Source organism: Macrosteles quadrilineatus, unplaced genomic scaffold (genome assembly GCF_028750875.1).
Source record: "Macrosteles quadrilineatus isolate MER2022 unplaced genomic scaffold, UCM_ALF_1.0 Scaffold_1__1_contigs__length_201487025, whole genome shotgun sequence".
Lineage (NCBI taxonomy): Eukaryota > Metazoa > Arthropoda > Insecta > Hemiptera > Cicadellidae > Macrosteles > Macrosteles quadrilineatus.
Genome location: NW_026542594.1, coordinates 180272042 through 180392631, shown reverse-complemented (window position 1 = coordinate 180392631; position 120590 = coordinate 180272042). Strand labels below are relative to the sequence as shown.

The 120590-nt window shown below is 35.7% G+C and overlaps 5 protein-coding genes across 6 annotated transcripts; 3 read left to right on the top strand and 2 right to left on the bottom strand.

Moving 5' to 3' along the window:
- Positions 1-4533: 4533 nt before the first annotated feature.
- Positions 4534-25346, top strand: LOC128990942 (lipase maturation factor 2-like). Its single transcript, XM_054413618.1, has 12 exons — positions 4534-4902; positions 5033-5213; positions 10532-10633; positions 13417-13622; positions 14577-14755; positions 15436-15547; positions 16808-16942; positions 18417-18625; positions 19262-19502; positions 21571-21787; positions 21974-22122; positions 23404-25346. The coding sequence occupies exons 1-12, from the start codon at positions 4809-4811 to the stop codon at positions 23547-23549; spliced, it is 1971 nt and encodes a 656-aa protein (XP_054269593.1). The 5' UTR covers positions 4534-4808; the 3' UTR covers positions 23550-25346.
- A 2980-nt stretch (positions 25347-28326) lies between these two features.
- Positions 28327-34058, bottom strand: LOC128990916 (peroxiredoxin-2-like). The gene is made up of 5 exons (XM_054413578.1): positions 33571-34058; positions 32374-32491; positions 31341-31580; positions 29662-29827; positions 28327-28601 (listed from the first exon to the last, which is right to left on the bottom strand). The coding sequence occupies exons 1-5, from the start codon at positions 33743-33745 to the stop codon at positions 28533-28535; spliced, it is 768 nt and encodes a 255-aa protein (XP_054269553.1). The 5' UTR covers positions 33746-34058; the 3' UTR covers positions 28327-28532.
- A 2451-nt stretch (positions 34059-36509) lies between these two features.
- On the top strand, positions 36510-61574 carry LOC128983285 (regulator of telomere elongation helicase 1 homolog). 2 transcript variants are annotated; one of them, XM_054402525.1, is made up of 17 exons: positions 36510-36622; positions 38342-38552; positions 40861-41036; positions 42129-42383; positions 43995-44108; positions 47862-48083; positions 50638-50826; positions 50925-51043; positions 51460-51601; positions 53532-53596; positions 54011-54173; positions 54463-54720; positions 55519-55758; positions 57368-57583; positions 60300-60491; positions 60609-60753; positions 61324-61574. In XM_054402525.1, the coding sequence occupies exons 1-17, from the start codon at positions 36599-36601 to the stop codon at positions 61404-61406; spliced, it is 2814 nt and encodes a 937-aa protein (XP_054258500.1). In that variant the 5' UTR covers positions 36510-36598; the 3' UTR covers positions 61407-61574. The 2 variants fall into 2 exon arrangements, with proteins under 2 accessions (XP_054258500.1, XP_054258499.1); XM_054402524.1 differs by lacking the exon at positions 36510-36622 and adding an exon at positions 36639-36945.
- Positions 61575-65351: 3777 nt separating this feature from the next.
- LOC128983284 (cysteine and histidine-rich domain-containing protein morgana-like) lies at positions 65352-77680 on the top strand. The gene is made up of 7 exons (XM_054402523.1): positions 65352-65749; positions 69408-69514; positions 71270-71422; positions 72903-73043; positions 74919-75092; positions 76610-76795; positions 77311-77680. The coding sequence occupies exons 1-7, from the start codon at positions 65671-65673 to the stop codon at positions 77509-77511; spliced, it is 1041 nt and encodes a 346-aa protein (XP_054258498.1). The 5' UTR covers positions 65352-65670; the 3' UTR covers positions 77512-77680.
- A 2502-nt stretch (positions 77681-80182) lies between these two features.
- On the bottom strand, positions 80183-111980 carry LOC129002973 (protein dissatisfaction-like). The gene is made up of 7 exons (XM_054431130.1): positions 111866-111980; positions 110484-110645; positions 93626-93855; positions 92340-92450; positions 82483-82566; positions 81783-82023; positions 80183-80493 (listed from the first exon to the last, which is right to left on the bottom strand). Exons 1-7 carry the CDS (start codon positions 111978-111980, stop codon positions 80240-80242), a joined length of 1197 nt encoding a protein of 398 aa, XP_054287105.1. The 3' UTR covers positions 80183-80239.
- Positions 111981-120590: the final 8610 nt, after the last annotated feature.

Genomic DNA, 120590 nt, shown 5'->3' with positions numbered 1-120590 from the left:
CTAAAAAAAACTTACTTACTTGGCCAGGTGAAATTTCAAAATACTCTTTGAATGAGTAAATCGGATTTGCCAACAGAAGAGATTCAATCCCCATTTTGAATTTTGCTTCCGGCAGGTTCCGAGCTGTACAAGGGAGTTTGTTAAAAAACTTATATCTCTGTATACAATAGCTAGATTGGACCTTTCTTAATCTAACATAGGGTACATTCAAGTCGTCCTTCCTCCTAGTATTGTGAGGGTGGATATCACTTCGGAGTTCGAGAGAGCCTGACTCCTGCTTAGTACACAGAAGAGATTGGTAAATATATAAGCTGTACACTGTCATAACGGATTCAGAAATAAAGATAGGTTTGCAGTGGTCTAGAAAATCAGCACCTGCCAAGATTCTGACTGCCGCCTTTTGGAGCGTCAAAACCCTCTCGACTCCCGGAGTGCCACCCCAAAGTCTTAAACCATAAAGAATTATGCTCTGAAAAAAGGCAAGGTAGGCAGTTCTTAGCCATTCAGTGGGTACAGAGTTCTTCAAGTTCCTGAGCAAGTGAATCACCCTGGAAAGTCTACTACATACAAAAGATATGTGACTATTCCAATCCAGCTTAGGATCCAACATTAATCCAAGTAGTTTAACGCTTGTGACATCTTGCTTAAGCTGTCTAAGACTAAATATTATGGACTGAGTCTTACTCTCATTCAGGAAGAGAAAGTTAGCTCGGAACCACGCCGAGGCCATTTGGAGAGTCTGAGACATAGTGCCCTGCAGGACATTTAAGTTATCATTTACCCCAATTAGAGTAGTGTCATAAGCATAGCAAACAACCCCCTCTCCCAAATGCAAAGAAAGGTCATTTATCATTATGTTGAAAAGCAAGGGCCCAAGGACAGACCCCTGTGGGACGCCATGAGAGATTTGACAACAGAGGACTGACCATTTACAGAGACAAACTGTCTGCGCCCGCCCAAGTATGATCCCAGTAAGTCCAAACCCTTACCCCTAACTCCATAAAAATGGAGTTTGTCAAGCAAAATTTTGTGGTCCATGGTGTCAAAAGCCTTGCTGAGGTCACACAATGTGGCCCCAGCAAAGCCTCCCCTCTCAAATGATTTTAAAACAACCCCAGTCAGAACTTCAACTGCATCGATTGTGGAACGGCCTGATCTGAAACCATACTGGGCTGACACAAGCAGTCCATTACTTTCAAAATAAGGTAACATTTGATCCTTAATTATACCTTCAAAAATCTTACCAAACACAGGAAGAATAGATACAGGTCTAAAATTTTCAGGCACATTATGGTTCCCCTTTTTATGGACAGGGACTACTCTGGCTGTTTTTAGCACATCTGGAAAAACGCCCTCCTTGATACAAACATTGATACAATAGGTGAGTGGAACTAAAATATGATAAATCACATTCTTAATTAAGATTGCAGAGAGATCAAAAACATCCTTACTTTTAGAGCTATTCATCTTATGTACAACAGATAGCACTTTCTCACAAGAGACAGGTTCAATGTTAAAAGAACATGTTGGTCTAGGATGCTGGGCTAGGAGGTTTACAGCGGGGGTTGGTGGAGTACCAATTGCATCCCGAGTCTGTTGGACAGAATTAATGAAGAAATCATTCAGCTCCTCAGCAGAAAGTCTAGTAGTTGGTTTTGCTTTTGCAGGGGCCCCCTCTTTTTTGATGACAGACCAAGCGGCAGCACAAGAATTTTGAGAGGACTCAATGAAATTAGCATTGTGTTCTTGTTTTGACCGTACTAAACTCACCTGGTAATCTTTCTTTATCGCTTGATACCTCCTCTTGGCTTCAAGGGTTTTTTCTTGTCTATAAATATCGTAAGAAAGAAGCAACCATCTTCTCAATATTACAATAGTCTCTGATTTCCACTCTGGAGCCAGTGGATGCTTTGTATTCTTAGGTCTAGACACTTTTTTAGGATAAGATTCTTGAAAGAGCAAAATAAATGTTCTTAAAAAATTACTAAAAATAACATTAGCATTACCCGCAAGTAAAATATTCCAATCAACTGAGTCGAGAGCAGCTATAAAGTGATATGTTTTATCAAGAGTAATTGGTCGATAAGTCATAGCAATATAGGGATCTTTATTCTTGGACAGACGGTTACCGAGACTAAACTGAATGCCATCATGGTCACCTATGGCATGTTTCACCACCTCTACTTTAAAATCTTCACGAGGAAGATCTGTGGCAACATTGTCCATGTCCAGACAAGAGTTCTCACGAGTCGGCACCCAGACAGTACAGTAAAGATTCAGTGATTTTAACAAGTTTATAAAATCTTCAGACAAACGGTTTTGTTTCAACACATTAATATTCATGTCACCACCCAGGATAATATGGTTTTTTGCCCTCTTGTTGCCTAGGGACAAAATAAGGTTCTCTAAGCTAGACAAAAACATACCTAGATCACCATCAGGGGACCTATAGACACCAATAAGGATAATGTTCATAGCCGGGAAATGAACGCAGACAAACTCATGATGTAACTCTAAACAAAAACTATTTACATTGATAACAATAAATGAGTCATTAAGATCTAGGGAAGCAAATACAGCAACCCCACCTTGCCTGCGTTGAGAACGACAAAAAGCTGAAACATAAAAATAACCCTTAATGTTCACAAGCTTAATATGTTCATCATTCAACCAGTGTTCCGACAAGCATAATATTTTGTATTTGTTATCAGTGAGCATCATTTCAAGTTCCATAACACGGGTGTAGCATAGACACTGGACATTTAAAAATAGTAAGCAAAAGTTTAGGAATTCCATGTTGTTTAAGGCTGTGGCAACTTTGGCTGCCGATAAAACATGTTTATCTATGATATTATTCACTGAACATAGATTTTTTTACAGTTTGGTCCTGAGTGTAAAGGCAATTGGAGTGTTTATTTAGTGAATAAACAATTGGCGTGTAACCATTGCAGTAAAGTGCAATTGACTTTCAGTAAAGTGATTTGACAGCATTGACTTTTGACACACTATTAGTTGAGTTTCGTCTTAGTATAAAGTCCGGAGAATTTAATGATATATAAAACATTGGTTAGTCTATGATAAAAAATACTCCTTTAGTTGGTTCGTGTATGATTTAATTTTGCAGATTATTCTTTTGTTATCAATTTCCTAATCATATTCAGTATTTAAGAAAATAAGATCACTTAATGTCATAAATAACTTTTTTTTCAGCATATCGTAAGTGTTATTAAATTACCTGAAAGTACAAAAATACGTCAAATAACACTTGTTATAGTTAGTATCATAATCATAATTACTCTTATACTGTTTACTCACATGATGATGATGATATGTTCCCTCTCAATGGTTACACCATTGTACAACAAATACATGATTATTCAATAATCATTTGCAGACGACATAAGCAGTTTACGAAATCACCGAAAAAGTAACATATTTCTCGGTGACGAAAGTAAGATTGCATAATAATCAAAGACCCGCGTTATGACACCTTAAATTTGTTACCCTAGTTCGTTAACACTGAAGAGGCCTAACGAAATTAAACGATAACTGATAACAACGTATTATCAATAACATCAATGTTATTATTTGTTAAATACAATTATTGAATGATTGATAATACATTTAAATAAGAATGAACTCCAATTTTTTCGGCCTTACTCGTCTCGCGGGCCTCTCTGCTCACCGGTTCGCAGGCCCCCTCAGCGGCCTCAGCTCGCGGCCCCCCCGCATTTCGGGCCCTGCGGGCCCTTCTGTTACGCCACTGGTTTATTGCCATGTTACATGTATATTGACATGATTGGTGCGTACATATCTCAAAATCAAAGTATTTTAAAAAGATAATGTAGGACTGAGGTCTAATGACATATCCCCTCTCAATGGGGAATCTCAATGGTTCTTTACACAGATTAGAAAAAACAGCAAAAACCCCAACATATAGAGGGATGAAACTTTACAACTTATTACCACATCGGCTAAAAGCTATTACAGACCCGAAAAAATTTGCTAACCAACTGAAAAACTATCTCCTCGAACGACCCTACTACAGTTTAAATGAATTCCTGGATGACCATACTTTTAACAGAAGACAATAAAAAACCAAGATACAACTAAGAAGATAAAGATAAAGAAAAAGATGACGCCTCCCCCATTCTTGATGACTGCGGAGGAGAAGAACAGCAACCAACCAACCAACCAACAACCAACCAACCAAAATGGTTACACCATTTTACAACAAATAGATGATATATTGCCATGTTACATGTATATTGATATGATTGGTGCATACACATCTCAAAATCAAAGTATTTTAAAAGGATAATGTAGGACTGATTATAAGTACTAAACAACCATACATTTGGTAATATGGTAATAACTTAATCAATGACTTTTCTGGGCTATTTTCTAGTAATCTGCTTATTCTTTATTCCGTTCCTGCCTGGCTCCAACTCCAAACGTCCAAATCAAATCCAAATCTCGTATTTCTTGTTCTTCTCTTCTCTTCATATTATGGGCTTGGGGCTTGGGCTTGCTTGTATTTTTTAACTGTCAGGACGGCGACAGGAAAGATTTGATTTAATTTGCATTTTTTACATGGGCTTTACATTTTAAATTATTGATTAATGACTTTGCGCTAATTTAAAAGTAGAAAAGAATTCTGATACAGACAGATTCCCCCCTTAAATTAACAATTAGACCTAGCCTAGCCTAGTATTTATCATTCATTTCCATTGGTCCATCGCGTTTTCGGCATGCATTTGAGGAATTGATCTCTGATCACATAACTTAATTCAAATTAAATTAATAAAATGGTTGAAATCCGCTACACGAAACATTTATTTCTACGATGCATGAATGTTATTTACCTGTTTGCATTTGCGTCCATTTACATCCAAATACCGGGTGAGTAGCCTAGATTTTATGCTCATGTAGGCCTAGTGTAAAATTGGCTACCGTTTTATTACGTCTTTACATGTAGGCCCTAGAAGAAGTAGGTAATTGAATTAGGCTAACTTATGTTTATTTATTCCAGGACTTTATGGTGAGAATGGTGTGTTACCAGCCCATGTTCAACTTGAAGCTAAGGATGACAACTTGGTCAGAAATATTCACAACAAACCAACTTTGCTGTGGCTTGCCCCTTATATTGGTCTTGACACAGAATACATGATGGATGTGCTTGCTCTTACTGGAATATTCCTTTCTTTTACCGGGTAAGTATTTTATTACCTATTCTAATATTTCCTCACTTGCATCCTACGTGTGCCTAAGTCATAAGTCATTATTTGGCTAGACGTACATTAACCCTAGCAGTGGCCAATGGTCCTGGCGGGACCATTTCACCGTGCACCCTTAGAATGGCCATGGTCCCGCCGGGACCATTTATGTCCAAACATTTTTTAACCCTAAGGGCCGCTTTCCCCAAATCAAGTTTAACTTGAAATCTCGGTTAACTTTAATCTGTGGGTTAAACTTAGGATGGCTTTCCCCACTATTTTGTCATGAAAGTTTAGTTTAACCTAGCTTTTCTTTGCAAGCAACAATGTTGGCAACACTGTTATGCAATTTTGTCTGCAATATTAGCTGTTTAACTTCCCACTATGACATATCTGTCATTAATTTTCTCGTGTTTTGGTTATTTGTATTAGGTTTCGTGTCATTGTCTCCAATTGTTGACATTAAAAAGAAACATTTTTATTTGCAGGCTAATAAATTGTACTGATGCTAATTTATAAGCATTTCATTTATTGTGTTTATTTAAGCTCAAACTTAATTAAACAGTAGGCCTACTGTACGCATCAAATAAAAGTATTTAGGCTACAATCATGGGAAAATAAAATGTTGGGAAAGACGCAAAATTAATGTTTGTGGATTAAAAACTAGAGCCTATCCTTTGTAATGGCAGGCCTAGGCTACTCAGCATTAGACACGTTCGATGTTTCTAAACTAAATTTAATTTTAGGCGTACTGCAGTAGTTGTTAATTAACACATGATAATAATAGACGAGTGGTTAGGCCCGAATGTTTAATATTTACTTTTGTGTAATGTAAGACTCGTGTTAAAATAAAATCAAACCAAAAGGCTTCTTATGAGCAAACTTTCCAACCACTGTTGCGTTGCTGTGGACAAGGTAACCTATCAATTGTACACAACTACGATACTAGGCCTACCTACCGAAAATATAATAATTTTGGCCTACTCTACGCATTTAAAAACCTTAAAACCATTACTGTATATCTGTAGCCTTATATCTTTAAATTTGAAATAGTCATGAATTAATTGTCTACATAGGTTCTGGTTTGTTATTTTTAATTTATTTCCAGTTCAATTTATTTTAGGTTATGTTTAACAAATGTCAAACAAGGATATTTGCCATTGCCGTCTGCCGAACGTAACAAGTCAGCCAAGAGCCAATCAAAATCAAGCTATTATTCTTCTCTCCTGGGTTAACCCACGGATCGCCAGTTAAACCAGCCTCACCCCTAGGGTTAACTTAAACCTAGTTTAAACGGAGAAATTATTTTGGGGAAAGTGAATCTGAGGTTAAACTAGAGTTTAAACCGCGATCAGAGTTAAACTTGATTTGGGGAAAGCGGCCCTTAGAGTGCCAGGCGAGAAATAAAAGTAACGCTCAAAAAATGCCGATGATTTTTCCCGAAGGTCGCGCTAAAAATGCCGAGCGCGATCTGGCGATTTTTAGGTTAAAATTTCGTAAAAATCTAAATTTCGATATTTCGACCAACGAAAATCGATGTATCGCATCTAGTAACTTTCGACTCAATATTAATATATGGGTTAAAAGAATCCGAGTATCCATTCGGTTGTTATGACAACTGTTCGATCATTACGAAACGTCCGGTCAGCCGGACGTTGGCACTTTTGGCTCTTTCAAAAAACGTCCCGTCGGCCGGACGTCGGCACTTTTGGCTCTTTTTAAAAACGTCCGGTTCCCCGGACGTTGGCACTCAAAGGGTTAACGCTAAAAACTAATTGATAATTATCTTCTTGGTAATTCTGAGCAATAACTTGGTCAAACCCCAATTTTTTTCTTATTTTACTACGGTCATCAGGAGGTTCTCAGAAAGCAAGAAACATATAATTCAAGCCACGCAAGGTTAAGTTAGGTTAGGTTAGGTTAAGTTAGGTTATTAATTAACCTAACCTAACGTAACGGTACTGTTACAATTGGCCTTAGAGATGTATTTGAGACTAAAAAAAAAACATAAGTAAGTAACGTGTTTTCACACCCGTCACATAGAAAAGGATTGTCGGAGGAACCACTAGCCATAGCCATAACGGTACTGTCACAACTGGCCTTCCGCGCATCTCCCGCAAGCCACTGTTATTGCTTGGACTTTGAACCTTCTTATCGCTCGGCAACCTGTACGATGGCCTTGCGGGCCTTGAATTATATGTTTCTTGCTTTCTGAGAACCTCCTGATGACCGTAGTAAAATATGAAAAAAATTGGGCTTGACCAAGTAATTGCTCAGAATTACCTTATCTTTAAAGTGGATAATTCATATACCATTCGAAAGATGACTTTCTAAACTTTCATTTTGTTATATAAACGAACCTTCTAGCGTCAATATGTCAATGTAATTGCAATTTAAATTTGAATGAAAATTTCCGCGCGAATCTACTTCCACTTGTAGTGTTGCGTAACCGCTAAACACATAAAGTTTAGAAAATCATAGCGAGGTTAGTTTTTTCCCTATCTGGATGCGAGTTATACCACTAGATAGCTGTAGAGTTGCTGAATATTTTACTCTGTTTGTTTTGTGCGGATCAGCTGACTTACGTTTTGAAAGTAAATATTGTTCGGCGAATATCTTGGGAATCATTTTAATTTCTGATTTTGTAGTTATGTAGTGTTTTTTGTTAGTAATGTTTTTGTGTTTTAGGACTAACAGTAATCTTTATACATGAATATAAGCCTACTGGAAAGTCTAATATCTGAATTTATTTTACATAAACGGCAAATCTTTAGTTTTTTTGTATCATAAACGGGTAATCAAAATTTTTTTACTGCCTACAATGTGACATATTTGTATTCCTTAGTTTATAACTTACAAGAATATGTGTACTATATTACTATCACTAAATACCTTACATGAGCTATCTCCGAGTTACTAATTATTTGTCTTACGTGACAAACCTTGCGATTTTTCGTATTTTCTTACATAACACATGTAAATAAAATTATTTTCCCCATGTGTTATACATTTCTATAAAGAGAATTTTGTTTGGCCTACAAAAATCTGTACAAAATTTTTTTACAAAAATGTCTTTGAATTTTTTTCTATGTAAACTGTAAATTTTTAGTTTTTTGTATCATTAATGGGTAATCAAAATTTTTTTACTGCCTACAATGTGACATATTTGTATTCCTTAGTTTATAACCTACAAGAATATGTGTACTATATTATTATCACTAATTACGTTGAGTTATCTCCGAGTTACTAATTATTCGTCTTATGCGACAAAATTTGAATTTTCTTCATTTTCTTACATAACATTTGTAAAAAAAATATTTCCCCCATGTGTTATACATTTCTATGTAGGGAATTGAATTGACTACAAAATGTATATAATGGTTTTGGTCTGAAAATTATAGCCTACTGTAGTAATAACAAGACTTTACTTTTGAAATTTCAATCAGAATTTTTGAATTTTTTATGATTTTTTTTAAAGTTACCAACTCAGATTCAATTTTTATTTATATATTCAGATTCTCCTGCTTTTTCTGAATAAAATGAATACAAACATTGATAGTTTGAGTCCATATTTGTAATTTCGACAGATTTTTAAAAAAAGGTCTGCAAAATCGCCAAAATGGGTTGGCCATTCCCCACTTCTAACATTGGCCACTGCTAGGGTTAAATCTAATGTTATTTAAATTAGAAATATATATGTCTTATTTATGGAAATATTTTAGTAAATTAATCAGACAAGTTGAAATTCGCTTAGTCTGCAGGTTTGCTGCGGCGGGGGTATTTATTTAACCATTCTTCAAGCCATTTGTTATATATTTTTTAAATGACTTTTTACTGTCCAACACCCCTGGCTCAGTCCTGGATGACAATATATTCCAGATTTTAGGGGCAAAATAAGAAAACCCACAACGGTCGGACTCACAGCGCACACGGGGCATCTCCAGCATGTCATCCTGCCGTGTGCATCGGGATCGCATACTCAGAGCGAGCTCTCAGTCTTACCTTCAGGTACTGAGGTCTCTCCTCTGACAGTACCCTCCGGATGATGCAGGAAGTGCGTAAAAGGCACAGGTCAGCCATAGGCAATAAGCCAAGAGATGTGAGGTCTGATGAAATTCGATCAAATTTTCGCAGATCGCAGACGTATCTGACGCACATGTTTTGCACCCTCTGCATCCGACTCATGTCTCCCAGTGATCAATGCCATCTGAGAAGAAATTAAGTTTAGGCGATGAGAAGGATGAATAATTCTGACTAGGCTACTTACTAAGCTAGGCAACTTTTGCTATAGAGAGCGCACTACCGGCAACGACAAGTAATTTTCATTTATATTAAAATGGGCCTACCTAATTAAATCAAATAAAACAATGCAATATTGTGGTTTAGGATCTCTAAATACCCCCCACCACCATAGCAAACCTGTAAACTAAGCATAGATTCCCATATTTGCACGATTGTATTTTCACTGAAATATCTTTAAAATGTCAGATATAACAGGGTGTTTTTAATTTATAAAGTGAATTTTTAATTTAGTTTATTAGCAAGTAGGCTAGTATAACTTAGGCCTAAATAGATTTATTTTTTTTATTTTATCAAAATATATCCATAAACAAACAAACAACAATAACTTATTTTCCATAACTTAAAATACCTACTCTTTATGGTCTCAATTTCATTAAAAAGTATTGAACTAGGCTGAATAACATAGGGTAGGAATTTTAAATCTACGGTTTTTGTTTTGTTTAAAATCTCCTTAAGAATCTAAGCACATATAAGTTAACAACTCTTCACCATAGGATAGGGCCTACTAAATTATTATTTTTTTTTTAACTCTACAAAATTGTTTGGAAAGAAGTTTAAAAATTTTATGTTTTCTATGGTCATGGGAAACCCCAATTTTTATCCTTTAAAACCCCCCATAAACCCTTGTTTCCGTAGTCGGATCATGCTGGTTTGTAAACTCGTTTGAATAAAAGTGGGTTTACACATTTGTACCAAATGTCATCATCATCGTATCACTAATTAGTGGAATCGTCTGTTTACTATTTATTATTTTGTCCGACTGACATAGTTATGGAGGATTTTTTACATTATAACTTAAAAGTAATTAATTAGCAATATCAACATAAATCCAGCAATCATAAGTTTACCAATATCAAAGTGGAGCTGTCAGTTGGAATGTTAAATAAAAAATAACCTACTTAATTTTAAAATACATTTTTTAATCTTGACCCATCTCTGAACTTTGTTCTGAAACCTGAGTATTAGTGTAGGTCTAATACTACAATGTATATGTTTATTTGTATTTGTTGCAGATTTGTATCACAAAAGTTCTGCAACAAGCCGATGTTTGCTGCTCTCTGGTCACTGTATTACTCCTTATACCAGGTTGGGCAGACTTTCCTTTGGTTTCAATGGTAAGTCCGAACTGATATTTATAAATTGTATTGTGATACTCATATTAACAATTTACAACACAATTGGATGTACGCTTGTACGACTAACAGCTCTTTGAAAGCTTACCATCCTAAATAGGTACTATTAAGTTATAAGCCCTTGTCAGGGAATTAGCCACTTGCCGTAACCTGATAAGCTCTGGCATTGCAACATAAAACTGGTTCTGACCACATGTGCTCTGATGTTTCATCCGTCTATATAATGCAACTCCTCAAGGATTAACTATTTTGTATCAATATTTATTTAATGGTAATTAACTACACTTTCATACTTTTTCATATTTTTAGCGAATTTCCCATATAGGGAATAAGCTATTACCGTAGTACTCATGGTAAGACCTGGACGCGGGACCGATTTTTTTTTTCGTTTTGAGGTCCCTAGAGGCCAAAAACACCATCCGTTCAAATTCATATATATATATATATATATATATATATATATGTGTCCGTCAGCACAATAACTCGAGCAAAAATGATCCGATTTTGATGAAATTTGGTACAAACGTGTAAACCTACGTCTATTCGAACGAGTTCGCGATCCAGCATGATCGGACCATGGGAACGGGTGTTTACGGGGGGTTTTATGGGGTAAAAATAGGTTTTTCCCAATTTTGACCCAAAAAACATAAAATTTATTAATTAATTTCCAAACCATTTTGTAGAGCTTCAAAAAACAAATAATTTAGTATATTGAAGCGTTATTATGCGCCTAATGGTTACGGAGAAAATTCCAAAAAATTGTAAATTTAAAATTCCCATGTTATTCTTATGGAGAATGAGTAAACTGTTGTAGTTTGCTTGTTTATGAACATATTTTGATCAAATTTGGAAAATGTTTTTATTTCTTACTAACTATTAACATTTTACAAAAAAAAAAAAACAGTTTTACCCTCCCTGATGCAGCAAACCTAAGTACTTGTTAAACTAATTCTATTTAAATCGGGAATAAATGTTATATTTTTAAGTAGACATTTCAGTGTAAATCCAATCAGTCAAATGGAAATTCGCTTAGTCTGCAGGTTTGCTGCGGCGGGGGTATTTTATCAAATCTTTTTGCCGTTACAGAGAACTATTTTAATTGTACAAGTTGATTTACCTAATGTGTTTTACAAAATGTGTAATTTCTTAAGCATATAGAAAGCAAATTTTTCAAAACTTAAAATAATAGTTTATAACAACAGGCGGTAGGCCTACTATTTTTTATCAAAATAAATCTATATAATTAATACGCTACATGAAACTTTGTCGGTTGAACTCCTCCGCCATTTCTTGACCGATTTTATCCATTGATGTCTCATTGGAAAGAACGTGTCGCGTAGATTTGCAAACTGGCCTTACATTTTCGAAAAAGTCCCTTGGGCTCTGCCCCAGTGGCTTTGAAAGTTCCCATGTTATCCTTATGAAGAACATAATTGTTTACATTTTGATCAGCTGTATAATTTAATTGCTGTTATTTATTTATTTACTATTTGAGTTTATGTAAACATAACCCCCAAGATGGATCGTGTTAGTATGGTTGTATCTTAAATTTGTGTATTTATCGTTGTTTTGTGTCGCTATGACGGATCGTGTTAACACGATTGTAACTTAAATTTGTGCATTTATCGTTGTTTTGTGTAGCTATAATTTGTTTATTTGTAGTTTATTTTTTTTAAATGCCTTCGACGCGACGGCAACGAAACATAGACAGGAGGCGTAATCGTGATAACGACCGCTGCTACAGAACAGTGGTGCGTAATATGCTTAAATCATCACAGTCAGCACCTGACCCTGAACAATCTCAACTACTCGGTTACAAATATGCGCCCTAACATTATCCCAAAACGACTTTTCGTTCTCAATTGGCCCTCTATCAATGACCTGTGTTGTCTGTACTGCGAGGCATTTTGAGAAGGAGAAAACCGGCCGGAATGCTTTACGTTTATCAATAACGAAGATAAACATGGCCTGAGTTACACACCGGTAATACATACACTGGGTTACACACCGGGTTTGAGTTGACTCTTTTTAACTCATTGTAAATATGACTGTTATTCGTTTTGAAATAACTCCGGTAATACATTGCAATTGCTCGAATTCGAGCAACATGTACACTAGTAATTTATTATTTGTTAAATTCACAAACTGATGTGTTTAAGTGTCATTTGAGCAGGTTTACGACCCATAGCAAGGGAACATATGAAAAGGGGTTTGAAAAATATTGTTTAATTCATTCATGTCCGTTATTAACTTGAAGAAGTTTTTCACCAGCACATTCTTTCATGATTACTTACACAAAAAAATCAAATCATCCCAAATTTGTCTATGTTTCATCTATGTAAAGGTAACTTATAGGCCTATATGTTTTTCCAGCTAATTAAAAATTTATTCATCATTGCCTCTAGGATAGATTTTAGTCTTTTAACAATATAAACGTGAACCAAAACCTATTTATATTGTAATTTTAAAACAAAGTTTCTTTGAATATCAGAACAAATTTTTATTCAAAATGACCTCAGTTATTATTATTAGGATAAAAATACTAACTTAATCTACTGTTATTTTAGGGATAATTTTAGACACTTTCCTTTCACAAATACTGTAGTAAACATGTCTGCAACATCTCAAATAATATTAACTTTCCTTTACCAAAAATTAATTCAAAACCAAGATTTGAGTGGTTAAGATTCTTTCTCATCCAGAACATGTGCCAGGATCCGTGTATTTTGATTCCAGTTCATGGTCTGATACATTTGTTCTTGCAGGGACATCCTACTGCTAGAGGCTGGAGTGTTGTGTGTGCTTGCGTCTCCGTTGCGCTACAAGCCCGGCACTCGTCGTAGGCCGACCCCACTCGCCCCACACGAGCCTGTCACGTTCTGGCTCGTCCGCTGGCTGCTGTTCCGTCTGTTGTTCAGCTCAGGCATCGTCAAACTGACCAGTGGATGCCCTCAGTGGTGGGGACTCACAGGTAGTGTAACAGCTGGTCACATTAAAATAGACTGACGTCACATATTTGCGTCGGTGTCCAATAAAAAGCTGATATATTCGTAACGGTCTATTTGAAGGCTCCAAATTCTCTGCAGTGGTCTACAGGGATGTCTGTGTGTGTGCGTCACTTGGTCCGTGTATATGATGATTAGTGACGTCGTGATAGTTGGCAAAACTGATTTTTACTTTGCTGCATTACTGGTCTGCGTGTAGGCCTAACTGTTAACCAAGTGACATCCGGTATATGTGTAATATTAAAATGTATATCTTGGGCTGAGGCAATGACCTCAGCGTCGCAAATATGTGGTGATCGGTAGCGAAAGTGTTAAAAAGTTGGTGTATAAGAAGCAAACTGCACATTCTTTGTTGCTTAGTTGAACTGAGTTTTTGGTATTCTAAGACTGTTTATGACTTTGACATGTGAAAGAATTGCATAGGCCACTTTATGGTAGGTGTCTATAGTCAATGGTAATACTAGGAAACATGATATTGTGTGTATTGTTTTGGCAGACCCATCTTCAACACTTTTAGGACCCAAGCCTGTTTTTTTATATTTCTCTGTTTATTATTTTTTAGGTAATGTCCTTCTATGTGTTTTATAGTAGACTACATTTATTTCAACAGGATATGTCCATATTTAACCAAAATAAATAACAATCTGTCTCCTCCTCCTCTATATGTACTAATGTACAAAACAGTATACATAACACAACATCAAATTTGCTTAGTTTTACATTTTGATTAGAGAAGAAGAACGCAGATTTTTATTTTAGTTATAAAAGGCATAAAATATGCCTAACCTAACACAATTATTAATAGAGAAATAAAACAATTCAGTCTTCAATGGGTAACCCTATTCAAGTTGTTAAAAATCAAATGTCAGAATAATGTTAGCTTATATAAGGACACTACTAACCATCGTAACTCTGTCCAGCTCTAAATGTCCACTTTGAGTCGATGTGTCTGCCTGCGCCACTAGCCTGGTACTGCTTCCATCTGCCTGCCTGGTTCCTCAACCTCAACACGGTGTTTGCCAACGTGGCCGAGATATTCATCCCTCCGCTATTCTTCTTCCCGGTACAATCCGTCAGAACAGTAGCATTTTGGGTTCAGGTGAGACAATATGTAGTTCTAATCTACATGCGTAAGTGCATTTGTAGGCTACAATTTTAATGTTTTGTTTTAGTTGTTTAGGGTGTGTTTTAAATACAGTTTTCGGGATTGAGGAGATTATTTTATAAAGACAATTTGCTTTTGCTTTTATAATAGGTTAAAATTTAACATTTAACTTCACTTACTCTAATCTTATCTGACATAATCTTACTCGATTTTAAACCGTACAACTGGATGTTTACCAGTCAATCAATTCATGGAAAGCACTGAAAATTTATTAATTTACATTTAAAGATTTTAAGTCACTGATTTTTAGAGCCTCACGTTCGCAAATAAAACAGTTAAAAGCAATAATTTGGTTATTCGTAAACTTCAAGAGTAATAATAAGAAATCAATTTAGTTTATCACTTAAATTTTAATTGAGTCCAAAAATGAATTGTTAATTGTACGGTAAATCTAAAATTTAAGGAATAATATATGTTTTATATCAGATATACATGCTAACAACATCATATCTTCTTTTACATTTTACTAACTGCTAATAATGCCACTGAATAGTCACAAATTTTTTAAAATTATAATAGGTACTGTAATTTTATTTATTCTTTAGAAAATTTTATGTTGAAATTGTAGACATTGTGTTTGAAAAAGTTAAATAACATTGGAATTTATTTTTCAGGCTTTTCTCCAAGTTTGCATCATTATCAGTGGAAACTTCAACTTTTTCAATTTCCTAACTTTGACTCTGTGCCTCTCCTTGTGCACGGACAAGTTCTTTTTGAAAATCAAAAGTAAGTTTCATTCTTTAGTATGTTTCTCAATAACTTAGGTTGAATAATTCTATCATTTACACAGACTGTTTGAACGAACAGTTAAAGTCAGCTTATTTATGGATTGTTTTATCCACAAAAACTATGAAACTTTTTGTGGTAAGGTTCTTGACAGTTTTAAGCAAAAATAAGTTCAAATGATAAATTAGTCATTGACAGTGTTGGTTCAAAAATATACCATAATTTGTAGTTTTTATGAGATAGAGTATAAAAAAAAAAATTATTAGTGCATATATTAATATTGTATCATCCCTGGCAATAGTAAAGTTTTTTCTTTTATTTTGTAATTTGCAGGCCTACTATGGTAAAAATGAATAATTGTCCATCTGTATGTTTTCACATTGCAAAACCCACTTAAACTAGCATATTTTACATACGGTAAAGATAATCTGAGTTTCTACTTTCAACGCATAATCCCATTTTGCTGTAAGGTTAGAGATCCACCTCTGGGCATTCTAAGTTTGGAGAAATAGTTTTTCAAAGTTATTGATTAGTCTCTACAATAACTGTTAACCCATTGGCAACGGCTTACGAGCGTTACTCGTACAGCCGCTGCAGGCTCAGCGGCCGACTTACGAGTGCCACTTGTGTCGCCGCTACGCAGCGCCATTAGTTATTATATAATTCCCCCCTATTTTTGTTTCTTCTTTTATTATGTTTAATATGTTACTACGGGTACTTATAAAAGTACACAACTTGCGATTTTCCTACGTAGGGAATCAATTGAACTTAATAAAATAGTAGTGTCATTTGGTGTCTGTATTAATCTTTGAATTTACATCAAATTTACTTAAAAAAACATTTTTTTAATTTTTTTTATAATCTTAATAATTTTTATTTTGTTTTACACTTTGACTATCCAATTACCACTTTTTTGTAGACAATTTTACTGTGAACAAAATGGCAAAAGAATTATTAATTTATTACCTAAGATTTTCTTTCTATAACAATTAGAGCAAATTCTAAAAATTCGGTAAAATTTATTGCCGACAGAGGGTGCTGCAGGCAGCGCAATAATTCCTTCCCCACTGGGTTAACATAAAACAATAATTTTTACTCAATCACACAGAAAACAATCAAATACAACATTTTAAAGTCGGTTCATTTATTCAATGGTTACTCCAACACTACTTATTTTTTAAGGCATATGATATTAAACGTTATATGTGTTGCTAAGTTTGCGTCAAACTAATAGTTAATTAATAAACTTTGACTTTCCAGAGCAAGAGAAGTCCAGCAGACTGTTATCGATTCTCAGTTTCCTTACAGCTGTTGTGGTTTATGGCACGGTCATCTACGCTACTGTTGTACTCTACACTCTCAAGTATCAAGACGGGAAAATTAACTCAAAGATTGGTGGGTAAACTTATCAACTCTTTTTATTAGGGATGGACGAGATTGGATTTTTAGTTCGAGACGAGACGAGACGAGATTTTTTATTTCTCATAAAATTTCGAGACGAGATCGAGACGAGATTTCTCTTCTCATACACAACGGGAAATGCACGTTCAAAATTTTTACCTGATTTTGTAACATTGTTAGATGACTGTTTAAATACTAAAATAATGATAATAGCAAGAATATTTACAATCTTTCATTAAATAACATCAGCATAACATTTTTTTATTAATCACGCCTAACTTATTAAAAATGCCTACGATTAGGAAACATGGTGATATCAGTTAGGATAGAGTTCAACTTATCCTAAAATAAAATAAATCATAAAATAAAAGCAATATTCATTTTTATAAAATAGTTACTTGTTTTGACTTGTTTTATAGTAATAAAACATTCCTCACACTGCTTACACTTAACAAAACTTCTCAAATGTTATTAAAGTAATATTATTCAAATAATGAAAGTAATATTTACATTAAAAGAATTAAAGTAATATTTACATTAAAAGAATTAATTAAATAAGAACGCCTTCGAAAAGGAAACGCAACTACAACACGCTCCTGTATTGCGGGTATTGCATTGACTTTCTGCAGGCGTTTTTAATTTTTTTTTTTTTTTTTTTTTTTTTTTTTGTATTCTCGTCTCGATAAAAATCTCGGCCAAAAAGTAATCTCGTCTCGTGTAACGAGATTGAAAATTTCCCGAAAATTTCCCGAAATTTCGAGACTTGACCATCCCTACTTTTTATCAATACTTAGGAGTTAATTTGAGGAATATTGAAACCAAACCGATCAGATAGTGTTCAGATAATGTTCTGTAGAATCGTAAAAAATAAGTTCTAGGAATAAGATGTGTGAAATATATTCAATCTTACACTGTTTACGCAGAACCTCAGGTAACCTAGAGGTAACTCCTACTATTCCCTTGGTGAAATAGTTGATGGTTAAACAAACTGTGATTGGCATATTATTTATTAAATAAATGTTAAGTTTTTTTTTACTGACATTGTTGTTACAAAAATTTTTATTTTAGTCTCTGATACAGGCCTATTTCGTCATAAATTGTGGTATGTCCTGTTATTTACACTGTTTACATAAACATACAAAACTCCCTGAGGATGTCAGACTCTGTGGCAAAATATATCGGAGGCTAGAATAAGAATATCTGCCAGGACAAAGGCTCCTTCAAAATAATTTAAACACAATTATTTCAAGATCTTGCATTCTTTTCTTCAAGCACTTCTAAAATTTTGGTTTTGGACTTAATAACATTAGTTGATTATCTTAGACATTAGCAATTAGATCTGTTCTTGCCACTGAGAAAATAAAAATAACACTGTATCTGTCAAAGCAGCAAAACTCAGTTTTTCACATAATAGTTAATGACTAATTTAATCATTCAGTTGCTGATAATTCTGTGCGTTTGTTGACAGCATTCACCAAGAAGGAGTTTGATCTGGCCCTGTCCAAGGGGTTGCCAGCTGTTATTGTTGTTGGGTTGGCATCACTGGTCATCACTTCACTACAGGCTCTTCTCTCAGCCGTGTCACAAACTTCTTCGTCTTTCTTCTCCAAGCTTTTCTCTCTGCTGTCAACGCTGTTTTACATCACTGCGTCTGCTTTTATTTTCACCGACAGTCTAGTAAGTGCACCTATATTCTATAAATATTATACATGTGGTATTAATCAATCTAATTAATTTATAGTTATGTATATCTATTGCAATCCCATCCAGGTTATCTGAAAATTTGACTTGATTTAGTACTGTATAACTTTTTTAGTGCAGTTTCATAGCTATTTAACTAAAAAAAAAACAAAAAAAAACAGAACAGATAGCATACAAGAACTGGGTTTTTACTAGAAAAACAATGAAATGTGATGTAAGTTTTTAAATTTAGTAAATATTATAGACATAACGATGTTTTGGGCTTAATACATTTTATCGTCTCCTCAGTATAATTATATAGAATTTACATAGGCCTATCTTACTCTTGTTACCAAACCTCCTCAATATTCCATGCTTGTTTTCTTCTTGGTTTGTGAAAAAGTTACTGGAAAACATATCGCTAAGTGTTTTATTTGTTTACAAAACATATTTTTTCACTATTTCATTTTTTTTTTCTAAGTGAAACTATTTCACACTTTTTTAAGTTTGTGCGTAAAAATGTCTCTTGTCTGCAGCTAAGTCACTTAGCATTTGTTACTATGTAACATTTCTTGAATCAAACATAAGTTTTATAGTGAAAGCGATATGACACATATCGTTTGTTTTGTGTAGGTGCCGTTCTCCACTCTCCACCCGTCAGGCAATGCCACAGTGCTGCCTGTTGTGAGAGACTGGCACACTCGGCTGAGTCACCTACATGTCACCAACGCCTACGGACTGTTCAGACGGATGACGGGCGTCGGTGGTCGGCCAGAGATCATCATTGAGGGGTCCAACGATGTCAAGGGACCTTGGCTAGAATATCACTTCCTTTACAAGCCTGGCGATGTCAATAGAAGTCCTCCTTTTGTTGGTGAGTGGTTTGATTTGCGTTTCTTGTTGTGTTGGATTTGTCGTGCTAGGGGTTTTGTGGGACTAAACATGTTCCTTCGTGGGTAAGGCTCGACGATCACGCTCGGTATTACTCCGCGGTCATGGCGTGATCGTCGGTATGGCTCGCGCGGCGCGATCGTCGATATGACTCCGCAGTCACGGCGCAATCTTCGGTATAACTCCATGGTCACGGCGTGATCTTCGATATGACTCTGCACTGCGTGATCGTCGATATGACTCTGCACTGTGTGATCGTCGAAATGACTTCGCCTTCTGCGTTCGCGGAACTATCGTGAACATCTCTTGCGATAGCGGCAAAATCGCCGACGATCGGATAAAATCCCGTCCCGAAAAATTCCAGAATCAAATATAATCCTGTCCCAAAAATCGAGAGTATTTTTTCCCAAAAATTTCTTGAAATTTCCGTCCATCCCTACCGGTGGGGCACACGGGAGGGACTAAGGCTAACAGATCTTGTAGTGTCAGCGTTCGCCGCTAGAACTGCTAAGTTGAACAAATTTAAATTAATTTTTTTTTTAGTTATAAAATTAACTTTTTAATTATAAAATATTGTTTTAAAATTATAAAATTAATTCTTATTTTTAAAATTAAACTGTCATAACATAACCTAACCAACCAGACTTGCTGATAATATAAAAACTATATAAGATAAAAATGTAATGATTACTTATAATTTTCAATTAATTATAAAAAATTAATTTTAAAATTTTGTATTATAAAATTAAACTGTCATAACCTAACCTAACCAACCAAACTTGCTGATATGAAAAATTTGTTGACAAAAAGTTAGTGCTGCCAGCGGGATTCGAACTCGGGACCCCCTGAACACCAATCCGAAACGCTACCGACTATGCCACGAACGCCGCTGGAACCACATCGTTTCGTTACGGTAATCGTGTTGCCTCAAGAGAAGACATTAGCCACTAGAGATATGACGTCACTACACCTTTAGCCTTAGTCCCTCCCGTGTGCCCATTCCCCATCCCTACTAATAATTATTTGTTAAACAAACAGTTTAATCACAATTACATAACTAACTGATCCAAGTTAAACAAAACTATAGCCACTGCTAGTCACTGACCGGCAGGAACTGGCGGGTCTAAACTCAAGTCGGTGAATTTTAAGCTATTAAATTTAAATATTTAAAATCAAATTTAAGTATGCAATAATGAGTGGCAAACGAGTATGCGTATGTTATAATTGAAAATAAAATGAAGCTAACCTGAATGGATAAGATCGTAGTACTTCGTGAATCGTATTCGAGTGAGTGGCTTCTAGCGAGCTAGTCGGCCGTCAAACAGCAAATCTCTTCCTCGGACCAAATCACGATTTCCTCGGTCAAGGCTTATGCTCTCTGGTGGCGAGTTTAGGGACTAGTCAACAGCTGATCAGACGTTTTTTGTTAGTCTAGTCTTCGTCTGCCGTCTGTCAACAAACACCAGTTTAGGGTTACGTAGTATTGTCGACGGCATTAAATATTGGTAAAATCTGTCGGTTTAACTTAATTATATGAAATAGAAAGCTACTACTGATAAATATGTCGTGTGAGTGTGTGTATATACTTCACTGTTATTAAAGCTAAGCCTACATTCTTTGGCCATGTCAACACATAGGCCTAGGAGTAGGTTATTGTGGATAACAACTGGTAAGACGTGGTGTTTATTTACTCACAGTACGTTTTTACCCCCCTTAAAATTTGGTATCTCACAATAAATTGGCTCATTATTTTTAGGCAGTTTTGTTCTTTTTTTTGTTTTTGTCACCTTTTATACCACTCCTCTTATGTTACTCAAATTTGTATTCCTATATTGTTAAATCCTGCAATTGCCAAAAATTTTTTGTTCATTTATAATGTTCCTGGTTGCTGCAAAATGTATATATGTTTATCTTGTCAATTTCTAAATGCTTGTACTAATTTAAGTCTTATAACATTATTTATGCCGTGAATAAACAAATTGAATTAAATGAACAATCTTCTAAGTTCAATATTAAAAGCTTACTTTATTTGATGACTTTACTCTCCGTAGCTCCCCACCAGCCGCGGTTGGATTGGCAGATGTGGTTTGCTGCTCTCGGCACGTACCACCAGAACCCCTGGCTGATGTCCCTCACCTACCGGATACTGACCAACCAGAAGGAAGTGCTGGCTCTGATGGACCAGGCCCACAACCCGTTCAAGCAGACACCACCCAAGTACCTGAGAGCTACATTGTATCATTACCACTACACCACCTGGGACCAAAGGTAGGTCCCCTTTAATTATATACACATTGTCAAGAATGTTGATAGTAATGTTCTTACAACAATTTCTGAACTTTGGTATAGTTTAGCAGTATTTTTTATTTTACAAAGACAAACAATTAATTATGTATGATACATTCTGCCAACCTCTAGTTTTCACTTACATTTCAAGACTTTAATGTTTTACAGAACCACCAACCGCTGGTGGACCAGAGAGAAGGTCGGGGAATATTTCCCAGTGTTCTCCAAGGACCATCCCCCACTGCTGGACTACCTCCGTAACCTCAAGATGTTGTCTAAGGACAAACACAAGGCCAAAGTCAATCCTTACGCTAAAAGTGAGTATAATCTACGAGGCATGTTTTTTAAGTAAGTACCGTTTTTAAATGTCTCCATACCAGCGCTGTGATTGGGGTTTTTGACATTTGTGCTAAGTATGTGCATCTATTGGCAAGCCTGCGCCGGAAATTAAGCAACAATCGGACGTGATTATATCTGGTTTCGAGCGTTCAAAATGGTGTCGCCAATTGATACTGCCGCTGACTGTGAAGTGCGCGCTGTAATTAGATTTTTAGGTGCTGAAGGTGTGAAAGCCATTAAAATTCATCGACAGATTAGTGAAGTGTATGGTGAAAAAGCGGCCGCTCAGCGCGTTGCTCATCATGAACGTTGGTGCGGCCGTCTTTAAATGCCCTACCCACTACCCTACCATTCTGTCACTCATAAAGTTCTTGCCATACACTTCACTAATCTGTCGATGAATTTCAATAGCTTTCACAACTTCAGCACTTAAAAATCTAATTACAGCGTGCACTTCACAGTCGGCGGCAGTATCAATTGGCGACACCATTTTGAATGCTCAAAACCGGATATAAACACGTCCGATTGTTGCCAAACTTCCGGCGCAGGCTTGCCAATAGATGCACATACTTAGCACAAATGTCAAAAATGCCAATCACAGCGCTGGAACGGAGACATTTAAAAACGGTACTTACTTAAAAAACCTGCCTCGTATTAATATACAGAAGTTATTTTACAATAATCCTTCCTTCTATATAAAGATCTAGTATTTAATCCCCTTTAGAGACTTGTTATCAAGGTTCCACTGTGTATCAAAACAATTCTTGAACAATTATTCACACTAACTAGGCAAAATTTCCTCTGCAATATTTCAATGGCCAATTTTCAGTTCTAACCGAACCGAATGGCACAGAATAGCAGAATAGAAGTTAGCACCCTAATATGTGGCATTATTTTTGCACACTTAACCACATGCTTTGCTATAGCAAGTTGCAACCTGTTTCATAGACAGACCTCTACAGATGATTGCTATATGAAATAATATTTTTCTTCTCATTAATTATATTCCCATTAATATTCATTTATTGTTTAGTAAAGTACTGTAGTTTACTAATTTTCCCCAAATAACATGTGGTTTTTTTTAAACTTTTTCATTTACCTTTTTATCAACTTTATGGGTCAAACAATGGTTTGATCTTGAAAGAGTCTGAAGAAGAGAGAGTCTCTCTGAACCTCTACTGTGTACAAATATTCCCATCAAATCATCTGTTCTATAGTTTTCCTAGATCATATTTAATTTATTTTGTGTTAAATTGCAGATTTCCTAGACCAGTTGAGAGCCTTATTTGCCAATGTTGACGGAGGTATATTACTGTGGTCCTTGTTCTCCGCTGGAATGGCCGTCACTATGCTGGAAGGATTCAGTAGCCCGGCTACCACCCCTCACTCCAAGAAAAACAACTAAGAGTTCTTCCTTTAGACCACAAAAATACTATTATGACATATTTTTTAACTGAATCCTGCAAACGAGTTGTTGTGTGGTTTGAATCTCAAAGGTAGTACTTTATTCAATATTGTTTTGTCCGTAATTTATTATTTTTAAATCTCTTATAACTGAAATATACATGTATACTACCATGACAATGTTGTTATTAGTGTGAAATAGTAGTACTGTTCTTGTTCTTGTAAGAATCGTTAGTAAATGTACAGGTGTATAAAATATTTGTGCGATCTACTTCGTGTGTTAGGCCTACGTTTTCTAACATCCTTTTACATGTTTGTGATATTACACATTCTTATTTGTCAACTTTTTTCTATAAAGTGTAAATTAATATCGATTGTAATAGGATTTTCTCGCAACATAATCATTCCCTTCTACTTTCCACTATGTACAAATGGTTCAATCAAAGTTTTGAGATTATATTATATTTCTTGTAGTTGCTAGACATTTTTTACTGTGTAACATTAAAAGATGACTTGTCTGACGGTTTTCACTTTACTTGTAGTTATCTAAGTTTTGATCCCAAAGTGTGTTTAAATCATTAGAAATAATTTACGTGTTAGAAAAATACACTGGGAACAACACTCACGGTTGCATTTACTAGTCTGTAAGTTGTGGGTGTGTAAGCAATAAAGCTAAATGTTCTTTCACCATTCATAAAAATATATCTTAACTTAATATTTATTTTAAAAACTTCTCAAATGTTTGTAGTGTTTTGTGGATGAAAATGGAACTACAATATAGCCAAACAAAAATTTGCTTTACAATATAATTTGTTTTGATGACCCACAGTTAATTAGACTTTTGATGATTTTATTGCACATTGTGTGTTTGGGCAAGTTCATAATTTGTTTAATGATTTTAACTTAGTTACATATATTTGCAACTAAATTTTTTTATTATCTGGGCACTTTTGAAATAATATTATAGGTGTGAGTGATAAAATAATAATTTGTAATATTTTAGTGTTACAATAAAAATTGATTAAATAAAAAAAGTGTGTGTAGTGTTTTTGGTTTTTGAGAATTATTTAAAAATAAAGACTTGTTTTGCATTAACTTATTTATTTTGATTTAAAGACAATGTAATCAATAATGCAGGGTTTTGAGTTATGACTGTTAGGTTACGAGTATTACTTAATATTTTACTAAGTAAGTACTGTATATGATTTTGAACTTCAAGAAATTTTCAAAGCCTTAAATAACCCTTGGTTGAAAATGTTGAAACAGTATTAAATAGTTTTTTGTGAGTCATTGGCTAGGCCGGTAGCAAGACAGACCACCTTGATCAACACCCAGAACATTGTTGTCATGGGTTTTGATCCTGGTGCCTGCAACTAAATTTTATCTGTCAGTACAGTTGACCTGCGTAATCCACCAGCTCACCCGTTTGTTTGCTGGACGTGGCCCGAGGCTTATGTGGACAGGCAAATGGAAGGTTAAAAGAGGTCGCAAACCTCTCTTTAGCTTAAAAAAAACATCAAGGATTGTTGTTATGCTAGTTTAAAAATATTTGATTTTAGTACGGTAGCTTCTATAAATTATTGCATTTTAATAAAAGTTTACCGCTGGGAATAATTTTTACTGCTTTTTCACCTATGCTTCAGTTATTTTATAACATCACATGAGCTTGGTGTAAAATATGTTATCCCGTAGTTTTGTTTTGAATATTTTATTTGTTGTAATTCTTCTTAATTTAATTTTTGTAGTGTTGAGTATTCTATGACTTGTAAACTAAATAATAACGAAATGTTTTCTACCATCTGGATTTATACTTTTTCATCCTGGAGCGTTATTGTACATTTTGTACCTAGAGCCAAAAATGAGGTTTTGCCGGCTCGAGATCATTTTTTTGCATTCTTAAAACGATCAAGAGCCGCAAAACCCTTTTGGCCCATGGTACAAACACTATTTTTCACCACACTATACAAAATTGAGAAAATATATACAATAAATGCACACTAACAGTCAACACAACTAAAAAACTAAACGTTATGGGAAGAAACATTGGAATCGACAGAAATAATAATAAATTGTTGGGAGGCAGCGTCATAAAACAATTCTATTGCAATCCACTGCTTGTGTATTTAAAAAGCAAATAAGCCAACAGCTGATTTTTGCTCGGCCCCAATTGACGACGACAGCTGGCATGGACAGCAATACGTAGCTTCCCGCTTCTAATTACCTAACTGTTAAAAACATCATAGTGTGGTGAAAAATACCTTACCTCAAGTTTTTAACATAAACCATTATTGTGCAGGCATTTTGAAATAGCTCACAACAGCCATAACATTTCTGTATGGGCTTATTAATTAACAGTTGTTTCTAAGGAATATGTCGACCTTAGTCAATTCCATAATTTCAGTAAATAGTAGTTATTATTGTGATGTACCAATGAATTTAGATTTCATAATAAAATAGTGTACATTTATTTGAATGTCCAAAGTTGCAATCATATTATACACAAAAATAGCTAACAAATATGGAATTTGAGCTGCTGATACAAGCCCAAAAGATAACTCTTTAAATGGCTGATTAGACCAACTAGGTCTGCATTCTGCATAATGTTAAACACTATCAAACATGATAAGAAATAGTCACATGGGTATTTTGATACAGCAACTGCTTTATTTAATTTAGTTATTTCTTTCAGTTTAATTACCCATATGCTTTGAAACCGTGTGAGGACACAAAAAGTTATTTGGTTCTTTAAATCTACTGCAGAAAAATTCCCACCCCTTTGTTGAAAAGGAACAAAACTGATCACTAAATAGTATCAAAGTCTATTATTTGATCAAACATTATCGTTTTTATTTTGTTGGCCTGATGATCAAGTTTCAAAAGCTTCATTTTAAACTTTGGAAGTGCACAGAGGATAGCCAAAGGCTAATTTTATAAATGGTCATCGTCAAAAATATCCGAAAAGTGTGAGATTTATTGAGCACTTTAAATGGTCGAGAAGATGTATAAATAGACCCACTTTCACTTGTGTTTTGAACGTTATTTTTTTATCTCTTCATTAGAATTAGGAAGATGAATAAACTCATAGCATTTTAGGTTATGCTTTCAATCTAAAGTTAACATCTACTTTGGTTGTACAATTTTGGTTGTTGCAAATTTAAAACAGTTGACAAAACCATAACAAATTTTTGTTTGTTTACGCCGGCAAAATCTAAAAAAAGATGGTAAACATTACTTTCGCATAGAAAACATTTTTTGCCGTAGTAAACAATGTAATGATGCATTTTTGCAGGTGATAAACATGTAACAAACAGGTCATTTCACAGTAGTGTAGCAAAGATTGACTTTTATTTACCGAAGACAAATTGTAAAAAGCTAAGTCCTAAAGTAGTAAGAGTTCAAGTGTTTTCTTTGGTTTCAAAATAAAAAAAACACATCGTGATTAGTGATGGAACAATTTTAATTATTTTTTTAGTACACAATTATATTATCCTGCTGACAGTTTCAATTAAAAATACATGTTTACAATTAAATTAAAAAATTAACACATTATTTTACATGTAACATTCATGAAAGTTTTTATTCTTACTCGCTCACAAAGTAATTTTTTTTAATCATTTTCTATACATGAACAAATGCAGTAGAGCTAGATAAAATATTAGTTGAAGAAAAATAGATACTTGCGTATATAATAAATATATCACATCGAGAAATATGTATAAGGAATGTATTTTTTTTACTACCTACAGACTTAATTCCACTTAATTCCACACGCAATACAAACAAAAATTACTCATTTACTTACCACCATCATAAGCTTATGATGTAAAATTAACACTTAATCATAAAAAACTATGTAACAAACACCAAATGAATTTAATAATACGTAGTGTGCAAATTTCCCAGGTGAAATTGTTATTACATTATGGAAGTAAGGTAATTTACCATTTAAGACGATAACCTAAAAAAAGTCAATTAAAAATATAAATTCCTTTTGTTTCAGGTACAGATTTGTGTCATACAATGGTCATACCATAGACGAATACAAATACAAATGTAGAATAAATATAGACCGTCAGCTGTGCTGCGGTTAGCATAAGTTCTGGCGTCCACCGCTAGGTTTGCCATGTAGTTACGGTCGAAGTCGGCGCACACCGCTGCAGCGTCTGCTGGTCACATACGGCTCCTGCGCTCCCCGCCTGCAGCGGTGTGCGCCGTAACTACACGGTACTCCTAGCGCTGTGCGCCGCAACCTTCCTTTGACAGTCTATATTTATTCTATTTGTCTATGGTCATACTAAACTATAATCAGTAAAAAAATATATCACATGGACAGACTAAAATGTGGTATAAAGTGATTTAGTTTTATCTAATAAACTGTCTCATTCAACATACATAACACTCCAAGTTTCTTGCTATTATAAGAAAAACATGTTAATTCACACTATATAATTTTTATAGTAACTGGATTGAGAGTACCCAACTGTCATCGATCATAAAGCTTGAAAAGTAAAAGCTACTGCTCCCCACCTTCAAAATTAGAGCGTAGAGGAAAATTTGTACGCAAGGACTTAAAAGATAATATTAATTTAAGACTAAAACCAATATAAGTAAAATAAAATATAAAAAAATAATTGTGAATAAAATGTGAGCTTATACCCTAGTGTGAATTTTATACTTTTCTAAGTTCAGTTAAAATATATAGGTAAACCTCTCATCTCATTTGCAAGTGAAAAATATTAAATCATAGTATGCTAAGTTTGATTTAGTAAACACTTAAAAACAATGCAAAGAGGATTTTATTTTCTATTAAAAAATATTTAAAAACAATAATAAAGTCTATAATTTTTTGTAATCCATAGAAAATAAATTTTAGATAAAAGCATCTATAACCCTGTTTTGAGTCTTGCAGTAAACCTAAAAATCAGTCTTATAATTGCTAACACTGTGATGAATGGTGATGTTTAAGTTTGCAGCCACAAAATATTTACAAGTCAGCGTTGGATTTTGCTTGCTTTTTGAAAAACTCCTTTTTCTTTTCCGGATCAGGAATTATCTGAAAAAAACATTATTTGTTTTAGACACAAAACATACCTCTAACAAATTATTTAAAACGTTAGTTTAATAACATACTTTGGTCGATATGCTTTGCTTGGGGGGGGGGGGGGGGAGGGGGGGAGGGACACAATGGATTTTGTAATTGGGAATAGTACACAATTTGCTAGCATCTATTGTTATTTTCTAGATTGAGCGAAATAATTTCACTTAATTTTTTTTTTTTATTCAATTGGATAAAAGTAAAATGGGGATTGTGTAATTATTTCAATGTTATAGCCAGTAGCCGACCTTTTTTATGTCAAAATAAAAGCTACATCAGTCGCTGATGGATTAAAATTGTAAAAGGACCATGTAAATACAGTATACACTCTCTTATAACCGATCCTTAATCCTGAACTCGCTGCTTAGATTTATCACCTCTGGCCAGGCAAAAATATAGGTCAGTTTATCTGCCCTGACTATTCAAAACTGGTTGATTTAATACCTGTTCCTTCTAATCTATACACTTCCGTTCAATCCTTACAAATAATATTTTAAGTTGTGTCCAAGTTTAGTTTTTTTGTGAAACACACTGCAACCTCACACAAGGAAATGAAAAATATACAAAAATCTAAGTTATTTCAAAATTGAGATTCAAAACCGAGATTGTACAATGTACATAACAAATTGTGTAAATATTTCTATTTCAATGAAAAGTGTGAGTATTTATAGATACAGCAACAATAATCAACGCAGTTCAATTTCAACTGTGCCTGCGCATGTTTTTTTCTTTTAAAAAATTGTAGTACTTCACAGGAGAGACCGTCTTTTCTAAGTTAAAGTTAATTACTGGTACAGGTACCACACAACCACCTAATATTTTGTCACTTAACAGTTTATTTCATGAGAACAAAGCAAAATTGATATAGGCCTAGTGCAAGTGTTTTATTATTCATACAATATCTAAACAAATTTACTTCTAACATAATTCTATAGTTTCCCATCTTAACCAAACTTTAAGGTTATCCAACTTGGCCCCGGTAAGGAGAGTGTGTACTGTTTAACAGTTGTCAACTCACCGTGTCCTGGCCCGGCCGCCAACCCGCTGGGCACACTTCCCCGTGCATGTCCGTGTACTGGAAGGCCTGCACCAAGCGTAAGGTCTCGTCTACACTGCGGCCTACAGGCAGGTCGTTCATGGTGATTTGCCGAAGAATCCCCTTGGTATCAATAATGAACAACCCTCTGTAAACAAATGCTATCATGAACACATTTGGAGTTCTAAGAATTAAATAGAATAGCCCAGGTGATCAAGTATGTGTCAAGGTAGTTTGTCTTTTATTTAAAACTAGTGCACCTGTTGCTCGAATTCGAGCAATTGCAAAGTATTACGGGCGTTATTTCAAAACGAATAACAGTCATAATTTCCGATGACTTAAAAGAGTCAACTCAAAGATAATGTGTAATCAATCACTCCCAGTTATCGAAACTGAAAACGAACGCTCTTGTGTGTATCATGTGTTTACTGTGAACAGCTGTAATTAATACAAATTATTTGTCCTTTGAGTAAACAAAATCTTTTATCCATAAGAAATACATTGGGAATTTGATGGCCTGTGGGGCAAAGCCCGAGGACGTTTATTACAGGAATTGGTGACAGAGGGCATCTACACAAACAATACTTCATTTTGAGACATCGTTTGTAAAAATCAACTAGTCCATTATTAACAAAGGAGTAGTGTTTTGTAGAAATCGCCTTCACGTATAATATATAGGAAAAAAATAATGGAAACCATAACATCAAACACGACTAAATACGTAATTTGTAGATTATTGTAAATGGTGCTGCCCATTGATTAATAAATAAATAATAAGGCTACTAGCATTTACCTAGTCATTAGTAGGCCTAATACAGTAAGAGCCACTATACCAGCATTCGATGGTCCGGCTCTTTCAAAGATCCTGTACCAGTCTAAAGGACCTACATTAAGTTATATGTGGTTTTAAACCAAATTTGTCTGTCTGGCCGACTCAGGAGGGATGGACAGAGTTGGGAGCGTGCAGTAGAGACGGTTGCACATCTTGCATTCAACTGAATTTTGAGGTATTTTACTTATGTGTAATTGTTTCATTTTGAACAATTCATGTCACCACTAAAATTTGAGGTGACCTTTGGAAGGTCCTAATTCCTTTCCAAAGGGAACTTTCCATATGGCTAATGTTAAAAATACCTCAGCTGTAATTATTTGTTTGTAATTCTTTCAATTTATTACCTTATTAAAATCAGGTGTGATTATTTGTTTGTATTACTGTATTATGTTTTGTTTATTTCAGCTCAAAGTAAGCAATCAGCAGTTTTATTAATATTTATGAAGTCAAACGTGGTGAAGCCCGTGAGTAACGGCTACCTAGTTCTTCTAGTTGGTTGTTCATTACAAATTATTATGCAAGGCAGTTCACTTCTTAGTTATTCAATAAAAATAGTTTACATCTTATCCATTGTGTGATTTTAACAGTACAAATAATACCAGGCTACTAGTTTGAGTCAGAACACCACAATTTTTAAATCATCCAACACCATCAAAGTCCCCAACAAGGCGCTTCACTGAGCGTCTACTGTACCTCCAGATGATGCCAGGAAGAACAAAAACTAAACAGAGAGGAGTTTTTTTTATCATTACATACTCCCCACTATATCCACTGGGGATTTGAAAGTAGTGTCCTACTCTCTAACAAAAACAAACAAAAAGAGATTTACCTAAGTGTGTGTCCCAAGTCTTCAAGGTAGACTCCGTAGTCTTTGCTGATTCTGTGAGTGAGGTCGGACAACAGTGGTATCTTGAGAGGGCCAAGCCCTCCTTCTTTGCGAGGAGTGTTCATCCACGCAAGGTGGGTGAAATGAGAGTCAACCGAGCACCCAACCACCTCAGTGTTGATCTTGTGGAACTCCTTGATGCGATCGTTGAAAGCCAGAATTTCCGTTGGACAAACAAACGTACTGAAATATATATGATAGATGTAAAATATCTACTGTGGTCAAATAAATTTATTTTAACAGAAAGAGTAATCTAAGATTAATAATTAATTAGGAGAGATTTTAAAACCAATTTTTAGACAATGTTATATTCTCATTTTAAAACTCAAAACCATAGCTTAGTAATAATTTTTTTTTTCAATAAACTGTTTATTCAATATTACCTATACAGTATTTCATCAATTTTGACATGGAAAAATAATAAAACATTTGCAATTTAAATTAATAAAATAACTGGTACTCCAGCCCCATCTTCAAACTCTCTAAGGGTCCTCCACTTCTTCCTTGTCCTCCTTAGACACATGCTGCTGGCCCTTAACGTCGCACAGATGGTTTTTACCCTTATCAAGTTCATCACTAAACTGTAAGGTTTCTTCATTTTTCTGTTAGGCGTTCTGCCATTGCTATGAGCAAGGTCTGAAACTCTTTGCCCAGCATTCCGTCCACAGACGTGACTAGTGGGGTAAAAGATGCATTTCTGGTTTCTGTTATTGTTAAATATTTCATCTTCTTCTCTTATATAAGTAAATCGTCTTTCACTTCACATTTCTAGGTACTTCATAGTTCATGTCAGTTGGAACCTACTGCTTACTTAGAAAGTTAATTCCACAGATTATTGAAAATGGATTGAACACCAGGGACTTTTTGCATCCATTAAGAAACCTTTGCATCATACCGGTATGTAAAGATTCAGAATGTTGTTTGTTAGTTGCTAAGTAGTAAATAACACCTCAACAGCAATGTTTACAGTACTCACAAGTCCAATGGATAGAAGAAGAAAACCAAATATTTTCCAAGAAAATCTGAGAGTTTTAAAGCTTTGAGCTCCCCGTTAACAACAGCAGTTCCCTCCCAAGCAGGAGCTGGTTTTGAGACTGAAATAAAAACCCATCTATTAGTATATAACAGAACATAACATTCCTCGGAATGAAATTAAACTGTGATTATTAGATTTTGTTAGATAGGTAAATGCTATCAGGTAAGTTATTCAATTTCAAGTTTATGAATACGATTACTGAGCATCAACTAGGCTAAACTATGTCAGACTATTGTGCTGGTCCTACTTCATTTCAGTTGCATCTGTTTAGCACCCCTGGTGGACAGCTCCAGCTTACACTTATGCACGGCTTTAGTGTGAGCATAGCTCTTGCCGCATTAAAGGGTTGCCTTGTTTAGGCTTTTCACCTGTGAACATGTTGACTTAAACAATCACCTGCTTCAAATATATAAACAAAATTAAGTTAGGGCTTCTCAAAAATTTGATGTTAAGTCATTCCCTGTAGGCCTAAGTTACTTGCATACTTACTTGCCTACCCCATAAGTTATTGGTGTGAACCTGGCAATAGCTCCAGCAATAAGTAGTGCGCGCGCCCGATAAAATCTATTGCTGGCCGTTTTGCGGGAATATACGGCCGCGTACCATATTACCGACAATGTCACCAGATAGAGGAAACTTTAACAGACACGTCAGTATCAATATCATGTACCTGGGGGGTAAGTTAGGGGGAGTTAAGTTAGCAATAAGTCAATAAAATCTATTGCTGGCCGTTTAGCGGAAAAATATGGCCGTGTAACTTATTACCGATAATGTCAGCAGATAGAGGACACTTTAACAGACACGACAGTATCAATATCATGTACCTGGGGGTAAGTTAGGGGGGTAAAGTCAGCAATAAGTAGTGCTCACGCCAGAAAAAAATCTATTGCTGGCCCCGTACCATATTACCGATAATATCACCAGATACAGGACACTTTTACGGACACGACAGTATCAATATCATGTACCTGGGGGGTGAGTTAAATTAGAGGGGGTAAAGTCAGCAATAAGTCCATTAAATCGATTGCTGGCCTTTTGCGGAAAAATACCCATAATCCATAGTTAAAACCCTAATTTATCCATAAGTTTAAGTTAAGCTACCATATATTTAATGATTCATTTTACAAAATTACTCACTGACTGCTTTAGTAAACTGAAGTTTATGTTCAACACTGTTTCCCACTCCATGGGGATAAATATTTCCACCAGCGCCAGCATAGGAGTAACAGCTTTCTTCCTCTAGACACTCAATGCAAGTGACAAACAATAATGCTATACTGTAAATATTTAATAGTACGCTAGGCTTCTGCATCTTTAGATTGACCTTGTCACTTTTTATAAAAAAAACTAACTCTTATTAGTCTTAAGCTTAATGCAGTAATAAATATCACACAAGCTTTTCTGTACCGGCGAAAATTAATTGTAAACCTGCATTGTAAGTTAACTCCTAAAATAATTTATAGCCTACTATGCAAAACAATATTGTAGACAAAATAAAGGCAATTTTTGAATTAAGAACTCTCGATAAGTTATTACAGACTATTGATGAACATGAAATTAGTTTTGTACTGTACGGATTTTTGGATTAGATAAACTACTGTCTCACTCAAGAAGCGAAGCAACACAAAACACAATACAAATCACTGACACTGACAACGACAACGTAAACGTAAACAAAGCAAGATGACACAGAAAAAAAGGGAACAGGGTAAGAAGAAAACGGCAAATCAAAATTCAGCACGTAATGGTAAAACCGTGGCCGTAGTAAAACCAACGGTAAAACGAAGTGACTATTCGCACTTCAAAATGACGTCACAGCCCATTCCCGTTCCAGTCAGTATTGCAAAATTAATAATGTAAGGAAACAGGTATTTTTTTCTAGAAGCCATTTGAATTTTTTTTAAAGAGGTTGGTGGCCTCCTCTGATGGAGAGCACAAGTTCACATGTACAGAAACCTTGACGTCATAAATATCGAATGTATATATCGATTGTACCGGGTGGTTACGGGTTTTTCTTCGGAATGTAAGTATCGGTTGCACCGAATAAGTAAAGGGGTTTTTTTTTTACACTTTATTTGACGAATTGAATACTCTCGGTAGTTTATCCATTATAAATCAAATAGTAGAAATACAATAATATTCGTTACAGGCTGGGAATAAAATAATTACTGATACTTTAAATTGAACATCCAAGATGTTTGCAATTGTTTTCGTATTTACCTGACTTATAAAATAAAAACTTGAGTTCACAGGACGTTGAATACTAAGAATTTATTTCATAGCATCCACAATAATACAATAACTGTAATTAAAGTAGACGAATTACAGGAATTATTATCGATTCTAGAAGAGAGTGAAATAATAATTGTAACTTTGACATGTTAACGTTATGTTAATGTTTGGGAATGATTTACTAACAGATATTGCCCTTCAGTGTAAGGTGACAATTTAAGAAGCCCAAGAGGACTGTTTTAGATATATTATTTTATGGAATTTACAGTCACGTAAAATAGGCCCTACAGTTTAACCATTGACTAAGTACTGTGAGTACATTAATCAATGGTTTAGGTTTACAGAAAAAAGTAGAGCTTTTTTCTCATTTTCCCCTTTAGTACATCTTAATAAAACACCATAAGTTTTACCCAATTATATTATTCTGGCTCCATTTAATTCACAATTTTAACGTTATACTTACTAAGCCTTATCTTGTTATTTATAAATGAAAGTACTGGGACATAATATAAATAAGGAAACATTAAGTAGTAGTAATCCGATTAATTTGTAGCAAACATCTTGGATGTTCAATCCAAAGTATCAGTAATTATTTTATTCCCAGCCTGTAACGAATATTATTGTATTTCTACTATTTGATTTATAATGGATAAACTACCGAGAGTATTCAATTCGTCAAATAAAGTGTTACAAAAAAAACCCTTTACTTATTCGGTGCAACCGATACTTACATTCCGAAGAAAAACCCGTAACCACCCGGTACAATCGATATATACATTCGATATTTATGACGTCAAGGTTTCTGTACATGTGAACTTGTGCTCTCCTCCTCTGATAACCTTACATTTGCCCGTCTACATAGACTAAATGGCTCGAGCGTGGATCGTATCGTATCACTCGAATACAGCAAAGCAAGGTATGAGCATGGGTATGAGCCGATACAGAATTGATAAAATGGTGGTTAAGGGTTGAACTGTACTGATAAAATGTTTACGGAAGTGAACAGAATCCGAACCCACGATATAGCTGCCTTGAAGGCCCATCATAGTCAATCAATCACCTGTTGGTGACGCTTACTGAGCCACCGACTCATAATTAACAACATTTTATTATTTTTCATCAAACTACTAAAACACTTGTTTACCTCTACCTCAGAAAATAAATATCATCCCAGCTCAGCTAGTAGTTTTTACTAGATCAAAATCAACCACATGTTTCTTGGACTTTCGCTGACACTACCATAGATTGAGATAAAACATGTATGTTTTATCTATGACACTACTTTTTAAGGTCGATTCACACACATCAGTCCAGTCACAGTTCCGTTACAGTCCAGTTACAGTCCAGTCACAGTTGCATCCGCAATTTCTCAGTCAATTGTCCGTCAGTTGGTTTCAGTCAGTCTTCCGTCTCTAAAATTCACAGTAATTTATAGTCAAAATTTTAAAGTTATAAACCTATATTCTATCAAATTATCATTGTCCATCTTGTTGATTGTTACAAACAGTACTCAAAGTACAAACGCAACCATTTAAATAACAATAACACTATTTTCTAACCTCAAACAGTTCCGTCAGGCGTCCGAACAATCAAAAAGTATCGTTGGAAAGAAATCTTAAATTGACTGACGGATGCCAGCAGAGTGACTGACGGGACTGCAACGGATGAGTGTAGATAGCGCAATAGAAAATCCATCAAAGAATATTTTTGTTAACTGTGACGTGCCTGAAGTGACTTTACTGTGACGTGCCGTAACTGATGTGTGTGAATCGACCTTTATAGTGTATGTCGATAATCTGGGACCCCACGCACACACCACACCAGTCACATTTTCTCATTCTGCACCTTTTTTTGTGTGGCGAAGCGGGCGAAGGCGGGAACACGCATCTCAGATGTTCATGTTTAGTTCAGTTCAGCAGATCACAATGTTCGAATGTTCACTGTTCGTTCAATGAATGTAGGTTAGGTAGGATCGGTGTATTTTGGGGTTAGGCCCTAGTGATTTAGTCAAATTTGTCAATATTAATATTATCCATTTAAAAATTTACAACTTCCAACTCGCCCAAAACGCACTTCCTTCCTTAATGTTATTTAATGATCTTTCCTTATTAGATAATGTAAACTTTCTAGTTTCTTAGAGTATTACATTAGCCTAGGCCTATAAGTAGGCTAATGGAAATGACTGAAATAACATTGAGGGATGTGCCTGTTAACTTCCCATTTCAACCTTACAAACTTCAGGAAGATTTCATGTCAAAAGTTATAGAATGTCTTCAAAAGGTGAGTTCGTCTGGAGTATTAGCCTACATTAAGAGGTTGGACAAATTCAAATCAGGATGTAGGCCTACAATCCGTTAACACACAATCAGATCTCAAGAGTTCAATATCTTTACTTATAACAGTTAGTGGTAACTTACAACATAGTTCTATAGTTGTACACATTTTATTGAGATTGTGCTTGTGCAACCACTGGGCGTAGCCAGGGATGGATGGGCTGCGCTAGTAAGGAAGACACATGTCAATGTTTACCAATAACAGTGCCACAATACGGCATTTCGCTAGTCCCCTTTATCTAGTTCTGGCGGATCTAAAACAGTCTCAAGGGAGGGGGGCGAACCTGGTGGCCGAAAAAATTGTGTAAACTAAGTCTCCCAAATGGCAGTTTTATACCATTTAACTTAAACTTATTTGTCCAAAGTTAGTGTGAGTGTGACAAATTATTTTAAGTAATTTGTATGCACTACTGTATTACATACAGTAAAAATATATATAAGTAGCCTAGGCCCAAGGGGGCATACATATATATATGTATGCCCAAGGGGGGGGGGGTGGGCGGTCGCCCCCTTACCTTAGCCCCCCTCTGGATCCGCCACAGATCTAGTTCCACTTTTTAATAAAATAAGCCTAAGCTACAACATGAAATAGGCCTTGGCTAAAACTTATTGGCTTCTCTTCATAGCCCATATACGTTTAGATAAACACACATAGCTGTATAACATAATGAGTTTTTATTGAGTGAGCCTTCTTTCAGGACTGATCATGAGAACGATTGTGTCAGTTTGAGATACGGAAAGTAAATTAAAAATAGCCTACGTCTTATAACACTTAAAACATATATATTTATACTGTTACTCACAAGACAGTAAATATACAAAAAAGATGGTAAGTGGTGATCAATTTCGATTGGACTTTCCGTAAATTTAATAACACGTAGCCTACAATGCTGATCAAGAAGTTATTTAGTTTGAGATAATGAATTTCACGTGGCATTCTCTTTTCAGGTCCACACTCATTATCAGTAGCATCATGCCAATGCATGTGGATAATCTGTTCAGACTAAGTTATGCAAAAGTTCAATGTTTATAAAGTTAAATTTTAGGGTGTAGCCTATATGTTACATTAATTATTTTAAAACTTCGAAGTAGCTTGTGCAATTTCAGCCAGAGATGTAATAAAACTTTCCCGACTTTGAATGATGACTTGAGAACTACAAAAACTTGTTTTACCATCTATAAGTTATAAATTGTATGACTTGATATTTTGTTTTTGTTTTAGTTAGCATGTAGATTAATTCAATAATGTGGTGTTTTATTTAGTTTTTTTTCAATGAGTGTGTATTTTTTATTTTTAGGCTATTTGATTTGTTTTGTATTAATTTCTACCTTTATTTTCCCAGGGTGTGAATGGAGTGCTGGAGAGTCCCACTGGCACGGGAAAGACTCTAAGCTTACTGTGCTCATCTCTCGCTTGGCTCCAATTAAAGAAGGCTCAGATTCAAGCTAATGCTCAAGGCTTACCTACTGACTCACAGTTGTCGTTTGCTAAAGTTTTACAGTCAGAACTTAAGAAAGTCAATGCAACTAAGGAGCCTGGTGAATCATCATGGGGTAGGTTATAACTATAATCCTCTATAAAATTAGTTTAGTGTGATCACAGTAGCCCAAGTTACCTATATTAAATGTGAGGTTTGCATTAACTGCATATTTTAATTGAAAATAAATTTTATATATTTTCATTCATTTAAAATCCAATACCTAAGTAAATAAAATTGTTAAGGCCAACTGATGTTGTAAACATAATAATAAATAATTTTGAACGTACCCTAATTGATCGGTGCGGATGCTTATATAGTGGTTTGGACGGGTCATAAATTTGGACAGATTACATAAATTGGACGAATGAAAAGGGGTCACCGAAATTTTACCCCCCTGGAATTTTACCCTCTGGGCAAAGCTGACGTCACTATGACGTAGTAACCTGAGCGCTCAAAAGTTTGTTCGCGGGCGGGATTATACCCCCGCGGATTTGGAAGTCTAATGAAAATAGACAGAGCGTGATTAATTAGATTAGCAATAAAAACTGGAATTTTACCCCCTGTCCATACAACTGAAGATGCACGGGCCGGATTTTTACCCCTGGAATTTTACCCTCTGGAATTTTACCCCTGGCCGGATATAGAAACTACTAAGAGTTATTGATTTTCTTATTTCTGTTTTTTTATTTAACTAAACATTTTATTAAAGAAGCCTCTTTACTTATTTGTTTTGTGATTACAACTAAGTAAACAGAATTCGCTGTTTAATTTTGATGTTCGGGATTTGCGTCTGGGGCCAACTGTTGATTAATAAGTATGTAAAATAAACTGAGTTGATGATAACTGAATCTGTTCAGTAACAATCTATAAAACAATGAAACTGAATCTCATTTAAATGATGATTGGGTGAACATTCCATAAACGATTTCATTGTACCACCGTGAAACACAATGTATTTAGTTTCTGTAGTACAATAACACAAAACTAAAACATTGTTTTACCACGGTTGTATAATAAATCAGTAAAGAAATCTTCAAAACAATTACCATTCAGATGTTTGTTTATACGTCATATAAACCAACAGTTGGCTTCAAAGATCCAATCCTGATACCCAAATCTCAAAATTAAAATAAAATACCTGTTCGATTAGTTGATGCTACAAATAAATTAAGATAGGCTACTTAATAATAATAAAACTTTTACTATTATTAAACTAAAACTGAATGAAGATAATTAACCATTCTCACTAATTTATAAATCTGGCTAGGGGAGTAAAATTCCGTGGTTAAAAAATCGGGGGGTAAAATTCCGGCCCGTAAACTCTAGGTTTTTATAATTTGATGTGTTCTGATTAAATTCACAACTGTGAAAATATACGTTTAATTCCGCGTTTAATCCATCGAACTGATGTCGTGAAACTCAAAAATTCCAGAGGGATAAAAATCCCATAAAAGGAACCGTAAAAAAACCAGTAAAATGCTGTAATGTGTATATATTTGTAGTCTGTTCCCACTTTTCAAAGGTCTTGCTTTGCCACTGAGTTCGACGGAAGTTGTAATTTTTCCACCAGCTTTGCTTGTTTCACATTTGTTTGGGAGTGTTTACCATGAATGTAACTCAGGCTAATTAGAGAAAGAAACAAGAACATAACAAATTAGGTTTATATTAAAGTATCTTCTCTTTTACAAAATTCCAATATCATTTAAACTTATCAACATAAAAATTAGTGCAGGTAGATGATGCAATTTTAAATAATTTTTTGCATTTTACCTTTAGGCTTTGAATCAAAACAATTATCCTAATTTGTTCATTAAATCACTTAAGTTGTTTTGCACTCAATGGTTAATTTACATTTTTTAATGGTTTTTGTGGTTTCTTTTAATCTCGGCTTATATGCGGTCTGGAAGAGACTGGATACAATACAGTCCACAAACTCGGACTGGAAGTTTGAGTTTTTAAAATACCAGGTTATTGGAGGAAAAGGGCAAAATATCTAATTCAACCTTTCTTTTTTTTGTTTAGGCCTACATTTATCTTTTTTTTTTGTTCAAGAAATGACTTGGACTTGACTTTCTTTCAAAATATTCTGCTGACTGATGGACAATCTTGATAGCTCTTCAGGTGTAAAATATGTGTGACTTATGTATCTCGGTCTTAATGCCTTCAATTACCGCTAGGTCCAAATAAAGTAAATGTTTAACTATTGAAGCTACCACCAGGTTTGAAATAACAATGGCGAAGAGTTATTTAGAAATGCTTTACTGGCCATCGCAGAAATCGACATTGCCAAGTTGTCAGGTACCGGTACTAAGTTTGCTTATTATAATTTGTTTGTTGTGAACTTGATCATTTGATCATTTGATCATATACAATTCGTTTAGGTGACAAACTGGGTATGACCAAGATCGTGTATGCCTCTCGTACTCATTCACAACTCGCTCAGGCTATGAAGGAGCTGAAGCGTACAAACTACAGACACATGAAGTCGGCCGTGCTCGGCTCTCGAGACCAGATGTGTCTTCATCCTGACTTGGCCGGGGAGACCGGACAGATGAAGGTTAGCGCACAATGTTCTCAACAATATAATTCAAAACTATTTTCCTCTATTATAATTTTATGTAAAATAAATAAGAATTTTATGCCAATGAAACTACATTTCTTCTAAAAAAACTTTAATTATGTTGTTCAACCTGCCTAGTATGCCTTAATTTATAGTGTCGAATATTTGTAGGCCTACTATTAATTTGGAGGTTTAATTTTTTTAGGCCCTACATGTAATATAAGTTAGCTTCATAAATATACAAGTCATAGACTGTCATAACACCTAATTTAGAAAAGAATAGTTTCATTGATTGGTGTTTATTTTTAATTTTGTAAATTATTTGGAATGATTTTTTTGATGATGAAGAATTTTGTCCAAATTTTTCTTTGTAGTTCCTCCATAAATTGCTATACCATAGGATATGCGAGAATTTATTATATAATTAGGCCTACTTACTTTTATCTTCTTACAAATAGATATTAAAAATGTCGAGGCGATATAAGATATATAAATACCCCCGCCGCAGCAAACCTGCAGACTTAGCTAATTTCCATTTGCCTGATTGGATTTACACTAAAATGTCCCCTTAAAAATATGACATCTATTCCCTATTTAATAGATTTAGTTTGACGAGTACTTAGGTTCGCTGCCCCTTTAACTCAAATATGAGTGTAGAATGGAGTGAGATGTGTGTAACTTTGTTACTAAGATCAAGATCATCTGTTTCATTACTCAGGATAATTTATTTAAAGCCCGATCAGGGCAGCTGGGTCCAGGAGCGAACCATCAAAAATCAAAAAGCTACTGACTTTTCTAAGTATCGAACCGGTATCCTTTCGATTGTTATACGAGCACTATAACCACTCAGCTACCCAACCAGCTTGGGTATGTGGTTCACAATTAAAATCAAACCTTGGTTATTCAGTTTAAACTCCTTAAAAATGCATTGAAAATAGTGAGTAGACCTAGATTATTTGTCATTAACAAAATGCCTCCACATTAAACTTACTCATACCACACTAAACTCAATACCAACAGGACTAGCAGGAAACTGGCTCATTTATTTATGCTTTAAACATTTAGCTATCATAATCGTTATCACTTTAGGTGGCTATGTGTCGGATGAAAGTTAGCGCTCGTTCTTGTCACTACTACAACAATTTGGAGTCTCGGAAGCATGATCAGAACAACTTCCCCACCGAGGTTGCCGATATTGAGGACTTGGTGAAGTTTGGCCACAAGACACAGTGCTGCCCCTACTACATGTCTCGTGAAATGATGTCGTCTGCCGATATTGTGTTTATGCCGTACAATTATCTGCTTCACCCTCAGACGAGACGGCAACAACGACTGACTTTGGATGTGAGTAAAAGTCATCAGATGTCTATAGGCTTTTGTATTATGTTCCCTGGACAGGCATCCACAGTCACTGATTGTAGATTTGGCTTCTGGGATTGTCTGTGTCAAAAACAACGTTCCCATTCACCGACGTTTCGGCCTTGATGGAGGTTGGCTTGACTTCCGCACAGTTGCTGTCGTGTTACGACAACTGTGCGGAATGCAAATCACCCTGAAGATTGCACACATCGAGGCCAAAGCTTCAGTGGATGGAAGTGTTGCTTCAATCCGAAGATCATGAATCTATTGTAGAATGTTGTTTCTAAACTTGATAACAAGTTAATTTACACGTAGACACTCAGTAATAAGATCCTAGGCCTATACAAGGCCACTCAGTATTAAGTGTCTTTAGTTAAATCCAACAGCAATCCCTTATTGTCACTAAGGTAAACACTATTTGATATTCCTCTTGAGTGTCCTAATATTGAATTTTGTCTATAATAAGTTGTAATTTAATTAAATAGATACATTTTAATTGTATGTATGGTCTACATCACACATTTGATGTACTAGCTTTGAAAATTGTGTGTTAATTTGTGCATTTCATGTATTTTCTTCAGTAAAGTGAGCCTGCTGTTAAATATATCCACCATAAAATCCTTTAAAACTTCTGGCCCAAAGTCATCTTTTCAATTAAAAAAAAAAAGTCATAAGTATAATTATTGTGCTAACATTTACAACTATTTAGGAGTGTGCGATGCAGCCTTTTTTTATTCGATTTGATGCATCGATGTGATTAAACATTCAAGGAACTTAAATCCGATGCAGCACGGCGTGATCTTTCAAAATTATTTACAACTTGTAATACTGTAATGGATCATTTACCTTAAAAAAGGTTAAAGTAAACAAATGTCCAAAATAAAATGTTTTATGAACAAGAGGATAGTTGCTGACCTAACCTCCTGCTGATGGACACCGCTAATTTTATAATTGGTCAAAGAAAATCCAGACTTCACTAACAATTAGAACTGTACCAAAGCAATTGTTATTATTATTGACATAAATTAAGTCAAATTGAGTTTATTTAAAACATGATGTAACTTTATTTCCACTTTTACATTGCTGGCTTTCAATACTTTGGGTTCATTCTAAGGATCAGGACAAAAAAAAAATGGATAATCAGTGTTTAGGCCTATTGTCTATTGAATGGATACATGTTATTACATGATATATTTGTAATAAATATTTGTGAAATAAAGAATAAAAATACAGTTATGTATAAAAGTGTTACACTTACAAAAACCAAAGAGATCAGTGATTATGCCTACCAAAAAGTTAAAATTTATTAAGTAAACGTAAACCTTAAAAATGAACTCTGTGTAATAAAACATTATTAGATAAATTAATTGTAAAATAAATACATTGGTAAAAATAGTCTAAAACTCATTATAAATTAGATTTACATATGCATCGATGTATCGGTTTTTCCGATGCAATCGGTACAAGTGTCAATGCATCGGTATTTCAATGCATGCTAAATCGAATCGCAATTTGATGAATCTAATGGAAATTTCAGTGCATTTTTGATGAATCGCACACCACTACAACTATTATAATGATTTTTTATGTTGGCAGAATTCAGCAGTTATCCTAGACGAAGCTCACAACGTAGAGAAGATATGTGAAGAGTCAGCTTCTGTTCAGATAAGCAGTACGGACATTGCTCTTTGTATTGCGGAAGTCACACAGGTATTTGTCGTTTAATCCTAAGTTTATCAAAGCAGCTTGCCACTATATACTGTCATGTATTTTTTAACAAATTTCAGTTCCCCTTGAGGTATTTTATAAATGTTAAATATTTTCAGTTCAAAAAAAAAAAAAAAAAAAAAAAAAAAAAAAACTCAACCAAGATTATCCTCAATATTATCCTGGGCCACAAAAAAATATCAGTGTAATGAAAGAAGCATTCAATATTTTGAAATCATCCCCCAGTAGGCCTACAAGAATTTTTTTCCAGACCATCATGTGTTATTTTTTTTAAACGACAAAATTTAAAAAAAATATATTGGTAAGACCAATAATTTACAACTCTTGGTCTTTAAAAACAATTCTAAACACGGCTGTGAACCATCTCACAAGCCCTGGTGGAATATTTGCAAACTTATAAAAAGTACAATTAAATTCGATAGCAAAGTTACCAACAAGGTTTTTATACGATTGTTGGTAGATCAACTTGTGTTAAACTTGCAATGTTATTTATCAACTGTCGTTGTGAAGAAAAAAATAAAATTCTTTGGCCCTTAAAACTACTTGAAATGAATGGACCTTAAAATCCAACCTTAAAACTACAGTAATTTTACTATTATGCTACTAACAACAAAATAATTTGTTATATTCAAAGATATATCTTTTTTAGTGTAACTTTTAACTTGTTAAACCTCTTTGTTGTACTTGCAAGACCTAATAGTGTTGTTAAGTGAATTTAAACTGAAAGGATGAATGAGGCAAATAAGTAAAATAATACAGAAAAACACAAATACAAGTTTTGCTATATACAACTGTTCTGATATTATGATATATTTATGTTGAATTTAGCGCCTAAACTGAATTACTACCTGGCAGTCAGTAGCCGCGGTCATGTGACTGACAGTAGGGCCGAGTGTAGACAAAGTTAAATTAGTTATGATTATGTCCGGACATAGCAGCACAATTACACTCAATTTGGGCAGACTCTGCTATCGTGATTTGGGAGACTTAAAATTCACAGCTATACAAAGCAGTGTAGCAGTGTAAATTGCAAAAGGCGGCTTGCGCTAGCTGGAATAAAAGCGTGATTGACTTGATTCGGTCTCTATGTGATCTTTGATCGCAATTAGTGATGGTCGGATCCGGATATCGGATTACCGGATCCGCCGGATCCGAGCTAGATCCGGCACCGGATCGGATCCAAAAAATTCCGGATCTTGGGCTGGATCCGGTTTTCATGGATCCGATTTTTTTTACTAACACAAAGCTGTCTGTATCCATGTAAATGACCGATTTTTTCCCCGATTTTTTACTCAATGTCACAGTGCTGTATATTACGACGTCAATAACCTCTATAGTTAGGCAATGTCACAGTACTGTATATTACGACGCCAATAACCTCTATGGTTGTGCAATGTCACAGTACTGTATATTACGACATCAATAACCTGTATGGCTGGGCAATGTCACAGTACTGTACAGTATATTACGACGTCAATAACCTGTATGGTTAGGCAATGTCACAATATTGTGTATTACGACGTCAATAACCTCTATGGTTGGTCAATGTCACAGTACTGTACAGTATATTACGACGTCAATAACCTCTATGGTTGGGCAATGTCACAATATTGTATATTACGACGTCAATAACCTCTATGGTTGTGCAATGTCACAGTACTGTATATTACGACATCAATAACCTGTATGGTTAGGCAATGTCACAATATTGTATATTACGACATCAATAACCTCTATGGTTGTGCAATGTCACAGTACTGTATATTACGACATCAATAACCTGTATGGTTAGGCAATGTCACAATATTGTATATTACGACGTCAATAACCTCTATGGTTGTGCAATGTCACAGTACTGTATATTACGACATCAATATCCTGTATGGCTGGGCAATGTCACAGTACTGTACAGTATATTACGACGTCAATAACCTGTATGGTTAGGCAATGTCACAATATTGTATATTACGATGTCATTAACCTCTATGTTTGTGCAATGTCGCAGTACTGTATATTACGACATCAATAACCTGTATGGTTAGGCAATGTCACAGTACTGTATATTACGACGTCAATAACCTGTATGGTTAGTCAATGTTAGTACTGTGACATTGCCCAACCATAGAGGTTATTGACATCGCAATATACAGTACTGTGACATTGCCTAACCATACAGGTTATTGACGTCGTAATATACAGTACTGTGACATTGCCTAACCATACAGGTTATTGACGTCGTAATATACAGTACTGTGACATTGCCCAACTAATATCATCAACTAACAGTTTTATTTTAAGATTTGGAAAAGTTTTAGTGTCTCCAAAAAATGAGGGATTATGGGCTCAATTGGAGATTACTCTATATATAAGATATATTAACCTTTAAACTTTACCAATTTAATTTTAAACATGATTTAAATTTTCATTCTGTTAATTACGTTTTTTTAACAAGCCCTTATCTGCCTGTATCTGGATCCGGATCCGAAGATCCGAAGATCCGGATCCGAATTTTTCAAGATCCGGATCCGGTACCGACATTTTCTTGGATCCGCCAATCACTAATCGCAATGCAATTATATCCCTTCGACAAAATTAAAATTTTCACCAGCTAGCTAGCTTTAATTAATATCAACAAGCGACGCGGAGCAGAAGCTTACCCAACAAACAAGTCTACTTGCACAGATAGAAAGAGAATGGTTCCCAGCTCATAGCATTCACTATGACCCCGTTAACGTATCACAGGCCTGAGAATAGTACGTTCTGATTGGACGACTGTCGTCAGCCGACCAAGGGTTTCGCATGGGGATTTGAACTTGAAATTGTTCAAATTCAGTACATCGAGTAAACATTGTCCAAAAGGAACTCATTACGAGTTTGAATGACAGGCCATCGTTTTGATGTGGTACACGAAGATAAAAGAAAACGAATCTAAAATCATGCCGCTCACCACAACCAAAATTTTGAAGGCTGCTATACCCTTAGAGTCCTTCACAAAGTAAACCCACATCAAACCAATAAATGCAACAAACTGGTCCTAAGGAATTCTGATTTTGCTCACCAGTTGGTACTTGAAACAAAGTTCCTCTCTGGTTTAAATTTAAGAAGGTAAAATAGTTATTCTACTTACCTTAATTTTAATTTTCTTTTTGGCTGTTTTATTTTTTCTTTAATCTGTACTCAATCACATAACCTCAAAATTCAATTATTTTTAAACTGTTCATATTTGTTTATTTTTCTCTCTGCTTGAAAACGTTAGTATTAAACTAAAATTAGCACTGGTTCATGTTTCATTTTTCATAATTCTCTCAACAAATCGCCAAGAAAAATATAAGTATTAAATATGTATACAATTAAAAAAAGTGTACTCCAATTTTTTTAATTGAACATATTTTAGAAAACACACATTTGATAAGACAGCAAATATATCTGTGGATCTTGAATTCTGAGCGAAATACAACCTGCAGCCAACACTCTATATATTTTGGCATAAATAGGTTATAATCACATTAAATAGGTTACAGTTCCAGCACCTCATAACTACAAATCGAGCACTGGATGATTATAATATCCTTAAAATTTTAATAAAGTACACTAACCCTTAAGTAATAAAGTAAAATCTCAAAGTAATTTTTCTCCAACAAATTTGATAAAACTTTTTTATGTTATTCGTTTTAATTGGAACATTTTACAGACATTGTTATTTTGCTTATAGAGGTTCTCAATGACATATTGCAGGTTATGAAGAAGTTTGAGCAAGATCTCAACGACATGACGGATGATTCTCCCAAGGACTTCTCGTTGGAAGACTTGTGTGTTCTGAAGGCGATGTTCCTTTCATTGGAGAACGCTGTGGACGAGGTAGAACTCGATACAGTGAAAGATGGACCGGACAAAGGGAAGAAGACGGGGAAAACGTTCCCTGCCTCTTATATATTTGAACTGCTCTCGAAAGCTGAGGTGAGAGGATTTGATTCATAACTGCTCTTAATTTTTATTTGTAGGTTAAAACATTATGTTTGTGGCCCATGTGTTTTAATCAAATCATTGATTGGTCGTCAATATGTAGCAAAAATTATCAATGTAGCTGGAAAAACCTTGTTATTAAGTTTATCAATCAATGAACGCCAATGGCCGATATACCGAACCCATAACAACTAAAATAACTAAACTTCCACCTTCAACTATCTTTGTGAATATATAGTACCTAACTAAAAAAAATTCTAAATGCTAAACCTGATATTTGCTGCTATCTCGGGGTCAGGGTTTAAGCTGGGGAAATATTCTTGGAGGAAAAATGCTATAAGCTCCATAAGTCTTGTGGCAAAAAATCTTTGTAGCATTTTCCTCACATTTACAATAAATAATGTTTTCTGAAGAAAAAAAAAATTATCGTAGCTAGGGCCTTGCTTGGCTTAGTGCATCAGTGATGTTTTCTACAGTTGGTCAACCCGTAGAAAGCTACTTTAGGCTAATAATCCGTCTCAAAAACAATGACGGACATTTTGAGTGTGCTGGACATTTTGTCTGTCAGATTGACAAGAGCATTTAAGCGACCAACATTCAAAACTAGATGTTGTGAATTGTGGTATCGAAGAGACTAGAGTTCTATCTCTATTCGTTTTATCTATCAAATCGTAAAGCAAACAAGTGAACAGCTGAGAAAACGACTGAAAGAGATTTCGGTATTTCATCATATGGCTTCGTCTTTGAGCTTACAAATATTTTAGGCTAGACAAAATTGAAACTCAAAAAAGGAAAAAAATGAATACAGTGTTAAAATTAAGTGATTGGTGTTACTTTGTTTGTTAATAATTAGCTCAACTGCACTCTTCATTATATCTATGTGTCGCTTGTGTCATTAAAATAAAAAAAATATTACTGTACAGTTGGAATTATTTTGTTAATAAGAAAGTACTTATGTTGCCAACCAAACAGACGGTCAACATTGACCATTATTTAATAAGTGTTAGGTTTTGTTTAGCAGTATGTTATTTTTATTTATCCTACAGTCACCCAACCTCCTAATTGCTGCATATTTATACTTGGTCGTACGGTTTATACTTTGGCGCACATCAGGATTCCAACGAAACAACACAAAACAAAAACAGCGTGGTTCTATTATGCACGTAATCCGTGTACACTTGGAAATAGGTTGGCAACACTTAAATATAATAATACTATGAGCAGCTGATTGACTATTATAACTACGATTTAACCTATCATTTCGTGTTTATAGTTTCAGTATTTCTGAACTTTCTGGTATTTTCTTTAACACGTTTTTAAAACATTCCTAAGATCTTAATAAACAAGAAAATACCTTTAAAAGAATTTTTTTAGGCACGGAAACCACTTCAAATTACAAAAACGGAACTATTTTCTCAAGTCGCGGAGCACATTGCTTGCCGAGGAAAAAATAGCGGAGTGATATGGATTGGGGACTACTTTCTCTAGGGCACCTATTTTTGTTGCCAGCTGAACCTAAAAACGTGTTGTATAGTGTTTGAAAGACTAATTACTTATATGCTTTATAGTGACTGTAGGAAAAATATAATGTGTGACACGAGTGCAAAAGACCTTTGCTGCACTCGAGATCGTTCCTTACACATAAGGTTAACATTGCCAACAACACATAATTACCAACATTGCTCTAAACCGCCACAGATTAGAACTTTACAGTAAAAAACCAAGTTATACCGGCTCCAAATTTTACAACAAAATTCCAAATGAAATTAAATCGGCAAAAAGCATGGTCGAATTTAAGAGGGGTCTTAAAACATTTCTCATCAACAAGGTATTGTATTCCTTTGATGAACTTTAAATTTTTTAGAAGGAACATTCATTTGTAATTTGTATAAACTTATGTTAGATTTTAAGAACTTTGTATCCATAGAATATAACATTGTAATATAAAAACATTTAAGAGAATGACACTATTCATGTACTTTGTGCTTCAATGAATAAAGAAATATTGAATTGAATTGAATTGAATTGAATTGCTCTCGTGTGCAGCAAAGTGCCACTTTGCTCTCTAGTTACACAAATAACTATTTATGTTAACTTTAGTGTTGTGTATGTGGTACATATATGGAGGTCTACTATGATGTAATTTGAACAATAAAGCACTTTTTTCATTTCACAAAATAAAACAATATTTTTTTCTGTGTCATATTCATCCAAATGCAGTACATTGATTGTTTTTACAGCATTTGATTGTTGATTTGATTATATTCATGGCGATGATGCTCATATGAATGTTTTGATATTTGTCATAGACAATTAGTCGTTGACTGCAGTAACGTCAATGGACACGTAATGTTGAAATAAAGGCAATAAAGAAATAATGTCAATGGAAATATTATGTCCACGGAAAGTGAAAACTAATGATAGTTAACTTATGAAGATTTCGTTTTTGTAGGATCGGATAGTCCTAGTACTCACTAGTGTGGATGTTAATGATTTTGTCAAAAAATGAACTTTCTGACAATATATTACGCTTGTATTTTTTCCGCAGATTACTGCTGACAAGATTGCTGTCCTGGACAACAGTTTGTCCAACCTCGCATTATTCCTGACGACCACTAGCGACTCTGCTCTGTCTCGTAAAGGAGGGATGTTGCTCAAGTTTAGCGAGTTCCTCACGACGGTGTTCAACAGTGTTGGCGAAGGAGGCTGTGTCAAAAACTCTGATCTTTACTATAAGGTGAGATTCGACTTTGACTTTTATTCAAGTTAATCATATGAAGCCAAACTTGTGTTCCAGAGTTTATATTGTCTAATATTTTTAATAACATGTTCCAGGTTTACATTGAACCTGAAGTACCAAAGAAAAGCAAACCTGACGCATGGTCTAACACAAAAACAGTACAAAATTCTACAGCGAAAGTCATCAACTTTTGGTGCTTCAGTCCGGGTTTTGCGTAAGTAGAAATTTTTCTGTAATATCAAAAGTTGACTATTTAGTTTTGAGAACCATTTCTGTTTATATCCATTTACACATTTTAAAAGGTAAATAAACTAGCATAGCTGATAAAGGATTTTGTGGTGGATAGCAGGTTAACCTTACAGTGTTGCTAGGTTATGTGAGGTTAGATTATGCAGGCTATAGGTTAGGTGAGGTTAGATTATGCAGGCTATAAGTTAAGTGAGGTTAGATTTGCAGGCTATAGGTTAGGTGAGGTTAGATTATGCAGGCTATAGGTTAGGTGAGGTTAGATTATGCAGGCTACAGGTTAGGTGAGGTTAGATAATGCGGGCTATAGGTTAGGCGATGTTAGACACTGTTACTATAGGTTAGGGTAGGTTGGATTTTGTTGCTATAGGTTTTTTGTTCCAGGATGCGATCTCTACTGAAGCAAGGAGTTACAAGTATAATCCTAACCAGTGGGACTCTCTCCCCTCTCCACGCCACAATCACCGAACTTGGCATTCCGATACCAGTGCAACTGGAAAACCCTCACATCATCAAACCTTCTCAGGTAACTGACTGGCCTAGATTGATTTACAATTTGTCCTACCCAGTCTTACACATATTTATCCAAAAGAATGTATTTGTCCTCAACTGATCCACTGATCCTGATTTGTCTATCCACTTCCCCAAATTATTTTGTCTTCTTCATAGATTTTCATGCCTTTAGTTACTTTTCATCTTTCCTCTTTTGGGCGTTCTGAGGGTATTTTTCTTTTGGGGTTTTTGGTTTTCATCCCTATTTGTTGTCAAAGCTTTGTCTCCTCTCCTTATGCTCATCCAATATATCTGCTCTTTGCTTCAACACCAACATCTGCTGATGACTCAAATTTAATTTTATCAGCTGACTCATTGGAGGAGATGCAAATTTTTTCTTCTAATGAACTTAATAACATTGGAGACTACTTACATGATCATAACCTTATTTTAAATTCTAAAAAAACTAAGTTCATAACGTTTAAAACACAACAAAACCGAAAATCTTCAGATCCAACACTAGAATATAAATCACAAAACATCAACAGGGAAAGTAGTATAAATTTTCTAGGTTTAACGATTTAGGTTGAGCACCTAAATTGGGATGAGCATGTTAAAAAGATCCTGCTAAAGATTAATTCTGGAGTTTATGCTCTATCATAAATGTCTTTTTATTGCAATATAAACACTTTATGAATATATATTTTGCTCATGTACATTCCCATATCCAATTCGGCATAGCATTATACGGTTCAACAAAACAAAGAAATATGGACTCTATTTTAAAACAGCAAAAAAAAACTATCAGGATAATGCTCAAGCTTAAGGGGGATGATTCATGCAAACAACACTTTACACATCTAAAAAATTTTACAGTTTATGGACAATATATATATGAAGTTATTCTTATTGCTAGAAAACAAGATTTGAGTGAAAAACCGATTACAAGCCACAACTATAAGCTTAGGAAAAAAAGTGGGGTTGTTGAACCTCATAGGCTCAAGTTTTATGAAAAAAACCGTCCAATGCAGGCCAAAGATTTTTAAAATTTATGCCCAAAAATATAAAAAAAGAAACAGATTTTAATAAGTTTAAAAAATTACTCAAAGATTATATATTAAATTTAGCTATTTATTCTATGGGAGTTCTCCACCTCCCTGGCATAGGTAGCATTAAGTTATTTTAATTTTGTATTTCATTCTTGACTAGCTAAAGACTTGTTGTTATTATTTTACTTGTTAATATTTACTAATATCATTGTAATTGTATTTCTTTTTATTGACGCTATTCATTGTACCACCTTTGTACAAAAATATGAATAAAGAATATGAATATGAACATCTGATTTTTATGATTTACGTAAGCAGCCTAATTTATTTTCAAAATATCACTAGTTTTTTTTTCTCACCGCCTATTTCTTAAATCGATTTCAGGTACAGGAGAATTGAATAGATTATAGCCTTTTTAGTGTGAATAGGGAAATGCTTTAACGATTAATTTTATTTGAGAAATACATTATTCTGCTGAAAGACTCTGCTTTGTTTTAATGTGGAATAATTTACTAAACTTATTACAAAACAAGCAGTAAGGTATTATATCTAGTGGAGTATGGAATGTAATGATAAAAATTAAATATGGAATGTAGCAATTTTAGTAATTATTTTTGTTTTTTTATCAGGATTTATTGCAAAATATCAACAAATTTCAAATTCAGTAATTAATTTGGTTTATAAACTCATGTACAAGATTTGGATGTTTTCTTTCTCCCCTAACTGTAAATTTTTGCTTGCTTTAAACTCTGTCAAGACTTCTAAATTGATCAATCCTTTGCTTTATTTCAAGTGCTATGCTTTTTAAAATAATATTAGCTTTTCTTCCGATTGATCATTAACGATTGATGTATTGAACTCATGTTAAAATAGCTGATTTATCACCCCTGTAACAAATTTAATTTGTTTCATCAGGTGTGCATTAACGTCCTGAGCAAAGGTCCTACTGGCGAAAAACTCCTCTCCACTTACGTAAACAGGTATGTCATACTCTTTGTTTGTTTTCACTCGTGCACTCGTACGATAGCTTCATTAAAAAAAGTCGTCACTACCTGTTCATTTTGGAACTGTTCAACGTAAAAATATTGTTGTTTTCCCTTATTGTTTAGGGCCATCCTGAAGTACTGCAGATATTATGTTAAGTTTTGAAACATGTAACCAATTTACTTTGTGTTTTTTTTTTTAGTTTGGACCAAAAAGGTGAGAAAGTCTACAGTACAAATATGATTAATCCTTTAGAAGATATAATTTTCATTCTCCCTGCTACTTATTTACAACTTCTCACTTTAGATAGGATTACACACTTCCCCACACCATTTTCTTATAAGAAAAGTTGTGAATTTAAAAGTAGGCAACTCTTATTTGTTTTTAAACGTGTTTTTCAATTGTTTCAGAGAGAACCCCAAGTATCTAGGAGACCTTGGGAGGATTGTAAACAACTTCTGCCGAATTGTACCAGGTGGAATCCTTATGTTCTTTCCCTCCTATCCAGTTATGCAGAAGACGATCAGTCACTGGCAAGAGACAGGACTTTGGTCACAGATAAACGCACAGAAGGTTGGTAAACATTCATTTGTTTTACTGTAAACTTGCTCCACTAGAATAGTGAAACGGCGGTGTGGCTCGACGATACCCGTGATTATTATTTTGTTACCAACACTTCGGATGACTGGGTTTCGGATAGTCGACACTACTGTTTATGACGTCTAGAGCCTAATCATATTGGAAAAAAATATATTTTTGAATCTTGTACCACCCTGGATTGTACCTGTTCTTTAAGCCGGCTATGCAAATTTTACTTGAAACAATAATCCCTAGTAGAAAAAATGACTTTTCTTGTCCCCAGAACTTATTTGTGGAGCCACAGAGACGGGAGAGCTTAGCGGAAGTGATGAAGGACTACTCGGCTGCGTTGGAGACAGAGGGATCGCGCGGCGCAGTGTTCCTGGCCGTACTGCGGGGGAAGGTGTCCGAGGGGATGGACTTTGCGGACTCACATTGTCGTGCAGTTATCATCACAGGACTGCCGTATCCTCCGTTCAGAGATCCGCGTGTTGTGCTTAAACAAGAGTACATGAACAACCTGCGGAGATCCAACGATAAGGTCTGTTTAACGTGCTAACCCACTTGGTTAAAAGAAAACAATGCTTATATACGTTTCAGTACTTATTCTGTGATGTGATCACTCATTTTTAAACAATTTATCTTTCACTACCCAATTGGTTAAAATGCACTTCAGTTAAGGTGTTATGAGTATCCTTCAAGATATTCAAATCTAAATTATGTGAATGGTTGATAAATAATCCTTTCTATGGCATCCATGAATTTCTAAAAACAAAAGTTGATATTGAATTTTGATGTGTACCTACATGATCCATATTCTCTAGATATGTTGTATTTTAATTAACTAAGTATTTTGTAAAACTTTGTATTTTATTTGTTAATTTGGAATATTTTGTATGTGTTTTGACTATGTCTATTCCTTTGTACAAAGAAAGGTCAATGGCAATAAAACTCTTGATTCTTGATTCTATACAAAATTGGTAATGGTAGTTCCTTTTGAATTTGGACTAATAAATTATTCCTATAAGGATTCCGTATTCAGAATTAAGGTTTGATGATTTAAGTGAACATAGGTAGGGTCGCCATCTTAGGTTTAGCTCAGTAGAACAGAATAATGAATTTTTAAATTAATGATTTATTAATGATTAATGATTACAATAATTCAATTATAAATAATTTTCTCAGGGAAGGGAACTCGGCTGACTCGAAAGACCTTCAAATATTTATTAACACTAAATAACATGCCTATTATTAAAAGTCAAACACTCCGCCACCTCACAGAAAGTCTTTATGCTAAAACATTCTATTTTCCGCATAATAACCAACACTGTTCGTCCAGGGACTGTCAGGCAAAGAGTGGTACGAGTTGGAAGCTACGAGAGCAGTCAACCAGGCCGTGGGGCGACTGATCCGTCACGGGAGCGACTTTGGCTGTCTGCTACTCTGTGACTGTCGCTTCGAGTCACAAAACATCACCAATGCTCTCTCCGCTTGGGTGCGACCTCACATCGTCAAGAGTTTGGAGTTCGGACCCGTCTATGGAAGAGTCTCCAAGTTCTTTAAAGCCATGGGGGTCAATGTAAGCCTATTGTTCATGAATTTAGAGTTACGTCAATATAGAACTGAGGGTGCATTTTATGTATGAGTTATTTATTTTTGTGAATAAATAGGTTTTAAATAAGTAGGTTTACAACCTACGGCCGAGTAGTTTATTCGGCCCGCAGAGCTCTACTGAGGAATACAAATTTTTATATGATGATACACACTGATGATTGTCAAATTCGGGTCAACACTCGTGAACATATCTTACGGTCTCGCCATGAAGGCCTGTATATTGTGGTCTAGGCGATACTGCATCATTCGCAATCACAGCAACACCAACCATAAGTATATTGGCGGTCTCGGCAATACCCTGATCGTCTCCCACGATTGTGGCAACACTCGTGAACATATCATGATGTTTTGGCAATACTGTAATCGTCACTCATGATTAAGGCAACACTCTTTATATTGTGCTGTCTCGGCAATACTGCAATCTTCAAGACAACAATCGCGAGCATATTTTGATGGCCTTGGCAATACAATGATCGTCTCCCGCGATAGTGACTGCACTATAAACATCTCTTGTGGTATTAGTAATATTGTGACCATATACAGTGATCGTATTTATGATGTTTAAAGAGAACCAATGACATCAATCCTAAAGATTGGGACAACAAATTTGAACTCTGATTGAGCTGGCCTTGAAGTGGAAATTGAAAAATTAGCTCTAAAAAATCACTGTTAATTTTGGTTTTACACTCCTTGTAAACTCAATGTCAAGTATTCTTATCGCCAATACAATTAAATGTTAATCTTGTAAACTTTGTTTTAGCCTACATTGAAAAGAAACGTGTTTTCATCAGTCCTACTTAAAAACTCCTATTACTTAAGAAATATAATATCATAATATATTTCATAATATATATTATATATTTAAGTTGATATACTGCTCAATAAATATCAACTTTCTTAAGATTTGGAATAATCATAAGAAATCTAATAATTACGTTATGACAAATTATAAACATGACATAGAAAAGTAAAGAATTTTAGTTAGTGAACATGTAATATATAGAAACTAAATAAAAATCAGCAAGAAAATCTCAAAAATCACTGCTGAGTTCTCGATTAAAGTTATTTGGAGGGGGCTACCTTTCTGCACTGAAATGTTAACAGTCCGGCACTCATTTCCTCCACAAACTTACAATGCCGCCCTTGGGTAGAAAGGTGGGAAACCACTGTGTAGACTACAACTGTGCTGTGGTCTAAAGACTTGCTATAGGCCTAAGTCATTAGGCAAACTAGTGGTAAGTATAAGACAGCGTTAGTGGCCAACTTCAATAAGCAATCTCTACCACCAGAATATAGTGTTCTGAATTCAAATGCTCTTCAATAAAGATACTTTTATAAACTCATACCAATACATCTTAAGTTCACAGTAATGGATTTGTGGTAAAACAAATAAACTGTGCGAGCAATCTTCCAACTGTGCTATGTTTAGTTTTTATTTACCATAACCAAGCAATGAAATAGGGTTTTATGATTTGATTCGGGTATCGCTTATGTTTTACAAAATTTCTGATTACGACCATCTCTATATAGGTTATATTATAAGATTAATTAATCCCTCCGCAATTTAATTTCAGCCACCTCTCAAACCCATCCAATCAGGAGCGAGCTTTGATTTTGTGGATTCTAAAGTAAGAGCTAAGCAAGCCAATAAAGAAGCAGAACAAAAGGAAAATGAAGATGCGTCCATGAAAAAGTTTTTGGAAAATGTTGTACGGACGACACAACCTAAAGCTTCGTCAGCCCCCTCCCCTGCTGGTCTTCTGGATGCTCTTAGTATGCCGTCGTCACAGGTACAGTTATTTGAATGTGTCCAAAATGTGTTTACCAGACTCATATGGCAATCCCCTACTCGACTTTGTCTCGCACGGGAACAACCACACTCGCCCGGTAAACACCTATTTTGAGGACTAGTAACGTAACATACTATTAAAAAACTTTAAAAAACTGTTTTTGAAATAAAAAAAAAACATTAAAATAAATTATTCTTCTGACACTAACATAAACAAGAATGAAAAATATTAAATAAATTAAAATAAAAAAACATTTGGAATAGTAATCAATATTTATTTGTCTAAAATAAATATCAATATGAAACTACTATATTGTACGTTGTTCCAGCATTAGTATTATCATAGATCATAAATGTTATGATTTATGATTATAACATAACATCATTTTTTTTGCTATTGCGGTTCAGAATATGATCGGTAGTTTCATCAGTGTTAGTGGTGATCTGTTAGCTCCAGCTTGTATGTAACCTAAGGTACAAAGAATGGAACTCAATATTAAAAATTTTGAAAGTTTTTAATCCAATCTCGTAACTTGCCAATCAAATCTTGAAACCGAAACTTTTCCAAAGTATTGATGGTTTTGAGATTTGTGGATTCGGTTTTGACTTTTGATACATCACTATTTTAGTGGTCAGTCAAGATGCCAGTAAATATGTGTACATTAGTTTATAGTTATTTATAGTAAGAATTTTGGTTATATTTATGATAAACTCAATTTTATTTTTTGTTGTATTGAATTGGCAAGTTTTGTTTATTTTGCTTGAACAATCTTTTATATATATATATCAAAAAAAATTTGGTTTTTCTTTTCCGAGTTTGTTTGGCTCTTCTACCTGACCCATTTTCATGATTAAGGTCTCAAATTGAAGAGATGCATGCACAGATTTTACAACAAGCATGAGCATATATTTGTCTACTACAGTCCCTCTCGGCTTATACATGAAATTTTCTCCCCATGTATTTCTTGTTAGAGTTAGGCCTAAGTTTGATTTTTCTTTTCCGAGTTCCTTTGGCTCTTCTACCCGGCCAATTTTCATGATTGAGGTCTCAAATTGAAGGTATGCATTCACAGATTTTACATCAAGCTTTGGCATATATTTATCTAGCCTACAGTCCCACTCGGCTTATGCGTAAACGAAATTTGTTCCTCGTGTATTTCTTATGGGAGTTAAATTTGGTTTTTCTTTTCCGAGTTCATTTGGCTCTTCTACCCGACCGATTTTAGTGATTGAGGTCTCAAATTGAAGGTATGCATGCAAAGATTTCACATTAGGCTTCGACATACATTCATCTACAGTCCCACTCGGCTTATACGTAAACAAAATTTGCTCCCCTTGTATTTCTTATGGGGGAGTTAAAAAAAATTCTTAAATTATAGACCTTGATTTGAGCTATTGATCGTTTGAATCAGTTAAGTTCAAGATACTGTTTTACTCCATCAAAAATCATCAATTTTATTATTTTTCGAACATGATATTTTACAAATAGTAATATATTTATTTTGAGCCCCGGTTTGAAATAATCTATATAATTAATACGCTACATGAAACTTTGTCGGTTGAACTCCTCCGCCATTTCTTAACCGATTTTATCCATTGACGTCTCATTGGAAAGAGCGTGTTGCGTAGATTTGCAAACTGGCCTTACATTTTTGAGAAAGTCCCTAGGGCTCTGCCCCAGTGGCTTTGAAAGTTCCCATGTTATCCTTATGAAGAACATAATTGGTTACATTTGCTGATATTTATTTTTAAATTCAATGCGCATTGAGTACATTTATTTGCCGTAATAGGCTTAACTCATCACAGTCAGCACCTGACCCTGGACAATCTCAACTATTAGATTACAAATGCGCCCTAACACTACCCCAAAACGACTTTTCGTTCACAATTGGCCCTCTATCAATGACCTGTGTTGCATGTACAGCGAGGCATTTTGAGAAGGAGAAAACCGGCCGGAATGCTTTAGGTTTATCAATAACGAAGATAAACATGGTCTGAGTTACACACCGGTAATCTTTGAGTTGACTCTTTTAAACTCATTGTAAATATGACTGTTATTCGTTTTGAAATAACGCAATTTCTCGAATTCGAGCAACATGCACACTAGTTTAAAAATAATTTGTAACCAGATAAAATCAGAAAAACCCAAATGGTTGTTAGTTACATTTTTCATTCAACTTTTTTGGGGAGTTGATTTAATAAATCTAAAAATTTGTCTTTTCGTAATGTACGTAAAAAATAAGTAAATTTCAATAATCATTGCTGCGTAGTTTAGTGGTTATAGTGCTCATTTAACAAATAGTTCGCTAGTTGGATCATTGAAAAAATCAGTTTGACAGTTTGTAATCGGCCCCAGTTGTATCCTTGATCTTTGGGCTTTGATGCTCTTGTCTAAAGAATCACTTGATCTTAGTCAGTAACAAAGCCACCAAAGGCATTTCACTTATCCCACATTCATTGCCATCCACATTTAGGCAGAAATACGCCGTAGGAAGGTTGAATGGGTTTCCATTGAGTAGAGTCACTCAGTGTATGGTTAAGCGTGATCCTCATATAAAAACTATATCTATTCTGGTGTACAGCTTTTACCAAGAATACAAAACAAAATATAATTTGTTTTTAATTTCTAGTTCCTAAATTTTTAACCAAGCATAACTTATCCTCCTCATATCACTTTTGTAGTATTCACTATAAATTAATATGATTTTTCTTTGTAGAGAACCTTTGCGGATATAAAAAAGGCTGTGTATAACAACCCAGACGAAGTGACAGATTCTTATGTAGAACCTGCTCCGAAAAAGCGCAAACTAAAGATTCAGCCGCTTAAGTTTGACTCAACAAACTCGGAAGGTTCTGATGCAGCTTCCAATCAGCAACGGACCAAGAGCACAGCTGAGTACCTCCGAAAGGTAAGTTTAAAAAAAAAATCTGTTCTTTCTTCCTGTAAAGAGTTCCTAAACCCAGTGACATTTTCCTCCAAAAATCTAGCTTAACTTAAACTTTATGTGTCTTTGCATTTTTTACAGGTTAAAAGTAGTCTCAAGGACGAAGAATTTAAGATTTTCAAAGAAACCGTCAAAAACTATAGTTCCAACAGTGCAAACTACGACAGCACCGTTTTAAACCTTCGTAAAGTATTCTCAGATTCCTCAACAAAGGACTTGTTCATTGGTAAGATGAAAATCAATTTAGATTCTTTAAGTGCTGCGTCAATTTTTCCTAAACCTTGTTTTAAACATATTTAACAAGTTATTCCGATTGAAATATTTACATAATTCAATAATTCATCAAATAATTTAACATATTCTTTACATAAAGACAGATCAACTCATGAATTTACACAGATGAATCACAGATCACAAGATGAATTTATGTAGTTTGTAAATAAATGTAATATAAAAATTGTCTACTTGCAACTGAATCTAGAAACTTGAATTCATAAACAAAAAAGTTCATCAAATTGTATTGTCTATTATTAATAGATACTAGATTTCACTTTCTAAATGCTTAAAAATAGTGTTTAGAGAAGTTAATTTTTTTAAATTTTCCCAGGGGAGGACTCCTGTCCCCTTTCTTCCTCCTGGTGAGTATGCCCCCGGTATCCCCCCCACCCCTTGATGAAGGGCTACCTTCGACACTGTTATAGAGTAGGGTATATTTAGAGATTAGCAACTTTCATGATGAAAATCTATACATTCGACTACCTTCCACACTATGTTATGATTTAAACATTTTTTTCAGAGTTTAAGAGGTTTATCAAGGGTGAAGACGTCAGCAACTTTGAAGATCTGTGTTGCAAAATGTTTGGTTCATCTTCGCTATGATTCAGCGGTACGAGATACAACTTTAGTTTTGAGATTCCTAAACTCAAACTGATCTCTGTGATAAGTTTCACTGTGGTAAAATGTTAAGTTTGTATTATATTCTACTCCTTGACTTATTTATTTTCATACTTTTGATAGTTAATCTCGATGTACATATTAAACTTATTATGGTTGAAATGAAAAATAGTTTTCTTTCATCCTTTTTGCTTAAAAGTGTAACATAAACCTCATTAAAGAGGGCTTTGTAAAAGAAATGAAGTGGTTGACATTTTTGGAGTTCCATTTTAGTGTTTTTAATGTAAAGAAGAATTCTAAAATAGGAGCATACCATTTGTTCAACAAATAACTACCTATGTCATCAACTTGACTGTCATTATTTTATTAAATAGATAAATACAACAAAGCACTTTGTCGATAAGTGTTTTTTCTGCTGCAATATGTTGGCTGTCATGTAAAATTAATAAATTTCACTATGCTATTCAGGGAAACCACTTGACTGTCAATTTATCTGAGCTGTGAAGCTATGTTTTGCTGTCTGAAAACTTGCTTGACAAGGGCAATGCTAGGAAGCACTTGAGTTGAATGTGCTTCCACAGATTGGTAACCAAGCAACCACCTCACCGTTACAAGCCATTACTCCCTATTAAAAACCACAACAAAATGGTTAAACAATTTGACAAGAAGCTAAAACTAAACCCTCTACTGCAGGGAAAAACTTAATTTATCATGATCAAACTTGAACGAGTGTTGTTACTGGTAAACTATTTGCCAGTTGCTTACACTACTTTACCTACAGCCTGACAATTAAATTGGTAAACAGCTGATTAGATGAAGTTCAAAGCATTATAATTTTACTTCTTCTCTTCTCTCTCAATCTTTGAACCTCATTGGTCTGTTACTCCTGTTATGTAAAACTATGCTGTTATGAAAGTAAACAATGCTGTTATGAAACTTTCAATTCTAAGTACTGAACTGAATACTAAAATGGCTACTTAAAAAGCGCTTGTAGGTAAAAATTTTACCTACATCAGTATTTTATGTAAACAACCTATAACATATTTCAATGATTGCATAAATAATCTGTCTTTAAATTTACATTTAGAATTTTAAATTTAAAAAAAAATAAAAATACAAACTTACATCAATATACAGTAGAACCTGTAATATCCGGCCTCGGAATATCCGAAATATTTCCCACAGCTATACACGTAGTCTCCGGTTTATCTGTTTTCTGTTCATATACATTAAAAAAAAGAGACTTAAACACTGTACTTTTAACCAATCACAGTTGTTATTAGATACAAATTATGGGCATTATTGTTTTAGTAATGTTATCCGGTCAGGGGCTCGGTCCCACACGTAGGTCGGATATGATATGAGGGGTTTTTCTGTACTATTTTTTTAAGCTCTACAACATGGTTTAGAGAAACTAGCTGTTACCCACGGGCTTTACCCCGTTTGACTTCATAAGTATTAATACAATTATTTATTGGTTAAGTTAAGCTGAAATAAACAAAACAGAATACAGTAATACAAACAAATATGTACAGCTGAGGTATTTTTAACATTAGGTATATGGAAAGTTCCCTTTACGAAGGAATTACGACCTTAAAGTGTAATTTATGAAATATTGGATAGTTTTGCGCAAGGTTTCTCGTCATGACGAACATTATAAGTATATGGTTTATGGAGGTGTGACTTATACTTTTCTCAAAAGTTCAAAGAGAATTTAGATGGTAGTAGCCTACCATAGATGAAACATGTTTAGTCTATGGTAATGAAGAGCTCATTCTTCCCGTATGGGGACAAAACGAAAAGAGTGAATAAGACGTAAGAATGAGCTGGTAAGGTGACCAGATTACAGTAGTACTTTAGTTGTTGGCGCATGGAGAACTGATACTAGATCAAGCAACCATGGATGTTCAGTGTCTTGCTGCGAGAAGATCATTTTGAGAATATCCGAGGCCTTGGCGCAGATGTGGTGAATGTGTGGCCCAAAGGCAAATGACAAGTCTATCTGACATTTTCAATATCCAGAGAATATCGATTTATGCCAACATTTATCAACTTATTCTTGGTGGGATTCACCTTCAAATCTTTCACAAACCTCAACTGAAAACATCAGTAAGATCCTCCTCCTGCAAGGACTCAAATTCATGGAGGGATGCAGCTTCCAAAAAAGTTTTATTTCCTCAGAAGAACAGAAGATATCAGAAATATTTTGAAGGTTTTCATGTTAAATATGCAAAAAATCCATATTAACCTCATATAACGGCATAAAAGCCAGTTTCCATGATCTAATCAAGGCAGTTAGTAAAACCATTAAATCTCATGGTGGAAGGAAAAAACATAGGTGTGCTAGCTATTCCCACATATTCTGACGTCACTCGGATAGCAAACAAAAGATCACCTGATTGTAACTGTCAAACTAGTATACTATCTGTTTTGATTTGGTTGTTATTGTTTTTATTATTATAAAACAATCAAATCAAAACAAATACATACTAATTTGACAGTTACAATCAGGTGATCTTTTGTTTTCAATCCGAGTGACGTCAGAATATGTGGGAATAGAACACCTGTTTTTTCCTTCAACCATGATTAAATCTCAACCTGATTAGGGAGTCAATAGTCAATAATTTTTTTCACAAAACCAGCAGAGCTGGGGTCAGGTGAGATAGTCATAAATAATGATAATCAGCTGATTAATACTGTATTTAAATGGCAATGACGGGTTATAAACAAAAACATAACCTCGACTAGTGAATTTAGTCCTTTAGTTGGTGGAAATATATAAGGATTTGTACAGATTTAGTAGTATGGCGTAAACTAACGTACGTAACTCGTCCAAAATGTGTGTACCGGACTTGTATGGTAATCCCACACTCGTCCGGTAAACACTTATTTTCAGGACTAGCAACGTAATATACTACTATTACGCCACACTACACTATTTTGACGAGCTTCCCACTGCCCACCCAAGGATTTAGTCCAGAAAACAGCTGTTTGCCGCCAGCTTATTAATCAAATGGGGTTTCATTGCGTACTACACTACTGTACTCTAACTGTAATGAGTATTACCGGACACCAATCAGCTGATTATACTGTATTTGGGTGACAATGAGTAGTTATAAACAAAAACTAGTGATTTTTATTCCTTTACCGGTAGTTAATTAGTTGGTGGTAATATATGAGAATTTGTACAGATTTAGTAGTATGGCGTAAACTATCGTACGTCACTCGTCCAAAATGTGTTTACCGGACACGAGTAATGGGATGGTAATCCCGTACTCGACTTCGTCTCGCACGGGAACGACCACACTCGTCCGGCAAACACTTATTTTCAGGACTAGTAACGTAATATTAACACAGAAGTGAACTTTTGACATAATCAATGTGAAACATACTGTGTCACTACAGTACAACAGCTGACCAGCTGATTTACAGTCAGTCAGTGCTGCCAACGTATTTCGCGCGCATACGACCTTGTCTGCATGTTAGGCGCTCACTATTTCGTGCCTTCACGTTGCAAATATGGAGTGGGACAAAGTCATTAGAGTGAGACAATGTTAACATTGTCTCACTGATGAGCGAATTGGCCACTTTGCTTTCTCAAATCAGTGAGAGAAGATGTACATTGTTAGGTAACTGTAGGAAAATAACTATTTCCAATTAATTATTAATTTGACTTGGCTAATGCATGTACAATTTGATCTTGCCTAATAAATTACTTATTGACTTATTAATTGGTCAATAATGGCCATTGGTCACTCACTACTGGGACTAGTCAGTTCAGATCGAGTTTCAGGTTTCAGTAGTTCAGGGTAGTTCAGTTGGGTTTTGGGTTGGATTGGATGGAGTATTGGTTGGAGTGAGTAGTTGGAGAGTTACAGACAGACAGACTGAGAGCGAGGGAGCTGCTGTGCTGAGCTAGTGACTAGTGTAGTGAGTTGAGTGACTTCTGACTTCTGCTTCTGTCTGATTTGTGTTGTGACTTGTATTGTGATTTAACGAAACAAACTTATTGATTCTACAAATTTGGGATTTCTAAACTTTATTTAGAATATTTATTTGATCTCGCCAAGGCCAAAATAACTAGTTGTCAAGAAATTCATTCTCTTGATCCTACTAGCCTAGGCTAGGTTACTACTGCAACCTTGCTCTGCTTCTGCTTGCGAATTTACTTGCTGTCTCTGTTTACTATTAAGTTAGTAACCTAAAAGCTATTTTAAATTGTTGTATTGTAATAAAAAAGGAAACAAATATGCCTAGCGATGAGGGGCTAGTATTGTGCTACAATAAAGGTTGTGGTAAAACATTTGATCCCAATGCAAACAAATCAGGTAGGAACCCAAACTTAAGTGTTATAATTTATAACCTCAAACATTCCTTATTGGATAACCAAGTTAAAATTTAATCCTAGCCTAAACTTAACTTACTCAAGACTTATTTTTTGTTTAAAAAAATGTTCAGTTTAACTTAACTTAAGTAATGTCATTAAAGAGTAAAACTTTTAATATCCTACTCCATCGGATATGGTAACAATAAAATCCATTCAAAATATTATGATGGGGAGTCACTCTTCAAAGTTTTGCCCATAAGCGATAAAATTTATGTTAAGTTAGGCTTTTTTAAACGTTCTTGCCCTTAAGACTGATTGTACGTATGGTATAACATAACTTAAGAGGTTAAGTACCGGTACCTTTGTCCGTCTTCAGTCTTGTAGTCTAAGGATTACAGTGATAGTTTCGTTTCATACTTAAGACCCATTTTCAAATCCACATTAAATTAGTTCACAATTCCTACAGAGTTAGGTATTCATCAATAATTAAACGCACATCGTCACATAAAACACATCATAACACAGAAAACATTTAATTTACGCAGAGGATACGCGTCCGGTAACCGGACGTGGATTAGACGTCCGGCAATTACTGTCATAACCTAACCTAACCAACCAAACTTGCTGATAATGAAAAAATCGAATTAAGGTTAAATTCTTTCTCTATTAGAAAATTATAAATGCCAAAAATTCTAATTAAAGATGTACAGTTAAGAATAAATGGTATTCAATGCAAAATCTTCGACAAAAAGTTAATGTCACCAATGGGACTCGAACCCTGGACCTCTTGCATATCAGCCGAGCATCTTATCCACTACACCACGACCACCGATGGTTAGTGATGGTATTGTTGTAGTAAAGGCGTTCCAGGTTCCCGCAACCCCATGACGTCATTGCCGTACGCCTTATCCACGCCCGGTTACCGGACGCGTATCCTCTATGTTTAATTTAAATAAACGGTAGGCTGGCTACATCTAACTTAGTCACGGGATAAACCAACGCAAGTTACCTGGCGAATATGAGGAAACTGACCACCGTGTATCCTGCGTTGGTTTGTCCTGCGACTAGATGGTTATTATTATTACCTTATTACCTTATTACCTATGGTGGCCAGCCTACCATTTAAATGTAATTTAGGCTACCGGTACTGTAAGTTAACTTGAATGTTTTTTGTGTTCAGATGTGAGCCTTTTTAATGTCTCAATGTGCGTTTATTAATAAATACTAATTAACTTAATGTCAGATTTTCGACTTATTTGGATGTGAATTTGAAATGTGGTCTTGGGACCCAAAACTAAGTTAGGCCTAGTAATCCTTTAGTTAGACCACTAAGTACTGTACTTGAAGCAAATGAAATAGGTTTAAAAACTTGTATACCTTACGTCGTCAATCCTTATGTAGTCTCAGGCGACTAGTTTCGAAACAATTTTGTTTCATTATCAAGCCTTTGTCGTCAAACATCAAATTATTTAAACACATTGTCGTCGTCAATGTACAAAAGTGTTACCGGACCGGTACATTTAGGACACACAAAAAAGCAAGAATAACTTACGTTAAATTAACATAAACACAGAGGATACGCGTCCGGTAACCAGGCGTGGATTAGGCGTCCGGTAGTGACGTCACCGGGTTGTGGGGTCCCGGAACGCCATTACCACAACGATACGATGTTCGGCCAGCGTTGTTCGTGGTGTAGTGGATAGAGTGCTCGGCTTTAACTTTTTGTCACAGATTTTGCTTTAAATGTAATTTCTTCTTAACTGTACATCTTTTGTTAGAATTTTTGGCATTTATAATTTTATGTTATGAAGAGAATTGAACCTTCATTTGATTTTTTTTCACTATCAGCAAGTTTGGTTGGTTAGGTTAGGTTATGACAGTAACTGCCGGGGACGCCTAATCCACGTCCGGTTCCCGGACGCGTATCCTCTGCGTAACATAAAATAGTGCGCGTCCGGCCACAACACGCGGACGACGACCCCGCCGGACACAACTCAACTATTGTACGGTAACTTATTTGTACTTTTCAGTTTTCAACTACCGGTACCTCAATTTAACGTATTTGTACTTTTTGTGTGTCCTAAATGCAAAACCTTTGTAGGTATATATTGACGACAACAATGTGTTTAAGTAATTTGATGTATTATGATGAAGGCTTTATAATGAAACAAAAATAGTTTTGATACTAGTCGCCTGAGACTACATTAAGGATTGACAACGTAAGGTATGTAGGCCTAAACCTATTTCATTTGTCATAAATCAATCCTGGATGCAATGCTGAATGAATGTAGGTACTTAAAGATTAAAGACAGACAAAGGTGTACCGGTATGTAACCTATTAAATAATAATTTAGGCCTTGTTGTTCAATGGTTACTTAACAGACTTTCAGTCACGATTAAGCCTAGCCCACACTTGAAGACTGAGAGTCTGCCGATAGTCTGTGAACACAGTTTCGGATAAGATACAAATTTCCGATTTGTTTTACGTCCACACTAGCCAGCCAGTGTTTATCGGTATGGTGACTGAAAATTGTTAAACATGATTTTATCCTGTGCGTGCTTCTTACTTCTTAACCACGTGGCTGATGTACACTAAGTAGGCCTACTGAGGAAAAGACAATGGTGGACCCACAAATGTCTTTAGGAAGGTTTGTACTTCAGTCAAATCTACTATCAGACCTTCGATTAGAATATGGTACAGGATTTAGAAACATTACAAGAATGGCTCCCTAAGTTACACTTTTTGCAGTTCTGTTAAGTTTAATGGCTTTGCCAAAGATAACAAAGAAATGTAGGCCTAAGCTTTACAGGGCCGCAATTTCAGCCCTGAACTTCACGCTGAACACCAGCAGGTTCGAGTTGCATCCGATCTGTCTCCAGACACGTCCACACATGCAGACTTGAGACAAAAGACTTGTAGGCTATCTTGCCTGTCTGTTTCCCATTCGTATGAGAAACTGAATACACTGTACTTTGTCTCTAAAAACACTTAGATTTGTCTTCAAACAAACGTTTTTTCATCTGGACACATCGCCAGATACTAAAGGCAACTCTACAGAGACAATGTTTCCGGAGACAAATTGTTAAGTGTGGACCAGACTTTAGCCCAATTTCGGTTTGATTAAAAAGATCTTGCATGATTTTAGTTTTTTGTTTAGCCTATAGGGTACCGGCAACTGTTTCATATAAGCCTATGTACGACCCACATAAACCGAGAAATCTAAATAAAAACTGAAAATTAACATACCTTGTTTTGTTTTCTGTCCTAACATATATAGATTACGGGTAGGCATAGTCTAGGTAAAGGATTAAACTTAGTAACTTGGGCTAGTAATGTATAAACTGCCAACTGGCTAGCTTATTATTCAACAAACATTCAGATGACTGTTGAATGCTATTCCAAGGCTGTCTTTTAAATTTGATTGATTAGATACACAATTCAATTAAAATACTCATACGGTACTTTATTCATTAATACATTTACAAGAGTAAAATGAATGTTCAGAAATAACTTTTTATATGACCAAAGATGGACCAAATAAGGAAGGTTAACTTTTACCTTCTACATATAATCAAATATTTCGTATTTGGTTAGGCTACAATTATTAAATATTGCTACGATCAAACTAGCGATCGATTGATGATCGCTTTGTTTTTAGATTCGTGTGTATTTCACCCAGGAGTGCCAGTGTTTCATGATGCCTACAAAGGATGGTCTTGCTGCAAGAAAAAGTGCACCGACTTTACAGAATTTCTTAACATTAAGGTACCGTAAGTATAGATTGCCTCTACCTTTACATTATTTTTAATATACCTAAAGGTTTGCTCTAGTTTTGTTTACCATCCATTGTCCTTCAATGCAAATTATTACTTCCACTTTGGAGGCTTAGGGTAGAAACAAACAGACAGCGAGGCGAAGCGAAACGACATGATCAATCACATGATATCAGGTTAGCGCGAACAGACAAAGGGCGGCTGAGAGCGAAGCGAACTTCAGTGGAACAAACTATTTTGTTTTTCAAGCGTGATTACCTTTACATTATTTTTAATATACCTAAAGGTTTGCTCTAGTTTTGTTTACCATTCATCGTCCTTCAATGCAAATTATTACTTCCACTTAAGAGGCTTAGGGTAGAAACTAACAGACAGCGAGGCAAAGCGACATGATCAATCACATGTTATCAAGTTAGCGCGAACAGACAAAGGGCAGCTGAGAACGAAGCGAAGCAAACTTCAGTGGAACAAAATATTTTGATTTTCAAGCGCGATTTGGAGCGAAAACAGGTGGTGGTGACCATTACAACAGTCCAATGGACATAGAACTACTTATTGCGTGTGTTTATAAAATCCCCGCTATATGGCAGAATAAACACAAAAACCACAACAACCGAGGGATCATTGATAAGATGTGGGATGAACGTCATTTTAGAATTCAACGTTCAATTTCTAGTAGGCCTAGAATGAAAAAAATAAATTAAAAAAAATTGGGTGCAAACCCTAAAATGCATGTTAACCAAATTGTCTTAAGAATTGCAGATTTTACGCCTGTAGTGATTGTTATTATAGAAAGAAGACCATAAAATATTTTGAGCATTAACTGACATTAAATGGTACATACAAAAAGGTTCTTTAGTGTGTTTGCAAGTTATTTTTACTGGCTGATCATGTGTAGTGCATTTTTGTGTAAGTACCTATGTAAACTTATTCTTAATATTATTAAGTTATACAAAATGCGCATATACTGAACGAATCGTTTTACATGCTTCCTCAATACAGGAAATAAGTGATGATATTCACCATACAACATTCTGCTGGCATCCACTTCATTCACCAATTCACTTCTGTTATGCATACTAAAAAAAAACTATTTAAAAAATTGTTTTCAAACTCTAGAAATTTACGTGTGTTCTTTGAGAGGGCCATTGTGGTACTGACTTCGCTTCTATCTCGTCGCTTGTAATCGCTGTATGTGTGCGATGTTATCGCTTCGCTCTCAAACACTTCGCTTCGCTTCTCTTCGCGTCGCCTGGCTTTGCTTCGCTGTCTGTCTGTTTCTACCCTTAAGTGTGGGTGCTCACCATGGCCAGAATTTAGATTTTAGGAATCAAAAAGCAATTAACATGTTGTTAGTAGGGCAAATATGATTTCAAGTTGTGACTAGTAAAAATCTTGTAATAGATTACGCATCACAATTATTTCTTTAAAATATAAATTTGGCATTTCTCATAGCTTACTGGTAAAAATACAATTGAATAACAGAAAATGCTAGACTCACTTTATACATTTTTTAGACTTGCCTACTAATAAATAGTTTGTCTATTGTAGCCCTAAAAAGTAATATTGTAAACAAATAGCACAATTCGGTAACTTAGTTGTAGAAAAAATTAGCCTACGTAAACTCAAGTCATTGCTAATTTTCTTGGAAAACTATCAAGTTTATTAAATAGCCTACCAAACGTAGTTAATACCTAATGTAAATTAAATTTCTATCATCCATCTAACTCAATTGTTTTGTTTTTAGGGGTGTACAACTTCCTGCCACAACAATGTAAAGCCAGAAGAACCTCAGAAACCAGTGGTGGACAAGTCCAAAGCTGCGGAAGTCATTGAATATAGAGCCCCAAAACCATTTACGGAACCAACTGTCGAGCGGCCATCTTTCGATTCACCCATGGTAAATGTTGTATTGTGTATTGTGTGTGTTGCATTCAATCTAAATCTTGGCTGCTTATCACATTTTCTTTACTGAGGGTAGCAAGCAGGTTAACATTGGGGAGAAGGAGAGTAGAGCTACATAATTTGAGGAAGGATCAGTCTCTCACTAAAGTAGTTTTGGAATTATATTTAGGTTAAATTAGTTTTCTTTAAAATATCTTAAACCTAAAGTACGTTAAACCTTGTGTATATTCTACCTAAAGTAGAAGTTTACAAGTCATCAATACCCAGTGTGGTCAGATGTGTAGGTACTTTCATAACTCACTCATTCTACAGTAATGGATACAGTACATACATAGTGAAGATTATTTAAACAATAATCAAAATCAATGAGGAATAGATGATTGGTTGATGATGAACAACATATGGATGAGCATCGATAGGTCAACCATCAATGGTATCGAGGTTCACAATCAATCTCTGTAATTTTTTTTGCCAATTTCACTTCTATGATTAATGAATACAACATGAATCAACATGATACACTTTTGGCCTTTCTACATGCATTCTATTTTGCTTAACTGGAAATGAAAATTGAATTCTCGGCTCTCGAATGGTAACATCAGTATCAACTACAAATGTAGCCTACATTGTCATTGTCTTTAAAACTTAAATGTTTTCAGGGCAAAACATCAATAATCAACTTTTTTTCATTTTGAGTTTTTGTCTGCTTACTGTCTCTGATAATTAACCTAGCTACTAGCTAAATGTTCTAGATTGGCAGTTTTTTTCACAATTGTAAGAATTGAAATATCGGTCTCTATTGGTCATGCAGAAGTGAATTGATATTTGGTAGCACGTAGAACAAGTACCTTCGCAATGTAGTTATTATATTTTTAACAATGTATAAAATAGCTTTGACAAACCAAAAAACTCTACAATATTTTGTAACCTCGTGAATCAAATAATTAGGTAGATAAGTTAAAAACCAAACCAACCCTAAAATTTTCATTTAAAATAATACAATTCAGCAAGAAATAACATTGATGTTCGACAAACATTTAGTTTTAACGTCATTTCGAAAACATTGTTTTTTATCAAAGCTCATCCCTGGAATGGACATAAGTTTGTCTTGCCAGGCAAAAAATTACCTCTTTCTTAATTTGGAGGCTAATACCTGAATAGTCATTCAACTCACAAACTTATGTTTTATTTCAAGCAATGGATCCGTTAGAGGTTGATGTTTTCAGGAACAGTAGACTGAGACTCCCTCTTATCCGGACTCCTCAGGACCAAGGCCAGTCCGAATATCGGTTTATCGGGTTATACTTATCCTCTAAAATCACTTCTGCCGGTTAAACAAATGTTTGGTTAAAAAGTGTCTGGATAAGAGGGAATTCGAATGTAGATAAAAAATGGTTAAAAAAACTATAGTTTAAGAAAATATTTAAATTTACAGTTATAGCTTCCATTGAAAGTTAATTTCCTGTGTGTTCCAGACAACAATGGTGCCAGCGGTGTCCGATGTTTTGCGCCAACAGGTGGCCGCGTGCAAGCAAGGCGAAGGCGATGTCACCCCCGACAACTCCCAAGGCGGCATACCTGTAGGAACTGCTTGCAAGAACAATGCTTGCAAAGTGGTAATGTAAATTGCATTTTAATAATACAACCTCGATAACAAGGCTCTCATGGGGTTCATAAAATAAGACTTGTTATCAAGGTATGCTTATTGAGGTTTGGAATAACATGTAAGGGTAATATAAAATCAAGGGTATTTGAAAATGACTCTTGTTATCGAGGTTCCACTGTAATATAACTCTTTAATATAATCTCTTGACTTGTGTAGGCTAGCTAATTCTGAGTTGGGAAGCGAATTTGTAAGTTAATTTTACTTGGATTTTTAATAGTTTTTGTACTTAGTTTAGTAAGTTTGTGTAATTAAATAGGCTATTCACTAGGAAAGTTGGTTCCAAAGTCAAAGTTACAAGATATGCCCAGCGCACACGGTGTGACTGTTTTCAAACTTTCGTTGCAAACCAGTTGTGCGTGCAACTGTTTTGAGACCTCGGCAATGTATTGCAGTGGGGAGACGCACACGACGCAACTGGTTGTATACGATTTCAAAAATAGTTTGAAACCAGTCACATGCAACCGTGGGCCCGACGTTGCAGTTGCGTTGCAGACTTCAGTTGCACGTGACCACGGGGTGTTTTTGTGGTGTTTGGTGGTATTTTGGTGGAATTTTGACGGCCGTATAGTGTTTTTAGTGTTTATAATTTCCTATCCGAATAGCTCTAGCTGCTACAAACAGCCTAGTACTAACATTCTTGCTCAAATAAGGGTGAACCCAATGCTCTCTCAGGACCCTTCGCTGTATTCGGTATTGATAAGCTAATAACTTATTCTTCGTCTGAGTCCGACGTAGTAAGCGCACTTAAGGCCTTAAAACAACGTAACTGCACTAAATTTGCACTCCACTGATTGCACAATAGACGCAACTGTAGTTGTAAAACAGTCACACCGTGTGCGGACAGAAGTTTTGTTTCAGTTGTAAACTGGTTCCAGACGCAACTGGTTTGCAACAGTTGTTGTAAAACAGTCACACCGTGTGCGCTGGGCCTTACCCTAATTTTCCACGAAATTGTAATGTATTTTTTGAACAACTAAATAATTTTCAAGCTTGTTTCAGCTTTTATATCAAATCTATTACTATGTTTCCACAACCTCTTTTTCCAAACCCTTACTACTAATTGTGTCTACTTGAAAAAATTATATCTAAAGAAACAATACCCCCGCCGCAGCAAACCTGTATATTTAGTGAATTTCCATTTGCCTGATTGGATTTACACTAAAATGTCTCATTTAAAATATCACATTTTTATTCCCTATTTAAATAGCATTAGTTTAACTAGTACTTAGGTTTGCTGCGACAGGGAGGGTAAAAAAAGTGTTTTTTAGTAAAATGTAAATAGTTTAGTAGGCCTATGAAATAAATGAATTTTTCAAATTTGATCAAAATATGTTCATAAACAAGCAAACCACAACCAGTTTACTTATTCTCCATAAGAACATCATTTGAATTTTTAATATATAATTTTTTGGAATTTTCTCAACTGTTAGTTCTACTGTAGCTTAGTATGAAATAAATCAACTTCCCAAATTTGATTGAAGTATAGGCCCATCTATAAACAAGCAAACTACTACTTAAACTGGCATAGAACATAATTAAGAAATTTTAAATATAGGTTTGCTACATTACTGGGTTTTTAAAGCTAAATTATGTTAAGATAAATTGCAAAGTAGTATATTTATCAAAGGGGTAAAAATGCTTAACACTGATTTTCACTTGACAAAATCCTCCTTGAAACCATTTTCCCTGGTCTGATCATGCTGGTTTGCAAACTCATTTGAATAAACGGAAATTTTTAATTTTTTTATTACTTCCTTTGTGATATGGAAATGTAGACAGTTTGAGCATTTAACATTGTTACAATCTACTCTTGTTTTTTTGTTAGACATACGAAGGACCAGAAACGCTGAAGACACCTTGTGTTCACCATCCCGGCTACGCAGTCTTCCACGAGGGATTGAAGTTCTGGTCCTGTTGTACTAAGAGAACAACCGACTTCAACGCCTTCCTCGAACAAGTTGGTTGCAGAACAGACGAACATGTTTGGTTTAAATCCAAGGTACTAAGTTGTTTACTCTGCTATTCGTTAATAGAACGATTTTTTGATACTAAGAGAAACTAATTTTATTATGTTTTATATTTCAGTTAAATTAAGTTACGCTACTAAGCTGTTCTAGTTGATAGCACTGGGGTAAATTGTCTGCAGTGTGACCTACAAGATTCTCTGTACATCTCTTGGCTTAAATTGTCTTACAGCACCTGCAGAAGTCCCATTAGAAATAGTAATGGGTGACATAAGAGGTTTGAATACCTGTGTTATTACTAATCCTGTTGGTTGCTGTGGCAACTAGTTTTGCTTGCTTTGGCAACTAGTTTCGGCTTTGTTTTGGAGGCATCATCAGGCATTACAAAACATGGAAATGGATTAAAGTCTGTATGATGGAACCTGTCTCCTGAAACTACGTATACATAAAGCATTGGCCAGTCCCCTGGTAGACAGGGCCAGGAGACAGGTTCCAGCATACAGACTATAGCTGTTGTGGTTCCATGTGTTCAGATAATTGATAATTGTAGAAATATTATAAACTAGCTGTAACCCGCGGGCTTTGCCCCGTTTAACTTCTTAATTTTCAAGATTATCTCGTTTTATGGCTCAATCACGTCCTGGTTGAAGTTTGTTCGCTACGCTCACTCACCTTTAGGTTGGAGCTAGTTCGCTACGCTCACTCACCTTTAGGTTGGAGCTCGTTCGCTGCGCTCACTTGCCTTCAGGTTAGCTCGTTCGCTACGCTAACTCCCCTCCAGGTTGAAGTTCGTTCGCTACGCTCACTCACCTTTTGGTTGCAAATTAGCTGTTTTCATAAATGTAAAAGAAATAATAGTGCTGCACCCTGTTGGTAATCCTTGTAACTTTAATGCTATTGAACATCATAGAACAGAACCAACTTGTTTAATTGAAACAGCTGTTAAGATTCAATAATTCCATTTCTCATAAGGTTAACATGGGAAACTCCAGAGCCACTGGGGCGGAGCCCGAAAGGATTTTTGAAATAAGAATATGCCTATATGTTAATCGGGAATGTGAGCTATCATCATGCCAAATTTCAGCCCAATCCGTCCAGTATTTTTCGCGTTCACTTGTCACAAACATACATCCATACATCCATCCATACATCCATACATCCAAACTTTCTCATTTATAATATTAGTAGGATAACTTAATAGTTTAATAAAAAATTTTAAGTGATGTGATGATTATGGATTTACATCCCCTAAGTTTTGGCTAAAATATAATCTGTAGCAGTTTCAGTGGTACTTTGATAGTTTATTAGCCAACCTTCACCAATCATTTTAATGGGACTGCCATTTTAGACCTCACGCTGCCAGTTTTTAAGTGTGGAATGGTATGTCCTCCATAGTTTAAATTGGTTTACGATACCTGCTCGCATAGTAATCCTTGGTTTACTTGTTGTAGGTATCGTAAACTTTTTTACTTAAGACCAGCAAGTCCATAATGGAAACTTACCAACTTCGTTGGTAGACGTAACCTCGTACATTACATAAATTTTGTTTCAGGGTGGAAGTTCAGTCAAATGTAGACTAGACTGGCATCAGACCGGATCTGCCGTGTATGTCTCTGTGTTTGCCAAGAAGTACGATCCGGAGCAATCGTACATCCAACTGTCTCCCGTGAGACTTAAAATGTCCCTGTACTTCCCAGAACAAGACAGTTACTACACTAACGATCTTGAACTGCGAGGAGTAAGTATCCCTTGGGTTATTAATAGATTTAACAGGCTCTTGACAGTTCATCAGTAAATTGACGCTACGTCTGTGCAATATTTGAATTTTATTTTAGTTGTGACAAGAGTTTCCGCCAGTCCTGTGTTTCTTTCACAGTGTGTGCTGTGCATATAAAATACATCACTGCGCTTTTTTGATTATTTGTATTTACTAGGCCATTTTTGCACAAACTAGAATCAGAGATTGTATAATAAAAGAAGGCCTAGTTTCCCTCCACAGCCTCTTTCAACCTTATATTTGCCCTTTCACATAGGCCTCAGGCTAATTTACCAATATTGAAGAGTGGGTCTGATACGTTGGTAGCATTTCGTTTGGGGTGCTGGTAGCAGACGGTGAGTCAACGACGGCAGCGAATCGGGGAACACTGAGCCTGCTCTAGCGGCATATAGCGGAACCTTCCTTTGACAGTATATAGTTATTCTATTTGTCTATGACGGTATGTCAGATCCTTTTATCTGTTGTATCCTTTTCAGATTGTAAAGGTAGAAGGCAGTTCTGTACAAATGTTACCAACGAAAGTAGAAGTGAAACTGAAGAAAACAAGCGGCGCTTCTTGGTCTACTTTAGACATACCTCGTGCCGTGCCTAAACCTGCCACCCCACCTGAGGTGGAGGAGAAACCAGATGTTACCTTGGAAGAACAAGTAGATGCGGTAGACTTGAGTGATCTGTAGGTTACAAAAGTCATAAATTTGAATCTAGTTCGAAGTTCGGTTTTCTTTTACCGTCTTTTGCTAAAAATACAGGGCACAATCATTTAATTTTTTTAATTATATGGCATTTTAATTTGTTATTGTTGATATATTTTGCTGGTATTAATACTCAATAAATATTTTATTCTTAAAATAAGTTTTTTGTTCATCCTGAATGTTGTTTCATTAACTATTAACTGATAGATGTTACATAACAGTATACATCATCACTAGGGCGTGAAGTGGCTCTTTTCAACATAAGCTCAAGTTTTATGATCGAGGGGAAGCCGAGGTCGTAAAATGAGCGAGGGTTGAATAAAAAGACACTTTTTACCCTAGTGATGATTGAATATATTATTTTTTGTCATATTGCACCATAATTTAGACAAACTATGTCAGAAAACAAAAATACTTTCCATGTAAAAATAAGATAACCTCCCAAAACGACTTCCAACTTGTTATCAATTTTGATAATACAAACAAGCAGCTGTTCAGTAAGTGATACAATTATTTAGTACATTACCTGTATCAACATTATGATCGTTGTGTTAGTGTACATCATACTATCGCTATTTCGAAATATTGACAAGAAGGCAACAATAAGCTACAACTGATTAAAGCAATTGATAAGTACTTTCGATACATGTGATTGCTTACAATCAAAATTGACAACTGAGTTAACAACAGTTGACTTTTACTCTAGGGACTAAATATGCTTTTTACTCCCGAGGGAGAAAAAGAGGTGTGCTTTAGACCCGCAACACATGTATTAAAACAAAACAGCTGTTTTTGTTGCAGTAAGACAACATCATTGATTATTGGATACTGAACTATATATCCCAACTTAATAGACCAGCTGTCGCCAATTTTCATTCAAATAGAACAGATTTAACCCTAAAGCTTGAATTACTAGGCTATCACGTTGATTACATTTTAAAACCTCAAAGAAAACAAACAGGTTGTTAATGAGATGATGTTAAATTTATGATTTTAATTGCACCATATAAACAATGACATTTTTACATATTGCACTTTCTTATCTAAGGGTTCTACAAGCCTACATATTATTAACTTAATTAGTAATTTCAATACTTTTAAATTAATCTTTGGCACATATAATTCACTTAAATTGTATTATGTACAATATAGTAATATACATTATATATCACAGTTAAAAGTAATTAAAGTAGTTAGATGAATCAAGCTTTTTGATAGACAAACTTACTGAAGTGTTTTAAATGTTGTAATAATACAGAAAATACCATAAAATTAAAATAAAAAGTTAACAATGTTTAAGTAAAACTGCCTCTCTTGCCTAAAACTTGATAGATAACATGAAAAAAAATAGTTTACTTTGATTTTTTAAATCAACACTAACAATCTTTTTTAAATATTCCAACAATGAAAACATTTTAGCACGGATTTAAATTTTTCAGAATCTTGGGTTTTTTGTTACACGGTACTGTATTTAAAAATAAATTTAACCTATGTACATTACATTTATTTAAATATAGCTAGATCTTTTAATTTAACATAGAACCAACAATGCTAACGTTTTAAGCTAGAACTTTTGAAGAGTAAAACATTCCACAAGGATTACATCTCTTAATAAACAGAACCAGTTGGAAGAAAAACAGGGAGTTAATAAAATTTTTGAAAATAATAATTTGGGAAAAAATATGGTTAGGCAAACTACTAATTGAGTTCAACCTTTTGGACTTAAAAAAAATGTAAAAGTCTGAAACATTTTATTTTCAGGTCTGAATTTCAATATTTAGACTTCAAAATAGTTTCCCCATGGAACATTTTAAAATTTTAAATACAATTGCATCTAGAGAACATTGAAGAAGAGTTGTAAAAAAGGTAATCGATATTTTCACAGTCTTATGTAAGTGAGAAAAGGTATTTTTCAAGCACTGGCAAGTTACTTTAATTTTTACCAAAAATGTACAATTTAAATTTAATTCATAACTTGTTAGTTCTGAAGTAGTTACAATGTATTTATTAAGAACGATTCAACTCTTAAACCCTCCATTGGGCGCTTTCTATTTCAACTACCAACTGGTGGCACTTATTTTCTCCATGTGTGTGAAAAAGCGCGTTATTTTGTAGATTTGGTATAAGGTATAATATATTATTGGTTGAATTCATAGCAAATGCACCTCTTGATAAAATTTACTCACAAAATAGTAGCTCGATAAACATAATAACAAAAGCTACCATAGTAAATGTGGTAGGTTGCAGCGCCTCGATACTAAAATTGGACAAAAGATTTACCAAGTAAAGTGCTAATTTTTCTACAAACTTCATAAAATCTTAAATTTTATTCAGTGTGTTGTCTACGCCAATGGCATTTTGAAAAGGGAACGGTCCAAACCCTGATCTTGTTACTATCTACGTTGTTAGGTAAACGTTGACCTTTTTGTTAGGTAGTATGATTAATTCATAGCCCAATGACAAATGGTATCTGGGTCTGGAAACGATCTTGAAGAAAATTCTTTTATGCGTCCATAGGAGGGTTAATAATATAGGTTTAGATTTAAAACATTGACCCCATACCACCAGCTTATAAAACAGATTGTTTCAAAATCTCGTTTGTGATTGTAAATAAACATTAGATTAACCAATTTACTACATCTACAACACAGTAAGTATTGCACTTCAGTGTTCTATTAACTGACATAATCAATGCTCAAATGTCGCTTAATCCCTAAGCATAAGATTTCTCCATGAGGTACATATCACCCAGTAGCCTCTGGATGGGAATATCTCCGATAGTCTCTTTGAAGAAAAGTCGTTCTACAGTAGACTGCCGTACTCCCCGTAGACTAGGCAACATGAGGAGAAACCGGCCGAAGCGAGTTGGCTGGCGAGCATATCTCCCTCGCACATAGTCTCCTAGGATACATTGGGCTTGATCTTGCAGCATTTCTACCGGCTGAACGTCCACCAGACCAGGTGTTTCTGAAACAGCCAAAGACATTTTCAATTGTTGAATATCAAGGTTATGATTGATGTGGTGGATATAGAGTAGAACATCAGAATTACTTTTCTTGCCTAAGCAGTCGCAGAGAAGTAAGGTACGAGGAAACACGCTAATGGGATGACAGTGCCCTTTCAGATCTGGTGTGATGTAGTGGAAATATACTTTGTGATGACCAAGAAAGAGCCCAGGCGAGCACTGTGAGAGAATTCCTATCGTACAGGATCTTCCTCCACTGAGAGCGTTGTAGTACATGAGGGCGAGGGGGTGGTGTTGGACTTTGCCTTAGACACCAGCAGTGGTGCTACACACGTGTACCATTGAATGTTTCCTCGGTACCTTACTTCACTGTGATTATACCTTATTTGCTCCCTCATCTGATAAATTGGGGGTTGATATTCCAGCCCATATAGCTGTCAAACTTGTTTGGTAGTGCAAACGCACTTTTGAGCCCAAAAAAGAAGCTGTTATTATCTGGGATGGTCTATAACCTACATATTTATCTCTCTTTAGTGACGTCATGACACCTTTTCAAGTTTAACATCCATTCTAATCTTCACTCATTTAGCATTATTAGATTTCTTGTTTAAGTTACTCAAACCCTGGGTTTGATGTGAGCTAATGCAGGTTGAAAAACTATGCTAAAAAAGGTGGTAAATGGTTTATGAGTTTGATATTAAAACCTATTTAAGTGCAGTAATGCATTATTTTTTGCAAATGGGCACACTATTTCAGAAATTTGCTAAATCACAATTGACTAGGGTACCGGGTACCTAAAAGTTTGAAGAGCTTACTATGGGTTTGAACTGGGGGGAGGAGGGTTTGACTATGGGGAAAATCTGTATAGCTTTTAAGTTTGAAACTGGACCCAGCTGACCTTGTTGATTCAACTTAAAAAGATTCTTCTGAACCAGCTAAAATTAACCAGTTGGTTCGCCGGATTTGTACCCTCCTGGAATTGTACACCCTGCCGATTGTTGACGTCACACCTAGAATGGGTACAATTCCACTCCGTACAGTTTGATTTTAACGTTAACGTCCAACCAGTAACCGAGTAACCTCCTGTAACGATGCTATAAGAGAGCTCACTCCATTCTACCCTCATATCAAACTCAATTTTATCAACTTTGTGTGATACAATTGATCAATGACTTTTGACATGACAGCATTCTGATTTCCCCTTGAAAAATAATTTTCAGGCCAAATCCATAAGAAATTGAGGGAAGTAAAAAAAAAAATTAATTATTTAGGACTACTTGAAGTCTTCTACCTGGAGTGAAGAGAATGACAGCCTTCATGCAGCCGCACTCGCTGCCGTCTGGTGACAGTTGGCGGAACCTAGCGAGGATGTCTTGGATGGCCTTGATCTCATTGTTGATAACAGGATCATCCGGGGGAAGCCGTTCTCGAGCCTTGCTGCTGTTGAACAACGGCGAGAGATCCCACGGGATGGACCACTGGGCGAGGTGAAGCAGGAACAACTCCTTCCACGACTCTTGGAGAAGTAGAAGCTGGAGATCAGAGTCAGGATAAGTTTTGTTCTTATTAGGTTGGATTTTGGAAAAAGTCATTTGGCTTAAGAAGGAATCTTTTGAAAAGAGAGTTTAGACCTATGAAAATCCAATGATGAGACTTTTTACCCAAGAATTTACTGTGGAACAAAACACCGCTGTGTATGTGCTATTATCTGTGTGCCTTGACTGAATTTTATTGCTGAATTATTTCTATTCAAACAATCCCAAAATGTGTATTAGCCATCTTTATTGTAATGGCCAACAGGTAAGTACCCTAATGTTTCTACTTAGGTTACTTATTTTTTCTACGACAACAGTAAGCATTCTTGCACTGGAAACTTTACGACTACAACACTGTGGAGCATACTCCAATACAAATTTATGTTCTGGTGCAGTTGTTATTTTCTTGTATCATATTCAGGAAAGAGACCTTTTACGAGATTTTGACTTCATTACCTGATCTCTCTTGGAGAGCGTCTGGAAGGGCGCAAGACATCTGACCCACCGAACAGCCATGAAGAGTAACCGTGCTGTGGTTTCCTGCAGGACAAAATAGGTTACCATCAGTATGTAAGGATGCGAGGAATGGTTAAAGGGTGAATATATACAGTATGAAAGAACTATCTACATGCAGGGACGATTTAATGGGCCCAGGGACGCAAGAGGGTTTGGGTTTGTTGGGGACGAGGAAGAGAAAATTTCTCCCACAAAGTAGGGGGACATATCACATGCTAACCGCCGGCCTGTTCTCCTAAACCTGGTAGAAAAAACATGCGGAGTTATTCCTTGTTACATTTCTTAAGTGTTGTATCTTCATTGCTTCAAAACAATAAAAGCGTTAGCATTGTAGATTGTATTATACATACATCCTAGATCCTAAATTTCGAGTTATAAGAAAACTTCCAGTAACTGATTTCAGTTTAAAGTTGAGTTTTGGGGGAAATTTATGTTTAATACAAATTCAACTGTTGTCTAGCTATGATTGAGCACTCTGAAGAAGTGTATATGTAATGTGCTGTGTATAATCTTTGACTATTAATACAACGTATAATGCGATCAAGCTACCTACCTGATATCAGGAAGTTTGTAGACTGGGTACATAGAGATGATTATTTTTTGGGAAATTTCCGTTAATTTAGGGAATAGACTAGTCAAACCTCGTGGTAAAACCTAGAACTGGGACTGATTTACTCAATGTACGAGGACTGGAGTAAAAATAATCAGATTTTGATGAGATTTGGTACAAATCTATAAACCTTCATTTATTCGAACAAGTTCGTGGAGCTTTATCAGACTACGAGACCGGGTTTTATCTCCATAAATCCATGGGGATAAACCATAAAATGGGAAACCCTAATTTATAAATTAAATACCCTAAATTAGGGTTTCCCATTTTTTGACTTCCAATACATACAATTTTGCAATTTATTTCCATAGTATCTTGTAGAGCTTAGAAAAAATAATTTAGAAACCGAAGTGTTGTTGTACGCCTAATAGTTATGTAGAAAATTAAAAAATCTTTAGGGTAATAAATAAACTGTTAAAAGTTGTCTTGTTTAGGGAAATATTTTGATTGAGTTTGACAAATTTGTTAAATTACTTAGCTATTATTATCATATCGTTAAAAATACATTACTACCTTTCCGGTTAAGTGCACATTAAAATCAATGTTATTTAAATAGATAATAAATCTGACTATTTTAAGGGAATATTTGAGTAAAAATTCAACCAGGTAAATGGTAAATGGAGATTTGCTTAATTAGTCTGCAGGTTTGCTGTGGGTATTTGAAGTAGGGGTGTCAAGTTTAATGAAAAAGTAGTGGGATTCTTCACAATTAATTATCCTTGTATATTTCTAGCTATAAAACTTTCAATTTTACTAATTGATTTATTCATTCGAAAAAATATTCTCATTATTTCTTTTAATCGAAGAAAAATGTTTATTATTTATTTCAGCTTCAGCCAATTTCTACATAAATCTGGCATACAGTTTGTACGTCAAAAAAATCAAATTTTGTATTTTTGTAAACTGGATCTAGCAGACAGCATATACAATAAGTGGTCTGGTCTAACTTTGTGCATGGACAAGAATAATTTGAACAGCTTAAGTTGCACTCTATGGCAATGCACAGCGTTTGGAAATAAAGACTCCATTACATTTAGCCGTGTAACAAAATGGAGATCTGCCATTTGCTGCGAGGGCAGCCAATGGGGGACGAGGACAGGAAGTCAACAAGTCACTCCCCTCGAACATGCGCCAAGTCGCCAACGTCAAACTTTTACAGTGTTGCGACTGCAGCCAGCATACGAATATACTATATGTAATACAACTAGAACGGAGCAAGGAGTATACCACAGACAGAATATATATAAAACAAAACACCACTCAAAACTATTAAATTTTCATTCTATTCATCTTTTCAAACTTCGTTAGAGTTTATATTTTACTTATACAAAACACGTTTTCTGTTTTTGTCTGTGTCTGTGACTAGTGCAAGATACGGGATTTTTAATGCACATTGAGCGAGCTTGGTTTCGTGGCAGAACTTCGGCACCCGAGTTCAAATCCCGCCTATTACCAATGGATTTACCCCAGGCTTAGCCTGAATTATTGTGAAAAACGGTTTCGGGTTAGAGGATAGCGTTCTAGGGATATACAGAGTGTCTCACGGGAACCCTGACAAACTTCGGGAAATAGCTCCTTGGATCAAGACTAGAAAAAAATGTCACATAAGCATATGTCCTAAACTCACTTGTTTTCCATTTATACGTAAAAATATGTTTTTTAGGTTTTTAGTGTATCTGTTGAACATTTTGTTCTCTAGATTGATAAAATTGACAAGATATTTTGATAAAACTTGCATTGGTAGATAGAATATTAAATTTCGAAGAGATTTCATTTCTATTTTGGGCAAACATGCAAACAAGCGAAATAAAAAAAATTAAAATTAACTTATTTTTAAACACATCCTAATAAAAGATGGTATATAGGTTCTGCTAGTTGAGAAGCATAATGGCCTAAAATTTCCTTTTTTCATTGATAGAAAACAAGCATACCCAATTTCATTTGTTAACCTTATGGGGAACAATAAAATACAATACCTCACATATTTCTCAACACATCTTATTAAAACTTGGTACCTATGTTAAACTTATTTTTATCAGTCATAACCAACATGTTTGTCCAAAATAGTAATGAAATCTCTTTGAAATTTAATATTCTCTATCAATGCAAGTTTTATCAAAATATCTTGTCAATTTTTTTAATTTAGAGGTCAAAATGTTCAACAGATACACTAAAAAAAAAACACTTTTTTACGTATAAATAAAAAACGAGTGAGTTTAGGACATTTGCTTATACTGTAGGACATTTCTTTCTAGTTTTGATCCAAGGAACCATTTACCGAAGTTTGTCAGGGTTTCCGTGAAACACCCTGGGAGAGAGTGCGAGAGGTGGTGGTCCTAATGGAGATGTGATACCCATAGTAGACAACAACACAACACAACACAACCATGCAACAGCTGCTACACTGACCTGCAACACCTCCCAGGAGGGAGAGAGTGCGAGAGGTGGTGGTCCTAATGGAGATGTGATACCCATAGTAGACAACAACACAACACAACACAACCATGCAACAGCTGCTACACTGACCTGCAACACCTCCCAGGAGGGAGAGAGTGCGAGAGGTGGTGGTCCTAATGGAGATGTGATACCCATAGTAGACAACAACACAACACAACACAACCATGCATCAGCTGCTACACTGACCTGCAACACCTCCCAGGAGGGAGAGAGTGCGAGAGGTGGTGGTCCTACTGGAGATGTGATACCCATAGTAGACAACAACACAACACAACACAACCATGCAACAGCTGCTACACTGACCTGCAACACCTCCCAGGAGGGAGAGAGTGCGAGAGGTGGTGGTCCTACTGGAGATGTGATATCCATCGTAGACAACAACACAACACAATACAACCATGCAACAGCTGCTACACTGACCTGCAAAAACTCCCAGGAGGGAGAGAGTGCGAGAGGTGGTGGTCCTACTGGAGATGTGATACCCATCGTGGACAACAACACAACACAACATAACCATGCAACAGCTGCTACTCTGACCTGCAACACCTCCCAGGAGGGAGAGAGTGCGAGAGGTGATGGTCCTACTGGAGATGTGATATCCATCGTAGACAACAACACAACACAATACAACCATGCAACAGCTGCTACACTGACCTGCAAAAACTCCCAGGAGGGAGAGAGTGCGAGAGGTGGTGGTCCTACTGGAGATGTGATACCCATCGTGGACAACAACACAACACAACATAACCATGCAACAGCTGCTACTCTGACCTGCAACACCTCCCAGGAGGGAGAGAGTGCGAGAGGTGGTGGTCCCACTGAGGATGTGATAGCCATCGTGGACAACAACACAACACAACACAACCATGCAACAGCTGCTACACTGACCTGCAAAAACTCCCAGGAGGGAGAGAGTGCGAGAGGTGGTGGTCATACTGGAGATGTGATACCCATCGTGGACAACAACACAACACAACATAACCATGCAACAGCTGCTACTCTGACCTGCAACACCTCCCAGGAGGGAGAGAGTGCGAGAGGTGGTGGTCCCACTGAGGATGTGATAGCCATCGTGGACAACAACACAACACAACACAACCATGCAACAGCTGCTACACTGACCTGCAAAAACTCCCAGGAGGGAGAGAGTGCGAGAGGTGGTGGTCATACTGGAGATGTGATACCCATCGTGGACAACAACACAACACAACCATGCAACAGCTGCTACACTGACCTGCAACACCTCCCAGAAGGGAGAGAGTGCGAGAGGTGGTGGTCCTACTGGGGATGTGATATCCATCGTAGACAACAACACAACACAACCATGCAACAGCTGCTACACTGACCTGCAACACCTCCCAGGAGGGAGAGAGTGCGAGAGGTGGTGGTCTTAATGGGGATGTGATACCCATCGTAGATAACAACACAACACAACACAACCATGCAACAGCTGCTACACTGACCTGCAACACCTCCCAGGAGGGAGAGAGTGCGAGAGGTGGTGGTCCTACTGGAGATGTGATATCCATCGTAGACAACAACACAACACAACCATGCAACAGCTGCTACACTGACCTGCAACACCTCCCAGGAGGGAGAGAGTGCGAGAGGTGGTGGTCCTACTGGAGATGTGATACCACCCATCGTGGACAACAACACAACACAACCATGCAACAGCTGCTACACTGACCTGCAACACCTCCCAGGAGGGAGAGAGTGCGAGAGGTGGTGGTCCTATTGGAGATGTGATACCCATCGTGGACAACAACACAACACAACCATGCAACAGCTGCTACACTGACCTGCAACACCTCCCAGGAGGGAGAGAGTGCGAGAGGTGGTGGTCCTACTGGAGATGTGATACCCATCGTGGACAACAACACAACACAACCATGCAACAGCTGCTACACTGACCTGCAACACCTCCCAGGAGGGAGAGAGTGCGAGAGGTGATGGTCCTACTGGGGATGTGATAACCATCGTGGACAACAACACAACACAACCATGCAACAGCTGCTACACTGACCTGCAACACCTCCCAGGAGGGAGAGAGTGCGAGAGGTGGTGGCCCTACTGGAGATGTGATACCTATCGTGGACAACAACACAACACAACACAACCATGCAACAGCTGCTAGACTGAACTGCAACACATCCCAGGAGGGAGAGAGTGCGAGAGGTGGTGGTCCTACTGAGGAAGTGATACCCATCGTGGACAACAACACAACACAACCATGCAACAGCTGCTACACTGACCTGCAACACCTCCCAGGAGGGAGAGAGTGCGAGAGGTGGTGGTCCTACTGGAGATGTGATACCCATCGTGGACAACAACACAACACAACCATGCAACAGCTGCTACACTGACCTGCAACACATCCCAGGAGGGAGAGAGTGCGAGAGGTGGTGGTCCTACTGGAGATGTGATACCCATCGTGGACAACAACACAACACAACACAACTATGCAACAGCTGCTACACTGACCTGCAACACCTCCCAGGAGGAAGAGAGTGCGAGAGGTGATGGTCCTACTGGGGATGTGATAACCATCGTGGACAACAACACAACACAACCATGCAACAGCTGCTACACTGACCTGCAACACCTCCCAGGAGGGAGAGAGTGCGAGAGGTGGTGGTCCTACTGGAGATGTGATACCCATCGTGGACAACAACACAACACAACCATGCAACAGCTGCTACACTGACCTGCAACACATCCCAGGAGGGAGAGAGTGCGAGAGGTGGTGGTCCTACTGGAGATGTGATACCCATCGTGGACAACAACACAACACAACACAACTATGCAACAGCTGCTACACTGACCTGCAACACCTCCCAGGAGGGAGAGAGTGCGAGAGGTGATGGTCCTACTGGGGATGTGATAACCATCGTGGACAACAACACAACACAACCATGCAACAGCTGCTACACTGACCTGCAACACCTCCCAGGAGGGAGAGAGTGCGAGAGGTGGTGGTCCTACTGGAGATGTGATACCCATCGTGGACAACAACACAACACAACACAACTATGCAACAGCTGCTACACTGACCTGCAACACATCCCAGGAGGAAGAGAGTGCGAAAGGTGGTGGTCTACAGGAGATGTGATATCCATCGTGGACAACATCACAACACAACCATGCAACAGCTGCTACACTGACCTGCAACACATCCCAGGAGGGAGAGAGTGCGAGAGGTGGTGGTCCTACTGGAGATGTGATATCCATCTTGGACAACAACACAACACAACACAACCATGCAACAGCTGCTACACTGACCTGCAACACCTCCCAGGAGGGAGAGAGTGCGAGAGGTGGTGGTCCTACTGGAGATGTGATATCCATCGTAGACAACAACACAACACAATACAACCATGCAACAGCTGCTACACTGACCTGCAAAAACTCCCAGGAGGGAGAGAGTGCGAGAGGTGGTGGTCCTACTGGAGATGTGATACCCATCGTGGACAACAACACAACACAACATAACCATGCAACAGCTGCTACTCTGACCTGCAACACCTCCCAGGAGGGAGAGAGTGCGAGAGGTGATGGTCCTACTGGAGATGTGATATCCATCGTAGACAACAACACAACACAATACAACCATGCAACAGCTGCTACACTGACCTGCAAAAACTCCCAGGAGGGAGAGAGTGCGAGAGGTGGTGGTCCTACTGGAGATGTGATACCCATCGTGGACAACAACACAACACAACATAACCATGCAACAGCTGCTACTCTGACCTGCAACACCTCCCAGGAGGGAGAGAGTGCGAGAGGTGGTGGTCCCACTGAGGATGTGATAGCCATCGTGGACAACAACACAACACAACACAACCATGCAACAGCTGCTACACTGACCTGCAAAAACTCCCAGGAGGGAGAGAGTGCGAGAGGTGGTGGTCATACTGGAGATGTGATACCCATCGTGGACAACAACACAACACAACATAACCATGCAACAGCTGCTACTCTGACCTGCAACACCTCCCAGGAGGGAGAGAGTGCGAGAGGTGGTGGTCCCACTGAGGATGTGATAGCCATCGTGGACAACAACACAACACAACACAACCATGCAACAGCTGCTACACTGACCTGCAAAAACTCCCAGGAGGGAGAGAGTGCGAGAGGTGGTGGTCATACTGGAGATGTGATACCCATCGTGGACAACAACACAACACAACCATGCAACAGCTGCTACACTGACCTGCAACACCTCCCAGAAGGGAGAGAGTGCGAGAGGTGGTGGTCCTACTGGGGATGTGATATCCATCGTAGACAACAACACAACACAACCATGCAACAGCTGCTACACTGACCTGCAACACCTCCCAGGAGGGAGAGAGTGCGAGAGGTGGTGGTCTTAATGGGGATGTGATACCCATCGTAGATAACAACACAACACAACACAACCATGCAACAGCTGCTACACTGACCTGCAACACCTCCCAGGAGGGAGAGAGTGCGAGAGGTGGTGGTCCTACTGGAGATGTGATATCCATCGTAGACAACAACACAACACAACCATGCAACAGCTGCTACACTGACCTGCAACACCTCCCAGGAGGGAGAGAGTGCGAGAGGTGGTGGTCCTACTGGAGATGTGATACCACCCATCGTGGACAACAACACAACACAACCATGCAACAGCTGCTACACTGACCTGCAACACCTCCCAGGAGGGAGAGAGTGCGAGAGGTGGTGGTCCTATTGGAGATGTGATACCCATCGTGGACAACAACACAACACAACCATGCAACAGCTGCTACACTGACCTGCAACACCTCCCAGGAGGGAGAGAGTGCGAGAGGTGGTGGTCCTACTGGAGATGTGATACCCATCGTGGACAACAACACAACACAACCATGCAACAGCTGCTACACTGACCTGCAACACCTCCCAGGAGGGAGAGAGTGCGAGAGGTGATGGTCCTACTGGGGATGTGATAACCATCGTGGACAACAACACAACACAACCATGCAACAGCTGCTACACTGACCTGCAACACCTCCCAGGAGGGAGAGAGTGCGAGAGGTGGTGGCCCTACTGGAGATGTGATACCTATCGTGGACAACAACACAACACAACACAACCATGCAACAGCTGCTAGACTGAACTGCAACACATCCCAGGAGGGAGAGAGTGCGAGAGGTGGTGGTCCTACTGAGGAAGTGATACCCATCGTGGACAACAACACAACACAACCATGCAACAGCTGCTACACTGACCTGCAACACCTCCCAGGAGGGAGAGAGTGCGAGAGGTGGTGGTCCTACTGGAGATGTGATACCCATCGTGGACAACAACACAACACAACCATGCAACAGCTGCTACACTGACCTGCAACACATCCCAGGAGGGAGAGAGTGCGAGAGGTGGTGGTCCTACTGGAGATGTGATACCCATCGTGGACAACAACACAACACAACACAACTATGCAACAGCTGCTACACTGACCTGCAACACCTCCCAGGAGGAAGAGAGTGCGAGAGGTGATGGTCCTACTGGGGATGTGATAACCATCGTGGACAACAACACAACACAACCATGCAACAGCTGCTACACTGACCTGCAACACCTCCCAGGAGGGAGAGAGTGCGAGAGGTGGTGGTCCTACTGGAGATGTGATACCCATCGTGGACAACAACACAACACAACCATGCAACAGCTGCTACACTGACCTGCAACACATCCCAGGAGGGAGAGAGTGCGAGAGGTGGTGGTCCTACTGGAGATGTGATACCCATCGTGGACAACAACACAACACAACACAACTATGCAACAGCTGCTACACTGACCTGCAACACCTCCCAGGAGGGAGAGAGTGCGAGAGGTGATGGTCCTACTGGGGATGTGATAACCATCGTGGACAACAACACAACACAACCATGCAACAGCTGCTACACTGACCTGCAACACCTCCCAGGAGGGAGAGAGTGCGAGAGGTGGTGGTCCTACTGGAGATGTGATACCCATCGTGGACAACAACACAACACAACACAACTATGCAACAGCTGCTACACTGACCTGCAACACATCCCAGGAGGAAGAGAGTGCGAAAGGTGGTGGTCTACAGGAGATGTGATATCCATCGTGGACAACATCACAACACAACCATGCAACAGCTGCTACACTGACCTGCAACACATCCCAGGAGGGAGAGAGTGCGAGAGGTGGTGGTCCTACTGGAGATGTGATATCCATCTTGGACAACAACACAACACAACACAACCATGCAACAGCTGCTACACTGACCTGCAACACCTCCCAGGAGGGAGAGAGTGCGAGAGGTGGTGGTCCTACTGGAGATGTGATACCCATCGTGGACAACAACACAACACAACACAACCATGCAACAGCTGCTACACTGACCTGCAACACCTCCCAGGAGGGAGAGAGTGCGAGAGGTGATGGTCCTACTGGGGATGTGATACCACCCATCGTGGACAACAACACAACACAACACAACCATGCAACAGCTGCTAGACTGACCTGCAACACCTCCCAGGAGGGAGAGAGTGCGAGAGGTGGTGGTCCTACTGGAGATGTGATACCCATCGTGGACAACAACACAACACAACCATGCAACAGCTGCTACACTGACCTGCAACACATCCCAGGAGGGAGAGAGTGCGAGAGGTGATGGTCCTACTGGGGATGCGATACCACCCATCATGGACAACAACACAACACAACACAACCATGCAACAGCTGCTAGACTGACCTGCAACACCTCCCAGGAGGGAGAGAGTGCGAGAGGTGGTGGTCCTACTGGAGATGTGATTCCTATCGTGGATAACCTATCGTGTTCTTGTTTGCTGCTCCATAGCACCTCCTAAAATTATAGTTCTTTATCAAACCTTCTTTCCAAATAAGTTGGTGCTATTTTCATTTTATATTATTGTTTTCTATGCACGGACGCTTAAATGAAAAGTCATACTTAATATGAGTCAATGGTATATTTTTACTTGTGCGTTGAGGCTAACGAGAGTGGTTTGAAATATTGCACTTTCTCATGCCTATAGTTTATATAAACGTAAATACTATTATGCATTGCACTAGAGTATAGCATTCAAATTTGCGTGTACCATACAATTTCTTATTAACTATTCGAAACTATAGCCATTTTTTCCACTAATCTTAAAACTCTTTGGAGAACCTTCCCATTTACTACAAACCCCCCGAATTTCACGCGGCATTAATGTTTCCACCTCAATTACAGACCAATCTCCCTCCCCCGCGAGCGGTGATGACGTGTCGAGAGAAGAGTTACAGCTGATCGATTGTAGCAGCTGGACCAATCAGCTGACAGATCCCACGCGGGCAGGCACATTGTCTAATCATGAAGCCCACGTGTGAACTCCCACAGGCCCTTGACTTAAGCCTGACCAGCGCTATCGTCTTAATAAGCTTACTTACTGCCGTTGTATACCCTTCAGTTTCTGTAACATCGCTGGCTCTCCTTTCAGCCTCGAAACTAATAAGATTAGGTCCTTAGACCGCAGAGTCAGTCAGACAAAGGGAAGATTAGTTCAGTTCTAAGTTGTTCAAAGTTTCATCAGTCTCGACTACTGAATGGACCCATGTTCTCTCAATACTTGCGGAAACTATGAGTTAGTTTTCTAAATAAGTAAAAATTTTACGGTAGGTAGGTCTTGGATTACTATGGTGAATTTTAACCTCAAACCGCCCTTATAAACCGGTATTTAGTGATGCACATCTATAAATGAAATTATTTCGTAACGTTTTGCCAAATTAGTAGAATGAATACAAAAGGAAAAAGATAAAACCAGAATATAACGTTTGTTGTACATTTTCGATTTTAATGCTTCATCTCCTCACCCCATAAGAATAATCAACTTATCGTTGCCTTTTCCAATTAGCCGATACAAAAAATCAAAATGTAATATTACACAATCTACGCATTGAGAAAAATAACAAATAAAGGCCACAAACCAATGTTCAATCTGCTATAACCTCATTGTTTTCGACCATAAACACTCTTCTTACCTGGCATTTTTCTGCCGACATGAGGATCTGCAGTAGGCCCGGTGGCGGAGGTTGGTGAGGCAGGAACATGTGATGAGGTGGCGTGGCGACGTCGGGAGACTTGAGGGATGGCGGGGGTGGAAACATGGGAGGATGAGGTAGTTTAAGGGGCCCTGACGTCACACTCTGCTCTCCTACGAGGCCCTCCTTGGGCAACTTGGGTTTACGGGGGCCCCTCTCGTGTTGAACGGCTGAAATAGGAATGAGGATTAGTATTGGTAGAACTGAGAACCTTGAGGGTTAATGTGACTTCTATCTCTATCAGGCTGTCCTAGGGAAACATGAGGTTACTGGACCCCCTCTTGTGTTGAACGGCTGAAATAGGAATGAGGATTAGTATTGGTAAAACTGAGAACCTTGAGGGTTAATGTGACTTCTATCTCTATCAGTCTTCCTTTGGGAAAAAGTTACCTATGTTTTCGCCAGTTTTTTAATCAAAATTTTCGTAGTTAATGTGAGCCACCGACAGATTGTGCTGATCTAAATTACCAATTCCTGTTGAATATATGTTTTTTAACCAAGCAAAACTGATGTAACAACTTATTGTGAGCTATAGCAACTGTTATGACCCATAAACACTGCCAGCAACAAGAAGGTAGAAAATTTGTCACTAGCGAATTCTGTGACTGGCTCACACAACGACGTCTTTTTTAATAAAACATTGGCGTCACCTGGTCCATATAGATAGGATGTTTACTTCAATATTACAAATGTCTTACAACATTATGCCAACATTGTTACAACATTATATAGCACTGTTCAAATTGAGGTAATACTCGAGGACAAGCAATTGAGAAACTTAGATCGCTTTATTTATCCAAAATATAGTTTTAAAGTTGGTTGAATAGCAAGCAATAACGAATAAACAACGAAATACTCGTACACACACCAGGCCACGTTAGACATATACCTATTAAGGACGTAGACATATTTTGAAATTATTCTCAACTATATCAAACGGAAATTTTTATAATTCATACGCATAGTAAACGTACAAGCAATAATACCGTAGTAATAATTGTCTATAGTTTTAAAACACACCAAATTCGTCAAATTACAGCGACACGGAAAAACCACAAGCCTATTCGACTACAAAATCAGCCAAAGCCAAACAGAACGGTGGCGGAAGTGGCTCGTTATATCCGGAGAAGATGAAGATCCAAGGGTGGGAAAGAGCGGCTGCAGTATCACCATCCCCCGCGATCATGGATCATGGAGCAGGGGGCAATTAATTGTGACGTCACGGGGGGAGGGGGGAGATCATACGACACATGTAACCGGTAGCGTGACTAGGGGGTGAATGGCCACGTGGCTAATGGTAGAGATGAGGTGGAGGTTATCCACTGGCATGGATTAAATACTTTAATACTTTTCAATGAAATGGTACCATACAAAGTAGGTATTTTAAGCCGGAGATGAGTGTAGAGTAGGACTCAGTGGATCTTGTAGTCTTGTTAGTGACTAAGGCCGACTTTTAGACACATCTGTTAATTAATAGCCTATATGACTTATGACTGGGACGGGTGGCGTCGTCCTGTAATCCAGCTACTTGGAGGTCACGGATTGTGGATATTTATAGGCATGTACTGTGGATGGGATACTCCCTGGTGTGGATTAACGTCCGCACTAGTGAGTTAAATTTTGGATAGTACTATCCGCAGTACTATCCTGATAATTAGACCAATTCGTATATACCAAGGAAAAAAAGTGGTTCGGATTCCACTATAAACTGTAGGTCCCTTAGTTGCCATTAGCTGTTTGGGCTATTAATTAACAGCCATGTCTAAGGAATATGTCGGCCTTAGTCACTAACAAGACTACAAGATCGCGCCACTCATCCTACACTCATCTCCATTCATACTTGGCTTAAAATACCTACATAGTATGGTCGCCATTTCATAAGAAAGTATAAAGTATAAGTATACAACTAATGGTAACTAAGGGACCTACAATTTTAGTGGAATCCGAACCACATTTTTGGCTTGGTATATACGAATTGGTCAAATTTTCAGGATAGTACTCATTAGTGCAGACGTTAATCCACGCCCGGCAGTATCGCATCCACAGTACATGCACAATTCGTGACCTAGTACAATTCGTAGCTGGATTACAGGACGACGCCACCCGTACCAGTCTTAATATCATATCTTAAACATATCTGATAGATTCACAAGGGTACCTATGCGCGAATTACGCATCTGAGTTCAAAACTTATTTCCAGGGTTGGCGTCTACGGATGAGATACCAAGGCTTGGACCCACAGCAGTCTTCTATGTTCTCCAGACAGAGCGAACTTGCCCAGAAGTGACGAAAGACTCGACATTCAACAATTTAGTCAGAAAAACGAATACAGTACCACAATAACCATTCACCGTTCAAAGATTATGTTTTTTAAGACAGTTATTAGGGAAATAAAAATTTGTGATTTTCAATACATTAAATTGTTGACTGCAGATTTATACTATAGCAGAAAGAGTTATTCGCATGGCTCAATCAGGTTACAATCATCACTATAAGTAAATTTAAATTCTGACTGAGTTCAAACACTCAACTGAAGGATCATATAGCCATTTTTAAACCTTTAAGTTACTAGTGTACATAAACGGTCAGGGTTAAGTTTATGCGATATACAGCGATAAAATCCGGCAAAGAAAATTTACAAAGACTCGTATGACAATCGCACAGCTGTATTCAGCAGCCGAAAAAATAGCTTAGTTATAAACCATTTCTCGCCCTTTGGTATTTTAACAAAATAATGAACAAAACGTAAAATCAATTATAAATAGGTATATAACATTTATTCGAAATCGGTTGTCCGAACGGTCACCAGCATGAAAAATACATGAATTCTGACTTAAGATTTTTTACTAAGTCTTCTTGTACTATTTTCAATATATTTCTTGAGTGGTTTTAGGAACAATAAGATCCACGAATATGCCTATCTACTTGTGATGGCGTACGTTTAAAGTAAATGAAGGCAAATAAACTTATTTGGGCTATATTATAAGCGAAGTTTGGTTTGTAAGCTAGATTAATTAAATTCGCTGTTCAATATACTGTACTTTGAAAAGTTGTATATTATTTTTCTCCTTACAAAGATTCCAATAAGCTTAATGAACTTGAGCAAGATCCTTTTACCAATTAAAAAGTTCAAATTGTCTCTGCATTTCTTCAGAAATACTGAAAAAAACTTAAGACTTATCGTGCAGGAGAATTTCAGATGTTTGACAAGGTATTTAAATCCCAAAGTGCTACCGTTGTTTCATATTTACTTTAAACCTTTCTTTTAAATTAAACAATCTAACTTCTGGAATAGGTAAAAACTATTTTTGCTACTAGTTAACGTAGAGTTCTTTACTTTGTTGTTTGTCATCACTTTTAAGTTTTTTTTACAGAGAAAATTGTATATTTTTTAGGTTTGTTCGCTGGTACCACTGTAATCAAACGATCAAGATTATATTTACGATCATTTTCCACTAACTTCATCAAAATGTAAAATTATTTCAAATAACTCGATGTGTTGTTGAGTTACCATGTTTCTTTTGTAATGAAAACCTAAAGAGAAAAGCAAGTGTTTAAGAAAAAAAAGAAACATTATTTAGTAGCTTTAGCTTACATATCAGCAATCTAAAACGCATAATTTGTGTTTTATTCAAAACAAAAATTACATCCGGTGTTAGATTTTACAAAAGGACGAAAAGTACACTTGCAGTATTCAAAGTCAACGGTTTTTCGAACTTACATTTGAAAAGGTTCGTTTTTTAAAAACAAGTGGAAAGTTTCTACATTGAAAAGGAACTTTTCAAATCCTGATTCTGCTTAAGTTTGTCTGGTTTTAAAAAGAATCCATAGTAAGCCAAACTGACAGTACAGTAGTTAGGTAAATACTGATTTTAAATTAAATATTTAAAATATCTGAAATTTTATGGATATTGTATTACCTTGCAGCGTTTGATTTAAAAGACGAACTCTTTTCTTACCAAGTTTAATTGATGGAGTCTTTACGAAACTGTAAAATTTCGAGTTAATTGAAAGATTATATTTTTATTACTTCATAAATATTAAAGTTACGTGTATGTAATACAAGTTGCAGGAAGTAAGATGTTTAAAATTAAAGGTTGTAACATGTTTCAATTAGAAAATTATTGTGTAGTAACTAAGGTTGACAACAATGACAGGGGTTTTACCATAAAAAAATATATATATACCACTGGTGTTAAAATTAACGAAAGAAAATTAATTTAAAGACAATATACCTTATAAATATATTAAACAACACGATTCATTTTTTTGTCAGTTGCAAAAGCCAACCAAGATTTTATTGGTTAAATGAAAACTCACACAGTTTTGTGTACTTGACATATCCATTCAAAAACACGCCAGTTTCCAATCCACATCCTACAATTTTAGTTTTAAACTGAATGTTAACAAGAAAACTTGATAAAGAAAAGTTTATTCCACTTAATCTTTGATGAAAGAGCCGTCGCTTAATTGAAAAAGCTTTTCCGCTCGAATAGTCGGTTAAACTCAGCGAATCTTCGGATGAAAGACAATAAAACTTTATAATTTTCCAGTTTCTTTACTCGGCTTGATCAACCCTTTTTAACTTAGGCGAAGAAAGTTACTCGGTTGAACGGAGCGACGGAAAAGCACTTTACTGGGCCAATATTGAAATTGCTGATTGCTGTTGAAGTTGCTGGGCAAAGGGGAAGTCGCTGGAGACAAAAATGTAGCAATTTAGACAAAAAGTAATTTTTTTATGAATTTAGTTAAATAATAGTTTTGTTGTTTGCAAATGAGTTAAAATTAACGATTCTTTTGAGAAGTAGTAGCTTCGTGATTATGTATTATAGTCTGTATGACGGAGCTTGTCTCTTGCCCATTCGACTACCTTAAATTATTGGCTAGTCCCAGGTAGATGAAAGGAGACAGGTTCCTTCAAACAGACTATATAACGAAATATACCAAGTTTACATTTTGGGCTTTGGAGCTACTATGGAAGACCTTAAGGTACTTGCGTATTATACCAAACACACCTAATAATATAACCTAACCTAACCTAAGGGTGGTTAGGTTAGGTTAGGAAGATTTTGTAATTTAAACTAGTTAAAATGTTATTTGTAAGTTAATTTATCGGTGTGGTCGGTATAATACTTAAGTACCAATCTGAAGTACATTTCACAAATATAGTCCCTAAGAATTGTTGGGGATATAAAAGTGAAAATTTACATCAGTGAAAAAAATATTCATAACTGCATACATTTTTTGGCTTTAAATTCTAAACAAACTTATTAGGTTTTGTTAATTTGTTAGAATTTTAACATCACTAAACTGATTCAACTATCGAATTCCTATGTAGAAGCAGAACTTTACATGTCTACCGATGGTGGTAAATACTTTTAAAGTTACTTTTGTTTGTTTAAACTAATATGAAGTCATACTTTTTGGGTCAGCATACCCAGACAAACACATTACAGTATCCCAGGGAGCTGACGATGATTTAAGTGTTCACAATATAACAGGTTTAAATAAATCACAGTAGTTCTCAATATTCAAACAACTTATATAAGAAAAGTTTTAGTATTGGAGGTATTATGTATATTTCGTATGTTCAAAATCCAACTAAGAAATGATAAAGTATTAGGAATTATAGAAGCTATAAGTGTATTTAAGAAGAATAAGAATATTTATTTTCTCCCAGTAAATACAATTTATTACAGCAAAAAATTGAAATAATAAAAAAATGATATAATATCGTTAAAAACTTACTGTTCTATGTGTCAGCCTGACTAAGTTGTAAATACAAAGTCTATAATCACAATAGTAAACATAACAACAACATTATACTTAGACAATAGTATCAAGCTCTGCGTTGAAAAAATATCAAGAGAGATGGAATAAACCTGTCGGCCATGGGAGAATTAAGATTTCTCCAGAAAAGAGTTGAATGCTAAGAAGTAGCGAAGCGATTCAAGAAAGACTTAGTGGATAAAAGAAAGCTCAAGAAGCGGCTAAGATTGAGAGGCCATTAACACCCTTGTAGATGGGATTTGAGCTAATTACGGCAAAGGCTTTTTTGTGTAATGATTTCGTGTTTTTTAGCTGTACAATTAATGTTTTGTATGATATCTATTTTGGAAACTTCAACAATAGAGTTTTAACAGCTACAATACTACCAACCCAACTGGATTATGTTCAACCGTTCCATTTTCCTGATTGAATTTACGCTATTGAAATATATCACATTTATTCCCTATTAAAATAGAATTAGTTTAACGAGTACTTAGGTTTGCTGCAACAGGGAGGGTAAACAAAGTGTTTTTTTGTTGTAAAATGTTACTTATTTTCCGTGTCCGGAAATCAGACTTCGCTTTTCCAAAAATTAGCCACCGATATGGCTTTGTCATTCGCTTGTAAAAGATCATCTAATGTGCAAGACTGGTCTAGGCGTGGACAGATCAGCAGATGACCAGGATCCTGAACAGCTCCTGCACACAAGATGTTTTCTTCGTCTGGTAAGAGACCCCATTTCTGCATGTTTTTCTTGCATTTTGGTAGATTTTGGAAGACTTCGACAAATTCCAGGTCTTACCATGAGTGCTACGGTAATAGCTTATTCCCTATATAGGAAATTCGCTAAAATGAAATTTCTACCCAAAGTATTAATGATGTATACACACATACATTGGTAAAATTCTAAGTTATTTGAGTGAAGAAACAGCTGTTTACACGCTGTCCATATGTCAGGTGTTACGTGGTTACAGGCAACAAAGAAACAATCTTACCCCCTGTAGAAAGAGAGTTGTTCAAGTATTGACCAGGAGGGGGATGAATTTATTGTTGTATACAAATATTACCTGGTGGCTGAGCTTTGGTAATGAAAAACTATGCATCTTATGGACGGATTGAAAATTCAATCTGTTTTCTAGTTTGTTTAAACTTCGCTTGAAAAAGAGTTATTATTTGGAAGATTCTATATTTTATCTATCTATCATCTATCTACATCAATGTATTTATTTTTATAAGTGAATTGGTCCCTACGAAATATCTTGAGCTAGGAAAAAGGTAGCATGGCTGTTGAGGATTCATTTTAAAGCTTAAGGTCCAAGGACGGTGGGAAGAATATCAGAAGTGTCATAAATACTCCTGCTCTGCCCCACAGGCTGTCACATATCCAGTAATGTTGTAATGGAAGAACTACTACAGTGTTTCTATAAGCTGTTTTAAATATACCAACTGATGTAAACATTGCGTATTTGTTTATTAGTGTTCCGATTTTAGGTTAGAACGGTAATGCAGTGTTGAAATGCAACGTGTCAGGGGAAGACCGTGACTAAATGTGTAAAAAAGGTGTGTATTTTATTTTAATTTGTATACATGACTAAAAATTAGCAAACCGCTGCTATGGTCCCCTAGTAATAATTTTATTTACTTTGTAAGAAGTATTTCTTACTTCTCTACTTTGGGTATATGGATAAAAATTTACAAAATTGTGATAACACGACATTAAGTAAGGTTTTCTAAATAGCCGATTTCTCCCCATACGTTTTCTACAAACCAGCTTAAAAAGTAGGCAAAAGCTGTAGAATCCATGCTTGCTGTATGATTTAAAGCGTTTAGCGCCAGAGATTATAACGGACAAGGAAATAATCATGGTACCTTCGAATTTATACATTTTGTACCTAAAAGTATAATTTACAAGGGTTGCGAGTCCATATTGTAGAGATAACGGCTATGGGAGGAAGCCAGGTGTGAGGGGGGGGGGGATTGGGGGGGGGAGGGGGATTTGACCCTTTCACTCGGTGTTAAACAAGGGGAGGCGCGACCCTAGACACCCTTAACTCCAAATTATAACACTGTTGATCCTCAAGAGATAGACATTGATACGACTTGTAATCACAGCTGTAACTTCTCGTCATGGGTTTTAATTAGAAAAATGTCGATAGTTTTATGTAGTTAGTTTACTTTTTAGTTTCTCTCTCCATGAATAGTATATGGAGAAAGTATTTTTGAGTTTGAGTATTTGGTGGATGTATCCGTTTTGGGCCCCCTGAACGCAAAAAAATGTTTTAGAGGTGATGTCTGTGTGAGTTTGTATGTCTGTATGTGTGTTTGGATGTGTACAGAGCTACAGACCACACCTTTGGTCCGATTTTGATAAAATTTCGCATTTCTCTTGAGGATCTAATTTAGCAGGAGCTTTTTTTTTGTATTTTTAATGGTGATTTTTTTCATTAAACCCATAGAATAACGGTCAAGTTGGATCTTTGCAAAAACGACCTGACTAATTTTGATAAAAGTAGAAGTTTAGTACGTCATGGCCCTTAGGATGATATCCCTTCTTATACTTTAATTAAACTAGTGTACCTGTTGCTCGAAATCGAGCAATTGTCAAGTACCGGTATTATAAAGAAGTTATTTTAAAACTACAGTAATAACAGGCATAATTTTCGATGAGTTTAAAAGACCCAACTAAATTCTTGTGTAACTAATTGAATTAATACTCACGATATTAGCATTTTGAAATAGTAAAAGCTTCTTGTAAAAATATTTTAGCTTTTTTTGGACCCGGCCTTATTTTTTAGTGTTTTCTACAAATGTTTCCCGACTTAAAGCTGTTACCAGTAAACATTTCTTGTATGTATTTATTTGATCTGACTTTAGGTAGGTTTACTTTACCACTGTGACAACATGATGTGTATATTCTTCATGGTTTTTTTTACTTCCAGAATAAGTTCTTCCAACAAAACTGATTGACTGTTTAGATTTGTCTATAACCTCCTAAATATTACAAAAATCAATATTTACTCTCAAAAAGCTGGTGAGTTTATTTTTATATACAGCTGTTTTTGTTTTTAAATTTGTTTTCAGTGTAATTCTTATGGGGTAAATGCGACCTTTGAGAGCGCCCTCGTGCCCTTAAGGGTAAGAGTTTTTACATTTTAAAACCTTTATGCAAAACTATGAATTGAGACGAATTATTTGACACCTCAAACGTTAGAATCGGTCCAGAAATAACGGAGGAGTTTTGTTCACAAAAAACAGCCCTCACTTATTAATATAAGAGATTAGGTCGATTAAGAGGATGCAACATATTGACCACAAGTTGTTATTTTTGCATACGAAACCGAACACCCTCCAATTAAAAAATATTTTATAATCAATTACGGTTGGAATATAATAAAATGGAAATTTTAACCCTGAGATTTTTTTTATTGCAAAGGACGACAATTAAGCAGGCCGTAATGTAAAAGAGGTTCTAAGACAGGAAGCTTTGTGGCAAAAGAAGGACTTTAACTGAGATGGTTGCATTAACAGTGGAGGTGAGGAAGAAAAGCCCCACATTAGGGGCAATAGCACGGCTATATCAGACATCAACTCTCCTTTCTCTCTCTTCCCCTTCTCTCTTTACCCCCCCCCCCCACTCTCTCACCCCTCCCTTTAGTATGCAAGTTGTATATAAAGGAGTAAATAGCGTAAGGTGCACCAGTAAATGACGCCAAGTACAAAAGGTTCAAATTATGGTACTACGTAATAATTTTAACCTAACCCAACCTAAAGATGGTTAGGTTAGGTAAAATCTTATTTGGAAGTCGATTTATCGGTGTGGTTGGTATAATAAGTAAGGTTCGAAATAAAAATAGCCAAAATAGGATACCCCTAATTTTGTTTTTTAAATTTACATAAAATAATAGTAGTCGTAATATATTAGGTATTTTTGATCAAATCCTGAACTTTGTGTTTTTGATAGGTAATTTAAAATGCCATCTAAATGTTACATGAACATTTTTCAATGAAATTAGCCTTTCTATAGTTGAGATATAACTGATAATTGAATTGATAAATAAAAAACTAAAATTGCCACCATTTCAAAATTTGAAATCTGACATTGTTTTTCTAAAATAATTATTTTTACCCTAAAATATATACCAAGTTTCATAAGGATCGGTTTGAAGATATAAGATAAAAATGTTTATGTTAAATGCAAGATTGTAGAAATCTGGTTAACGAAGCGGTTTTGGAAAAAAATATATACTATCACTATATATATTGATTATCTCTTAATTTTGACCCATAGAACCATTTCCCGGAGTTTGGCATTTTATTTACGACACACTCTGTATATTCTACAAACATTAATCTCCACATTACATTGCTGTAAACTCGAGCAAACCTGTCCATTACTTAGGTTGTCAAGTGTAAAGTAATTAGAGCTGAAATGGAAAAAGCTTAACGAGTTAACGAGCATTGGGGTGAAATGTGGAGCGAGGGAGAAATTTCTTGTGTCCATCACGAAAGTGTGTGATTTATTGAAAGAAACTCAGGACAAAACTTTTAATTACTGTTGTAATATTTTAGGTAAACATGGCAATTTGAAATCAAAAGAAGTCATATGAGAGCATCTATTAAATGAAAAATATTAATAGAAAAAGGTATTCTAAAACAAATTTGTCTTAACCATTCTAGCCCAAGATCTTGAACTGTGTGGTTAGGATGGTGTGTTGAGTGCATTTTTTGTATTTTTTTAGATTTCACTTTTTAGCGAATTCATTCCATAGGGAAGAAGCTATTACGTAGGTAGCATGGTAAGACCTGTATTTAGGACCGATGACAAATATATTTTTTATTTTGACCAGTGGACGAAAACTCTACGAAAAATATGTAATGTACAGACTTCTCTATTTTAACCCCACACTGTAAATAAAACATGTGATTGGAATTTCTTCCATTTGTTTTAATTTTCTGTTTGTATCTAGTTGTTATTTCCTCCCCAACATGGCACCCCATAAGGCCCGTGTTATTTTTTTGAAATTTCAAATTAAAATTTGTAGTGCTCTTTTTTAGCCTATTTAAATTTATAAAGGGATTCTGCACATCTACAGGAAAATATCTTTCTAATAGTATGCGTAGATTTCCCCTGCGATGCACACGAGCTGAGAAAAGGGGTTTTAAAGAAACATGCTTGCCTATTAATATATAGATGTCCCCAGAGGCCAAAACACAATTTGAAAGAATTTGTATATATATATTTATATCACGATAAAACGAGAAATGTTGGACTGACTTAGATAACATTTTGGGGTGTTACCATGTGTAGGGCTGGATGAACTTAGTTAATAAAAAGTTCGGGCAAACCAGCAATATCGGGTGATAAGAATGGGATGTTAAAAGGTTTTTGTCAATTTAAAAAATGGGGTTTTTTAAATTTTCAACTCTAAAAATCCTAATTGTTATTACAGTTATCTTGTTGAGCTTAAAACAAATAATTTTGTATTTTGTTGCTTTGTTGTAATATAGTAAAGTTATGCAGAACATAAAAAATGCATATAAAAAAATCTTATGTTATTCTTATGGACAAAATTCGCGCTGTACTAGTAGAAGTATACCTTGTTTACGAATATATTTAGATCAATCTAGGTTAAATCTAGTTGTTTTATTCTGTACTATTAATATTTTACAAAACATTTTTCCTCCCATGTAGCAACAAAATCGTTAAACCTAATGATATTTAGGTAGAGAATACTGCTGCCTAAATATGACATATTTTAGGAAATATCATAGAAAATCCCACCAGACTAATAACAAATTTAGTCTGCAGGTGTACTACGCCGGGTTAATTTTTTTTCATTTATTTTCAGTATTAAAAAATCTCAGCAATAATCAATTTAACATTATAAACTTACCATCATTAGTACTAATTTAAATAAAGATTAGCAATAGATTAATAAAAATACTTAGTATTCAGACAATAGACGAATGTAACTAAAAAATAATCAGTTATTTAGTAAGTTAAATGAAGTAAATTATTAAATTAATAACAATAAAGTAGTATAAACTATAAATCCAAACTAGGTATTTCGTCTAAATTCACAACAATTAAAAGTTAAAAAGGGTCACACAAATAAATAAAATACAACACAAATACATTTCGAAATAAATAACGTTACCGAATCACATTTCAAAAATATATTGCTTCAATTTCCCCATCGTGAAAACACATATTTCCAATATTAAACGTCAGGTTTACAAGCCCGGTTGAATTTACAGTTAATCAAATCGACAAAGGGTCCGGTGATATTCCATTGACAGATTGTCAAGACGCATTGTTGCGGATATTTAGTGTGTGTCCCGGACCAGCTGTCAATAACAATCAAATAACAATAAAGTTCAGGGATCTGTCAATAGGGGGAGTGAGATTAACAACGCTTTATTCTTTTTAACAGCTTATATTGCGATAAAATATGATCGTGTTAATTTTTTTCTGAATAGATTTTGTGCACTTTTATAGAATTTTCTTATAGGGAAGTAGCTATTACTGTAGGTGGCGCGGTCGAACCTAGACCTGGGACCGATTTACTTTTTCATTTTGATTTACCCAGAGGCCAAAAACACTTAGTCAAAAATTTTTTATAGGATATGTATAAAAACATTTATAAAACATATAAATGCCCAAATTTCATTACGACCATTGTGTAGGCCTTAAAAACAAATTAATTTTAAGTTGAAGCATATGTGTACAATTAAGATAAGTGAGGAAATAAAACAAACTACATTTCTACATTTCTACATAGGCTTACATTTCTATGCCGAAAAAGAGAAATGGTGTAGTTTGCTTGTTCGTGGATAAAATGTTGATTAAATTTGGCAAACGTATTTATTTCATCTTGTACTATTAACGTTTGGTTAAAGAACACCTTTTACCTTCCCTGTAGTAGCAAACCTAAGTATTCGTTAAATCTAATGTTATTTAAATGGGGAATAAATGTGTCTTGTTTATGGGCATTTTTTTTAGTAAAAATCCAATCAGGCCAATTGGAGTTATTTTAGTCTGCAGGTTTTCTGAGGTGGGGGTATGTTTACGTATGTTTCTTTGTGAAGTACTTGAGATAATAGCTTTTGAAATTTGTGCTCGCTGGTTAGATACCCAAATGAAAGAATGCTTATAGACTGCATACATTACCCGATTGCAATTCCCTTGTGATATATTCATGATTGAGATAGGGTTACTGAATAACAAAAAAAAATACACAAAAACATGTCATAAATGGTCTGTACAAAAACTTGTATTTACCAACAAACAAATAACATTATCATGTGCTAAAAATTAGGATCTTTGAGACAGAATAGTGTGTAATACTTCAAAATCATCTAAACTACTTTAAAAGTACTTTATGTACGGAATCATATAACAATATTTACTGCAATATTTCAGTTTCTTAACTAACTCCTTCAATCATCGTAAACTTAAACACTCTAATCTCAAATTTGTACAGTGGCGAGACTTTTTTCAAGCTTTCTAGAAGCCAGCCAGATGTTAAAGTAGTAAATAATTCTCGTAGGCTTTAAAAATCGAACACCGACAATCATTTAAAAGGATTTAATACATTATTAAACACTCCAAGTTTCCTCTCTCCTTGAGGTGATAGAATTTTCAAAAAGATTCTAGTTTTTTATATGTGTAAAGACATTCTTTTTATTACTTACCGCAACTTTTACTCATTTAGATTGGGTCCATACTTCAAAGGTTTATTAGTTGAAATATTTTTTTGTGTATTTCAGTTATAAGCTGCATTAGTTAAAAGGCTAAGCATTTACGTAAATCACTATGAAGTATCACTGATCAAAGATTATACTGTAGTTGAAATCTCACAAATTAATAATACAAATAAGTAATTACTGTATAAGAAATTTTTCTTGAACAATAGTCTTTAAAATAAGTCCAAAATAATATTATAGTGATATGTTTATGAAATGCATAATATTGATATACTCATACAGAAAATGAGTCAAACATTATAGTGATTTGTGATGTGTCTGAGATCCCAGCATAGCTGGCGAAAGGCCTCATGAAATTAAAGTTCTGAAAATATTGGTGAAGTTTTTATTTAAAATTTATATTATAGTGATTGTTTTTTTAAAATGCATAATATTGATGTACTCATATTATAAGAAATAAAGTTTTTATTTAACAGTGTATGTAATTGAATATTTCAAATCTGCAACTACTATGACATCGAAACAGAACTAAGAGTACACATGGCCAGTTTCTAGGCTAAGGTAGAGGCAAAATAAATATTACTAGTGTACATGTTGCTCGAATTCGAGCAATTGTAAAGTATTACAGGATTGGCAAACCAATAACAATCATACTGTTTAACAATCATAGCATGTTTCTTTAAAACCTTTTTTCTCAGCTCGTGTGTATCGTAGGGAAAGTCTACGCATACCGTTAGAAAGCTATTTCCCTGTAGGTGTGCAGAATCCCTTTATAAATTAAAATAGGCTCATAAATAAGCACAAAAAATGAATTTGGAATTTTAAAAAATTAACATGGGTCATATGGGTTGCTATGGTGATGACAAAATAACAACAAAATATAAACAGAAAATCAAAACAAATGGAAGACATGTCAATTACATGTTTTATTTACAGTGTGGGGTGAAAATAGAGAAGTTTGCACAAAACATACTTTTGGTCGATTTTTCGACCACGGGGCGTACTCTCGTACTTATTTAATACGCAAGCAGGTTTTTTGTGACAATTACTCCTCCGAAACTACTGAACCAATTAACATGTTTTTGGTGTCATTGGAATTCGAGCAACATGTACACTAGTATTACAGGATTGGCAAACCAATAACAATCATACTTAGCTATCAACATTTCAACAAAAACACACCTATCTTCCCTGTAGCAGCTAACCTAAGTACTCATATTAAAATTAACTTAATGCTATTTAAATGGGAAAAATGACCACTTTAAGGGAATAATTAATCTTTGTATTAATTAAGCCAGGTAAATGGAAATTCGCTTAGTCTGAAGGTTTGCTGCAGATACACAATTTTAATAACAGCAAAGATTGAAGAATCTGAATTATTACTTATATCCACGAATTTATCTAACAATTATTTCCTGTAAAATATTATTACAGCAGTTCAAAAATATTGAAGCTAACTCGATCAACAAATGATGTTGAAAGAATTCCATACTAATGACATTAACATAGGAGTGGGGCCCCAGGGCCTCACTCTCTAATTATTTCCTTAAAAAGAAAGTATCCTGCACAAATTCACGTTACGCTCTTTCCAATGACACCAAAAACATGTTAATTGGTTCAGTAGTTTCGGAGGAGTAATTGTCACAAAAAACCTGCTTGCGTATTAAATAAGTACGAGAGTACGCCCCGTGGTCGAAAAATCGACCAAAAGTATGTTTTGTGCAAACTTCTCTATTTTCACCCCACACTGTAAATAAAACATGTAATTGACATGTCTTCCATTTGTTTTGATTTTCTGTTTATATTTTGTTGTTATTTTGTCATCACCATAGCAACCCATATGACCCATGTTAATTTTTTAAAATTCCAAATTCATTTTTTGTGCTTATTTATGAGCCTATTTTAATTTATAAAGGGATTCTGCACACCTACAGGGAAATAGCTTTCTAACGGTATGCGTAGACTTTCCCTACGATACACACGAGCTGAGAAAAAAGGTTTTAAAGAAACATGCTTGCCTATTAATATATAGATAGATAGATAATAAGTAAATTTGGCCAAAAATGGGATTTTGCAGGATTGACGTAATTGTCTGATGGTTTTATGTTTAATATGCAGTCGATGCTTAAAAACATGAAGAAGGTGGACATCATTTTCGCTTGAGGTGCTTACATCAATGAAAAAAATAAGAATACTAGATTCGATAGTAACTATTCGGCTTCAACCGCTTCGTAAGTTGGATATTGCTGTGACATTTCGTCCATACTTTGAATAGACATCTTCAGTTGTTAAGTTGAACGTTGAACTGAAAGAAGACGTTTGACCATAGACAAAAATAATGAAATATAGACCGTCAACTGTGCTGCGGTTACCATAGGTTCTGGCACATACCGCTGGGAGCGCCATGTAGTTACGGCGTACGTGCTACGTCACTACACGGCACTCCCAGCGGTGTGGGTCAGAACCTATGGTAACCGCAGCACGGCTGACAGTCTATATTTAATTCTTTTAGCGAATTTCCCTATAGGGAAGTAGCTATTACCGTAGGTGGCATGGTAAGACCTAGGCCCGGGACCGATTTACTTTTTCATTTTGATGTCCCCAGAGGCCAAAAACACCATTCGTTCAAATTTTTATATATGTATATATATATATGTGTCCGTGAACACGATAACTTGAGTAATTTTTATCCGATTTTGATGAAATTTGGTTTGAAGGTGTAAGGCGGGATAAACTTGAATGAGTTCGCGAACCAGCATGATCGGACCACGGGAACGGGGTTTTACGGGGGTTTTTATGGGGAAAAATGGGTTTTTATAATTTTTGACCCTCTAAACGCAAAATTTCCCAATTTCTCTTCAGACCATCTTAAAGAGCTTAAAAAAAAACAAATAATTTAATATATAAGTGTTTTTGTTCTATTATTAGTTACGGAGAAAATTCAAATAATTGTTATTTTAAAATTCCCATGTTATTCTTATGGGGAATATTGTAAAATGTTGTAGTCTGCTTGTTTATGGATATATTTTGATCAAACTTGGTAAATTTATTCATTTTATACTAAGTTATTAATATTTCACTAAAAAACACACTTTTTTGCCCTCCCTGTAGCAGCAAGCCTATGTATTCATAAAAATTAATGTTAATTAAGACATTTAATTGAAAATCAATTCAGGCAACTGGAAATTCGCTTAGTCGGCAGGTTTGCTGCGGCGGGGGTATTTGTCTATGGTTTGACCTATTTATCGTACACTATATAAACACTGGGGAGAAAAAAATAATAATCAACAAGCGAATACGATTATAGTACTTTAGCACTTACCGTCTTTGTTCATTGCAGACTGGAAGCACTTGTTAAGTCTACAAGCACGACACTGGTTGCGATGGGTCTTGTCTATTGGACAGCGACCCTTGAGTTCTCCTTGGGCTTTGCAAGTGTACACTCGGTTGCGATGGATGCTGCGCTTGAAGAACCCGCTACAACCTGAAAAAAACATGCTGGAGTAAGTAGAAACAAGTGTAAACTCGGTTGCGATGGATGCTGCGCTTGAAGAACCCGCTACAACCTGAAAAACATGTTGAGGTAGAAATATGTGTGAATCTAGCCACAATTCAACTATAGTAGTATAGTCTGGGTGATGGAACTTGTCATATAACCCTTAGTTTACCAAGGACTGGGCCATAAACCATGCAAACCATTGGCCGGCCAGTTGGCAGAGAGTTAGGAGACAGGTTACATAATTCAGACTATAGTTCAGAATATCTTAGTATCCCTAATCATCGTGTGGCAGCTTCCCAAAATAATCAACCCGAACAAAGTAATACGTTGAAATAAAAAATCAAGTGTTATTCTATTTTAAGATTTGTGTTAGTTTTCCACATCTCATAACACTGGATATATTTATAAACTTTTCTAAAAGAGTTCCCGGAAGAGTCTGAACCTCATTGGGTAGGTTTGTATCAACACCTTCTTCTGGTTAAATCAGATTGTTTAAAATATTGAACTAAAAGTTAAAGGTTTGAGGATAATCAGAACTTACACTAAAATCAGAACTTCATATGAAGTTTGACGAGCCCACATATACATCGACAGAAAATATAAATTAATTAACATTGAAATTTAAGCTTACTGCAAATTTTAAGTTTCGGCGAACCATAACCATCCCACATACCCAAGAACTGTAGGAACATTTAGTACTATTCCAAAACATATACAATTTTAAATTGTTAACCTATTTAACGTAGTATCAATGTGTAGCATAGGATACAATAATGGTAAGATAATTTTATATGTAGTATAATGCGAACTAAAAGTTTATTGTAGGAGTGTATTGTATATTGCATACTGTGGGTGTGTTGTATATTGTAAACTAAGAGTGTTTTGCATATTGTATACTAGGGGTGTGCTGTTTAATGTATAATGTGAGTGGGTTGTATATTGTATACTGTGGGTGTGTTGTATACTGTATACTAGGGGTGTGCTGTTTAATGTATAATGTGAGTGGGTTGTATATTGTATACTGTGGGTGTATATTGTATACCGTGAGTTTGTTGTATATTTTATACTGTGGGTTTGTTGTATATTGTATAGTGTGGGTGTGTTGTATATTCTATACCATGAGTTTGTTGTATATTTTATACTGCAAGTGTGTTGTATTATCTTTACTATGCGTGTATAGTGTATAGTGTATATTGTATACTGACCGTCACAGCTGTAGATGCCGTAGTGTTTGCCGGAGCTACGGTCGCCGCACACTTTGCACGGAATGTCTAGCAGACGATCACCTGTCAAACACAAAAATGAGAGGTAATGGTTCATTTAAAATCGCAAAACATACCCTAAGTTACGACAAAAAACATTTAGACAGCAAAATTAATTAAAATATGGAGACGCCTCTCTCTGTAGTTTATGAAGCGATTGTAGCAGGGAAGGAGGTACAATATAAAATATTTGCTTGCCAAACCTTAAAAGTAAAAAAAAAGACATTCCTCATTTAATTTGTAAATGAAAATACGAGTAACAAAATATATATGATTTTGCATAGTTTCGTTGTCACAATCGTCATTTGATTGCAGCGTAGTATACCCCGTTAAACCCATATACCTAGAAGCACAACATGATGTGTAGTCGAATGTTAAATTTATAAACAACCTAAACAACAATTTATATAGCTTTTAGTTTTGTTAGTTACACATATATTATAACAGAAACTGTATGGATCATAAACATAAAGAATTATGTCACCCGAAACTAAACATTATTGGTTTAACATTGGAAATGTTCAAACCATATGTTTGTTATTAGTATAAATTCGGACCAGTTACGTCATTGGTATATGTTTACTATCCATACAGTTTCTGTTATAATATTTGTGGGTTAATTATTGCCAAATCGCACTACAATTTTGTTGTTTTTTCTCACCACCTTTTTGCTAAGAGCGAAACTTACTAAAAAGTTTTAGTATTCGGTAAAACTGAAACGAAACTATGAAGATTTTCGAAAAGTTAAGTTGGCAGCGCTGTATCACACTGCGGGATTCGAAGTGTAATCTTCTTAGGTTACATTATGTTGGCACTCTGACAGATAAGTTAGTTTCTGAGAAGCCCTCGGGCCATTGGTTAATGGATTTTGTATTCACCCCCTCCCCGCCCCTCTTCGATACCGCAGCCGCGAGTGAGCTAGAAAGCTATACATCTCTCTCATCCCTTGCTCTTTGCTTCGCCAAATCACAGCAAGCTTTGTCGGCGAATCGTTGATGTGTTAATTCCACTGAACCGATCGGATTCAGATTCAGGTTCGTCATACGAAAACAGATTTGTCAAAGGTTTTCAGAAAAAAAGTGTATTGTGTAAGTGACGAAATTGTATTGTGTTAAAATTGTCGTTTTATTAATGTATTATATTTGATTTAAGTATTGTTTATCATTTAGCTAAATAGCTGTACAGTATGTAGATGTTGAAGTTTATATTTTATGAAAAAGTAGATAGTTTTACATGAAAATGGTAATTTCATATTTTCTATCAGCAAAAAAGGGAAGCGATTTGATCAAACACTGAAAACACCAAACACGTAATGATAAAGAAGGAAATCACATACTAGGATGGTTCTCTTTAGAGATTATTGTTGTTAAACATTGATTGGTTAATTGTTGAATTCTCTTTGCACACTGGAACAATTGTAGATCTTTATCTTGATGTAGATTTTTGTGGGCTTCACTCACCTTTATTTTTGTTCGTGATGTCCGGGACTCGTCAAAACACATAAACACACATATGTACAACACAAAATCGTCCACGGCATCAAGGTCCGACGTTTCGCGGAACTCAAACAACGTTCCGCTTCTTCAGGGTATTAAACTATTTTTAGCCCGCACGCGGGTCGAACGCCTAACCACGACTCAGTCGTGGAGTCGTGGTTAGGCGTTCGACCCGCGTGCGGGCTAAAAATAGTTTAATACCCTGAAGAAGCGGAACGTTGTTTGAGTTCCGCGAAACGTCGGACCTTGATGCCGTGGACGATTTTGTGTTGTACATATGTGTGTTTATGTGTTTTGACGAGTCCCGGACATCACGAACAAAAATAAAGGTGAGTGAAGCCCACAAAAAATCTACATCAATAATAACACCTCGCCTAAAAAGCATGTCGTTCAAAAACAGAATCTTTATCTTGACTTTCTTTCCTGATGGATATTCACACAATGTGTTTTCCAATATATTTTAAAGCAGTTATAGAGAAACTGATAAGTTTTTAAAATGTTTTAATAATAAAACTGCTTGAATTTACAATAATGCTAATATTGATGACCAAATATTCTTTAAGCTATAAAAGATTTATAAATTTTACACGATAGAATTATATTTAGTCTAATAACATATTATTATATTTGTTAGTATCGAAATTACATTTAAATTTAAACCGTAATAGAACCTAAACATTGGTAGAATAAAATTATTCTGGACTTACTTGAATCACTAAATTAAATTAATGAAAAATAATAAATATGACAATAACTAAAGTTAAAAATGAGAAATAACTCATATTGAATTGTTTTCACATAAAGAACGCATACGTTTTCCGAACTATGTAGTGCTCAATGGTTAAATCAATAATGATTACAATAATAATCATATACAATAATGATTAAAATAATTTATTGTTGATTAGTTATGTAGCGTCGTAGTTATCTAATCAACAATGTATGTCATTGTAAACTTAAGTGGTTCTGTAGTATTATAATCAATGATCAACTTATAACTTTGTCAAGTAATGTACTGCTTCAGTTACAACTTATATTTTGTTCGAGATACTCAGTAATAGTGCTACAATTTATATTTTTGCCAAGTAATGTGGTGTTGTAGTATTGGGAAGTACTTATATCTTTGGAAAGCTATGTATGTGTGTTGATTTTCATAGTATATGTAAAGTAGTATTGCAATTGGAAAGATTTTACACGCATTAAGTAAGGGATACGTAATCCAATCTTTTACACCCCTGAACTCTAACAAGGAAGACGAAGTTGCTGTTCACTAGGCTGGTCAAGAAGCATGGAAATGATCTCATTGCCATATCTGTAAACAGTGCGCAAAATAGCTTATTGCCACTCTAGGGTGGGAATGGATCATTCCCACGCGCTAAATCAGCTGATTTCGTAGTTGTAGTTTCTACACCAACCACAGATCTAGTACGTTAGTTAACAACTTGTACGCAAATAATATAACATTAAGAAAGCAAACATAGCGTAAATGACATTTTATAAACATCTAAAAAGTTAATCTGTGTGTTATTTTAAATTAATGTTAGGAAAACTCTCGTATCACGAGCACAAACAGTCATTGTTGCTCTTGAAATGTATGGCCACACTCAGCTAAAGCTGCTATATCTACAGCTCTCGAGCGGTAATGTTGTACTTTGCGCTCTTAATAAACAAATAGCTATTATAAGTTAATTTGCGCTGTACATTTTTAAATTGTAAGCTTTAACAAAACGTCCCTGGGGTATACTTCCATAGGCCTATCTGCTGACACAAACAACCGAATGAAAATATCGATTGACCTAACCTAACTAACCAAAAGATATATCGAATTAAACAATCGAATAGGCAATATTACTTATTCGGTTGTTTGTGCCAACATATATGGAAGTGTACCCCGTCCCTGTACGATTTTCAACGCGTTTATCAAGCTATGAAGTGCCATAAAGTATTTTTCATTGTCACACTAAACGCTGTAATGTTATCATACATTTGACAAGTTGTGCAGCTGTGTATTGTTACCAACATTACAACTTATAGTTACCCTACACAGCGCTGTGCCTCAGCTTCAACTTTGAGCCTATTTGAGATGGTAATGGCGTCTCCGTTGCCACACTTAAATATTTAATGAACCCGAAGCCACAGCCCTAAGTCAGCTGCTTGCGCGAGCACGCTCGTCTCTAAGTACCTTACCGTGTCTAGCTAACACTTCGTAAAGCCTCAATTAAATCCTCCTCGCCACTTATATACTCAACGCGTCCCCCCAAACAGCTGATACTTGTTGCATACTTCAATTATTTTAATTATTAAAATTATTTAGTTTATTTTAAAATTATTTTAAATTTACGCTTTTTAAAATGTGAAAGTATTCCTACTTGTGTGCTCAGGTAAAAATATGTATTTTAAAATATTTCAAATGGAGACCTTTTCTTACTAATTAAAAGCTCTTGTCATTTTTACACCTAAAGCAACCAACCAAAGTCAAACCTAAAGTATACACTAGCAAAAGTTACCTTGTAAGTCGTATTAACTTAATTTCGTACTTAAGATTCAATTTAAGTACGATGTCGGTAGATATAGCAATTTTTGACTCAATATGAGTTGTAAGTTTACTTGGGTTTAAATTTACACACATATGAAGTACACAATTTTAAATTCATGGTAGAATGGTTGAACTTGATCTTACAGTTGATAGGTAATATTTTTAGCACGCCATCTTACGTAAAATGTGAACGTTAAGAAAATAGACAGAGTAAATATGGCTAAAAAAACAGGTAAATACAGCTAAATATGGATAAAAAAATTTTCAAGAAATATATTAACCAAAATTCATCGTAAAATTACATTATAAGATTTTCTTAATATTTCTAACATTTATTAAAACAGAAATACAACCTAAATATTCAAGGAACCCCTAGTAGTTCTTCTTGTAATTTTTGTGCTGCTTTGGTAGAGAGAAATAAATTATGTACAGTTGCTTATTCTTTTTTTTAAGAACATAACAACAGCTTGAAATAGATTATGTACCACTAGTTTCCGACCAAACAAAACAAAATAAAACACATTGGTATTCACCTGAATGCCAACCGAAGACCAACCACCTAAAAATAATCACAAACAATCTGTACAAAAAATACATTTCATCTTAAAGTGAAACGAAATAGCTTTTCTTAATGCGAAAAGGGATTCTTTCGGACATTTGATAATTTTGAGGGATGAGAATCGGCAGACAAAAGACAGGGGGATTAAAAATGTGAACAAAACTAAGTAGCTTTGCGTGGGGTGTGGGGCGCTCCCCCCGGATTATGTCACATTTTATGTTTAAGTGATTCTGTTGATTTATTGTGATTAATTTTCACCTATGGGGTCGATGGGGAGGAGCTCAAACGAGTTTTGAGCGATCCGATTATTGGTGAACACTCTCATACGAATAATGTGGTTTGATCTTTGTTGAATTGTTTAACCTTTCCATGCATCAACCGAGATAAATTTGAATTAGATTTAAATGAAATTTTGTACAGTATATTGTTGTATTGTACAGTATAATGTTGTATTGTGCAGTATAATGTTGTATTGTACAGTATAATGTTGTATTGTACAGTATAATGTTGTATTGTACAGTATAATGTTGTATTGTACAGTATAATGTTGTATTGTACGGTATAATGTTGTATTGTACAGTATAATGTTGTATTGTACGGTATAATGTTGTATTGTACAGTATAATGTTGTATTGTACGGTATAATGTTGTATTGTACAGTATAATGTTGTATTGTACAGTATTATGTTGTATTGTACGGTATAATGTTGTATTGTACAGTATAATGTTGTATTGTACAGTATAATGTTGTATTGTACAGTATAATGTTGTATTGTTCAGTATAATGTTGTATTGTACAGTGTAATGTTATAATGTACGGTATAATGTTGTATTGAACAGTATTATATTGTATTGTTCAGTATAATGTTGTATTGTACAGTATAATTTTGTATTGTTCAGTATAATGTTGTATTGTATAGTATAATGTTGTATTGTACAGCATAATGTTGTATTGTACAGTATAATGTTGTATTGTACAGTATAATGTTGTATTGTACAGTATAATGTTGTATTGTTCAGTATAATGTTGTATTGTTCAGTATAATGTTGTTATGTACAGTATAATGTTGTATTGTTCAGTATAATGTTGTATTGTACGGTATAATGTTGTATTGTTCAGTATAATGTTGTATTGTTAAGTATAATGTTGTATTGTTCAGTATGATGTTGTATTGTACAGTATAATGTTGTATTGTACAGTATAATGTTGTATTGTACAGTATAATGTTGTATTGTACAGTATAATGTTGTAATGTTCAGTACAATGTTGTATTGTACAGTATAATGTTGTATTGTTCATTTTAATGTTGTATTGTTCAGTTTAATATTGTATTGTACGGTATAATGTTGTATTGTACAGTATAATGTTGTATTGTACAGTATAATGTTGTATTGTTCAGTATAATGTTGTATTGTACAGTATAATGTTGTAATGTTCGGTATAATGTTGTAATATTCGGTATAATGTTGTATTGTACAGTATAATGTTGTATTGTACAGTATAATGTTGTATTGTTCAGTATAATGTTGCATTGTACAGTATAATACTGTATTGTACAGTATAATGTTGTATTGTACAGTATAATTTTGTATTATACTGTATAATGTTGTATTGTACATTATAAATATGCATCTTTTTTAGAAAGTGATTGTTTAGCTCGATTTTGCAGACGTAATAAATTTATTTCTTAATTTTTTTCTCACTTTCCCTTCACTCTTGTTTATTCGAAATGCCATGTCTTGCGTGTAAGCCTAAGGAAGATCCCTTGGTTAAATAATAAGTGTTTATGTGGTATAACCAAAGTTAGTGTATAAAAGATCAATTACAATATGAAGTAATTTAATACTAAACTCTTATTTACGATTTTGGTAAAGTGGCAAATTAAAGAAGAACGCTAATTGGGTAAAACTTACTCCTGGCAATTAAGATTAGTTCATTTGACATTAAATACTCACATAGTTAGCTGTAAAATTAAATAGTGAAATAAAGGGCTCTTCCTTTATACTAGACGGTAAACTGCAATAGGATTTCTTGTTTAATAACTAAAGTACTCGTGAACAGTAGTTGTATTATATTACTTTAGATAAATTTGAATTTGTTCCATATGAAATCTGTGCGATTGTCGGTAGATTTAATAGAAACATTGGGGAACTCTCCTGTTTACAATGTATAAAACATGTTAATTAACAAACAATTCAAATCCGTCCAAATATCAGTGCATTCCCAGCCTATACACGATAAATAGGAGTTGTTAGTAAACAGTTGTAAATAACTAGTGTCGGACCTATTATTTCCTATTAATGTAACAGTTACAAATGCATACCTGTTCCCAGTGGTAAATAACTAGTGTCGAACCTATTATTTCCTATCCAAGTAACTGTTACAAGTTCATACCTGTTCCCAGTTGTAAATAGCTAGTGTCGGAACTATTATTTCCTAATATAGTAACAGTTACAAATGCATACCTGTTCCCATCCTCCGGTTAAAGACGAAGGTCAAATCATGCTGAGGGCGTTCCAGCGCGTCCCCCTTTAGATAAATTGTTTTCTGAAACAAAAATAAAATCTTGAATATATTTGATATTTTTTTAGCATGCAAACTATCACCAAATAGTTTTTATTTCGGTATTTTATATGTCAATAGTTCGTATCTTGTGAATAATGGAATACAGTATACTGTTATTTCCAACAGATTAATCACCACAAAACATGATGATAAAGAAAAATATGTTTTAAAATCAACGTTAATAATGTTACAGAATTAAAAATATAATATGAAGTTAAATTTATCGCTGCAAGTGTGTTCCGTGGAACCTTGATAACACCTCACCCTTATAACAAGTGTCGTTTTCAAATACCCTAGCTTTTATGCCCCTAATCATGTTTTTGAAAACCTCGATTAGAAGACAAGCTTGATTACGAGTCTTATATGATAATCTCCATGAGAGACTTGTTTTCAAGTTTGAGTTAATCACTGAAGAATTTTGATAATGGTAGTAATTAACAAAAATACAAAGTTGAAATGTTGAAATTATAGTTTCCAACAAGTTAAAATATAGTTTTATACCTAACTATTTCAACGTCCAATGAATTGTTTAAGAAAAAAGTAACATGGTTTGTTTTAGGATTTCATAAGGTATATTTTATTTCCTATATATTATTTCCTATGTAAATAAAAATATTTTCTGCACATTAATTGGGTTAGTGTAATATGTCGTTTGTTGCATTCTACATTCGATAAAAGCAGAATGTGTACTTAGACTAACTCTATCTTTTTCCATGAAAATATGAGTCTGTCTGGTGGTATAGAAGAACCCTTGTTTGCAAGTGCTACACGGAAAATACAAGAACAGCCAGGTAACATCAAAAATATATACCTAGAATAAATTATATCCTTTCAGATCCTGACTCATATTTTCTCGAGCTGTGTAGACCGTGGATACAAGAATGTGAGAAGTAACAACTCACAAACTGTGGATCTTACAGAAAGTTAATTGTTGTTGCTATCACAACATGCGGGTTGGTTTGACCACGCTTTTTGACCAAGAGTGTATTATTAGTTTGTGTTAATTTGGCCTTTGTGTATAATACGTTTTCATAAGTAAACAGAAAAATACTGTTGACTAAGGTATTTTTATACCTTTGACAACATATACACTACCAAATTGATGTATGCAATTCTTACGTTAGTCTTACGTTGTTTGTATTCAGTTCGAAATAAAATCCCTCTTCTGCAGCAAACCCGCATCTTAAAAGTGAATTTCTATGAGTGAATTTGTAAGTGAATGTCCATTTGCCTGGTTGGATTTTTACCAACACATTCCCTTAAACATGTCAGATTAATTCCCTATTCAAATTATATTCGGTTAAAGATTACTTGGAATTTCAGCCACATTGAAAGGGATAAAGTGGGGTATAATTATTTGTTTGTTTAAGATATATAAAATAGTTAAAATAAGATTGTGAAACTGTATGTATTGAGGGTTTAGAAATTAGAAACACGATTTTACCCCACAAGACCCTCCGTAACCCCCGTTCCCAGATTATGAGCTGCTGGTTTTCAATCTTGCTCGAATA

Excerpts from the sequence above, each read along its gene's own strand:
- LOC128983285 (XM_054402524.1), top strand. The coding sequence starts at position 36,838 with ATGGAAATGACTGAAATAACATTGAGGGATGTGCCTGTTAACTTCCCA. Across the intron at positions 55,759-57,367 it reads TTAAAGCCATGGGGGTCAAT|CCACCTCTCAAACCCATCCA; the intron begins GTAAGCCTATTG and ends ATTTAATTTCAG. Across the intron at positions 57,584-60,299 it reads TTAGTATGCCGTCGTCACAG|AGAACCTTTGCGGATATAAA; the intron begins GTACAGTTATTT and ends TTTTCTTTGTAG.
- LOC128990916 (XM_054413578.1), bottom strand. The coding sequence starts at position 33,745 with ATGCAGAAGCCTAGCGTACTATTAAATATTTACAGTATAGCATTATTG. Across the intron at positions 31,581-32,373 it reads TTCTTCTATCCATTGGACTT|TACGTTTGTTTGTCCAACGG; the intron begins GTGAGTACTGTA and ends TATATATTTCAG. Across the intron at positions 29,828-31,340 it reads GACTTGGGACACACACTTAG|AGGGTTGTTCATTATTGATA; the intron begins GTAAATCTCTTT and ends ATTTGTTTACAG.
- LOC128990942 (XM_054413618.1), top strand. The coding sequence starts at position 4,809 with ATGGTTGAAATCCGCTACACGAAACATTTATTTCTACGATGCATGAAT. Across the intron at positions 4,903-5,032 it reads CATTTACATCCAAATACCGG|GACTTTATGGTGAGAATGGT; the intron begins GTGAGTAGCCTA and ends TATTTATTCCAG. Across the intron at positions 13,623-14,576 it reads TCAGTGGTGGGGACTCACAG|CTCTAAATGTCCACTTTGAG; the intron begins GTAGTGTAACAG and ends AACTCTGTCCAG.
- LOC128983284 (XM_054402523.1), top strand. The coding sequence starts at position 65,671 with ATGCCTAGCGATGAGGGGCTAGTATTGTGCTACAATAAAGGTTGTGGT. Across the intron at positions 73,044-74,918 it reads AGAACAATGCTTGCAAAGTG|ACATACGAAGGACCAGAAAC; the intron begins GTAATGTAAATT and ends TTTTTTTGTTAG. Across the intron at positions 75,093-76,609 it reads ATGTTTGGTTTAAATCCAAG|GGTGGAAGTTCAGTCAAATG; the intron begins GTACTAAGTTGT and ends ATTTTGTTTCAG.
- LOC129002973 (XM_054431130.1), bottom strand. The coding sequence starts at position 111,980 with ATGAACCATTACCTCTCATTTTTGTGTTTGACAGGTGATCGTCTGCTA. Across the intron at positions 93,856-110,483 it reads GTCTGCAATGAACAAAGACG|CCGTTCAACACGAGAGGGGC; the intron begins GTAAGTGCTAAA and ends TTCCTATTTCAG. Across the intron at positions 80,494-81,782 it reads TGTCATTCTCTTCACTCCAG|AAACACCTGGTCTGGTGGAC; the intron begins GTAGAAGACTTC and ends TGGCTGTTTCAG.